Here is a 142,714-nt window from a genome sequence, read left to right as displayed (position 1 = left end):
CATTTATATCTTTCACAATCTCCTCCAAATGTTTACACAAACCGAATGGAAGCCACAGTATGAGTGATGCCAGCAGCTGGCCATTGTTTATCTTGGTTGATCAACATATTTCTCTCCTTTTTTCCCCCCACACACAAAACAATTTACTTGTCTCCTAGTCCTAGCCAAAACTTAACCACAGGTGGAATATACTGGGTTTTACAAGAAGATTGAACATTTATGGGATCTCTGTAGTACTGGTTTTATTTACAAACATACAAGCAGAGCCTGCTGGAAACAGTTGACTGACAGTGGGCAACAAAACAGCTGATAAGGCCTCAGATAATCCATTGCAATAGTGCAAATACCTGTAGCCGACATTCCAGTCAGCTAACACAGGTTCAATATTCTCAGCTCTAGCTGACTTTCTCTCTTCACCCAAATTCCTTCACCCAACTGTAAAACTACAAATTCCTTTCCTTCCCTATATTTACAAACTTACAGAGCAGTAGCATAGCAAGTGGGGGGCAAGGGGGTCGTCCACCTGGATGACATGCCCTTGGGGGGGTGAAGGGCATGCCATCCAAGTCCCTGCCAAGTGGAGGCCTGTGCTGTGTTTGGCAGCTGGTGAGTGCTCCCACCTTTCATGAGGCTCCAAACAGCTGGAAATAACTGCCTTGAAAACAATTTGGTGGTGTGTGCGATGATGTCATTGCATCATTGCCAAATCACTTCTGGGTGCCGCGCATCATTCCCAAAAACACCAGGTACATTGGTTCACTGCTCTTATTACAGTGTAAGTCTATGCACACCTATTCATTAGTAGTCCTACTGAATTCAATGGAATTTACTCTTGAGTAAGTGTGCATAGGACTGCAGCCTTAGCCACTGTATGACTCCAGTTATACAATGCAATCGTATTTTCTATCCATTAGCACCCAAGAAAATATCAACTGATCATCTCTTATTTACAGCCCAATCCTGAGCTGCCCGGAGCTGTGGGACCCAGCAGCTCCACAGAGGGCTCCCGCCGGATCCAGCGCCTCCCGTGCTACCATGGGAGGCTCCTCGGGAGAACGGAACATTCGTCCCCTTCCCCCAAGTAAGGGAAGCAGTCCTGCAATGGGACTACTCACTTTAGTGGTGACTGTTTGGTCACCGCTAAAGTGAAAGCGCTTGTGTAGGGTGAGCAGCCCTGCCCAAGCACCCTGGATCCTGCAGAGCTCGGTTCTGCAGACCCGCCTCTCCCCCACTCCTGGTCACGCCTCTCCCCTCCCCAGAACGCCTCCCCCATACCCCTGACCACACCCCCGTCTCCTGTTCCACAGCCTGGCAATCACGGAGACTGCCGGGCTGCAGAACCCAGGTGCCTGCCACGCACTGGCTCAGCGCTGGCCGGAGCTGAGCCAGCTCCGGCGGGAGCCCGGTGGTAAGCCCCGCAAACGTGCCTTATGGCATGTTTGCAACTGTGGTCCACGCTGCAGAGGTGTGGCGTGGACCACAGGACTGGGCTCTTAATCATGCAATCAGCTTAGCAAAGGATGGCTACCCAAAGGCTATAACAGCACAAACAGACAGTTTTATATAGTGCATTCATTTTGCATGTTCGTCATACATGCTTGTTCAGCCAAAATGGAAGTCCCAAACTGCTCCTTTTTCACTCTTACAGAAAAAAATAGGCATGAAATTAGCAATTACACAAGCTCCCAGCACAAATGCATTGCAACGTTGATTTTTCCAAAGTAATTAAAACAGATTTTTAAAGAACATTACTTGTGATGGGGGAAAATATTCTGCTTGCCTTCTCTAGCAAGCAGCACCCTGATGACTAATTCATGTGGAAATGTGTGGCCAAAATCAGTAAAACTGAATAACGGGAAATAACAAAGACATGAAAGATGGTACGTTTTTGTGGAATTAGTGTAAATGTCGTCATGGATGAAATCTGCCAAAGTGCTCTAGATACAAAGTACTGTACAAGATTCCCTACCACACAGTTGGCCTGGAGATCACTTTATAATGCCAGTAGTAAAAACTCCTGTTTGCAGTCACTGGTTCAATGCAGTGTGGCCAACTTCTGACCCAGAAATTGTGACTTGGCGTTCCAGTCATGGCAGTCAAGAAAAAGTGACACAAGTTGATTCTCCTCTTCCTATAATCCAGCAATTTTCAACCACTGTGCCGTGGCACATTGGTGTGCCACAAGTGGTTTGCAGGTGTGCCGTGGGAGTGTGTGTATGTGTGGGGGGGAGGGTCATATATTAGAAGGGCCATTGGGGGCTGTGAACCCCCCAGCCAGCAGTGCAGTGTGTCTTGTCAATTGTCAAAAACCTGATGGTGTGCCTTGACAAGTTTTGTGCCTTCTTGGTGTGTTGTGAGATGAAAAAGGTTGAAGATCACTGCTATAATCAGTTCTTAAAGAGAACTCTTTGCAGCTCAGTATATAAGTCATGCTAATTCAAAGGCTTGGCATTAAGTGGTACATATCATGCTTCTTGAATCAGAACCAGAACCACCGCTCCAGGTTCTGCTTTTATCCCTGTAATGACCTGGCTGTCTAGTGGCTGCAGCTGTGTAGTACACCCATTGCTGAAAGCCCAGGCTTTAACCCCATGTTTCCCCGATTCACCCGAGCAAATAGCAACTGCAGACACCACATCCTATCTCCTCGGAATATCTTCCATGATTCTAATAAACCAGCTCTCAAAGTCTTCAATGCTAAAGTGATCCCACAGCTATTGTAAGGTATCCCTCTCTGGATCGGAGTCTTAAATACAGGGGCCCCCCTGTATCCGCAGATCCCAAATCTGTGGATTCACTTATCTGCGGATCAGGTCTGCGAGGCCACCCATGCTTGCCCCTGGCACTCACATCTGGAGAGTCCTCTGAGCCTGGAAGAGGCTGCAGCATCCGTCTGCAGCCTCTGCTGAGCTTGGAGTAAGCTTTAGAGGCAAAAAAAAAAAAATCACTTCTGGTTTTTATGGAAAGAAGTGATGTTTTTTGCCTCTAAGGTTCAGTTTGAGGACCTTCTGGACCCTCTGAAGGACCACCCAGAGGCAAGAGGAACAGAACTCCCCTTGCCTCCGGAGAGTGAAGATAGGCGTCCCCTTGTATCTGCAGATTCAGGTATCTGCAGGGGGGGGATTCCGGAACAGAACCCCTGCAGATACAGGGGCACACCTGTAGTGTACCGGACTATGTCCAGAGTAAATTCTTGCAAGCAATTTTGGAATTACCAAATTGTGTGTCATATGCTTGTGCAACACACTGTGTGCTTAGAAACAGGTCAATTATTTCTTGAAACTAGGGCCTGGCTGATAGCTGTTAAATATTGGCCATGCATACTTTACAATCACGGTTTGCTTCATCTATTGCTTTTGGAATCCAACTTACCAACTGGCTTGGACATTCTGGAAAGAAAAATCAACTCCTTTGGGTTGTCCTTTGAGACTTCAGGCATGCTTCCCCAACGCGTGGCGCTTTTGTTTAGCAAACGCCGACTTCTTGATACATATTGAAATGCAAGGCCTCTACAGTGCGGCGAATAAAGTTTGCCCCCCTCTTAGTTTGGAGATTCCTATTGTGTATGACCTAGTAGCTTCATACATATATTTGCTGTGTTGTTCCCAGAACCGAAGGGCATTTTCCCTGGCAAGATTTAATGTCTTGCCATCTGCAGTCTTGTTTGGGAAATATCAAAGGATTCCCAATGCAGACAAATACTGCCCTTTCCTCTAGGACTGCACTGAGACAACTGCTTATTCTTTTCTCTATTACCCCTTTTACGCTGAGATCCGTGCCCTGCATTCGGATCCTATGTTGGGTTTGAGAAAGGGACTCAGCTAAGGTACGTCATATCTTAAATGATTCCTCTGATGGAAAAACTGGGATGGTGGCAACCTTTCTGCTACAGTTAATGGAGCTGCGTAATTTGAAAGTTATCCTATCTCCTGGCTGACTTTATGTACCGTATTTTTCGCTCCATAAGACGCACCTGACCATAAGACGCACCTAGTTTTTAGAGGAGGAAAACTTAATTTTAAAGTAAGCCTGCCCTCCCCCTGTGGTGCCTGTGCAAATGAGGACCTTGCCCCTGGTGCAGACCTTGCCCCCTTTGTTCTCCGCCTGCCCTCCCCCTGTGGCGCCTGTGCAAATGAGGACCTTGCCCCCGGTGTGGACCTTGCCCCCAGTATTCGCTCCATAAGACACACATGCTTTCCCCCCCACTTTTTTTGGGGGGAAAAGTGCATCTTATGGAGCGAAAAATACGGTATGTCACGATTCTGTTGTGTTTCATTATATATGTCAGTAAAAGATTCTGATTCTGAATCATGCCGTTTGATGGAAGCTTGCAAAAAGATGCAGAGTTTGGTTACTACCTTTTCCCAAAAATGCTAGATGAGCACCCCATGGGCATGTGTTGTAGCATGGACTAGTGGAGGAGGGGCAAATGGTGGAGGCAGGCTTCCCAAACCATTAGTGAGGTCCTGCTGATGGGACAGTAGTTGCCTAGGCTTGACAGAAGCGTTGCCTAGTAGTTGCCTAGAGGTGTTGTCAGTAGTTGCCTAGGCTTGACAGATACTTGAACAATAGCGGTGTTCTGGATCAGGCTGCAATGACAGCTAGTGGTTCTGTGTGGAAAAAAATGAGGATTTTCTTTCTTGGGGATGAGCAGAGAAGAAAAATTAGACACAAATTTTAAGGGAGAAAGCAGAAAGTAAACTGGTGGGAATTAATTTTTGAAGAGGTTCTGGAAAGGAGATTAATAATTTGGGTGGAATTGATTGAAGGAGATATAAATTTCATCAGGATCTGGGAGAGAAATGAATGCTTGGGATGAAACATAAAGGTGAATTGATTTGGAGGCTATGTTGGAGAAGAAAGAATTTTTCAAAATTAATTGAAGGGAAAAATGAAATTAGGGGAGATCTAGGAGGGAAACAGACAGTCGGAGGATCCAGAGGGAAATTGATTTTGAAGATCTGAGAGGAAAATGAATTGGGAGGGATTAATTGAAAAGTTATTGATTGGAAGATGTTACAGTATGTGCCCCATACAGTAAGGCAATTTATTGGCTGGATAAGGCAGGCCTACCAGACTGCTGCTGTGTGTAAGCAAATGTAAGCATACCTGTTAGACAATGGGGCAAGGACCAATCAGAGAAAAGTGCTGAGTCATTGCACAGAACAAGGAGAGATGGGAAAATGCACTCCCCACCCAGAATGATGCACTGACATTCCTCAGTGATGAGGTCATGGCCTTTCCCATTGGCTGACAGGAGTATAAATGTCCAACAAGCACACTCCACTGTGTGAGTTGTAGGAGTGAGTTGCTGCACGAATCTCTGCTGGACTGATACCTGATTTGCTGACTATTTGGACCGTTTGCTGGACTGCCTCTGCTTGCTGATTTCTGGAACTGCCTTCTACCTGTAAATACTGCCTGTAAATAGACTCTGGTGTTGGTACTTCCCTGGGTCTTGCCTTCTTTTTTTGGCGTTCTTCCCTGTGCTCTGAGCACCACACACTGCAGATGCCGGTTTGCGCTTCTGCTATCTCTGTGTTTTGCCCAATTATCTCTAACAGAAGAACTTCATGTGTGGTGTTCACTACCACCTACCACTGCTTATATTCAGTTGGCAATCTGGCAGGTCACTTTTCTCCATTCAGCTTAACACTTTTTCTAGCAGCGACCAACCAAAGGCCCCTCCAGAGCTCCCCAGCAGGGAATGAAGGCATCAGCATTCCCTACTTGCTTCTGGGCAGCCTGAATGATAGTCCCTTTCAAAATTACTTGTCTTTATAAAGTGTACATGATTTGACAAACATGATTTCCCCACCTGTCAATGTGTTAAAAAAAATAATTCTAATTTAAATACATGTATTACCCAAGCATACATTCGTTAATCAAGGTTCTGCTTGCAAACAGAGGGCACCTCATTGCTGTAACAGTCCTAGTGGTCACCTTCTTGCAACCGTATCTGCTACTGTCAGTACCAATAAGGATCCCAGTGTGTTGTGTTGGCATGTTCCCCTGGCTTGGTGTGTCCCTGCCATCCAGGCAAAGGCTGCTTCTGTCACCTCATCAGCAGGACCGGCCTTGTTGCAGCTTGCCAACCCTTCTGCCCCTGAGGTTACTCAGACGCAAAGCCAGTCATTACTGTAACACCACAAATTAAAATTCTTCGGCAACACAGTCACAAATTCTCCTGTGACAAAGTGGGGTTGGGAAAGCGTCGTTGACAGGACTCCACCACAGAGGTTCGTGTCAAAGCTCGAAACTGCAGGGCTGGCTAAGAATAATTGGGAGGTTGGCTGTGAAAGTGAAGGAGATGGAGCCAGGGACTAATCCAAGTAGCGTCAAATTAAGCTAGTGCAGGGCCTGTAGCATATGTTATAAAGGGGCCCAAAATTTAAAAAAAACAACATAAATATTAAAACATTATTTACTTGCATAGTAAACTAATTCAATTTTTTTTTTCATTTGCTTAACAGCCAGATAATTACACAGGTCAATACATATTTTGCTGTCTTAAAAGTTAGACCTATTCCTGGGTATACTTGCAGTGCTGATTCCAAAAATGGCATCAATTTTGCCCTATTATGTCCAGTTTAGGAGATATGGCACTGCCTCATTAGTGAATGGTTCAAGTAGCTTCCTCGTGAGAAAGCTGACGCCATGACTTTCTCATGAGGAAGCTGCTTGAATCACTCACGAGGGAGGCTGTGCCATATTTTCGAAACTAGACATGATAGGGCAAAACTGATGCCATTTTTGGAATCAGTATGCTAAATTCATATAAAACTACCATACATTTTCAGAAAAGGTTTTTCTGACTGTCAATTTCATAAGTATGTGTTATTTATTTGTATCATGTTATTAATTACGTTCATAAGGATTATGTACCAAGTGGCATGTGGCTCTCCTGACATGTCAGCAACAGGGTTGCCAGATCATGAGATTCTTATGAGATTCTTATGAGATTTCACCAGATATAGCTTACAAGCATTTTGTGTGGGTTCCTCGAAAATGTGGGACCTGTATCATATGCTACTTTTGCTGCTCAGTTAATCTGGCACTGCATCCAAGAGCAGGACAGTTAAACATGGGAGGTGAAGGAGCATTAATTCCAAAGAACACAAGAGGCAAATTGAGACAAATGCAGATGAACTGGGACTCTTTCAGTGAGCATTATACATCACCTGTCATTAATATGCTGTATACAGAGGTACAGCAGTGGCATGGGAGAATTCAGCGATAATTCAGGGCTTCTTCCGGCGTAATGGGTTATGTTATAGCTAAAAGAAGTGTAAATGGCCTTTACAGGTCTTACAATAGGAGAGTGGATCAGGCTTATGTCCGAACAAGAATCTAATTGTCCTGGGGAGCAGCGCAACCAACTCCCTTAGCAACTGTTTTTAGAAGGTTACAAGAATAGTGTGTTTTGGTTAAAATAGGGGAAAGGAATCAGAGAATGGGGGCTTTCCAATTTCATTAAGGGTCTTTGACCTTTCGCCCCATCATGCACAGATTAACTGGCTCCTCTCTCTGTATGGTGGCGGCAGCAGCAAACATCAGTGTTGTTTAGGCAGAGCCAGCCTGCTCATGAGACCTACTTTGTGAAGCAGCTGCACAAAGCTTGGACCACATGGTGTCCTGCATCCTCCCACAGCCCCGGTGGCTGCTTCATCAGTCATTGATATCCTCCCACAACTCCGCTGGCATTCTCTTATACAACTGGGGCTACTGCACCTCCTCCTAACAGGAGGCATCTCCTCCCCGCATTCACTGCATTTTGAAGAGCTGCCTGGAGGCATAATGATGCAGGATGACCCTAGCCTGGACTATCTCCTTGGGACAGGGCCTCTGAGAGGAGGGTGCAGGAGGTACGTGCAGGGGGTCTGGGATCAAAAAGGGGGCCCGGGAGCCAAAGGAGATTGATGGATCAGGCCCAGGAGGGCCTGAAGAAAGAAAAGGGCCCAAAAGAAACTGTACCCCTGATAAAATTCCTCTCAGGGCCTCTGCCTTTGGATGTCTGACTTCCATAACAATTACTTATCGTACTAGGTGCAAATAAGTGCCCCCAAAAGGATGGATTTGACCTAAGGTCCTCTGGCCCCTGACCCCTTCTGAATGGCATATAGTGTGTGTGCAAAGAATTTTAAATGGCAGTCTCGGCATGCCAGGAATTAAAATAGCAGAGAATGTTTTAAAAAAAAAATACTAGAAAATTATTGTTGTGACTGCTCTGTGGAAATTCTGCCATCTCATGTAGTGCCACCTCTGATTGGTCCTGCATGCCAGCTTTATACGATACTTAATTCTTGACGGCCTCACGCTAGGCATTCATTAATTACAGGAGTAGAAGTGCTGCCGCCGGAGCAGATCAGCATGTTGTCCCCAACACATCAATGGCGTATGTTTGTACAGTACAGTACAGGCTTGGAGAATTCCAACACCTACTGTGCCTTGCCAGATGAAAAGGAAATGACAGTAGCTTCCAGGGTACCCTCGTCCATCCGCTATGCTAAATTGTTCTGCTTTCCTAATACCAGAGAAGAACTGTGGCAAATAACAGAAATTATGAGGTAAAAGCACCCATTTTGCCTGTTCCACAGTCATCACTCCCATCATGGAAGCGAGAGGGGTTATGACTTGCAGTCCTAGGACAAGGAGGCCTAGCAGACTGAAGGCTTGTTTGAAGGGGAACTGACGACAACCACATTGTTTGATTCGATTAGCAGTAGATGGGGTAAAACACAGGATACATGAGGAACAGCCCTCATGAGGAACAGCCCTCATTTGCTGAACTTCTGCGTCTCCTCTTATGAACAGTGTTGTCAAGAATGAAGAAACTCTAAACAACCTGTTGCTAAATATTTTAATTCTGATGGCCACAGTTTCGTTGAGTTACAGATATTTCCTGTTGAGAAATCATTAAAACTTGGGATAGAAGACAGACAACATAGGTTGTGTCTTGTTATCCACTAAGGTTCCGTTCCAGAACCCTTAGTGGATAAAAAAAAAATCTGTGGATAAAAAAAAAATCTGTGGATAAAAAAAACAGTATAAAATAGATTTAAAGACCCACTTCCAGGTTTCTTGCCCTTCCATTGCTCCTAATGTAATATGGCCATGCCTAAGCAATTGCAGGGGTTTGATTCTGGGACTCCCTGCTGATACCATAAAATGTGTTAAATAAAAGCAATTTTTAAAAAATTAAAAAGTGCGTCCCGAACCACTGCCCCTCCTAACCGAGGAGTTAAGTCAGACAGAGGTTAAAAGAGAAGATGTTTCAGACCTCATTGATAAATTAAAGATCAATAAGTCACCGGGCCCTGATGGCATACACCCAAGGGTTATTAAGGAATTGAAGAATGAAGTTGCAGATCTCTTGACTAAGGTATGCAACTTGTCCCTCAAAACAGCCACGGTACCAGAAGATTGGAGGATAGCAAATGTCACGCCTATTTTTAAAAAGGGAAAGAGGGGGGACCCGGGAAACTATAGGCCGGTCAGCCTAACATCCATACCAGGTAAGATGGTGGAATGCCTCATCAAAGATAGGATCTCAAAACACATAGACGAACAGGCCTTGCTGAGGGAGAGTCAGCATGGCTTCTGTAAGGGTAAGTCTTGCCTCACAAACCTTATAGAATTCTTTGAAAAGGTCAACAGGCATGTGGATGCGGGAGAACCCGTGGACATTATATATCTGGACTTTCAGAAGGCATTTGACACGGTCCCTCACCAAAGGCTACTGAAAAAACTCCACAGTCAGGGAATTAGAGGACAGGTCCTCTCGTGGATTGAGAACTGGTTGGAGGCCAGGAAGCAGAGAGTGGGTGTCAATGGGCAATTTTCACAATGGAGAGAGGTGAAAAGCGGTGTGCCCCAAGGATCTGTCTTGGGACCGGTGCTTTTCAACCTCTTCATAAATGACCTGGAGACAGGGTTGAGCAGTGAAGTGGCTAAGTTTGCAGACGACACCAAACTTTTCCGAGTGGTAAAGACCAGAAGTGATTGTGAGGAGCTCCAGAAGGATCTCTCCAGACTGGCAGAATGGGCAGCAAAATGGCTGATGCGCTTCAATGTCAGTAAGTGTAAAGTCATGCACATTGGGGCAAAAAATCAAAACTTTAGATATAGGCTGATGGGTTCTGAGCTGTCTGTGACAGATCAGGAGAGAGATCTTGGGGTGGTGGTGGACAGGTCGATGAAAGTGTCGACCCAATGTGCAGCGGCAGTAAAGAAGGCCAATTCTATGCTTGGGATCATTAGGAAGGGTATTGAGAACAAAACGGCTAATATTATAATGCCGTTGTACAAATCGATGGTAAGGCCACACCTGGAGTATTGTGTCCAGTTCTGGTCGCCGCATCTCAAAAAAGACATAGTGGAAATGGAAAAGGTGCAAAAGAGAGCGACTAAGCTGATTACGGGGCTGGGGCACCTTCCTTATGAGGAAAGGCTACGGCGTTTGGGCCTCTTCAGCCTAGAAAAGAGACGCTTGAGGGGGGACATGATTGAGACATACAAAATTATGCAGGGGATGGACAGAGTGGATAGGGAGATGCTCTTTACACTCTCACATAATACCAGAACCAGGGGACATCCACTAAAATTGAGTGTTGGGCGGGTTAGGACAGACAAAAGAAAATATTTCTTTACTCAGCGCGTGGTCAGTCTGTGGAACTCCTTGCCACAGGATGTGGTGCTGGCGTCTAGCCTAGACGCCTTTAAAAGGGGATTGGACGAGTTTCTGGAGGAAAAATCCATTATGGGGTACAAGCCATGATGTGTATGCGCAACCTCCTGATTTTAGGAATGGGTTAAGTCAGAATGCCAGATGTAGGGGAGAGCACCAGGACGAGGTCTCTTGTTATCTGGTGTGCTCCCTGGGGCATTTGGTGGGCCGCTGTGAGATACAGGAAGCTGGACTAGATGGGCCTATGGCCTGATCCAGTGGGGCTGTTCTTATGTTCTTATGTTCTTATGTCCCTGTATAATTGTGGTTTAAAAACAGCTTTTCTTACTGTTGTAGAGAGGCAGTCGGCAATTAGAAATGCAAAGGACCCTCTTGCCTTTGCCTTTGCCTTTGCCTGTGCCTGGCTCAGCTGGAGAATGGCATGATCGCTTGCATGACTGTCTCTCTACAACAGTAAGAAAAGCAGTTTTTTTTAAACTGTGATTTTAAAGGGATGCATTTTTCCCCTTCTCCAGGGACCAGCACATTCCTTCTCATTTGCAGTGGCCATTCGTGTTGAGTCACATCTGTATAACTAAAGACCAGAAACTGAACATGAGCCAACAGGAAGATGAAGCTACCAAAAAAGTTAATGCTATGCTGGTCTACATTAACAGAGTCAAAGAGACCCCGGTGTTGAGCAGTAATAGTTCCACGCTATTCTGTACTTGTCAGACCATTTTTGGAATACTGCATCCAGTTCTGGGCACCACATTTTTGGAAGGACATTGATAAGCTGGAGCAGATTCATAGAAGGGCAATAAAGATGATGAGGGGTCCAGAAACCACAGTTAAAAGAGCTTGGTATATTTAACTGGGCAAGAGAAGACTAAGGGCCCAGTCCTAATAATAATAATAACTTTATTTTTACCCCGCCTTTCTCCCCAAAGGGACTCAAGGCGGCTTACAACAGATTAAAAAACATAATTTAAAACAAAAACATATTAACACAGATCATAAAAACAGCAGTCAGATAAAAAAATAGGTAAAAAGAGCATAGAGCAGCAGCAAATCATAAAAGAATCAGGCCTGTAAAAAGTATTAAAAGATGTTAAAAAGATTTTAAAAAGGCCAAGAACTCAGAAGGCTTGTTTAAACAGAAGGGTCTTCAGGCCTCGCCGAAAGGTCTCAAGAGAGGGAGCCATTCTTAAGTCAAGGGGAAGGGAGTTCCATAGTGTTGGTGCCACTACTGAGAAGGCCCTATTTCTTGCCGCCGCCCCACGTACCTCCCTAGACGGCGGCACTTGTAAAAAGGCCTTCTCTGATGACCTAAGAGGACAAGCCGGATTGTATGGGAGTAGGCAATCTCTAAGATACCCTGGCCCAGAGCAGTATAGGGCTTTAAAGGTCAAAACCAGCACCTTGAATTGGGCCCGGAAACAAATGGGCAGCCAATGCAGCCGCTGGAGAAGCGAACTTCTACCCAACTTTCCAGCACTGATGGACATCAACAGGGTGTGCACTTCATCCTTCAGTGAGGGAGGGCAGTCATGGAAGCCTCCTTGAAGTAAGGGAATGTTTGTTCCCATACCTTGAAACTGCATTGCAGCTGCATCAGTACTGGAAAGTTGAATCAGATAGGGCCCTAAGAGGAGATATGATAACAATCTTCAAGTACGAGGGTTGGAACAAAAGTAATGCCTCCTATTTTTTTTTCTTTCAAATCTGGCGTTGCATAGTTGCGAGTTTGACTGGGTGGTCACTTGGTATGTTTAGTGTCACCACACACAATGGCAATGTGATATGTCGCACGAGTGTGGCACACAACCAATTCAAAATGGTTGGCGTTTCTGACATTGCATTGAAAAAAAGGCTGTGATTGAGTTCCTCACTGCAAAAGAAATCAGCCCAGTTGAGATCCATACTTGACTCCAGAATGCTTATGGTGACAATACCATTGATAACCATACAGTCAGATATTGGGTGAGATGCTTTAAGAGTAGAGAAACAAGTGATGGCTGTGACAGAAAATAAGAGTTGAATTGACACACTCATCAAAGAGGACCACTGCATTGCAACACATGATGCAGTAAGCATTGAAAAACCAGCTGTGAGGATCATCATCAAGGAGCTTGACTACAGAAAGGTTTGTGCCTGGGGGGTCTCAAACATGCTGACAAACCAGCACCAAGAAGTCTGGAAATTAATTTCTTTGAAACTTTTGGAATGCTACAAAAATGAGGGGGGATTTTTCTGGTATGCATCATCACAGGAGACGAAACCTGGGTCCACCATTATGACCCTGAGATGAAGAGATAGTTGATGGAATGGCACCATACACATTTTGGAGGACTGAGGAATTCAATGTGGGCTCCCTGAGGCATCTGGTGGGCCACTGTGGGATCCAGGAAGCTGGACTTGATGGGCTTTTGGCCTGATTCAGCAGGGCTCTTCTTATGTTCTTAATTTCGTTTGACGTCAGAAACATCCACCATTTTGAACTGCTCATGAGCCGCACTCATGTGACATTTCACACTGCCATTGGGTATGGTGAAAGAATTACTCCCAGGGAGTTTGAGAACTGCTGAGGTAGGTGATATAGTATAAACAGATGCAGTCATAGTTATTACCCATGCACCCCCATCAGTCCAGCCCATTTTTTTTTTTTTGCAGATTTCCCAGTTTATTTTTTCACAGATTTTGTTTTTTTTTCCTTCAAAAAATGAGAAGGGCAGAAAGCATGTGTTTTTATTTCATTATCATCAAAACAAAAATCACATCTCTACATGCAGAACAAAGTTCACACACTCCCAAATACATGTTGCTCCTTCTGTGCTCCCCATATTTTTTTTGTTACTTCCATTGTCTGAAATGGGAGTGGTAACTCTCATTATACTTGATTAGCAAATGTAGCTTCATTGACACAGGTTGCAATCCTATGCACATTTTCCTGGGAGAAAACCCCATTGAAATAGTGGGGCTTACTCCTGAATAAACATGCTGATGCCTATGCTGCAAAACTACTCTCATTAAGAAGAACCTCAAGCTCAATACATGTTGGGGTTTTCTAATGTAGATTGGTTGGCCCCATTTTGGTATTTCCCTCTTTTCCATTGTGCTACAAACACCGCCTCACTAACTAGCACCCCAGTTTGGGGTTAATTCACAAGAGTGCTGAAAATATAACCCAAAGCAAATAAATCAAGGAGAATGCACTTGAAATGTCAGAATATTTATGGAAGATTTGTTCAGCATAACACTTGGATCTTAGTTCATCTTTATCCTGTGGAAACAGCAAACATGCAAACTGCACGTGAAACGAGAATGATCTCACACCATCTGCAAAGACCTCTGTTGAGAAGAACCCCTGCCAGGTTCTTCTCACAGCTTTAAAAAAAAAAAAAATAAGGTCCCTTATATAAGAACTTGTTTTCTGTGCATTCTGAGGTCTGCTTATGCTGATCTTTTCAGGATTCATGACAAGAAAAAGCTAAAATAGAAATTACCTTCACTTACAGATGTCAGACATTTGAAAACTGGTTTATATTGAAAATGGAATGATGTTAGCTTAGTACAGCCATTGTGAATCTCTGTGGCAATTCAGTTCAATAGGTTACATGACATGCATGTCAAGTTTAAGTGAGCTGTACCATGACTTTTACTTCATGAGCCTGGAGTGAATGAGCAAAAGTTAGACCATAAGACCCCTACTGGGGAATTTGGAACCCTTAAAGGCACCAAGATTAAAAAATAATTTTAACTGCTAATGTTCCAGTTGCTACACATTAAGCCTGTAGACAGAGTTTGTTCTTTTTAACTCAGTTTTTGAATAGTGCCTAGTGTTTAAGCACTAAATAAATAAAGGTGTGGATATTCAGGACATGATTCTACGTATCAAGTTCAAAATTTATCATTACTAATACTCTTCCTATCCAGCTTCTCAAGCTCAGCTGACAAAGATGTTAAGGGAAGAAGAGCAAATTGCTCATTTCTCAGTAATCATGATTAGTTCAAGACAAATTCTAGCTTTCAAAATGATCAGAAGAGGGAAATCAGAATGACAAGATGGATTGAATGCAAACAAGTTGCCAAATAGTATGTTTTTTCAATCAAAATTGTAGAGCTTTAACCAAATATATTTGTATTTCAATTATAACAACAGTTATATAACATATTATAATTATGCTTTCCTGGAGGAGTGAAGTAAATCCTTTGGTTATATTCATCTACTTGGCATTCTATTTGTAAATTTGCCAGTTTATTTGTAATTTGATCATTCTGCTGAACAATGAGAGATAAAAATGGAATTTGGTATGCACATTCAGGGCACAGTTCTGCATTCCAAGTTTGAATTCCATGACTTCTGTTGCAGGGGGCTAAGAAAGAGGTAAATCACACTGCCATGCAATAGCTCCTTGGAAAACGAGATTTTGAAGTGAAAATTTGTGTATAAGTGTAGGATAACACTCTGTTTCTTCCATGAACTCCAGCTCAACTCCTTCCCCATGTTCAAAGGATTCGGGAAAGAAGCATTATCACAATGTAATACATTCAAAGTTGTTAGATTGATATGCTTTTGTGCATATTTAGAATACAATTCCACATATCCAGTTCAAAATCCATTGTGATGCCCTGCTGAGTGAGGCCTCTAAAACACTGGTTTACTAATATATATGTTAATGATAATTATTGTGTACGTTGATGTAGATCTTGTTAGATATATTCTTCCAACTAGAGCAGTGGTTCTCAAACTTTTAGTACCAGGACCCACTTTTTAGAATGAGAACCTGTCAGGAGCCACTGGAAGTGATGTCATGACAAGAAGTGACATCATCAAGCAGGAAAATTTTTAACAATCCTTGGCTGCAATCCTACTCACCCTGGAGTAAGCCCCTTTGACTATCATTTTAAAAGCATATACAGAGTAGCCTGTTACAGATCTATAACATTTCCCCAAATGCTTTCTGAAGCCCACATAGGCTGTGTGCGTCTGCCTGTAGCCTCTGTGGACATCAGAATGAAGTCATGAGGCAAAAAAAGTGACTTCTAGTTTCCCTTGAGAAACTGGAAGTGATGTTTTAATGTCTTTTAAGGCATTCTGAGGCCTAGGGAAGCCCTTCCCAGAAAAACTGGAAGTCACTTTTTTTGCCTCCGGGATTCATTCTGAAGCCTGCAGGTGGATGCTGCCTCTGCAGGCTTCGGAAAGCCCTCTGGAGGAAACCAGAGTGCAGCTCCAGTCACCTGCAGTGGGTTCAGGTTGAGCTAAATCTGGTTCAATGCAGTTCTTGGGGACCCATGTTGAGCCTGATCTACGAATATAAAATCTGCGGATAAATGGGCTCAGCCTGTATACCTGTACATTCTGTTATGAATAGTTAGCCACCTTGGTATAGTTCTAATAGAAAGATAGAATAGAAATAATAGTAAGTAATAAGGTTATGATAGATCAGTAATAGCTCTGCTGATAGACTGATAAAAGCTACAGAAAGAAGCAGTGAGTTTTAACTGAGCTCACCTCGGGCTTGAATGGGCCTATGTGTAAACTTGGCACTGCTTGTGAGAGGAGGGAAACTCGCCCAGCTTCACCCCAGGTGGCTTTGGCCAGCTCTAATAAACAAGCAGCCCTGACGCTCTGGAAGCCGCGCCGGCTTGTTTGACACCCTGCGTTACAGTCCACGTCACTTTTCAAAGAGAGAGGTTTGGCTTTCATGCTCGGCACTAAATTTATCCAGCCTTTGTTAAAAAGATTTGGGCTCATTCGCTGCCAAGGCAATGTTCCAGCAAAGCCATGATTTAATTTGAGGGCCTCATTTTGCGTAGGGCTAGCTTGTGTCATGTACACTAGTCCCACACTGAGAGCAGACACTGAACCAATGGAAACAACCAGGCCACTCCCAACATAGGGCCCAATCCTATCCAATTTTCCAGTGCCAGTGCTGCTGTGCCTATAGGGTATACACTGTTTCCTGTGTTGGGGAGGCAGTCTTGGAGGCCTCCTCAAGGTATGAGAACATGTGTTCCTTACTTCGGGGCTGCATTGCGGCTACCCCAGTGCTGGAAAGTTGGATAGGACTGGGCCCATAGTCTGCTGAAACCTGACAAATGGTAAGGTGGAAATTAGTCCACACCAAGCCTGGCTGTGTGGTAAAATGATTGTCTTCCTGGGTTCCTTCTGCCACATAAATCTTGGTCAACATTCTGAAAAGAGAATGGTGGAAATCAGCCTTCTCGCATGAATATATTTGCCTTGTGGATGCACTGGAGCCACATCTAGCCATGTGCTGCCCTTTTAACCACACTCCCCTGGGGGCTGGGGATAAGAATAGGCCCTCAGTTTGGCTGTACTTGTCGTAAGAGGCGACTAAACAGCCACTGGGTAGATGGGACTCATCAGCCTGGGAAGGCAGCTCATCTGAGAGAAGGAAAACTGATCCCAAACCTCCACTGCCTTGTGGCTACATCCAGTTATGGAAAAGGCTTCAGGAGTCAACCTTGAGGCAAAATCTAGAGCCGGAGTCCCTGAGGCAGTTCATGGCTGAACACAGTCACGTTCTGGCAACTCCTGTGACGCCGCTGGAACCAACCGTATTGGCCTCTGCCTTTCCATTGGACCATTTCAGCGACGTGGAGAGGGGGGATTTGCTGCATTGGTAACAGCCTATCCTCCATACCTACTTTACCCAGGCTTCGCGCTCTGGAGAGGACACTCTGTTCCAGAACCACCATTCAGAGCGTGACACCATAGTCTTCCGAGACTGAAGGATGCCAACAAGAGACACTCTTCACCAAAATATATTGTAGCAGGTTAGCAGTCAAGAATAATGACCAACAGAGCTTTTGTTAAGTTAATGACACAAGACAACATTTTGTTGTCTTAAAAGTTAGACCTATTCTTGGGTATATTTAGGGGTGCTGAATCAAAAGATGGCACCGCTTTTGCCTGATAGGCTCTAGTTTGGGGCATATGGCAGAGCCACCTTATTTGCTGATTCAAGCAGCTTCCTCATGAGATGATCAGATGTGACTGAAGCTGTTGTTAAGCCCCTGTTACTCCCTGTGTTTCTCTTTATGGCCCACAAGCAGCTGTTCCACAGGCAGAGACACTGTGTAGACCCCAGGGGGAGCCTACAGCCTGCCTGCAGTGACCAGCATGAGCCCAGTTGCTGTTCAGTCAGGTTGCTGGCCTATTCCTTCCAGTTGGGCCCTTGTGGCTTTGCAAACTCCATGGCAGACAGTGAACAACTGGGGCAGCCAGTCCTCACTGGCACCCGCTACTTGGCTGTCTGTTGGACAACTTGCAACAGCATAATAGCCCTGCTGGGTGGAGATGGTTGGCAACCCCATCTGTGTGTTTTCCTTTCAGCTGCTGCTCTATCACAAAAACAGTTCAAGAAAAATTTTGACTGGATTACAGTTGTTGTTGCCTTGTTAGCAGACAGGGATCCCTTCTTCCCACTTAGATGTTTCTTATCTCAGCTGGCTTTGGTTTGGGACTCTGCAGGAGGGAGGGGTCTCTGCTCTCTGAGTGTTCAGCATCCTTACTCTGTGGCTATGTTCTTTTTTTAGATAGGAGGATTGTCAGAAGTGACATTTTCAGCAAGCTACTAGCATGTTTCCAGCGTGGCTAATTTAAAAATGACAAACTGGTGCCCCCGCATTGGAAATTAATTGTAGGAGGTTGCCATGTTGCCACCATGCATGCCTACGCTATGGAGGCCACAATGCTTTTGACAGGTTCCTCCATTTTTTTCGATAGGAAAACAGGCAGAAGTGACATATGCATGGTGTCGGCCATCTTTTCTAGCTCCAAGCTCACTCAGAGAATTAGCATGGCCAGCACACTGCAATGTAAAAAAAGAAAAAAGAACATGATCCGAGTGCACTTGAAGCTAAAAAAAAAATGCAGCCTCTGACTTCTCAGGCGCTGACTGGGGGGGACACTCCTCTATGATCATGAGCCCCCTGTTCTCTGCTGTCATTGTTCAATAAGGCAAACAGTAGCAGGGGTGGGGAAGCAGCATACAGACAGACATTCTGGCAGGTGCTAGCAATCATGCCATGGGCAGAGAGCAAGTGTGGGTGTGGCTAGATGGGCCAGCCACTGCAGTTGGCACTTAGGGCGCAATCCTAACCCACTTTCCAGCACTGGCATAGCTGTGCTAGTGGGACGTGCGCTGCATCCTGCAGTTTGGTGGCACTCACGGAGGCCTCCTCAAAGTAAGGGAATGTTTGTTCCCTTACCTCAGAGCTGCATTACCCCTATGTCAGTGCTAGAAAATGGGTTAGGATTGCAGCCTTACTGTGTCACATGGTAGCCCAATAGGTTCATGTGCTAGAGCCTCCTAGCCAGATGTGCCAGTCTGCTGCGATGAAAGGTGTTAAATGCCAAGTGAAGTGCTCTTTGTCTCTCTCCTGCTATGGCTGGGTAGTTAGGGAGAAGCTTTGTGAAGTAGCTGCTGTGAGTTCTAGACCTGCTTGTCCCTCTTTTTGTTACCCCTGCCATGGTGTTTCTGAGCAGTCATGCAAGAGGCGAGTGCTTTGCTGGTTGGGGCAAATCCCTTGGCTGGACTTGAACTTGCCTTGTTTGGCTTCCAGTCTACTCTGTTGTGCCATAGGCTATGCGCACTCTGCTTTGCTTGAGTACTATTGTGGCTCGTCTTATGACTTGTCCCATTCCCTCCACTGGCAAGGGGGCTCCATTTAGCTGGTGAACACCTCCACAGGGGCTCAAACTCTTGCCATGGAGGGACTTGTGTGTTTCAAATGGCTGCCCTCTTTCAACCTGTCTTTCTAACTTGCTCGATTCTGCTCAAGAAGGTATTCCTCGGATGTGTGGGGATTGGTAGCAATTCTTACCTTTTGCCCCATTTGCCCCATTGCTGCTTGCACTACTGTAGTTCCTATAGAAAAGAGGTTCCCAAACTGGGGCATTGTGATGCCCCAGCTAAGGAAGCTCAGTCGCTACCCCCTTAAGGGGTGGGGTGTGGTGACCGTGATGTGATTGCCATGATCATGCTACTGCTGGGGAGGTAAGGGTTTTTTAAAACTTATCTGGGAGTTGCTATGGCTCTCTGGAGGGTCCAGGCAACCTGGGAACCTCTCTGCAGGCCTCCCTGTGCCTCCAAACTGCTGTAAAATGCGACGGAAACCGGAAGTGGCTTTTTAAAGCATGTTACAGCAGGTTGGAGGTGCGATGAGGCCTGCAGAGGGGATCATGAGCTCCCCGGACCCTCCAAAGAGCCATAGCCATAGCCATAGCAAGAGCCAGATAATTTTTTAAAAACACTTTCCTCCCCCTTGGCAGTGATTGTGTCACTGCCCCGTCCTTACCTGTTTCCCTCCTTACTTCCTTACCCTGAGAGTTTGGGAACTGCTGCCATAGGGGTTGTGTGCACCAGATGCTATCCCCTTTGGAAAGAGCCGACATGCCCCCTTTGTCTTCTCTGATTTGCAACAGCTAAAGAGGTGGTGCAGGTTCAAAGAGACACATTAGCAATCAAGGAGCTTATAGAATGGTAAGGGGAAATGGTTTTTTCCCATCCCAAGCCCCCAGATCAACCCCACTACCACCATAGCATGCAGCGTAGCCTTTTTGGCACACTTGCATGCTATGGTAGGGAAAAGCATAGGATTGTGCTGTTAGTTTCTCCCATTGAAATAAATGGAACTTAAAATAGCTTCACTTTGAAAGCAGAAATATGCTTTTAACACTGCAATGTATGGAGAGGGAAAAGACCTTAATCTCAAAATCTCCAGGGTATTGGGCATTTTTATTCAGATGAACTTTGGCATCCATCGACAAATGAGGATCAAAAGGGACACAGATAGCTGATGTGGTCAAGGACAGGTTGGGAGTCAGGTACAGACACCCAGTGTTTTTTGGTTCCTTGGACTGCGGAATCAGCTTGGAGCAACCTTTATACAGAGCCTGCTGAGTCCCTATTGGGAATGTGAGTCACACCTAGGTGCAACTGGATGGAATCATTTTTGTTCGAGAGAGTGAATAATTTATAAGAGACACAGGATGGGTATGCCGAAACCTATTCGTTAAGATGTCTTGTACCAACAAAGCAATATTTTGATTAATACAGTGCTAATTTGGGAGACTAATAGCTCAAATTCTCTTTTTTGATAAATTTATTTGAAAAAAGCTCAGAAATATATCTATAACTTTCTGCGTTTTTTGAAAGAGTAGCCCATTTAGAATTTCTCCAGATCCCACTACAGCTTTCAACATGCACATTATGATTTCTGTGTTATTCTCAAAGTGTGCATACAAAACAGTTAGAATTAAACTTTAAAATAATTTCATCAAGGTAATAATAATAATAATAATAATAATAATAATAATAATAATAATAATAATAATAATAATAATAGTAGTAGTAGTAGTAGTAGTAGTAGTAGTAGTAGTAGTAGTACAGGTATTTCTATACTGCCTTTTCTTGGTCCTCAGATTTCTCCTTAGACTTTATTCAAGGTGGTTTACATAGGCAGGCAATTTAAATCCCCGTAGGGATTTTTACAATTTGAAAGAAGGTTTCTATCTTTCAAGAAACCACAACATTCAGATGTTTCTTTCTAGGTAATAGACATACTATGCTGTTTTGACCCACAAATTCTCATATGAAGCAATGATTAATATGCAAAGCATCACAGTTCCATAATAATGGAACTTTTAATAATGGTTGTTTTTGGGGTGGGGGAGGGTTAACAAGAGGAGAGGGAAACCTTCATTTTCAATTAACAATATTGTGCTATTTGTCTGAAAATACATTGGACACACAGGTTAAATGCACAACAGAATGAAAAAATCAATAGGACATTGACTCATATCATCAAATATTTAAAATATAAACAAATTAGAAAATGTTCTTAGCAATTAATTATGTTAGAGCATGACACTGCCCCTAGGAAATCTTATCTGTATTAACATTCTTCTGTGCCCAGAGCTCTAAGAGAGTGTTATATATGCTGTGCCACGTATGATGAAAGATGGGAATATGAAAAAAGACCAGTTTCAACATTGACTAACTCCAGTGAAGAGAAACTGATATGCCCTCACAGCTATTTTTGCTCTTGGTTTTACAGCCAAGGATTACTTAGGCCCAATAGGCCAAACATGATGGGGGAAAAGTGGCAGCAAACAAAAACCATCTAAAGGTGTAGGAATAGTTTGATATTTCTCATTATTAAAACATTTCTGCATCTTTTGAAAGCTTTTTAGTTGGTTTATGTGGTTGGCCCCCCCCTTCTCTGATTTGAAAAGTGGTAGCATCTTACCTTTTGTACATTATGGGAGACACACATTTCATATGATTCTTCAATCAACTGAGGAGGGACTAAAGGCACTGGCTACTTTCCTGCTAATTGGGTGGGGTAGGAAATAAGCAATGACCCCTTCTACACTTTTTGCTTTATATGGAGGGCAGTAAGTTCTCCTTTCTGTACTGATCCCTTTTATTGACCCCCAATAGCTGACAAATTGCTTGCAGATATCATCCCTCCTTCTGAATGAGGAAGAAGACTTCATTGGAAAGAGAACAGGATCAGCTCGAACATTTGGGAATGTTGAGTATTACGATGCTGATGCCCTGTGCAAAGAGCTACAGATGTGTGATCAGTGCTGTGGGATGCTTATAAACATGAAAATAAATGGGTTCAACGATCAAAGCAATTAGTGAAAATAAATGTAGGATTGACAACTGTGCTCACAATGCATTATTTATTATTATTTTAAAGTGTATCACATAGAAAGCAATGTTCATACCTTCCAAAGGAAAAACAAAATGCTTGTCACTGTCACAGAATCAAAGTACTAAGTATTGCATGTACCTAAGTCCTAGATCTGACTCATCAGGCAACAGGAAATAAATTTTCAATCTCCACTTCACACAATAAAGGCTTTCCTTCTTTCAGACGTGTCAGTGGGAAGAGGACTTTGTTATGAACAATTTGGAGCTATTACTGTAGTCTCATTGTGAACCTTTGCACTTCATGTTCGATGGTCTCAAAGTCATGACACTTTTCCCTGTACAACACAGCAAACAGATGGCCCCTCTCCGCCTCATTGGGCAAAGCCACTAGTTCCTGGTTATCTCTTTTGTCATGACTACTGCAACGTTCTCTTGACTGTCTTTCTGGATCCTCTCATCTCAATCCAAAGCACCACCCACAAAATCATAACATTGCTTCTCATTCAGGGTGTTTGCCACCTCTCCTTAAATCCCCAAACTGGATTCTTGTCTGCTCTCAGATCCAGAAACACAAACTCTTTGTTCTTTGTATAAAGTCCTCCATAACAACAACAACAACAACAACAACAACAGGTATTTATATACCGCCTTTCTTGGTCTTTATTCAAGACTTTATTCAAGGCGGTTTACATAGGCAGGCTTTATTAAATCCCTTATTAAATAGGGATTTTTACAATTTCAAAGAAGGTTCTTTCTTTCAAGAACGACTACATTCAAGGTGTTTCATTCCGATCTGGCTTCACATACTGGCCTCCATCCTCCCACGCTCAGAGCAGATGGAATTGCTCGGCTTCAGCTTGTCAGCTGCTCCAAGGTCCCACGGTGCCGGTGGCCTCGAACCGGCGACCTTGTGGATGTTATCTTCAGGCAGACGGAGGCTCTACCCTCTAGGCCAGACCTCCTGCCTTGTCTCACTCATCTCTCTGCCTTCAGATCCCAATATAGCCCTGCCTGTGACTTTCAGGAGTCCAATCCTACCCTTCCCCTCTCCTGCTAGCAAAGCTATGCCAAACAGGAGCATGCTGTATCCAGCAAGGGCAGGGGGAGATCAGGAGGCTTCAGAGGGGAAAAGAGATTGAAATCCCTTTACCCTTCAGTAAGCCTCCTGCTGTCCAATGAGTCTCAACTTTGTAGCTGGCACAAATCTGAAGAAACAGGTCAGGGAGGCTGTGGAAGGAGTAGGATCTGGTGTGCACTATCGACCCCCCCCTGCAACCTCCCAACCTTGTTCCTCCCTGTCCCTGCCCAGTTTAACCCTCTAACCGCCACTGCTTTACCCAGTGGTGTTGCTAGGTGATGCGGGGGGTGTGGGCCGCACCGGGTGACACGCACAGGGGGGGTGATGCACACTGGGGGGGGGGTGACACGCTAAAATCGCAGTGGTTAGGAGTAACCCCATCATATTATATACTGTTGGATGTGGAATTTTGAGTGGAATGCAATACAAAAAAAAAAAGGAGTGAAATATCTCCTTTCTATCAAAAGCTATGGCCAAAAAACTGGAGAACAAAAAATGCATGGATCCCTATGGAAAGTGAAAGTGAGCCATATCGTGTGTTTACTCGCGAGTAGGCAAACTTGCCTTAGTCCATCGGAAAGGGTAGGCTGAGAGGAATCCAACGACACCAGAATCCAGTGAATGCAGCTCTCAAAAACATCTGAGAAGGAAGTCCCTCCCTCCAAGCAGATGAATTTATTGAGCCCTATGGAAAGCGAAACTAAGCCTCACAGTCGTGTTTACTCGCGAGTGAGCAAACGTGCCTTGGCTGGGGTGGAAGATCAGGTGAAGGAGAGTGCAAGGCTACCAGAATGATCCTGATCCTATGCACTTGCAGCTAAACAAGTGCTCCAGAAGGCAGCTTCCCCCCCCCCCCCCCACTAAAAAGGATCAAAACAGAGGCTTCTGCTGATAAGGTGTACTTTTTTGAGACTTGCAAAGCCTGACAGTGATCTGGTTTAAACAGAAGTTCTTAAATTGAACTGGGCACTGGGTAGGGCTGAAAACTTTACTGGTTTTGGAGAGGGGGGTGTTATTGCAGGCAGGATACAGAGGAAATTCACTTGGTGGAACAGGGCTGGCTTCTGCTTATTTAATTGATTGTTTTACTTTAGTTATTTATACTTATTTATTTTAGTTTTCCTGATGGTGTCACTTCCACCATGACATCACTTCTGGCGGTTCTTGGACAGATTGTCATTCTAAAAAGTGGGACTCAGTGCTCAAAGTTTGAGGACTGCTGCAATAGGGTGTTAGTAAGTTGACACCCTGGTGTGTGTGTGTGTGACACCACTAGTGACCAAAATCACTAAAATCACAGTTTGTAGGAATAATACCATCATGTTATATATCAATCAATGCATAATTTCATGCAGAATGTGTTCTATCTTTGTTCTATCAAAAGGTACAGCCAAAAAACCAGTGGGGGCAGAGTAATGCAATTCAAGGTGCTGGTTTTAATCTCTAAAGCTTTAAATGGCTTGGTACTTGGCAGAGTTCTTAGAGAACTGCCTCCTCCCACATGAAACTGCCCGTCCCCTGACATCTTCACAGTCGGTGCTTTCATGTGTTCCACTGCTCACCTAAGCACGTCAAGCAGTGACATGTGAAAGGGCCTTCTCTGTGGTGGCACCCATATCATGGCATTCCCACAGGAGGTAAGGTCAACAGCATCACTAATTCAGTTCCAATGTCTGCTGCTCATTTTTTGTTTCAACTGGCCTTCCCCCTTGTGTTTTTACTTTGTTGCTCTCTTGATATGACTTTGTTACTAGTTTTTTGCTATATTGATGGTTTTAGTGTTTTAAATTTGAATTTTTAACCATCTTGAATAGCTCCCCAACAGGAGGAGAAAGCTTTGAACCTTGCCCATGCTATCGAATGAAATCATTTTGCCCCTACTACCAAACCCTGAAATGGTGCTCTTGAAGGTCACACTGCTAATTAAGACAATAATCTAAGCTATTTATCTGTTCCTTATGCATTATCTATTCCTGACCTTAGGCATTATCTATTCTCCTAGATAAACATAGTTACAATTTGGTATCCAGGTTACTTTTTAATAGCTTTAATGATAATAAATATTCTAAACAACAACAATGATAAATAATTCAATGTATCACATGTTGCAGAATTTACTTTTCTGGCAAGACACTCCTGTGTTTTTAAAGAAAGAATGCAAACAGATATAAAGCAGTTGGGATTTCTTTGCATATGTTTGATGGAAGGAGACCTCATTGGACTCTGCATTAACTTTCATGGAAACAGCAGAAGGTACAAGAACACAGGTATAACTTCTTCTTCCTGATATAGTAGCAGTCAAGTTACTGTTATGTGAATATAGTTATCCTGGGCTTTTTGCAAAAAAAAATCTCTCTATCATAGCTTTCAGAAGAGTAATGGAAATAAAACGTATTAGAAAATGCATTTAATTACTATGACATGCACATATAATGGTGCCATCTTATGGCAAAACCTTAGTTTCTGCATATAATATAGTCTACCCATCTCTCCAGAATTAATCAAAGCATATGATATTTTAATATACTTTTAGGAACTCATTATGTCTTTTGAAAAATGTAAACAGTAGAGTTTTCCTAAAAAGAGGACAGCTACATGTCTTAAACAATAATTCTTTTCTCACTGAAGACTTCTGATACAATATTTGACACTAAAGGAGGGGCGGGTTCTCCTCTTTTTTTCTAATTAAATAGCTATCTCAGTCCCCAAACACACAGTTTTGCAAAGTCCAATGATCAAATTAGATGTCAGCAGTTGATTATTAATTAAAACCTACATCATGTATATTTTGTCTGAATGTCGAAGCCAACATCCACCATCAGCATTCATCTCTCATCTTTCTTGGCTGGGCTGTCTGGCAGGTGCTAGGAGGGGTGAACACAGATGGATCACTTATCCCGAGCTTTAGATCAAAGAAGCGGGTGGAGGTTGTCATGCTGTAGTTCTTGGTGTAGGTTTCCTGAACTGGGTAACAATCCTTAACTGTGTAGACTCCAACCCAGGTTTCAACTGTAATGAAGCAGAAGTACAAGTGTTTTTATGGGACAACCATGAATACATTTCAAGTTTTTATCATGCTGTCGAAACCATTTTAGTTTTCTGACCACAAATTAATGCCCATTCGTTTTAATGGAAGTGTCTTGCAACAAATAATCTGAGGCCTAAGAAGAGACAAATGTTGTTTCTTTTTTCAACTTACAGTGCATGTTTAGGTTAACATTTCTGAGATCCACTGAGCGTGTCCCCTTGTTGATACATAGAACCAAATTCTATTCCCCCTCCCCTCCTCCCCCGCTGAATCAGCGGCACTAAAATGGCTACTGTCCAGTGGCGTACCTAGCCCATCTGTCACTGGGGCAAACTAACATTTTGGCACCCCCCCCCATGATTTAATTAATTAATTAAATTTATTATTATTACTGTATTATAGAAGATAGCAATGTAAAAATGGTAGATGAAATAACTTTAGCTTACTAAAACGTGTGCCACATTACTTCGTTAGGGCACAATCCTAAGCAAGTCTACTCAGAAGTAAGTCCTATTGTGTTCAATTGGTTCTACTCCCAGGAAAGTGAGGTTAGGATTGCAGCCTTAGGGCCCAATCCTATCCAACTTTCCAGCACCAGTGCAGCTGCAGTGCAGACCCTAAAGTAAGGGAACAAATGTTCCCATACCTTGAGGAGGCCTCTGTATCTGCCTCCCCACCACAGGATGAAGTGCATGCCCCACTGGCATAGCTGCACTGGCACTGGAAAACTGGATAGGATTGGGCCCTAAGTTGTCACAGGATCATGAATATTTTACAATCTTGGCACATCTCCCACGCATACAGTTTTGTCTTAAGTAGCATTATGAACTCTGAAAATATCTGATCCAAAGCATTCTCTCAGAGACAACTGCATCCTAATGTGTTCTGGATCTTTAAAATGCAATGTAAGAAGTTGCCCATAAATCATAATCCTGAGCAAATTTATTTGGAAACAACACCTCAGTTACCCCCAAAATGGGGATGAAGGTGTTATAATTATACACTAGAAACAAAAAAAACAGCTGCCAGCACTCTGAGGCTGCAATCCTAACCACACTTACCTGAGAGTAAGCCCCACTGAACAAAATAGGACTTACTTCTGAGTAGGGAGTACTCAGGGAGGCCCAGGGAGTACTCAGTACCTAGGGAGGCCCCATGCACAGACTGAATACCTCAGCTCTATGTAGTTACCTGGGCGTAAGACCCATTGAACACAATGGGACTTACTTCTGAGTAGACAGAAATTGTCAGCAGAAGCAGGTCAGCTGCTTGGCTGATACTCAGCCAGTGGAGAGTCCTGAGCGCCTGCCTCCCTCCCTCATCAACCTCACACAACCAGCACTTCTTCCCCTCCGGTCTCTCCATGTGCAACCTTGCCCCAAGGACCACATTTCCCAGCACGCCCCTCGCCCTGGGCATCCTGGGATTGGTCAAGGCTAGAGGAGAGGAGAAGACTGCAGGGGGTGCCTAGAAGTTCTTTGAGCATTCAGCATTCGCACTGCTTTTCCAGCAGAGATCATGAGTGCCCCTTCTCCTTTAAGAAAAGGACAAAAGGGCAGGGAGGAGCTGAGGCTGGTGGAGCCGCCCCCAGAGGGTCAGCGCTCGGGGGCATTTGCCCTGTTTGCCCCGCCCTAGGTCCGCCAGTTGTGGAGGAGCAGAGGGTTCTACTCAGACCTGAGCTAGCTAAATTGCTGGCATAGATTCACAGGATTGGGTCTGGGAAGGGGGTTAGGATTTCCCTTCCCACTGCTACCAAACCAGCCCCCTTCCTGGACCCAATATGCAAACCCGCACCCCTGTCACTATAGCTTTCTATGGTTCTGCTGCACTTCAAGCCTCCTCTATATGTTATTTGAAAACAAAAATGGGTCATGTTACACATTTTGCATTACATCTCCTTAAGCCAATGGCCATCCAAATAATCACCAACAGCCACCACTACAGTGAAGTCTGTAAATTAATTACGCACATACGAAGAACAGAAGTACTTTGTCTTGTCTGTCCTGAATCTATTACCAACCAGTTCCTTGGATATCCACAGGTTCTAGTGTGATGGGAGAAGGAGAAAAATCTTTTCTCTATCCAATTTCTCCACACCACAAATCATTTTAGAAACATCCATCGTGTCTCTGATTAACTGCCTTTTAGCCAAACTAAAAAGCATCAAAAATTCTGGAAGACTGAAATAAATTGAAGGTTGGAAGGAATACACTGGAAAATCACACTGCTGTGGCTCAGGGATCATTTGTTTTAAAAAATTAAGCATTGTTTAATTAACAATTGTGAAGCAACCCTAGAGAAAACAAGGGAGAAGGAAGAACAAAAACAACATCTCTATTATATATGTTCTGATAATAAGATTATCCGTTTTGAGTGGGTGGGAGTGGAGAATCTGGACTGAGATAAAGAATTTTTACTACGTAAACTGCCAAAAGCTCACATTTCCTGGCTGGTTTTCTGTCAGACCATTCCTGTACCATAATCTGGTCTCCAGGGCCTCCAATGTAGTACTGATCTTCATAGGTTGAATTGTCAGGAATATCATATGGATCCCATGGCTCACTCAAGACAGTCTTGGAACACAGTTTTGTAACTTGTTCAATCTGAAACATCACTGCATCTTTATAGAGATATATGTACTCAAAAAACCTGAAGGAAAAAAAATGGGGAGAAAGAAGAGTGAATGTTTATGAATTCTTGTCCACATGATGGGATTTATAGTGTATCTGCATCACAGACTTGGGGAACACTTTAAACTGTACTATTTTAACATAATATTTATTGAATTTTGCAGATATAACCACTGCACAGTACAATTATTTAAGTAATGTTTATCAGAAGAACATTTCACTAAATAAATCAGAACAAAAAGGAAGCTAACAGAAGAGTTTTAATAGCAACAAACCATAATCTCCAGGATCCTTTGGCTGAAACCATGACAGTTAAACTTGCACAAAATTAATATACATTTATGATATAACTATAGCCTTAGTACGACCTGAGATCTTCTAGGTAGATCTTGGGCACAAGTTCAAATCAAGGTTCCTCCTCCCTTTTCTAAAACAGCCAACAACAATGTCTCTTGGTTCCAATTTTGTCATCTGCAAATTGGATCAGTCAGACACTGTTGTTAGAAAATTGCAGATTGTAAGCTATGATGTAAATGTACATCTTCTAATACTTGGTTGGAAGGGACACAGTAAGAAAATTGCAGATTGTAAGCTATGATGTAAATGTACATCTTCCAATACTTGGTTGGCAGGAACACAACAAAAAATAGGCACACATAAGTCAAGATCTGGGTGTGTGGTAAAGCACAGAGCCAATTTACATATCACGCAGAATAAGGCAATAGGTAGGTTGAATTAGACAAGATCATTTGCAGTGCATACATAATAGCAGCATACAGCTTGCAACACTGTGGTGCAAGAAACATGAACTTCCACAGGGATACTAAAGGAAGAAAAGCCCAGTGCTAACTGGAAATTCACAAAGGGTTCCCTGCCATGCATGAGATTTCACTACCCATTTTGTGCAGACTCTACTAATAAACAGCAATCCTAGGCATGTCTATTCAGAAGTAAGTCCTGGCACTTACTCCCAGGAAAGTGAATACAGAATTGCAGCCTTGGGAAACAATTTTGTAAAGGCCAAGTATTTTCCAGTCCCAAAAAATCAGCTGCTGGGTCTTCATAACCTAGAAAAATGTTTTCCAAGAACTCTGGAATACATGCCGATGTACTGAGGCTACACACACTTTAAACTACTTCACAGCTTTATCCAGAGTTTAGAGGAGTATTTATTCACAGATAATGTTTGTGCATGACAGTGATCTGTTCCAGTGAAAGTTACATGGAACTTGACATTCTGGCTCTTTTAACAACTTTTCATTCCAACCAAAAGAAAAATCCCTTTTGCTCTACCTAAAGTTCTTTCTTCAGAGCTTTCTTGCATACACAACAATTCTATTCTTTCTTTCGTAGTATAGAACACAGAAAGTATGGGGGTCCAGAGAAGCCCAGAGTATATATCTGCCCTCAACACTCTTATTAAGGCCTAGGATCTAGACCAGGGTGGGCAAACCCCAGCCTGCGGGCCATTTGCAGCCCTCCGTGACCACCAATCTGGCCTGCAGGGAGCCCCCAGTCTCCAATGAGCCTCTGGCCTCTTGGAGACTGCACTGGCCCACAACTGCTGGTTGCAACTGCCAGACGCGAGCTATGGACCAAGATAGAGCAAGGCCTTTTATAGTCTCCATTGGTTTTCTGCTTTTTCCTGGGCATTATGTTAATCCCCCCCCCCCAATGCCTCTAAAAAACTTATGTCTCCATGTGTTTTTGGCTTGGTCTGTATGTTTTCACTGTGCAAGAGGTGTGTGGCAAACAGTTCATAGTTTTCATGTGCTTCGACATGCCTGTATTACAGTTCTCATGTGTATTATAAATAAGCTCAGTAAAATTCATTCACTCATATAAGTTCCTTCTGTAATATATTCATTCATGTAAATTAATTCAAATTTGAAATGTAAATTAATTCTTTTTTCCTGGCCCCCGACACAGAGTCAGAGAGATGATGTGGCCCTCCTGCCAAAATATTTGCCCACCCTGATCTAGACTCAGAAGCCTCTTGCTCATGGGAAGAGATGTTCTGGGACACCAAAGATAATTAGGTCAGAGAGACTCACCTCTCCACCAGATTCATCATAGCAACCAGGCACTGAGGACCATTCTCCTGCAGAGTTAGCACCATTCAGTTATTGATGGTGGGTTAGCCTTTTCCTACTAAAACTTGTCACTAACCTCACAGTGATCAGTGTGTGAATTACCATGTCCAGACTTTGTTATACGGTTGTAAACTCTTGTTATACTTCACAAGTAGCAGATGAAAATGACAAGATCCAAGATGGTGATCCCCGGGAGAGCCAAAAAAAAAAAAAAGAGGCCCTTGCAAAAGAAGGGTGCTGTTACTAAACCACTGGGGTAGTGGAAGTGAGTAAGCAGAGTGACATTCAGGCTTGGCCAGATCAGGCACTGGCCAAGGGCCTATGTCCATGTCCATTAGAGGCCTGTTTTAGGCTACTCCAAACCTTCAGTGACAGTGCACAATGCACCAACTGGGTTGGGCAAGGGAGTGCTATGGGGAGCCCAATGCAGAACTTTGCCCCAGGGCTCTCAGTTATCTGGCACTGTGAACAGGTAACACCCTCTTCCTGGAACATTGCAGACCTCTCACCTGAGGCATCATCAAGAGCAGGAGCCAGGTAAGTGAACTGCCTGTGTAATATTTTATACTTATCAACGGTTGGGTAAAACTGTAAAATCTACCTGCTGTGGAATACAGTATTTCATGCCTTCTTTCTTTAAAATGCTGCACAAAACAGCCATAAACAACCATGACTAAAGAAATGGACTTACACTACTAATGTTGATTGGCTAAAAATACCTGTCTATTTTTAAGATACAAAAAGTGTCTCATTTTAATTATACTAAGGAAACAGGTGAGACGAAAAATCAAGGCTGACACATTTATTTTTCATCCAAGGACAGGCACAAGAAATAGTAGCAAGGGGGACAAGACCTGTAAATAATATTGGTTTAAAAATAAAGCCCTGTCTCTGTTAAAAGCTCTCCATTGCTCAGGAAAAGGTCACAAGACTGACTGAACATGTTTAGACAACCCCAAGTGGATTTATCGTTTCCTAGCTGATGTGAATGCAAAAACAAGTCAGGTAAGCCCTTCTAAATTCTCAGGGACCTCCCCAAAAATAAAGACCCCAAGGCAGGGATTCCCTTTCAGACTTGATCTGGGGGCAAGAGAAAAAAAAGAGTTCAGTGGAGAGGCCGTAAGAAGAGAAAAGTTCTGTCTGCTCTTGAGCATGAACTGCAAAAAAAGCAGGATATTTTAAGAGAGTTTGGGCCCAGTCCTATTCAACTTTCCATCGCAGATGCAGCTGGGCCAACGTTGTGTGTGCTGCATCCTCTGGTGGTGGTGGGGAAGTCATGGAAGCCTTCTTGAGGAAAGGGAATGCTTGTTCCCTTACCTTCGGGCTGCATTGTGACTGCACCGGCTCTGGAAAGTTGGATTGGATTGGGCCCTTAGTTGTCCTACTGTCACCTTTTACATCCACACAGGTGCCTGTTTCAGTCAGGGATGGCCATTTTATCTGGTTCAGTAATAAACGGTTGAAGCAGAATTCCTAGGTAACTATGCCATTCCCAACTACCTCCAAGTCAACCTAATGAGCAGCATATAAATACAGGTTGAGCCTCATTATTCATGTGGGTTCTGTTCCAAGCAGATGGCAAAAAACACACTATAGCAAATCAATTTAAAAAACAAAGTTTCTTTGCTCAGGTAATTTAAAAACAGCCTTTCTGACCTTTGTGATGTAAGATAAGAGTCATTAAGAAGACAATCCATCAATCAGTTGTCTGTTTCACTCAGCCCCTCCCTTCACCAATGCAAAGTGATCACCTTTCTTTCATGTGCTCAGGGGGAAGGAAGGGGTCACCTGAAGAGAGAAGGATTGATGGATTGTCAGCCAGCTACCCTCTCTCTCACACATTAACGAGGCTATTGTTAAAGGACTGCTCAGTTTTTAAAACTGATTTTAAAGGGATGCATTTTTCCCCTTCTCCAGGGATCAGCACATTCCTTCTCATTTGCAGTGGCCATTGAGTCAAATGACTCAGTGTGGAGTCAAATCCGTGTATAAAAAATCTATGTATAAATAGGCTGGACCTGTAGTAAAAATTAAGAGATGGGAAGTAAAACAACCAGTAGGGTGGAGGAAATTGGTATAGGCAGAACCACAAGACTGAGGCTTGCAATCCTATCCACACTTACCTGGGAGTAAGTCCTACTGACTACAATTGTACTTGATTGTAGTAGACATGCATAGGAGTCCATTGTTTAAGCTGGCACAGTTAAACTTTCTTGGGTGTGTGAGAGATTTTGCAATGAACGTTCTGTTGTGGGACAGGAGAGTGCAGCTCTAGGAAGGATGTTTTCAGTGAATGAAGATCATTAACCACCATCTTGCTGGCCTTCACTTAGCAATAAGGGCCCTATACTATTCAACTTTCCAGCGCCTGCATACCAATGCAGCTCCAGGGTAAGGAAACAAATGTTCCTTACCTTGAGGAGGCTTCAGTGACTGCCCCCCACCACCACCACAAGATGCAAGTGCATGCCTTGTTGGAATGGCTATGTAGGCACTGGAAAGTTGGATAGGATTGGGCCCTCAATAATTTACTTTGTCTTTAACTATGTTTTGGAAAATAAAGACAAAAGACAATATGCTTTCTTCTGGTTTTATAGCTCTGAATCATACACAAGGGTTTCAGATTACCACCAATACTATTCTTCTGCCTCTACTCAGAGATTCTTTTACTTCATTGACTTTGCAGGCGAGGCCACAGGAAGCCACATTTTTTGTCTCATTCACTTGATTAATTTGTTCCAAGAACCTGGCGCCTTCTGCATCCTCATAACAGATTCAGTTTCAGATACATTCCTCTAATCTCCTACATTTCCCACTTCAATCAAAAGTCTGCACATAACCTTTCAACGTCTCACTTTTGGTCTCCCAACACCTGCTACTATTTACGGCCTCCATTCCAGCATCCTTTCCAGGGAGAGTTCAAAAATCTATATTTATGTATTCTCTCTCCAAATATAACCACTGTGAGGCCAAGAATATTCACTGCAATCCCAGCTATTAAACTAGCCTACAACATGGCTCAAAATCACAGGCTAGGCTTTGATCATCTAGCCCAGTGGTTCCCAACCTTCAGGAAGCCACGGACCACTGGGGCAAAAATTGGAATCACCATGGACCACATGTGACTTGGGGGGGGTTTAGTCTCCACCCTCTCTAGTAGTCTGTTCCCCAAGTGCTCCCCCACAAAAAGGACGGAAAATGGACTGCCCACAGCCACTGCTGACACTTCAGTGGATGTGACTGTGGGCAGTTCGTTCTCTGCCCTCATTGATGGTCTGTAGGAGACTGCTTGCTCGGTGAGGCACTGGAAGTGATCAAAGGTGATTTCTTTTCCTGAGACCTCGCGCACCACTTCTCAGGGTCTCATGAACCACCTGAGAACCAGTTGGGAACCAGTTGGGAACCAGTGATCTAGGCCATGGATTTTGGGCTAGGTTCTTATTAATTTAGAAGTGATACAAACAGTAGTCTGAACAACCTGAAAAATTTATAAAGTGGACAGTACAGAACACAATCAATATTGTGTGGCAAGCAAATAGTTAATAATTCCTATCAAGAAGCTTTGGGTCTCAGCAAGCAGAGTGCTGTGTTTCCTCCAAGGCAGGGGTGCCCAAACCCTGGCCCTGGGGCCACTTGTGGCCCCCAAGGCCTCTCAATGCGGCCCTCAAGGAACCTCCAGTCTCCAATGAGCCTTTGGCCCTCCAGAGATTTGTTGGAGCCCACACTGGCCTGACACAACTGCTCTCAGCATGAGGGCAACTGTTTGAGCTCTCGCGTGAGCTGCGCGATGAGGTTTCCCTCCACTGATTGCTGTTTCACATCTGTGATGCAGTAGCGGCAGCAAAGGAAAGGCCAGCCTTGCTTTGTGCAAGGTCTTTTATGGGCCTTGAGCTATTGCAAGACCTTCATTCATTCATATAAGTTCATCTTTAATATATTCATTTATGTAAACTTATGTAAATTTATTCAAATTTAAAATGTAAATTAATTCTCCCCCCCCTCCGGCCCCTGACACAGTGTCAGAGAAATGATGTGGCCCTCCTGCCAAAAACTTTGGACACCCCTGCTCCAAGGCAGCAGCAACTCAGATGGTACCTGCTGGATGCAGTGTGACAAAGTCAGAGAGAGAAGCCTGCTTTTGCTTGCTGGTTAAAAGTCATAATAATGACTGGCTAAAAAGCCCTAAAGCAGTTGCGTATCTCACATAGACTTCCCTGGGACACCGGCTGCTAGGACCCCGCGGAAGCCTCTCTAAGGCTCCCAAGAGGGGCAGAAACTGTGCTTCCGGTTTGCCAGAAGCACAGTTTATACTAGCTTCAGGGAACCTCAGAAAGGTTTCCCTGACACAGGAGAAGGTTGTGCGAAGCTCCGTGAGCCTCTGGTGAATGGGGGGGGGGCGGATTTCTGCACAGGGAGGCAGTGATAGCCCATGGGAGGCACTGTGCCCCAGGTGCGGGGCTGCAGAGGTCTGCAGCTGCCCTAAAGGGTCTTTCCATGTTAATACCAAATAACAGCATTCAGAAACATCACACATAGGTCAGCCCCTCTAAGACTCTTAGAAAGCAGGGTATGTGTGTGTATCACACATTGCAATGCTCTCATTTGCATAAAACCCACAGCAAACAGAAAATGGAAGCAAAGGAGAAGGCTAGGCTAGAAGCCTTCTCCCTGACAGGCTAGATTCCCACAAATAGAGAGTTTCCTGGAGGAAACATTACTCCGAGGAGAATTTTTTTTTTTAAATGAGGCATTCAAATGTTCTGAAAAAGATACAGCCTGGAGGGGCTGCACCACATGATTTTCCTTAACCTGTAGTTGCACATTACATGTGCTTAAATGGCAACAAAGAACCACAGGAGTCAGCATAGTGACCTAAATGGTGCTCAAGGAAGCCAGGGTGCTGCTTATTATCTGACAAAACTTCATCTTAGAGCACAACCACCATGATTTTAGAGTGCTATATTATTTCACAGTCCAGTAAACAAGAACTACAAAATACACAGCGCTAGTTTACGCCAACAGCAGAATCAAGTGCTAAAGCCATTCCTGGACTGTACCACTTCCATGTTGCCGGTGAAGAGCTGTACCTCTGATTGGCCCCCCACAAGACCTCCAACTCTCTGTACATAAAATAATTCTGTCTCAGTCAGAAGACTGGACTGAACCCTTCTCCCTGGAGGACAAAGCTGATACTCTGGTTTGTTTGTTTTGTTTTTAAGAGGGAAGTATTCAAATATGCAACACCCATCCTGCACTCTCAAGTGAGAATCTTAACCACAGTTCCACTGATTGCATAAACTGACTCTCAGACTTCAAAAGTAATACATTCTGCTAAATGCTTATAGAGAATGCTTTGTTGCTTAAATCTGCACCAGCAGGGGATGCTAGCATTTCATATCCGATTCCTCCAAACTCCCTGCCACAAACCAATTCTCCATCATTATTATTATCTTTTAGTTTCTACCAACTTATGTGCCAAACCACATTTACTGATGTTTGAGAAAGGAGTGCCAGACAGCTAGCAGATCCTGGCATCCATTAAACTGTGTAGAGAGTTCGACACATGCTTGAGTGCTTTGATGGATAACAGCCAGAATGACTCAACATCATGCAAGATCAAAGTTTCTCAGAATTTTTTGGTATCATGATAAATAATGCTCTGTGCACATTTTTTGCCCAAACCCTTCCAAAACTGAAACTAGTGAAAAACAAAACAAAAGAAAAAACATCTTTTCAGTCAGTTTGTTTACAGAAATCAAGAACAAAGGGTCTAGCTACACTATTGGCTACCCTGGGATAGCTGCTGTTCCTGGGTTTACTTTAGCTCCTTTTTCCATTCTTCATTTTTATATTGGCTTTCCAAGTTCTACCATTTTAGGGCAGCCAGGAGAGCAGGGCCTCTCTGGCCATTTAACAACCAGCCATGCCACCTGAGGCTGCTGAAAGGCTTATGGGTGGCTCTATTCTCTTCCAGGTAGGGTTATGGGCAAGGCAGGTGGTCTAGCTGGATCTGTGGCAAGAGTCCTGGTAACAGGTCTGGGCAATTCTGAGGCTGGGACAGAAATCCTAACAGTGAGGCTCTGTACCTTGGATAGCTCCAAAGAGAGATAGTTCCAGCTGAATGCTGGTACTTAGGTGGCTCAGATGTTGATCCAGCAAGGAGCCTGAGCTCATGGAGGAGTTTTATATATATGTTCCAGGTACTTAAGAATGGTCGGCTCCACCCCTCCCCTAAGAGAAATGTTCTTGTCTTAAAGTCCCTGGTTCAATTTTGTAGATATCTGCTCCAATGGTGTTGAGGGATGCTGGCTCCTTTGCAGGGCCCTTAAGGGAGTCTCAAGAGGGGCAGAAGAATGTCCTCTGGTCAAGGGTGGTGAGTCTGGCACCTGGAATTCCACCTATGTAGGAGATGCAGGTTGACTGGATGTGTCCAGGGTCTGTGCTGAGGGAGCTCTCCACACCAAAATCTATCTATTCCCCTGTGTCTTCCACCTGGCATCCATACTAAGGGGTCCAACACCTGGGGGCGTATCAGACTGCTTGCATTCAGTCACCTTCCAAGGAAGCCAAAAGAGTAGGCCCTCTCTGACTGTTTTATGGCCCATCATTTCACCAGAAGATGCTTAAGAGTGATGCTAACTTATGTTAATTAACATGAGAGTAATACATGTATTTTGCAATGTTGTTTGTCAGTCAAACTTATTTATCTGTAAAGCAACTAATAAATATGTGCAATAAACTTTTTTTAAAATACAAGGACAGGATTCTGTGAGCAGTGAAACCGTTTGCACCTTTTATTATAATATATCCTCAAAGAAACAACCCATTTCTGACCAGCCCACAGGTGTACACATTTGATCCCTGCTGCATTTATGCAATGTTGGGCAGAAATGGTGTAAGATAAGCAGTTCCTGATCACATGCTGTTTAATTTGAAAGGTACTGTCCATTCTCCAGTCAGACGCTGTTATAGCTGCAACTGTTGTTTCCTGTCAGTTCAGAAGAACTGACACAGGTATGCAGGCATCTTTTAACCTTGAGTGTGGGGGTGGCCTTGTCTAATCATAGCTCTGACCCTGCCAGCACCTCTCATTCTCAAAATAGTTTATACCTATCCTCATAAACGTTAGATAAAGCTTAAAATATATCAGTAACTACTGTAGATGAAATTTACAGTGGAATTTCTTGGACAGCAAGACCAGAGAGTAATAAACTAGTGAGAAATTACTAAGAGCCCAATCCTGAGCTCTGCGTGCTAGCTTACCGCCGGCACGCACCTTATGGCACATTTGTGGGGCTTAGTGCAGGCCCAGTGCCAGAGCTAGCTCAGCGCAAGCTTGCGCTGGGCTAACACAGATAGAATGCCGGTGCTTCGATACTTGGCAGTCACCCGAACTGAAGGCGGAAGAGAGATAGGTGGGGGGAGGTGGGGAGGAGGCATACCGGGGTGGGGGGGAGGTGGGAGAGGGCAGGGAGGAGGTGTGCCGGGGGCAGGAAGTGGGGCGGGAAGACAGTGGGACTGGTGGAGCCCAGTTCCACCCAATCCTGAGCTCCGTGTCAGGCTGCGCAGCCCGTCATGGAACTCTTTGATTCTGTGGCAGCTCCAGAGATACTGCAGAATCGAGCAGCCCCATTGTGTTGCTACTTTCCTTACCAAGAAAAACATTCCCTTCTCCTGCAGAGCCGTTGGCAGCTGCCCAGTTGCGCTCAGGATGCCGCAGCAGTCATTTTCAGCGCCATGGCAGCCCCGTGCTACAGGGAGCTCAGGATTGGGATGTAATGGAGGAACCCAACGTTTAAAGGTATTTCAGCTTCACCTAGAAAACGAGCATTATACCCATGTAACTTAAGACAACTTGAAAAGTATGAAAACAGGGGATCTTGATGTCTCTCCCTTGAAATGGGAGACAAAAAACAACCTCACCCACCCCCATTATTAAGACACCTTTGCACCAACTAGAAAGGTGCAATTTGGTACACATACAGTTGAAGACACCCCAATTATTAGACATTTTTATAATGTATAAATAATGGTAAAACCTCAGGTCTTGAAGCTTGATTCAGAATTGTTTGTTTGAATTGTTTGCCTTAAAAGAGAGGCAAAAAAAAAATGCATGCCACACACCAGATGGGAGTTCTCCTTTTACCCAACAGAATAAGTTTTAGATCGAAGAGAGCTATGGTGGCACACTGGAACATATGTTTGTGTATAGAATGCATACTGGATTTACTAAAAATATGATCTGCTTACAATTCTTCATGCAGAAAAGACATGCCCTCCTTGTGGACATCCCAGAATAATCTAGCTGGGTACTGCCACTGTTCTGGAAAAGTGTTCTTAAGTTCCTATTATGTTTTTAAGGTTGAAAGGATCTCAGAGGTTATCCAGACTCACCATTCTCTGCATAGAGACAACATTTGATATTGATGAAAACCATCCCAATGAATGGACATCCAACCTATTAAGAGCTTCCAAAAAAGGAAGCAAGTTCCCAGCTTTAGGAAGCCACAGTATGCACTATGGAGCCTACCTTCCTGCAATATGACATTACTCCTTACCTGATCCATAGCAATAACACTTTCTTCATGACAATCGTTTACAACTTTCCTAACAGTTTAGTACAGTGGTTCTCACACTTTTAGTACTGGGATCCACTTTTTAGAATCCCTGGGGCATTTGGTGGGCCGCTGTGAGATACAGGAAGCTGGACTAGATGGGCTAGCCTGATCCAGTGGGGCTGTTCTTATGTTCTTATGTTCTTAATGAGAATCTGTTTGGACCCACCAGATGTGATGTCATGACCAGAAGTGACATCATCAAGCAGGAAACTTTTTAACAATTTGAGGCTAAAGTCCTACCCACACTTACCCATGAGTAAGTCTCATTGACTATCATTGTTAAAGTAGCCTGTTAAAAGTACAGATCTGTAACATTTCCCCAAATGCAGTCACATATAATGGTAGCATCAAGTCTAATATATTAAAAAAAAAATACTGAAATGAATGGGGACCCACCTGAAATTGGCTCACGATCAACCTAGTGGGTTCCAACCCACAGTTTGAGAAATACTGGTTTAGTATAGTAAATTTAATTTGAATACATGTAATGTGACTGAATTGACTCACATATAGATTGCTAGTATTAATCTAGTTTGAGTAATGGCCAAAAGGTATGCCACATGCCAATACCTGGCTATCACATGCCTTCAGGGTCTGAGAGATCTGGCATTGAAAATAGTACTTAGGAATGAATCCTGCCAACTCAACCCTTATTGCTGGATGTTTTTAAGAAACTAATAGCAGGTGCACTTAAGAAAAGGCTTCCCAGTGCAGGTCAAAGGCCAATCTAATCCTGCCCACAAACAAAAAAGAAAGGCACATGTTCCTCCCACCATCGCTTCTCTGCCACAGATATTCAGAAATTTAGTGAGGTTTTTATTCCCTAGGAGTCTTCAAGCCCCAGCCTGGGGGCCAGATGCCTCTGATCCCCTGAGAGCCTCTGGCCCAATTGACCAAGCACAACTGGAGTCGTGCTTGTGGGATGGAGGAATGGGGATTCATTTAAGTATGCGTTTTATTTCCTGGGTTGGGTTGGTGTTTGGAGAAATGCTGGACATTTAAGCCCATTCATTTATTCATTCACCTAAGTTCCATCTCTAAAGTATTTATTTAAATTTTATATTTATTATTTTTTCTGGCCCTCAACACTGTGCCAAATATTTAATGTGGCCCTTTGGCCAAAAAGTTTAGAGATCCCTGCCCTAGAGCAGTGATTTTCAACCTTTTTTCATTTCATGGAACACTGGCAAGGCAGTAAAATGGTCAAGGCACAGCATCCAATTTTTGACAATTGACAAGGCACACTGTGCTGCCAATGGGGGGCCCACATCCCTAACAGTCTTACTAATAAACGATCCTCTCCCAAATTCACACGGCACACCTGGGGACCATTCCCGGCACACCAATGTGCCATGGCACCGTGGTTGAAAATGGTTGGCCTACAGAGTGTGTAGAGAACTGCAGCCTCAATCTAATGACAACTATGCTGTGCTGATTCATGCAGTGCATGGGTCATTCCGTGTCAAGGGGTCTAGGGCTCCCTGTGTGACCCTCACGGATTTTGATGAAATTTTGTGCGTAGAGTTCCACATGTCTCTAAAAGGGTGCATCTGAGAGCCCAATCCTATATTGGGATTGCATGGTTGCCTGCCTGCCTTCTCCAGCCACAGGCTAGTCAGACCACAGTCCTGTCGACACTTACCTGGGGGTAAGCCCCACTCACTAGAATGGGACTTACTTCTGAGTAGACACGCATAGGCTTGGGCTCTAAGCCACAGCAGGGGCTTGCATGCATGTCTACTCAGAAGTAAGTCCCATAACAGTCAATAGGGCTTACTCCCAGGATAGGCTAGCAGCTGAGCGCCAGCTCCTAAGCAAGTCTACTCGGAAGTAAGTTCTAGTATAGTCAATGGGGCTTACTCCCATTGAAGTAAGTCAACAGGGCTTACTACTTCCAGGTAAGTGTGGACAGGATGAAATCGCCCTTTAAAGTTCTTTGCAGCCGTGGGGGCGGGGTTGGGAAGCACGCCCCATGAGTTGAAGCCCTCTTTCCCCAGCCGAGCAAGGCGTGGCCCCAAGCACGGCCCCCGGCCTGGGGGCCCCCGCTACAGCTGCGCGGGCTGGGGCGCGCAGGACACCTACTTCTTGCAGGGGATGAGCCCCTTCCTCTCCTCCAGTAGGCGGACGCGCTGGCTGGGGCCGTCGTAGGACACGGCCGCCCGCGTGTTCCTGCCGCTGCTGTGGTCGTACTGCACGGTGCGCCCTTCCCACTGCAGCGGGGCCTGGCAGGGGACGACGGGCTGCGGCGGGGCGCGGGCGGCCAGGCACACGGCGGCCCCGCTGAGCAGCAGCAGCGAAAGGGAGCCCCGCAGGCGGGCCATTCGCGCTCCGTCCACGGCGGCTGGCTGCGGGCGACGGGGCCGCGCTCTCTGCTGGCGGGCAAGGCCGGGGAGGCGCTGCAGCAGCCGCGGCGTCCAGCACGGGTGCCGCTTGTTTACCCAACGGACTCTCGGCGCCTTGGAAGCGAGCGAGCGACACCCGAGCTGGAGGCTCCTTCCCCCGTTAGGGCTGCTGCAGAGTCATCGGCGCGCTCCCGAGGAGCAAAGGGCTCTGGGCTGCGGGAGCGTCAGTGCCGCTGCTCCAGGGCTGCCGAGCATGCCCAGTGGCGTAGCCAGAGGGGGGGCGAAGCGCTAATGTTTGCAGGGAGGCTCCAGGCGGCGTGCAAGCGGCCCCTCCCCTTCGGAGCCATGCCGGGCGGGGGCAGCAAGACGGAGGCGACGCCTCCAAAGGGGAGGGCCCGCTGGCACTCCGCGTGGAGCCTCCCTGCAAAACAGCGCTTTGCCCCCCCTCTGGCTACGCCACTGGGAATGCCTTTGACGTCCGAGGTGGAGGAGAACTCGTGGCTGCCGCTCTCTGCCCACGTCGACCGTAGCACGGCTCCTTCCCTGTTCGCTTTCCATGTTCCAGGAGACGTTCCTCCTGCCTGATTGCAACATGCAATAACAATCGGACAGATCCCAGCAGCATATAGTCTGAACAAGGCGAGGTTTAAGATCCCAATCCTAGGCATGTTTACTCAGAAGTAATACCCATTATGGTGAATGGAGCTTACTCCCAGGAAAGTGTGGATAGGATTGCAGTCTGAGAGCCCAATCCTCTGCATGTCTTCTCAGAAGTAAGTCCCGTTATAGTCAGTGGGGTTTCCTCCCAGGAACGCGTGGATAGGATTGCAGCCTAAAATAGCAACATTAGGATTGAGTTTTCAACTAGCTCAGGGTTCCAGACAAACCATGACCTGGAGGCCAGATGTGGCCCGTGGCAAGCCTCTATCCAGCCCATGGCAAGCCTTTGATCTGACAGCCTCCAGCCCAGCTGACCAAACACAAACAGAGTTGTGCTTGTGGGGTGGGGGAATGGGGGTCCCTTTAAGCGTGTGCTTTATTTCTTGGGCTGTGTTGGTGCTGCTGGAGAAATCCTGGACATCTGAGTCCACTCATTCATCTATTCAATCATCTAAGTTCCATCTCTAATTATATTTATTTAAATTTTTTGTTTAATAACTTTTTTCCAGCCCTTTGGCTACTTATTCTTGCTAGGAATAGTAATACAAGCTAGCAGAATTTTAAGCCATTTCTGCCCAAGGTTGCATATACACAGCAGGGATCAAATGTGTACACCTGTGGGCTGGGTAGAAATGGGTTTTAAAGTAATACTCTGGACCTAAGCACATTTTCTTGAAAGTAAACTCCAAGGATCTTTCTTCCAAATGTTTTGATAATAGTAATGTAATCTATAAATCTTATTCATACCACTACTATTTCCAGTACTACTAGTCAAGTCAAGTCAACCTTTATTAGGCATAAACATTAGGTAGGTGAAGACTCTGTACGGAAACCGCAGAGAGAATATAAACCTAAGTAATACACAAGTATATGTATATGTGCACACCTACGTGTACACACAGATACAAACGTACAATACATTTTACATACAAACATGTATTATTAAAAAAAAAAAAACAATCAGTTACTCTGCAGATATTGCCAAAGATGTAATGTGCTCAGTGGTTACTTGCTACAGAAAGCTTGGCTTGATTCAAATTACTCAAGTTTAGGAACTGTGCGACTGAGAGGGTTGTATGCTCTACATCACCTGCTAGAAGGAATTGAATTATAGCTTTTTCAGAATGCCCTGTTTTAGCATGGAGCAAGGGAGAGAGAAATTGCTGCCTTAATGCTTGACATCTGGGACAGTGCAACATAATGTGGGTGGATGATTCTGCTTCACCTAAATTGCAGCTACATAAATGATCTTCCCAGGAGGCATTTCTAAATCTGCCATGTAAGTCATTAGAGGGGGTCACGTTACAATGTGCCAAGGTAAAGGCCCTTCTCTCCAGGGGGTGCACTAGGAGGGACAGATATTTTGGTTGTTGACCACTTGTAATTTTAAGATGAAAATTCAGAGAGGAACATTTTTTCTGTGCTGCACTTAGAATCTCTTGCCTTTCTATATCATATAGTCTGGTTTTCACAAGTCTGGTGATAACCTCTGGAGAGGGAGCTCCTTGTAGATTGACCTCAAGGCCCATCTGTTGAGTTTTTTTTATGAAATAGTACTAGGCAAGGAGTTAACGTTGAATCAGTCAACAGCCCCTTTAGCAGCAAGTTGTGATCAGCCCTGAAGAAGACTTTGGTCCAGTATTTAAAAAAAACTGGACCATGCATGTAACTCCAGTCTATGTTGACCTGATTCCAGGCAGAGTGCTGCGTAGGGAACGCAATGCGGTAAGCCGAGATACTACTAGTATTTTGTTACTGTTACTGGTAACATTTGTTGTATTATTATAAGCTTTTATGAGCCCCCTTGAGAATGATTTGATCAAAAGGTGGGATCACCCAAATAAATAATGACAATGCTGGCAGAACTACTATTGAGGAGTAGTCTCCAATAGTAGTTCTGCCAGTGTTATCATTATTCATTTATTGGATGATTTATATAATAACATTTAAGATTTATTTCATCTGCTATTAGCTACTTGATCCAAAGCTCTTTACAGTATTGGCAAGTAAATGTTTCTTTGGAACTTTCTTGCAAAGAAATGTATGTAGGGTCTGGGTGCCAATCTAGTAGGCAAGTATCTGTGCCTGCATGTTTGCATATATTCCTTTGCCCAACTTCCCTGTAATTGGCAATTTTAATTTTAATTTAAAATGATGTATTGTGGTATGCTTCCAAACGGATTTCTTGCAACAAAACAACTATACTTTAAACATTTTTTTTTTAAATTCCAGAGAGAAATTAAATGGCTATTTGAAAGTAACAAAATTTCCTTTTGCTGCATTTTGAACCTTGGTTTCTTGGCAATTAGTCCCTGGGGACTGATTTTACCCATCACTAGTGCCCCGCAATAGGGCTACTCAATTCACCGCCAACCAAAAGGTTGGTGGTTAATCAAGTGCCTCCATGTTGGGTGGTGAGCCCGACAGGGAGACTTTGGATCTGGTGGAGCTTTGCTCCACCGGTCCCACCTCCCTACCTCCCCCCAGCACACCTCTTCTCCGCACTCTCCCTGCCTCCCCAGTAATGCCTCCTCCCCCCATACCTCCACTTAACTCTCTGCTGTTTGGCAGTCTGCACAACCGCCAAGTGGCGTAGCTCACGCGCTCACCCGGCACTAACCCAGCACCAGCTGGCACCGGGCTACCACTGGAGCTTGCCTGATGCTCGGGCCCGCAAACATGCCTTATGGCACATGTGCGTGCCAGCAGTAAGCCGGTGCATGGAGCTCAGGATTAGGCTCTGAGGGCCCAATACTATCCATTTTTCCAGTGCTGGTGCTGCTGTGCCTATGGGGTATGCACTACTTCCTGTCTTGGGGCCTCCTTAAGGTATGGGAACATTTGTTCCCTTACCTTGGGGCTGTACTGTGGCTGCCTCAGTGCTGACAAGTTGGATAGGATTGGGCCCTAAAGCATAAATCCTAACCAACTTTCCAACACTGACACAGCTGTACCAATGGGGCATGTGCGGCATCCTGCAGTTCGGTGACCTTCATGGAGGCGTGCTTAAGTTAAGGCAGGAGTGCTCAAACTTTCAACTTTAGGGATGCTGGACCTTTAACAAGAGTATAGAAGAGAGAATTGCAGCAGGTGCAACTTGTCATCCCACAGATGACAAGCTATACCTGCTGAAATTCTCTCTTCTATACACTTGTTAAAGGTCCAGCATCCCTAAAGTTGAAAGTTTGAGCACCCCTGAGTTAAGGGAATGTTTGTTCCCTTACCTTGGAGCTGCGTTGCCCTTACCTTGGTGCTGGAATGTTGGTTAGAATTGTGCCCTAAGTCCCTAAGAATCTGCCCCAGATGAAAAAGAAAATGATTTAAAAATCAATATGTTCTTAAATGAGAAGGGGGTATTATTACTATAAGGGGCAGCCTTGTATTTTTTTATTGTACTCATTTTAGAGTCACAAGAATATTCATTCAGATGATTTGATCAACATGCATCTTTCACCATAGTAGATGAGAAGAAATTTTTAATAAATAAAATAAGATGAAACTTTTTTGTGACAGGGATATAAATGTATTTCTAAAACAGCGTTTCTCAGTGTTTGTCCCCCTAACATTTGTACCACTTAGCTTTGCCCACCCATTGGAAGTACCACCAGAAGTAACTGGCAGTGATGTCATTGCCAGTTACTTTCTGATTGGGAGATCAGATGCACACTGGAGCTCTGCCCCCTGAGCCAAGCCTCCTACTGCTGCTTGTCGTGTTTCATTGCTGGTCTTGCTGCCAGGCGGTGGGGGTCCCGCCTGTACCACCAGACACCACCTCAAGTGCCACCATACTGTACCACCACCATACTGTACCACCACCATACTGTACCACTGGTGGTATGACTACCACTGGTTGAGAAACACTGTTCTAAAGAGTGGGTCCTGGTACTAAAAGGTTTGAGAATTACTGCTTTAGATAATAGTTTTACAGCCCAACCCTATCGACACTTTCCTGGGAGTAAGCCCTATTGACTCTAATGGGACTTACTTCTGAGTAGACATGCATAGGATTGGTCTGGGAGTCATTGGTAACTCCGGAGAGACCTTCTATCCAACCTTACCTATTGAACTGAGGTTGTTATATAACTGATGATGAGTAACAAATTTCTAATTTACCCCCCCCCATGCCAGGACCTATTAAATACATAAGAACAGACCTGCTAAATCAGACCAAGATGCAGGTAGCCAAGTAGTTGTGTTGTGTTTTTTTTCTTTTCCCCAACAGCAGCCAGCAAGATGTTTCTGGCACTCTCGGTAGTGGAACACTGAGGCAACAGTTAATATAGCAGTTTCCATTCATCTGTTGTGTCTTAGAGCTTTTGATAGATGTGTCTTCCAAGGATCTGCCATGAATTGGTGGCCATCGCATTTTGTGGCAGTGAATGCCATCCATTAATATTGGCTGATTTTATCCAATATTTGCTTGAAAGATAAACCAAAGTCTCAGCACTAGAACCAGCACTAATGAAACAGAAACATGAACACTACAGCTATTGTGGGCAACTGATTGGTTGTACTGGAATTGTACAAGATCCCTCGAGGAGATAGGGTGTGATGTCATCAGTGGCCCCTTGCTCTGATTGAGTGGCTGCACAACTGCAGTCTGCACAGCTGCAGTCATTCAAAGGCAACAGGGCCATCAGGAATAAAAGCAGCACCTAGAGAAGGGAGAGCTTGTGGGTAGGAGAAGGTGCAAAGGTTGGAGGAAGGAATAATAATAATATAATATACAGTATTTATATACCGCCTTTCTTGGTCTTTATTCAAGGCGGTTTACATAGGCAGGCTTATTAAATCCACGCAGGGATTTTTACAAATTGAAAGAAGGTTCTTTCTTTCAAGAACCACCACATTCAAGGTGTTACACTCCGATCTGGTTTAACATTCTGGCCTTCATCCTCCCACGCTCTGAGCAGATGGAACAGCTCAGCTGCAGCTTGCCAGCTGCTTCAAGGTCGCACGGTGCCGGTGGCCTCGAACTGGTGACCTTGTGGATGTTAATCTTCAGGCAAATGGAGGCTCTACCCTCTAGACCAGACCTCCTGCCCAGGAAGGAGAGAAGACTAACTGAATGGAGACTGATGAGTGGTGGACAGCTGGGGAGGTGCTGTTCTACCTAGAAGAGCTGCTGTTTTGAGAACTGGGAGGAGGGACTCTCCAGCTTAAAGTGGGCATAACTTCTCTAGTCCAAGTTTGGAAAGGGAGTTTGGCAAAACATTGGATAGTCATGCCAATCTCTGGTGCTGAAAATGACAATCTGTTGGGACCCACCAGAAGTGATGTCATTAACCTGGAAGTGATGTCATAGCTGGAAGTGACGCCATCAATTTACGCTTCAAACCTAAGTCACAATCAGCCAAAGGTCCCATTACACCAGTGGTTCCCAAAGTCCTACTCGGATGCTTGCCAATGCTTGAAACCACTCCATTTTGATGTGAAAACCGGAAGTGCTCTCTGATCCCCAAATGGAGCAATTTCAAGCATTGGGGAGGCCCATGAAGGGGGTCGTGGACCTCCTGAACCCTCCCAAAAGCCAGTGGGACCCTACAGGTAAGAGGAAAAACCCCTGGGTCCCTGCAGCGCTGTGATTGCTGTGGCGCTGTTGGGACACCCATTACTGGGTCGCTTCCCTTAAGGGGGAACTGTAAAGTTTTGATTCCCTATGGTGAGTCACGACCCACCACTTTGGGAACCACTGCATTACAAAGTGCACTCGTGCTGTTATTTGGCAAAGCTTGAATTCAAACATTCCAGCTTGGAAGTCAAAGCAGAAGGTAGACTTGGATCCTTCTTCAGCCACACAGCCTCTCCCCTTTCCAGTGCCCCATCTTCCCACCTATTCAGGGCAAAGCCGAGAGCCTGTCCTGCCCAACAATTCTGCACCCTGTATTTTCAGCTCTGTATTTCCAATGGCAGCTGAGCTAGGTGCTTTGTGACCCACCTACTGGGTCCCAACCCACAGTTTGAGAAACACTGATCTAAAGAAACTCCCAACCCCTGCGTCTTTGGTCTGATTTTTTTCTTACATATTTCTCAGTTTCCAGAGAAACCCAGGTTCAGATCTCAGCCCAGCCTTGCTTGGAGCATGGGCAGAATGCTGAGCAGATTGTATTGTTGGATTTTGTGGGTTTCTCTAAAAATATCAACACTGTTGCACAAACTGCCATTTTGCAATGGGCAGTACCATCTCAAACCACATTTTCACACTGGTAGTTCCCAAGACTCTCTCTCTCACACAAAAGTAGCTCTCAAAAATCTAAAGTCTGCCTATACCTACAACGGGGACCAAGGACAACCATATATACCTCCATTTCAGTCGTGTAGGATATGATCTTGGGATCCAATTTTGGCTTTTCTGAGATAGTGTACTGCTTGAACTTTTATTAAAAAAAAATGTACAGAATTGTGATCATAGTAAGATGGGGAGGGGGAACATGCATCATGGACCACAATGTCGCTACAAAGCCATCTCCAAGTCTCTAAGAATTGTCAGCATTTAGCTAGCTCTCCATCTAACTTGTTTTGTCTCTTTCCTTACTTTTCTGGCTGTTCTGGAAGGGGTCAGGTGGGAAAGTGTCCGTATTCCAGATGACCAAAAAACAAAAGAAAAGCAGACCTTAGAGGGAGAATAACTCTAACATCCTGATACCACATTCAGTTGACATCCATGGCTGGAGAGATAATAGGGGAGGGCCCATAGCTTGTAGAAAATGCCTTGTATTATTGAAGCTCCCAGTTCAGTGCCTGGAATCCCAGGTTATGGACCTTGTGTGGTGGGACTGCAGTCATAAGGTTGAGAAACTTGTGAAGGCAAATGGTTCTTGAAATGGCAAGAGGAGGGGGTTGCTTTTGTATGCCCGCTGTGGACAGGGGGACCAGATACAAAGGAGATCAGAGTACCTCTACCTTTAACCCCTGTATAGAAGAGGGCATTTTGGCAGGGGCAGTTCAACATGGAAGGGTTTCAAAAGCTGCACCTCTTCTATACAATGGTTAAAAGTATAGGCACTCTGCCCCCCTTTGTATCTGGCCACACTCCTGGTAGTTAATAAAGTAGATGAACTGAATAGAATTAAGCTGAAGTGGATTACTGTCTGTGTTTATTGGATGAATTTAAATGAAGTGGCCTTACCTTCCAAGTGCAACATTGCAGAGAGATGTCTTTTGTCTTTTAGCTTGAGTAAGAAACTGTTTAATCCCCTGGGGGCTGGGGATAAGAATAGGCCCTCAGTTTGGCTGTACTTGTCCTAAGAGGCCACCGGGTAGATGGGACTCATCAGCCTGGGAAGGCAGCTCATCTAAGAGAAGGAAAACTCTGATCCCAAACCTCCACTGCCTTGTGGCTACATCCAGCTATGGAAAAGGCTTCAGGAGAACCTCCATGCCACTGGAACCAACCCTATGGGCCTCTGCCTTTCCATTGTTCCATTTGAGCGACGTGGAGAGGGGGGATTTGCTGCATGGGAAACAGTCTATCCTCCATATCTATACTTTGCCCAGGCTTCCCGCACTGGAGAGGTCACTCTGTTCCAGAACCACCATTCAGAGCGCGATACCATAGTCTTCCGAGACTGAAGGATGCCATTCAACAGAAACTGTTTCCTGCATCTGATCTATGCTTGGCTTCTGGGAATTCACATTCCCTTCTTATCCTAAAGGAGGAGCTTCTCACCTTGCCTTAAGGCTGAGCTCTGGAGGGCAGCTATGGAATCAGTGCATAGAAACTGACTAGGGCTGCAATCCTATCCACACTTTCCTGGGAATAAGTCACGTTGACTTTAGTGGGACTGACTTCTGAGTAGACATGCATAGACTTGGGCTCTCAGGCTGCAATCCTATCCACACTTGCCTGGGAGTAAGTCACATTGACTACAGTGGGACTTGCTTCTGAGTAGACATGCATGGGCTCTAGGTTTGCATAGGTGAGCCTGTGGTGTAGTTTCACTGTAGAGATCCCGAGATGTGGCAATCGTTGCACAGGAAGGAAGGGGAAAGGTCTTAGACTGGAGAGGGAAACCAAAGTGCCAGACCGGGCTGGGTGGCGGTGAGCCCTTCCACTCGTCGGGAGGCTGCCTGTGCAAAGTGTCGCTCAAAGTCCCATGGAAAGAGCGGGGAGGGTCGCGCCCCCTTCACTCGGGCATCTCCCCTCCCGTCTCCTTCCACAGTGTGTTGCACGCCTGAGAAGGCTCGCGGTGGGGGTGGGGGGCACATTGCGGCACCGAGCCCCCCCGGGGGCAGTGATGCGGTGGCCCGGGGATGGGGGGGGAAGGTGATGTCAGTGCGCCTGCTGGGCGGTGGAGAGCGCGCGCAGACGGGCCCCGCGTGGCCGGGCCGCCGCTGGCACAGGAGCCGGTGCCGTCCCCACGTCACGGGTGGCGGCGAGTATAAGGATGGGGCGGCCCCGCCGACGGGCGTCTGCGAGGCTCCGAGGCTCCCCCGCGCCCAGCCCGGCGGAGCAGCTGGCGAGCGGAGGATGGCGGCGCGGGGCGCCCTGCTGGCGTGGCTGGGGCTGGCGCTGGCGCTGGCGCTGGCGGCGGGGCTGCCGGGCGCCCCCTGCGAGCCGGTGCGCCTCCCCATGTGCCGCCACATGCCCTGGAACCTGACCCGCATGCCCAACCACCTGCACCACAGCACGCAGGAGAACGCCGGCCTGGCCATCGAGCAGTTCCAGGAGCTGGTGGAGCTGGGCTGCAGCGCCGAGCTGGCCTTCTTCCTCTGCGCCATGTACGCGCCCATCTGCGCCCTCGAGTTCCTGCACGACCCCGTCCGGCCCTGCAGGGCGCTCTGCCTGCGCGCCCGCCGCGGCTGCGAGCCCGTCCTGCGCAGGTACAACCACAGCTGGCCCGAGGCGCTCGCCTGCCACGACCTGCCCGTCTACGACCGCGGCGTCTGCATCGCCCCCGAGGCCATCGTCACCGAGCCCCCCGCAGGTGAGCCGCGCTCCGCTCCCCGATCCTAGCGCTCTACTCATAAGTAAGCCCCATTAGAGCCAACGGGGCTTACTCTCCAGTTAGTGTGGATAGGGTGGCAGCCTTGGAGTCCAACCTATGTATATCTACTCAAAAGTAAGTCCTACTACTCTCTAATAAGTGTGAATAGGTTTGCAGCCTCAGAGCCCAAACTAGGCATGTCTACTCAGAAGTAACTGGAGTAACACTTTCCATTACTCCCGGGAAAGTGTGGCTAGGATTGCATGCAGCCTTAGGTGGCCATCCTAGCCACACTTCCATGTGAATAAACCCCATTAAGTAGAATGATACCTACTACTTAGCAGATATGCCTAGGCTTGGGCTGTTAGCCATACTGAGCCGGGAAGAAGCCTCGTGGACTTTGAAAGCCTTTTCTGCCCAACGTTGCATATACGCAACAGGGATCAAATGTGTACAGCTGCGGGCTGGGCAGAAATGGGTTAGTTCTGAGTAGACGTGCCTAGGATGGACTCTGAGATAACTTTTCTCGGAAGTCCGAGTACGTCTTGCTGGGGCAAAAGACGCGCAGGCAGAAAGGAGAGGAAGGCACTTGGGAGTCCCAGCCTGCCCCGAGGAGCTTACAGTCTCTCTCGCGCCCCGCGAAGAGATCACCGGGACGCAGGTGCGAAGCGTGCAGAGCACCTGAACCACTCGCCATTCGGCCGAGCATCTATTGAGGTGGGCTGCCGTCTGGGTCCCAAACCGGTGGCAGGCAGGTTTACACTCACGTCCATTCTCCCCGAGCGCACCAAGTCCACCTCGGGCTTTCCACGGGGTTGGTTGTCGGTGGGACTCGACAAAGAGCCCCCCCCCCCCAGGCACTGTGACGCAGGTCCACCTTGTGGAGCGGACCTCGGGCTCTTCTCCCTGCTTCCTTCCCCTCCGACGACTCGCTCACGGCGCCTTGTCTTCTCTGTCCCCCGCCAAAGAGGACGCCAAGTGGCTCGACCTGTCGGGCGACGCGATGCTGCCGGGACGCCCGCTGCGCTCCGAGTGCCCGAGCCTCCCGCCCGGTGAGTGCCTCTCCCCCCCGGGGAGATCCTTCCCCCCCCCCACGAGCACGCGGCCCCCGGCAAGCGTCTAATTGGGGCCCCGTCTTTTTTCTCCTTCTTTTTCAACCGACGGCGACCAGAGCGCTGCAAGTGCAAGAAGATCAAGCCCACCCTGGCCATCTACCTGGCCAAGAACTACACCTACGGTGAGTCACTCGATCTGTGGGTCTTCCTGTCTTTGCTTTTCGCCCCCAACCTGGTTCCCTCACTCTGGTTCCCTCCATCCCAGCTTCCTTGCCCTCTGAGGGCAGGACCTGTCTTCTCCTGGGTGAATCGGGACCCACTCATTAACTAGCCAACTATCAGGACCAGAAGAGCCATGAACCCAGATGGGCCTTCTCATATTTTGTGCTCTCCTCCAGAAAGAGGGTTTTCTTCTCAGGCCATAATTAGTGAGAGAGAGAGAGAGAGAGAGAGAGAGAGAGAGAGAGAGAGAGAGAGAGATAAATGAATGAATGAAATACTCACTTACTTACTTACTTAGGGCCCAGTCCTATCCAATTTTCCAGTGCTGGTGCAGTTGTGCCAGTGGGGTGTGTGCTGCATCCTATGGCAGTGGAGGGGCAGTCACTAGGGCCTTCTCAAGGTATGGAAAGGTATTCCCTTACTATGGGGCTGCATTGTGGCTACGCCAGAGCTAGAAAGTTGGAAAGGATTGGGCCCTCACTTACTTACTTATTTTAGTGACTCTACATACTTACCATTGAACACAGTGGGACTCACTTTGGACTAGTCATGCGAAGGCTTGCATTGTAGGTGGATGTTTCTGGGGTAGGGAATGAAAGACAGTGTGCATAGTGTCCCACTGACGATCAGTGTGCTTTGGAAGTGTGTTTCTGCCCAACATTGTATATATGAAACAGGGGGTCAAAGGTGTTCCCCTGTGGACTGGGCAGAAATGGGTTGACTGAGTGCTCGGGGCTATATCTGTGGGTACACTTCCTTGGGATGAAGCTCCACTAGGTTCAGCAGTAACCAACAATCACAGATTTAGGGTGTCAGATCCATTGATTTGTATTTGCTTGGAAACAAAAAGCAGGATGTTATAAAATTTTAGGTTGCAATTCTATAGATTTCCTGGAAGTAAACTTCATTGGTCACTACCACTACTTCTGAGGAGACAAGCATAGGATTGTCCTTAACCCTGCAATCTTTTTACTTGTTTGAGGGATTTCTGTACTGCCTTTCCCCCAAGCAACAAGCCTAGCACTTTATAAAACTTTCCTAGAAGTAAGTTCCACTGAACTTGATGTGGCTTACTTCTGAGTGAATATGCCTGATTATGCTGTAAACAGATGAGTAGGGGAGTTATTGCAACCCAATCCTAACAATATTTGTTTGGAAGTAACATATGATTAAAATTTCCTAATCAGTAGGCCCAGAATTTCAGCTTTGCAACCCATCCTGTGCATGGCTACTCAGAAGTAAATCTCATTGAGTCCAGTGGAGCTTCCTCCTGAATAAGATAAGCCACCTTTGAAATGCTCGCCTAGAAAAAATCCTATGTCCTGCTAGCCTTCATTGACTTCATCCTAAAGGGGGGGAGAGTAAGCTGTGTTGCAATTGATTGACTTACTACTAACTGCAGTCCTAGAAATGTTTACTCAGAAGTAAGTCCCTTTCTGTTCAATAGCACTTACTGCTATGAAAATGTGCATAAGCCTAAGTGCTGTTAGAACTGAAGTTTTTAGTCTTCTGAACAAATCAACTACGTATAGGATAAAACTTTTCCACGCAGTTCTGAAATGCTAAGCACCCATTGCATATGGTCATTCCAGCATATAAACTCAATAGAAAGGACATGGGGGTGGGGTGTATTGGGGTGTAATTGTTATACAAAAATAAAAGAAGCCAAATTGCCTATTCCTGTCCCTTCTCCTCCTATATCAGAGACTGTAATTCTGAAAATGGGCAACTTGGCTCCTTTTATTTATAAATATTTTTATTTTATTTATTTACCTGAAGGGAGATGTTGCATTATACTATATCAACAGTCTGGATAAACAAGATGGGATTATTATTTATTATTTCCACTTAAAGCTGCTTTTCAGCTATTTATTTAGTCCTCAGTACATTGAAAGAGAGCGGAATGATACAATAATACCCTTATTCAGCTAAAGAGATCCACAAGCAAAAAACAGGCTTCTGGATACATAACTTGCTGTATCAGAAATCACAATAATGTATCCATATGGGCAATTATCTGTGTATCAAAAGGCAGCTATTGCCTATTCACAGTGCATTTGTAGGCAAATCCACACCTGCATTCTGGTGCAATCAATTACAAATTAACGCCTTTTTAGTAGAGTTTGATTGGGATGCAATTCTATTAACAATTCAACGATAAGATGTGCCAAGTAGAAAAGATCCCGCTTGGAAAACTTGGAGTTCTGGTGAAACAAAAAGGTGTTTGGATCACCCTTCTAAAAGAGCCAAGGGCATGGATCTGGTAGATTATCTTCAGGAGAGGAAACATAAAGAGTCACCTCTAGAAAGGCACTGCTTTTGATGAAGAATGATGATCCTTCTTTTCTAAGGGATGAGAGTTATCATAGGGCCTTCTTGCTTGAATTCAGCTTCCAGGTGGGCAGATGGGACGATAATCTGGCAAAAGGCATTTCCCCAAAGAGGCTAGATCCAGGCAGTTCCAGGGCTTTACAAGTTGAAACCAGCACCTGAAACTTCCGCACACAGTGTAAAAGATCCTTTGGCAAGTCACTTGTTTTCCTCCAGCCAAACATTGAACTCTGGCAGTTGAGGGCTTCTGCCTGCCAATATTCTCTGGAGCATGTGTGTGCAGTCTTCAGTTTCTGTTGGCAGAACAGAACAGCAGGGCTTTCACTGTAAAAACAAACCCCCCCCCCCCAGGATTTTCCTCCAGATGTTGGAGTTCTTAGGATTCCCTGTAGCTCTGTCACTTTCTCCGTTTTGCCACCCAGCATGCACATGGGACGCACACAGCAGAACTGTTGATGCAGTAAACTGTATCTGGGTACACCTCTGTTTTGGGCCACCACCTTTGATAGCCTATGCCCAGGTTTAGTTATTTGTGCATTTGGTTCAGTGTAGGTACAACCTGTGAAAATGAAGCCAGGTACAACCATTCACACAGAACATGTTCCTACGTAGAGTCATTCTGTACCTGGCTGCAGCCTAATGTGTGAACAGCCGTCTTACAAATGGGGGAAGTGACCAATAAAACAGTATCAAAATTACTGGACACTATTACTACTGTTAATCTACTGGAGTTAAATCTTAAACCAAATCCAGCTACATCGCATTGTCGTATGTTATTGATAGTTTAAACTACTACACAGGTCATGTTTGAGTTTTAAACATTTTTAAGTGACCTTAGACTTGTAATTCTTTTCTCTAGCACAGGGGTGCCCAAACCCCAGCCCAGGGGCCACTTGCGGCCCTCGGGGGCTCCCAATCAGGCCCTTAGTGAGCCCCCAATCTCCGATGAGTCTCTGGCCTCCTGGAGACTTGCTGGAGCCTGTGCTGGCCCAATGCAACTGCTCTCAGTATGAGGACAACTGTTCGACTCTCGCCTGAGCTGTGGGACGAGGGCTGCCTCCACTACTTGCTGTTTCACGTCTGTGATGCAGCAGTGGCAGCAAAGGAAAGGCCGGCCTTGCTTAGTGCAAGGCCTTTTATAGGCCTTGAGCTACTGCAAGTCCTTCATTCATTCATATAAGTCCCATCTCTAATAAATTCATTTATGTAAATTTATTCAAATTTTAATGCAAATTAATTCTTTTTTTTCCCGGCCCCCGACACAGTGTCAGAGAGATGATGTGGCCCTCCTACCCAAAAGTTTGGACACCCCTGCTCTAGCACAATTAATTCCATCATTTATAAAGTAATTAAAAAAAATTAGAACATGTTTGCCCTTTCCGAGATGTGGCATAGACCTTTCTAGCTGTTACAGTTAAGTGGAACTTGAGTGACATCATCATAATCTCCCTTTGCTTTACATGTTGCAGTTATCCATGCTAAAGTAAAGAGTTTGGAGAGAGGCGGCTGCAATGAAATCACCACCATGGTTGATGTGAAAGAGGTTTTGAAATCTTCGACTCCAGTTCCCCGTTTTCAAGTGCCCCTGTACACAAATTCTTCCTGCCAGTGTCCACCACTTCTGCCAAATCAAGATGTCCTCATTATGTGTTATGAGCGGCGCTCCCGGTAAGTGGTGAGAACATTGCAGGACACCCCGTTCAATTTGCATGTTACTGAGTGTCATCTTATTTTTAGCAAGCATGGTAAACTGTACCATTTGCGTGCAACAGAGCCATTGAAATGGATGGGGTTGCCTTTGAGGGCAAGGTATGCATCTGAGAGCCAGTACAGTATAGCACTAGAGTACTGGATTGGGGAGACCTGGGTTCAGATCCTCCTCAGACATGAAGTTCATTGGGCAGTTTTAGGCCAGTCGCTGCATCTCATCCTATCCAACCAATGACAAATGTTATTGGAATAAAAAGGAATAACCCCCCTCTGAGGAATTTGAGAATGTCACTAGATTAGTGAGAAGGTTTTTGGAATTAAGCCTGGGAATGGGAGAAGATCAGAAAGAATCCCACCAAATTTGCCGTTGGTGCTTTTAAAGGTCGTTGAGGTTTTCATTTTATATGCTTTGTTAAAGGTTTGGAAAAAGGCAGCAAAAACAAAATATTCGGTTTCCCATTGAACTCAGCAGAACGTAAACAGGGCTAGAGTTACCGTGGCTTTTAAAAAATGTCATAAGTATCGGTCACTTGCGTGGAATGGCGCTGAAGGAAATAACCACACTTTTGTTTCTATCACAACTTTCCTTTTTTTATGATCATGTTGAGGGCAAGATGAACACTGTATGTATTGTATCCAAGTTGCAGCACAATCAGAAGTATGGCAGTCTCTTTGACGTGAATGGAATGGAAACTGAGCCGTGGAACTTCCTTCTGTGCAGCTCATGTTAATCTCAGTGGGGGGTTGAGGAGATGTCCCTAGTTTTTACTTTACTCTTGTTATACTACTGTAAGTCTCTTTTATCTTGTAGCAGCAGGTAAGGGCAGAGAGGCAGAAGTCATCTGTGCAAAGTAGAGATCCTTGCAAATTTCACAAATCCTGTAGCTTTGGTTGGATTTGGGGGGTGGCATTTCTGAGCAGCTTCCAGACCAAAATGGTCATCACTGTTGTCATCACCTCCTGTTGGGGCCGAGTCCACATTGTGGCGCCCGGATTGATTTCGTAGATGGCAGTGAATGTCTTGGAAATGAACCCATGTACTCCAAATTATTTCCAGAGCTGACTGCGGGGATGGAGCAGGGAGGCCATCCATATGGCAAGACAATTTATTTCATAAATTAAATGTTAGTATGCATCTTGCATGTGTGCACATCTGTGTGAGATCATTGCGTCTAGACTTTTTTGTCTATAACGTATGAATGAGAATGTATAGATGAAAGAAGATGAATTTTGTGTTGATTAATAATTAACAAACTAGAGGTAAGCACGTTTCACTCTCCCATGGGAAACCCTTGGATTCAAAGGTACTTAAATTGGGCTGGAATGTGCCCATTTTTACATTGCATTCTCTAATTAGGATACAAGCGATATCTTTTGTGCCCTTCTTTGATTCTAAATTGAACTTTTAGGTTGATGCTTCTTGATGAGTGCACAGTAGAAAAATGGAAGGATCCTTTAAACAAAAGATTTAAGGTAAGAGCACTTACTTGATCCTTCCAAACATCTTCCTTTTTCTAGAATAGAATAGAATCCACATTTTCATCACTAGGTACTATATAGCTGTTGTAGCTAGGTACATGCGTACTGGAAACCATATTCAGAAGCACATGAACATGAACTGCATCTGTACATAAACAAGCTGCTCTTGTATGAACACAAACTACAGTTTTCCTTCCTGCACCACAAGATTTTAGGAGGATGTATTGCAATGACCACTTCCTTGGCATGCTCATTGGCAATCTCTTCCAAACCATTCCAGGGAATTTTTGTATTCCACTATTTGCCTTATTGGAAATTCCCTCTGAGACCTCTTTGGTTGAGCTTCACCAGAAAACGGAGAGAAGCCAATTTTGCTTTTAGTGGAAAGATCAGCTATTTGCTGCACTTCAGTCCTGCTTTTCTCCCCTTAGGTTGGATGTGAATTTAAAATCAGTGGTTTAACAGAAGGGACATACAAAAGCTTAAACACACATGATGGTATAAGCTAGGAGCAACTTTAAGTGTGGTTGGTATGTGGGGACAGTGTTGGGAACTCCAGAGTGATTTGGACTCTGTGTGTTTTTCGCTGACTCGGCGACTGGTGAGTCACGTGCATGAAAGACTCTGAAAAAGACTCAGGTAAATGACCCCTTGACTCAGCACTCGTTCTCACACATGCTGATCCGAGTCTGCCTGCATCTGGGGGTTCTTGCTTACTGTTTTTGCAATGTGGAAAACTTGTTGGACCGTCATTCTGACTGGTGAGCAGCAGGGAGTTCCAGACATGAGGCAGGGAAGGGTTAATGAATCAAGCGGGAGTGAGTTCCCCCCCCCCCCATCATTGATAGGAAGGAAAGAACCACTGACCATTGGACAAACTATGGGCATTCTGGTATTTTTATTGGCTGAGGGAGGACAGGAGGAGGAACCCAAAGGATTTCTTGCCTTACATTTGGCTGCAGAAGCCCAGGGAGGCAGGACTGGGCTGTTTTGCCCAACTGTGAGAGAACCAATGTTCATTGGAGGACGGGGGCATTCTCATATTTTCATTGAGGGAGGGCAGGAGGAGGAACCCAAGGGGTTTCTTGCCTATGATTGGCTTGAGAAGCCCAGGGAGGAGGAGAAATGAGGAGGTGAAAGGGGGGAGGTTCATAGCAATCACGCTTTCCTCAGCATGGCTGCTGTAAGCTTTTTTTGTTACTTGGGGGGAGCAAGCCTCACTGAATGACTGACTGAAGTGGAACTACTTCTGAGTAGGGCTGCTAAGGATTGGGTCATCCTGGTAAGCCTCGCAGCTGCTGCTCATGACCCTCCTTGTCCCTCTTGCCACTTCCATCCCCACTCTTTTGCCATCTCTCCTACCCCTCCCAACTTGTTTACAGATGGGTGGGGACATCAGGGGAGTGAGTAAAGAGAACTCTGACAAACACACACCTCTTGTCAGCAGCCTTGTTTTTTTCCACAGCAGGCTTTTGAAGGGTGGGGGACTCAACTCAAGTCCTTTAAAGTCACTAAAGGGCGACTCAGCAACTCAGAAAGAACCCCCATTATGATTCATTGTTGAGTCGGTGATTCTAGACCATGCTGGATTTTCCCAACACTGCATGGGGGAAACATAAGTGTGCTTTCCACTCTTCTTATTAGATCCCCTTTGCTCAGGCACATATAGCCATGTGGAATGGAAACAGTGGCATAGCTAGAATGTTTGGCACCTGTGGCCGTGATACCAAATGTCACTCCTGGAAGTAATTGCTTCCGTGCATTTACTGTGTGTTTGGAGTAGTTGCAAGTAGCTCTGAGCAGCTGACTGCTTTTTCACTTTCTTTTCTTGGCCAGAAAAAAAGCAAAACAAGCAGTTGGTCGATCAGCATAGCTTGCAATTGCACTGAGTGCCCATGGGGGAGGGATGCAGGAGAAGGCTACTGTGGCAGTGATGAGGCTTCCTTCGGCATCCTCTGTCAGGGATGTGAGTTGCAGGGCTGTATTATTCACAAGGCTGACTAGGCCGAAGCCTAGGGGCCCCATAGGGACTTGGGACCTGTCATTTATTTTTTACTGAGGCACTGTTACCCTAGGGCTCCAATGGTTAAAGGTACTTTGCACTCTGTGCCACAGCAATACGTATACATATGTATTTCCTGAAGAGTTCTACTTGCACAATAAAAAAAAATTGTGAATAGAATTCATCAGGAGACCCTCAAAATGGATATAGAGCTATGTACTGTGATCTAGTACCTACCATATCAGAGTCAGGAAGTCAGCTGTAGTGGGGTGAAAGAGTGCCAAAGGGACCTGAAATACCTGAAAGCCTAGGGGCCCAGCCATAGGTTAATACAACCCTGGTGGGTTGGCACCCCCTAAAGATGTGGTACCCAGGGCAATGTACCCCCTTAGCTACACCACTGGTTGGGAGCCACTTCTCGGTAATGCTCTCCCACAAAGCTATGGTATGTGTGTAAATATCCCACTGTGATGGGCAAGGACAATTGTGCAGGTTGCCTGTCAGAGTTGAACATGATCTGAGGCATGAGACAACAGTGCAGCTGCTCAGAGTAGGCAGATGGCAAGGCAAGGCTAGCAGAGACCCTATTGGCTCCCTGATTCCTTCTGAGCTGCCTGGCTGCAGTTTTCTTCCTGCCCACCATCAAAGAGGAATTGTGGTGAGACTTGGATGAGCCAGTTTCTCTCCCTGTTGGCTATCTTGGTGTCACAGAGGGTAAGGTTCCTGAGCCTTATTGCCAGAGTTCCTGATACCAAACCATTGACATCCTAAAGTCTTTTCCAACCAGGAAGAAGGGCAACAGCTGATCAAGGCAGATGTTTTCAGTGCTAACCACATGGCTTCTGTGTTGGCCACTATGTGCAACTGCACACGGGGAAGCAGCTCCCATGTAGCGCTCTCTCTCTCTCTCTCTCTCTTTCCCTCTCGAAACAAACTATTTTTTGACTCCTGGTTTGTTTCTGTGCCAGGTTCAGTACACTACTCATCCACTTTAGAATCCTAAACTATTTGGGACTGGGGTATTTAAAGGACTCTCATGTGAGAACAGATTTCACCCACCTATTGATTTATTTCAATATATATTGAAATGCCCTGCTCAGTCTCCCACCACTGTTTCAAGTGGGATAGGGTCTTCTTAGTTGTGGCACCAAGAATTGGAACTTTCTCCCTTGGGATGCTCAACTGATAGCCTCTTTTCTACCAACCTTTAGTGAAGATGATGAAAACTGTCTACCTGATGAGTCTTCAGTGTTGATTGATTTTGTTCTCTCAGACTAGACTGAGTTTGACTATGTGATTATTTGTGTCTTTCTTTTGCACTCCTTGACGTTAAATTTTAAAACGTTTAAAAAAATTAATATTTTAGTGTCATGTATCTTATTTTGGGGATCCTTTGGACTGAGAAGCAGCTTATAGATTTTTAATCTAAATAATTGTTTTTCATTTAGCTTCAGTTCAGGTTCAACTCTGACTGAAATTGTTCCAGTTCTTACTTCCAATTCATGCCAGTAAAATGGATTCAGCACACATCTGGTTTGGATTAGGTTCACACAGGAAGTCATAAATATGATTCATGCTGTCAGCTTAACCCATAAGCACTATGAAGTATTCCTGAAATAAAAATAACTAGAACATTCAATATTAAATTTATAACATTATTTTAATCCTTCCTGCAGTGGATTGCACCCTTAAGGCAGTGGTTTTCAAACTGGGGTGTCGTGATGCCCCAGCCAGAGAGCCCTGGCCACTTTCCCCTTAAGGAGCAGGGGCAGGGGGGAGGGAGCGACGCAATCCCCAGGATCGGATCGCTAAGGGGATGCAGGGACTGGCATGCACTTACCAGTCCCTGTAGCAGCCTTCCAGGCGTGCAGGGAACCCTGCGTGACCTTCTGCAGGGCTTCCCAGGGCTTAAAAGGTGAAAGCAGAGTGATCGCATTCCATGTCTGGTTTTGTGAAGGTGGGGCACGATTACTCAGCTTTCACAGGGCTCCCCACACCCCTGGGAGGCTGCTGCAGGGACTGGTAAGCAAATGTCAGTCCCTGCAGCCCCCTTAGCAATGCGATCCTGGGGATCACGTTGCTATCTCCCCCTGACCCTGCAAGGACTTACTGCAGCTCAAACTCTCCTAGAGAGTTTGACAACCGGTACCTTAAGGGCAGTGGTTCTCAAACTTTGAGGGTGCTTTACTCCCTCAGTAAGTTCTTGCAGGGGAGAGCTAGGGCAGCAATGCAATCCCCAGGATTGCGTCGCTGAGGGGGGGGTGCTTTGCATTTACTTTCAGAAGGTAGGGCTGCAGTAGGCTGCAGGAGGTGCCGGGAGCCCTGTGCAGCCCTGCACAGCGCTCCCCAAGGCTTGGAACGTTCGCTAAAAGTGGGTGCAAAGTTCCTCCTGCAAAACGGAAGTACTTTGTGCCCATCTTTAGTGAAAGTTCCAAGCCTCGGGGAGTGCTGCGCAGGGCTTCCCGCACCTGCTGCAGCCCTGCCTTCTGAAAGTAAGTACAAAGCACCTCCCTTCACCCCCCTTAGCGATGCAATCCTGGGCATTGTGTTGCTGCCTCCCTCCCCTTTCCCCGCCCCTTAAAGAGACAGGGGAAGTGTTACATGAACTGGTGGGATGCGACCCACTAGTTTGAAAACCACTGCCTTAAGGTATCAGCCTGCTATTCCTTCCCTCTACCTCTCTGTTCTTTGAGATGGCAGAGAATGGAAATCAAGACAAACCCCAAATGAGCAACAGGTTCAGGAATCATTCAAATTTGAGCCAATGAGTGTATGATATTTATTTTGGTTAAACTTGTATCTTGAACCAGTAATTTTACTTTAAGAACATAAGAATAGCCCTGCTGGATCAGGCCATCTAGTCCAGCTTCCTGTATCTCACAGTGGCCCACCAAATGGGAATGGGAGGCAATTACTTGAAACCTTAATGAGTTATTATATTACTTTGCAATTTTCACTCTAGTTACGCTCATTTTATGAGAGATTTTTATACCACATTTCTCAAGGCACCAGGTGGTTTACAATTGGCAGGCTGCTCATAAACTCCATTTTCAAATGGGGTTTTTACATTGATCTATATACAGTTCATAGAACCCTCAATTCCTCCAGATGTTATGCTTTTGATGTATGATTATCAACCTAGCTGCACTTCGACACCTTCTGAGCTTTAACAGGCACCCGCAGATCACACCTTGGCCAGTTCTCAAAATTTTATCTGTTTCTTGTCAGCTGACTCCACCACATTCCACACATTTCTCTGTGGGCTCTGTTAGCTATTTCTGGTCTCCCATCTAAGGCCAACCCAATGCTGATCCCACTTAGCATCTCAAGGCAGGGCAAGAAGCTCAACCTCCAGACCATACATCCTGAAAAAAAAAAAGTCTACAGCACCTGGTTTTCCCAGGTGGTCTCCCATCCAAGTACTAACCAGGCCTGACCCTGCTGAGCTTCCAAGATCAGGCGAATTCAGGGTAGTATGGCCATAGACAGTACTGTTCTGGTTTGGGATAATGGCTTTTTTTTTTTGTCCAAGTGTAGGTTTGGTTAGACTTCCTATTTTTAGAGCTACCAAGGCAATTAATTATCAGAGACTCACAGTGCAAGCCTAGGTATGTCTACTCAGAAGTAAGTCCCATTATGTTCAGTGGGTCTTACTCCGGTAAGTGCATGTAGGTCTGCAACTCTAGTCAATAAAATGCCATGGTGGAGGAATGACACAAATTCTACTCCCCTATCAGGCAGGTAGCTGTCAGTGCAAGTCACAATCTATGCATGAATGGTCTTTTCAATCTCCTTTCTTAGAGGTGGGAACAGCGACTCCAAGAACAGAAGCTGTTGCGAGCAGCCTCAAACAAAAGCCCGAATACTAAAAACTCCGGCCGCAGTGGGGCACCACCCAAACAAAACTCCAAGAACCCCAGTCCAGTCGTCAGTGCTCCCAAGAAGATCAGTAAGCTCAAAAATGACCAGAAAGAAGTGAATAACAAAAAAATATGAGATACGAATTTGCTCAAGGAAAAGGTTTGCTTGCATGACGAAGGTCACAAGCTGGCCTGAGTGGTGTGTATGTATTCCCCAAGCTCATCAACTTAACAGTCCTCAGCAGTACTTCAAATAGACATTGTTTGCAGCAATTTACTTTTAAAGGATGGCGTTTCTACTTTAAGCCACAGATATAGATTTGCACTAACATGCAGCAGGGAAAAGGAAAGGGCAATTGATCAAGCATATATATAGAATAGTCATGGCTTACCAGTCTGCATCTGGATATGCTAGTCTGTGATTTTAAACATGTGGGTGGAGATACTTGTCTACATGCTATGGCCGGCTTTGCACATGTGCTCCAGATGTGGCAGTCTCTGCTCTGTGCTTTCCCTTTTTTTGTGGTCAGCCTCACCAGGCATCAAGGGCAATAATATGGTTTGGCATCAGTCAACTACTTCACAGCCAGGCTTTGAAGTCACAGGCTCTTCTTTTCCTGGTGTAGTCCTGCAGAAGGATGATGAGTGTGAGAAAGAGAGGTGCCATGCTTTGGCTTTGACCTTTACACACTTTCTGTGTAGCAGGGATCAAACCTGTGGCTGCCTTGCCAAGAGTTCATGCGCTCAGCCACTTATTTTCTCTGAACTGTGTATGTTTGTGTAGCAATTATTAATTTTTTTTTTTGTCATTTACTTCAGGTCAGCTTTCATTACTGCTCCTAAATATTTAGTTGGAAGTTGGCTTGTATGAAAAACACTATTGGGGTGGATGGGGTATAGTCATTATTAAAGTATGTTCCTGGGACAACCCATTCATTTCAAGGGGCAAATCCAATTAGTAAAGCATGTTATAGGGTGTGTTGGTTTGGATCTCCTCAGTAAAACACATGAGCAGCCTTTTGGAAGTGAGAGACATCTTGTCATGCACTGGACCTCCTGTGTACATGAACTATCACTGAATCTGAACCATTGGCTAGAATACAGAAAAGCACACATGAAGAGCCCGGAAAACAATGGCGTCTTTTGTTTTCTTTGCAGAACAGTAGCCCTTCCGTGTCCATAACCTCCTGCTACCCTGTGTAGGAAGCTGTTATTACCCCATTGAATGCAGCAGAGTTTAGATGCCGGTGATCATGTCCAATGATGTTCCCCACCCCATAGCTAAGGCTTCCCACTGTCAGCTATGAGATGACTTGTGTTGCAGTTGATTGCCTCTCTGTTTGACAGTGGTACCTAACTGTGCATATGACTTCTTGGAATTCCAGCCATAGGTTTAAATAAGTTCCACAGATTCTTCATTATTGATGCTTTGGATACTCTGTGTCTCCATGCTTCTAGAGATATTCTTTCTTTTAGTTGGGATCCTGGCTACAGAGCCCAAAGTGCACTCAGAGGCAAATCAGAAACATTATTTATATCATCAATACCTATAAAACTCTTCAGATTGCAAAAACCTCCATGCACAATAGCAATACAAAAATACAATTCCACTTCTAGAATGCCAAAGTCACACTGCTGTATCTTTTGTCTTTAGAGCCTCAGTAAGAACGGTGAGAGTGTCCTAATATCCATTATATAGGCATTTTTCTCTGCATCTTCTGCACTGGAAAAGTAGAGACAGGGTTCTTCACCTCCTCAAGCAATGGCACAGAAAGTTAAAATGTGGAGGATGAAATCCCAGAATAAGTGATGAAAAATAGACGACAGAACATGCCCACTTAAACACTGAAACTAATGTGATCATTCCTCTTTTATCTCCAAGCATTTAACATATTAGTGGAGCTGTTTAGAATTTTACAAAATATAACCAGCAGCTAGTATTTCCAAGCTAGGTCTGAAGACTCCACAGCAACAAGTACTAAGTAAAATAAAACCAGAAGCTTTCTAAGGAAAGTGTAGCTCTACATGGTCTTTCCTACTATAACTCTAAAAAATCATGCACCGGGATTACACTTGCAAGAGATCACACACATATACCTGCATGTCTCGGTATGTCTTTGCAGTCAAGTTGAGAATGACCTCTTTGCAAACCATGTTTTCAGCTCAGAGGAGCTTTAAAAAAAGTCTCTGTTTTCATCGAAGTGGAACCCTGAAGTATAACTGTGAACAAACCATTCAACTGTGTCCGTTTGTGCACTAGGAGCTTACTAAGCTGGTCCCACTATATTTAGTACTGGGACATGCATGTTTGTAAGAGTCATCTCACGATCTGGCATAATTGTAAACGAGCCTTGTTTTGCTTGGAATGAATCATTTAATTGCCTGTCTGTTCTTTTTCAATCCATTTACCTGTGAGGAAGCAAAATGACATACCTGTAAACAGCAGTTTCCTCAGGCTTTTCTACTAGTGAGGTCAGGATGACCAGATACAATGGAAGTCAGAGTGCCCATACTTTTGACCATTGTATAGAAGAGGGATTTTGGGCAGCTGCAACTCAGCATGGAAGGGTTTAAAAAGCTGCTCCTGCCCAAATTCCCTCTTCTATACAGTGGTTCAAGGTATAGGCACTCCGTCCCATTGTATCCGGTCACCCTGCCTCACAGTGAGGTGACCTGATTTTCTCTGGCCTTTGCTGGGTCTGCAAATTTTGATGCAGAGCCAGCTGCGCCCGCATGGTACTGAATGGCCTGTGGTAGGCAGTACCTGATTGGCTGTTGGCTGTAATGCCACCTTCCCCAGAGCAGTGTACAATGTTTTACAAATGAACTGTGCTTTTTAGAAACAAAACAATCTGCATGGAACCAGCATAAGCAGAGAACTATTTATCACTTCATTGGATGCATTTTTTTTTGTTTTAGAAAAGCAAAATTCATTTGTAAAACACTGTACAGCAGCTGAGAGGAGGAGGGAAGACTATTGCTGCCATACCTATAGCTGTAGTACTATATAGTAGTATAAGTATACCCTGCTGCAAAACCAGCAAATCCTCATGCCAGAGAGGAATAAGAGGAATCTGCCAGCTACACAGTGTATGCATTCAGAAGTGCCATGACTTCTGAAGGCACCTAACTGAGGGCCCAATCCCATCCAACTTTCCAGGACTGCTGTAATTGCAATGCAGCCCCAAGATATGGGAACAAATGTTCCCATATCTTGAGGAGGCCTCTGTGACTGCCTTCCCACCACAGGATGCAGCACACGCCCCATTGGCACCAGCACTGGAAAATTGGATAGGATTGGGCCCTGAATCGTGTAATTCACTGGTTCTCAAACTTTTAGCATTGGGACCCACTTTTTAGAATGAGAATCTGTCAGAACCCACTGGAAGTGATGTCATGACCAGAAGTGACATCATGAAGCAGGAAAGTTTTTGACAATCCTAGGCTGCAACCCTACCCATACTTACCCAGGTGTAAGTCCCATGTACTACTATTGTTAAAAGTATTTACATAGTAGCTTGTTAAAAGTACAGATCTGTAACATTTCCCCAAATGCAGTCACATACCATGGTAGCATCAAGTCTAAAAAATAAAATATTGAAATGAATGGGGATCCACCTGAAATTGGCTCATGACCCAGAGTTTGAGAAACACTGGTGTAATTAATAAAGAGAAATGTAAAACTGCTATCTTCACATTGCAGTTCTGTTTTCATAGAGATCATAGCTCTGATATTTACCTTTAGTCAGCTAAATGAATTGACTAAGACTTTGGCAATGATTTAGAACACTGCTAATTTCTCATATATTATGTCTGTGAAAATAAAACCCATTATCACCCCAAACCTGTTTTGAAATTATGGGGGGGGGGCGGAATTGTAAAATAATTGCCGGCATATAATTTGCATCTTTATTTCATAATGTAAGTGACCATGATCAACATTCCACTGTATGAAATAATAAACGTTAAATCTGTTATATTTGACTAGTGTAATTTTTTTAAAAATTCAATTTAAGAACATAAGAACATAAGAACAGCCCCACTGGATCAGGCCATAGGCCCATCTAGTCCAGCTTCCTGTATCTCACAGCGGCCCACCAAATGCCCCAGGGAGCACACCAGATAACAAGAGACCTCATCCTGGTGCCCTCCCTTGCATCTGGCATTCTGACTTAACCCATTCCTAAAATCAGGAGGTTGCGCATACACATCATGGCTTGTACCCCATAATGGATTTTTCCTCCAGAAACTTGTCCAATCCCCTTTTAAAGGCGTCTAGGCTAGACGCCAGCACCACATCCTGTGGCAAGGAGTTCCACAGACCGACCACATGCTGAGTAAAGAAATATTTTCTTTTGTCTGTCCTAACCCGCCCAACACTCAATTTTAGTGGATGTCCCCTGGTTCTGGTATTATGTGAGAGTGTAAAGAGCATCTCCCTATCCACTCTGTCCATCCCCTGCATAATTTTGTATGTCTCAATCATGTCCCCCCTCAGGCGCCTCTTTTCTAGGCTGAAGAGGCCCAAACGCCATAGCCTTTCCTCATAAGGAAGGTGCCCCAGCCTCGTAATCATCTTAGTCGCTCTCTTTTGCACCTTTTCCATTTCCACTATGTCTTTTTTGAGATGCGGCGACCAGAACTGGACACAATACTCCAGGTGTGGCCTTACCATAGATTTGTACAATGGCATTATAATACTAGCCGTTTTGTTCTCAATACCCTTCCTAATGATGCCAAGCATAGAATTGGCCTTCTTCACTGCCGCTGCACATTGGGTCGACACTTTCATCGACCTGTCCACCACCACCCCAAGATCTCTCTCCTGATCTGTCACAGACAGCTCAGAACCCATCAGCCTATATCTAAAGTTTTGATTTTTTACCCCAATGTACATGACTTTACACTTACTGACATTGAAGCGCATCTGCCATTTTACTGCCCATTCTGCCAGTCTGGAGAGATCCTTCTGGAGCTCCTCACAATCACTTCTGGTCTTCACCACTCAGAAAAGTTTGGTGTCGTCTGCAAACTTAGCCACTTCACTTCTCAACCCTGTCTCCAGGTCATTTATGAAGAGGTTGAAAAGCACCGGTCCCAGGACAGATCCTTGGGGCACACCGCTTTTCACCTCTCTCCATTGTGAAAATTGCCCATTGACACCCACTCTCTGCTTCCTGGCCTCCAACCAGTTCTCAATCCATGAGAGGACCTGTCCTCTAATTCCCTGACTGTGGAGTTTTTTCAGTAGCCTTTGGTGAGGGACCGTGTCAAACGCCTTCTGAAAGTCCAGATATATAATGTCCACGGGTTCTCCCAAATCCACATGCCTATTGACCTTTTCAAAGAATTCTATAAGGTTCGTGAGGCAAGACTTACCCTTACAGAAGCCATGCTGACTCTCCCTCAGCAAGGCCTGTTCATCTATGTGTTTTGAGATCCTATCTTTGATGAGGCATTCCACCATCTTACCCGGTATGGATGTTAGGCTGACCGGCCTATAGTTTCCTGGGTCCCCCCTCTTTCCCTTTTTAAAAATAGGCGTGACATTTGCTATCCTCCAATCTTCTGGCACCATGGCCATTTTGAAGGACAAGTTGCATACCTTAGTCAAGAGGTCTGCAGCTTCATTCTTCAATTCCTTAATAACTCTTGGGTGGATGCCATCAGGGCCCGGTGACTTATTGATCTTTAATTTATCAATGAGGTCTGAAACATCTTCTCTTTTAATCTCTATCTGACTTAACTCCTCGGTCAGGAGGGGCCGTTCAGGCAGCAGTATCTGCCTGAGGTCTTCTGCCATGAAGACAGATGCAAAGAACTCATTTAATTTCTCTGCCATCTCTAAGTCTCCTTTTATTTCCCCTTTCCCTCCCTCACCATCCAGAGGGCCAACCGCTTCTCTGGCGGGTTTCCTGCTTCTAACATATTTGAAGAAGCTTTTATTATTCCCCTTAATGTTGCTGGCCATGCGTTCCTCATAGTCTCACTTGGCCTCCCGTATCACCTTCTTACATTTCTTTTGCCACGGTTTATGTTCCTTTTTATTCTCCTCATTAGGGCAAGACTTCCATTTACGGAAGGAAGCTTCCTTGCCCTTCACAGCCTCTCTAACTTGGCTGGTTAGCCATGCGGGCACTCTCCTGGATTTAGTGGAACCCTTCTTTCTTTGCGGTATACACCTCTGCTGGGCCTCTATTTCTTTCTTTCTTTTATTTCTAGTGCTGTTTTAATGAGTGAATCCATTCTTTTTGGCAGGAGGGCCACATCATTCCTCTGACACTGTGTTGGGGGCCGTGAAAAAAAAAAGAATTTACATTTAAAATTTTTACATGTAAAAATTTGAATAAATTTAAATAAATTTACATAAATGAATATGTTAGAGATGGAACTGATATGAATGAATGAAGGTCTCACGACAGCTCAAGGTCTATAAAAGGCCTTGTGCAAAACAAGGCTGGCCTTTCCTTCGCTGCCATTGCTACTTCATGTATGTGAAACAGCAAGCAGCAGAGGGAGATCTCAGCCTGCAGCTCATGCAAGAGGTCAAACAGTTGGTCCTCAGAACAGCAAATGATTTGGAGGAATATTTTGATAACTGTTTAATCTAATAACTCATCAATTCTCTGTCCATTATTTACCTCAGAGCTGGAAGGAGCTAAAGGCCAAAAGGCAGATGATTGATAAATAGATATTGGAGTCTCTTGAAGAGACATACAGTAAATTATTTCACAGAACAAGCTTGAATCATGAGACATGATTCAAATGAAAAAGTATAAAATGCTACCCAAAGAGGCCACTATACTGTATCATTTTTAAATACATATATTAAAAATGAAAACCAATGAATGCCCAGCATGTCCACCAAGCAAGAGTAATGTTTTCTAGAACTGTATAAACTGGAGAGGTGTAATGATCTACAAAGAACTAAAACTCAGCCACTTGTGTTTCATCATATTGTGGTACATCATAAAATCTATGGTTACAGCCATGACTGCCTGAAACTACTGGGAGAGGTGCAATAAATATAGAACATAGCACTGCAAGGATGTTAATGGTATCTCTGAAGTCCCTGCTGGAAATCTTTGAATATTGAACACTCTGATGGAAAGACAGAGGCATAAAAAGACACAGGAAAGGGGAGAGAGTTAAGGTATATATCTGCTTTACAAAGGTGAAGGAAAATTTGTACTGTGCAGTAAATTTTGCAAAAGTTTGAATGCTGAATTAAATGTTCATCCATGATTCACAGATAATTACAAAGCCACCAAGCCAACTGCATATGTTACATATAGTGATGACCTGAATGGGCACAATCCAGCAAAGCATCTCTCTCTCTCTCTCTCTCTCTCTCTCTCACACACACACACACACACACAGCTATTCTGGGTGGAACTGGACATTATGAATGACATGGGGCAGTCCTCAAAGCCAGCAGTCCTGTATCTCCTTCTCTGTCTAACCTCTGCAAAGTCTAGTGCAGCCATTCTCAACCACTGTGCCATGGCACATTGGTGTGCTGCAAGTGGTCCACAGGTGTGCTGTAGGAATTTGAGGGGAGGTCATTTATTAGTAGGGCTAATGGGGATGTGAACCCTCACACTGACAGCACAGTGTGCCTTGGCAATTATCAAAAACCTGATGGTGTGCCTTGACAATTTCAGTGCCTTATCAGTGTACCATGAGATGAAAAAGGTTGCAAATTGCTGGTCTAGTGATACTCAATGAACATCATTATAATGGTGGCATCCTCCGTTTCCTCCAAAGTGAGAATCCCAGAGTAAGGGTTCTTCTGCCAGATGAAGACTCTTTCTTTCACAGCAGGGGTGCCCAAACCCCGGCCCGGGGTCCACTTGCAGCCCTCGGAGGCTCTCAATCAGGCCCTCAGGGAGCCCCCAGTCTCCAATGAGTCTCTGGCCCTCCAGAGATTTTTTGGAGCCTGTCCTGGCCCAACGCAACTGCTGTCAGCAAGAGGACGACTGTTTGACTTCTCACCTGAGCTGTGGGACAAGGGCTTCCTCCACTACTTGCTGTTGCACATCTGTGATGCAGCAGTGGCAGTGAAGGAAAGGCTGGCCTTGCTTTGTGCAAGGTCTTTTATAGGCCTTGAGCTACTGTAAGACCTTCATTCATTCATATAAGTTCCATCTCTAGTATATTCATTTATGTAAATTTATTCAAATTTGAAATGTAAATTAATTCAGCCCCTGGACACAGTGTCAGAGAGATGATGTGGCCCTCCTGCCAAAAAGTTTGGACACCCCTGCTTCACAGCAAGAACTCTTTCACTCAAGCAAGGACTCTCATTAAAAGTCAAACTATTATAACTGACACTCTGTCCTGGAGACGGGCAACCAAATCCTATGCTTCCCAACAGCTGCTGGAGCAGCAACACCAAAACAGCTACAGTTTTGTGCCAGGAAGTAGCTGGGAGTTTCCCAGCTAGGTATCCAGTAGGTGCCAGGAAGCCACTGGGAGTTTCCTTAGGGGAAGGGGACTTTTGTCCCCAAGTAAGGGCGCAGGGGCTACATCTGGTCTCCAGTCGGTGCCAGTTGTTTTGCCAGTCTGTGCCTGCCGTTTTGCCTGCACAGGCTGGAGGAGCTCCAGGATCAGGATCTGGTGGAGTTCAGAATCTGGTGGAGCAGGGCTCTGCTGGTCCCATTCCCCCCTCCTGCCCAGGTTCTTCCCCTGCCCCCCTCGTTCTGACCTCCCCCCACCTTCCCCGAGGACACACTGCCACCCAGCAGTCTCCCCCCTGACAGCGGCGCATCCTCCTGCCGGTGCCGGGCCCAGCGCCTGTCTGGCATGGATCCAGCAGCACTCCAGGTGGTGTAAATGTGCTTTACATGTTAAACCGGCATGTTTACGGTACCCAGTGCCAGTGCTGGGAGGGTTCAAGATTAGGCCCTGAGACTGCCTAGTTTTGGGGTATTCTTACTGGACTCATATAGAACCAAGTTAACTGCAGACAAGTGCAAAGAATTCTGGAATGCTAAATGTAATTTTTAATTTGTTGTATATTCTGTGTGAGAAATTAACATCTCCCCTCTTTTCATGCTACAACCCAATCTCTTGTAGGAGAGGATGTATTCTGCTCGAAGAGTGGGGGCAAAGTATTTTTAATATAATGCACCCCACGTCTAACAGGAAGACATTTTCTTATCATTGTCTGTAACTTTGTTTTACATTGGGTTCATGTTTTGAATCAGTTTACACATAATGGCAGCTTCTACTTTTAGATGTAGGTAACATCACTTCAGCCAGGAGGGCAATTCTAAAATGTCTTGGCCCTTTGTCAGTTCCAAATGCATTCTGACTGGGGACAGGTGCCTGATGGCAGACTACAGTCTAGAATCTCCAGGGTCTACTCAAGTCTATTAGACAGTCTTCCAGTGGAAAATGGTAGGAGTTAAATAGCATAGGAAGACCATGCCAGACTTTTGTTCCATCTGACTCAGCATTGTTGACTTTGACTGGCAGCGGTTACCCAAAGATTCAGACAGGATTATTTTTTATTCTACCCTACCTAGAGATGCTGCCAGGAATGGAACAAGGAACCTTCTGCAATCAAAGAATGTGCTGTATCACTGAGACACAGCCCTTCCCCTAATTTTATTAAGGAAACAATCCTAACCAGCACTTATGCCGGCGTAGGAGCCCCTGGAGGGTCGCAAACGTGCCGTAAAGGAGGCCAGCAGAAGCCTCTGTGGCGGCTTCCTCCCCGCCACTTGTGCCAGTGTACCCGCGCCAACACAAGTGGCAAAGGTAGGCGGGGGGAGGCAGGAGGTGGGCATTTTGGGGTTGGGGAGGGCGGGTAATGGGCAGCCCTGGGGGCGGCCGCGTGGGGAGCTGGGGGCAGGGCTGGGACCCGGCCGTTATGCCTGATCCCAACCCCCGTCCCCAGGGAGAACGGAGCGGCTTCAAGCCGCTCCACTCTCCTTAGATTTGCGCCACCTCCAGAGGTGGTGCAGGACCAAGGAGACCCATTGGGGCCAGCAGCTCTTACCCAGGGGTAAGGGGAAGAGCTTCCCCTTGCCTCTGGCTGAGCCGCTACTGGCCAGAAACCAGTATTGGATGCAGTGCAAGCCTCCTGGCTTGCCCGCCACAGCGCGGGTTTGGATTGTACCCTAACTGTCTAGAATTTCCCTTGCATGGCGGAACTGTGTATGTACAGCCTGATTTTGCACAGCTTAGTCTGATATGTCATTACTGATTCATAACAGGATTCTTCATAGGAAGAAAAGGCTGGCTTTATTTATTTTCATGGTGGCTATGGCTGACAACAAACAGTCATCACCATTCTATTACACATAGACATATTTGCTTTTGAGGCTCTCCAGATCAACATCCCCAAAGACATAGCGAATGTTGTGTATTGCATGGTCTTCATTTGATGCTCCGTGAACAGCATTACGCAAAACATCTTCTGCAAATTGGGCGCGCAATGAGTGAGGAGCCTCCTCTTTTGCTTTTTCTGGATCTACAGGTCCCATTAACGATCGCCATTCCTCCACAGCATTTTCTTTGGTCAGAATCATGACCATTGATGGACCACTGGAAAAACCATGACATATAAAGATTCATGCAGCACTAACATTTTCATTATGTAACTCTAAGGGTATGGTAATCTGGGCTAGCATGGCTATAATGCATTCTGAGTGAGGCAATTTGGGTATCTTGCCATGATAATAACTTACTGCAGTGTATCAGATATACCTGTTTATGTAACAGGCTCCATGGTGAATTGTTCTCTTGTTTCTCCCATTTTGGTCTTGCTGCATTTACCATTCTTCTTTTGTATAAAAGTTTGAATAAAAGTTTTACATTACATAGGTATGGTAGTTGTATCTTACTCTGCAACAGCAATAGGAAATCTTGGGCCAGTTAACTACACTGCTGCATTACTGCACATCATGGCATCACACAGCTCACATCCTGAGTGTTTTTTTGCAAGTGTGGCAGCTAACAATTGAAATGAGGTAACACAATCAATATTCAAGATTTCTCATTCTGAACCCAAGACTATTAAAACTGACTGAGTATGGGAACCACTATCTGTGATCAAAAAAAAGTCAGGACTCAGATGGCAGACAGAAATATGCAGTTTCTATTACACTGAATACTTGTCATGCTGGGATACACTACTTGGGGGTCTGACAGTGTGGGAGAAGGAAAACTGAGGGGAGAATTGTAGGATATTAGCCACTCAGCAGACATCAGTTGGATTCCAGATTCCAGCAATGCAGTGAAGAAGTAACTGGGAGACTGAAGGCTGGATGGCATGAAGGCCGAAAAGTTTAGGAGAGACTCTTTTTGAGGACAGTGAGTCCCCTCCTAGGTCAGTATGAAATAGTTGACATCCAAGGAATCTGTCTTCATTTCCCATTCTCTCTTCTTGTTGGTGGCTTTCTGGAACAGGTCTTAAAAGGAAGTGAAGGCTGATGTCTGTGCAAGGTTGACCCAAGATCTCCTGGCACCTGAGGTGGTGTGCCGAATGCTGCCCGCCTTATCAGATGATGTACAGCGCCAGCCTCTGCTCCTCCCATTCCCTTCATTAGAAAAGGAAGGGAGAAAAAGACGTGTGGAGGAGAATGGTTTAACTGGTGCATGGAGACACTCTAGCTAAGCAATCTCCTGACCTCCACACTTCTTCCATGCCATTCCCCTCTTCCTTTTCCAGCTGAGGGATTGAGGAGAAAAGGAGGAGGAGCAGTGGAGGCAAGTGGATGGTGAGCCCCTCTCTCCAATCTGCTACCTGAGATGATGGCCTCAGTCAGCCTCATGGACAGACCAGTCTTGTGTTTGGGTGTGATGATGGTACCTGCAGTGTCACAGCCCTGAGAAGAGTATTCTGCTAATAAGTGGCATAATTTAAACACAGGGCTAGAAAGTTTATGGCTCCCCTAAGTCCTTAACAATGTGATGCTGGTGCTCAAGAATTGTAGCATTGCATTTTTCAAGATTTGGGTAGCATTGGCTCCTTTACTATAAAATGATGGCTGCTAAGAATTTGTAATATTTCTTTCAGCCATATTTAAGGATTCAGACATATTAAAATGTAAAATAAGCAAACAAAAAATGTTCATGATTGTGTTTGCTTAAGTGAATGAGAATGCACAAGCACAGAACTACAGCATAACGGGGTTTACTCCCTCATTGAAGCACTAGTGTAGTAATAACATTGGCCATTGTTCCCAAACCAGTTATATAGGGAATACCACAAAAAGGCTTGTACAGGGTCAGTTTGCAAGCCTCATCCATCAGTTCTTTGTGACATAGTTTCCGACACCCACTGGCAGCTACTCACAAAGCTCCTGTGACCAATTAAGAACATAAGAACAGCCCCACTGGATCAGGCCATAGGCCCATCTAGTCCAGCTTCCTGTATCTCACAGCGGCTCACCAAATGCCCCAGGGAGCACACCAGATAACAAGAGACCTCATCCTGGTGCCCTCCCTTGCATCTGGCCTTCTGACATAGCCCATTTCTAAAATCAGGAGGTTGCGCATACACATCATGGCTTGTACCCCAATGTGGTACAATTGCTGGTCCCAATTGCTGGTCCCATACCACCCTATGGCCCATACAGGGATCCTGTTCCATCCCTGAGACAAATAGGGTAAAATGGGGCTGCTCTTTGATCTTTATATCACCTGAAGGGCATCTGTAGTGGCAAGATCAGAGTCTGTTGCTGCTCTCAAGGGTCAAAACATCCCTAAGACCTTCCAGAGAGCATCTGCTTAGTGAGTTCAATGTTAGACCATACATTTTCAAAGTATTCCACCACCACCCCTAAAATCAAGCACTTACTTTGACATATACTCCACAAGATCATTATAATAGTCTTGTCCTTCACGAGCTTTATAAAACTGTGCTGCCATCTCAGGAGTTATTTGTGTTTCTTTCGTTTCAGATATGATAAATCCCGCTTCTTTGACCTTCTTTATGATGCTTTCTAAGAGGTAGAAAAAATAGAAATAAGTATATTTTATTTTGGAAGTATATAGGATTTTAACCCATTTATGCCCAGCCCACAGGTCCCTGTTGCATATATGCAATGTTGGACAGAAATGGCTTAAAAGATCTTAAACTTAAAAACTGGAAAATGGAACTAATTATAATTATTTTCATATAAACTATGGTACAAAATAAATGCTTTTTCACTTTTGTTTACCATTTTCATGGCATTGTTTTAACTATCTTGTTCTAAAAAATGCATTGATGTCTTTATTTTAGTGTTTTTATTTCTTAATTTATTGTTGTAGTTTTTAATTTATTTTTTGTATCTATATTCATTGTATTTTTAAAATATTGTTAGCTTCCTTGAACTCCATTGGGGAAAGGCAGGATACAAAGTTCTATATACAACAGGAAAAAACAACAGTCAAGAAGCAGGCCAATTCAACTTTGTACTTGCATTGTACAATTTAAATAAAATCTCATGCTATAAGGAATACTGGGAAGGCAATGATCAAGTTTATTAATGGAGGGCAAACTGAGATGTGCTTGTCAGTTGTGGGAAGGGCTGTCTCAAAACTGACACTTCTTTTTAGACTTCCACACCCTGAAGAGAGTTTGGAGCAAGAACAGTTGGTATTTCTGAAGGAATAAAACCCAGTCTGTTAAAGGTCAGAGAAGTGCTTGCTCGTGTTTGGAGAAGCTGAAACTTTACGCTCAGAGGAAGTAGAATGGTAGCTCACTCAGCTCACACCAGTTTAGGTGTTGCTGCCTTCAGCTGGGTCAGACCACTGGTCCAGTATTGTTGATTCCAAGTAGCAGTGGCTCAGTAGCATTTCAAGAGGGGTCTATGTGGGGATGCCAGGAATAGAACCTGAGACCTTCTGAATCTGCTCTGCTCTTGAGCTACATCTGCTCTGGCTTGTGGAACAGTGAGGCCAACCTGGACTTGGGTTGCTGACCAGTTGGGCGACAACCAGATAAATAAATAAATAAATATCTTTAACCAATGATAAAACTACAGAATACTAAAGTGTATCAAAACCGTAGGTGTGGTTTTGCCATTCCCAGTAGATTGAAATTGAGAGGCAAGCAACTGGCCCTCATTACGATGGCAAAAAAAAAAACCTGTCTGGCCTTTATAAACAATTATTAACACCTCTCTCTCAATTAATTAATATTCTCTCACTATAAAACAGTAGTTAAAATGCCAAAGATTGCTGTTTGAGTAATGTCTCAAGCAAAGTCCATCTAGTTCTAGTATATCATAATTTCTACCTTCCACCACATTGCCTTGCTACAGTAGTTTTTAAAGGCCATCATAACATCCCATCCATCCATTCTTTGTGCTGCACTGTCTACAACCTCAGCTGCCAACCCACTCAAAAGTTCTGATATCACATGGTCTTTTTACAGGACCAAGAACATTCTATCCAAAACCTCACATCCCCTGAAGTGGTGGGCCAAATGCCACTCCTTTAGACAGCAGTGCACCAGCTGCCTCTCCCACTCCTCATTCTGCTCCCAGAATTTGAAAAGGGATAGGACAAAGAATGGAAAAGTAGGGAGGAGAAGACAGTGGTGTTTCTGATGCTCTGGCTCACACCACGTTCCTTTCCTCTACACTTCTGCTCTTTTCCCTCTTTCTTTTCAAATTCATGGAGCAGGAGAAGCAAGGCTGCTGGGTATTCCCCCCCCCATCTACTGCTTGAGGGGACTGCCTCAGTTGGCTTCATGGGCAGGTGGCCCTGAGACCAAGATACTTGAGTATAAACAAGATGTACAAACAAGATGTTCTGTTCTATACTGTTCCTCCAACCATTGGGTTCTTGATCCATGCCTTTCCCACATTGCTTACGTTTGTGTTCTACATAAGCAGTGGGTTTAATGACAGCAAAAGTGTTTTCCACAGGGAAGAAGAATCCCAGTTCCTTTGCAGCTTGATCAGGAGTTGAACTTCCATGCAGCTGATTGAGAGGGGCACCTTCAATTGCAAACGTAGCACGTAAGCTAGGGACAATGGCATGAGAACATTAGAGAGCTGGCATGGAAATGGCATGCTTTCAAGTACTATTATAAATCTCTTCTTCAACAGATGCTTTTGTTTTCAGTGAAGTTATATTACTGTACACATATCTTTGATACCTGCATGCATAAGTGAGGAACTTGTGCCAAATTTCACTGAGAACTGCTCGGGCATTTTTTGATTGTTTCGTTTTTTCACAATTATTGGAATTCTAAATCACCATACTATATTTTCTTTTTTCCCTCCTCTCCCAAATGCACAGCTGTATTAACAAAGCCCACATCCCACAATAGCTATCTTAAAAGTTCCAAGTGATGAAGTATCCCACAGTCCTATGATGTCCTGATGGGGTCAGTGAGTCCACATTAATACACACATCCAATTTTAGTCTTCACTGATTCAGTGTATTCTCAGTCTGAAAGACTGTCTCCCCCACCCATAAAAATCTGCCCACACCCACAGACATCCAGGGAAGCCCTGCCCCAGTTACCATCACCATTAGAGGTGTGGTTGGTGACAACATATGACAGAACCCTCATCATATTGTCCTCATCATAAGGGTTGTTGTTGTTGTTGTTGTTAACAGTATTTATATACCGCTTTTCAATGGAAAGTTCACAAAGTGGTTTACAGAGAAAATCAAACAATCAACTAATGGCTCCCTGTCCCAAAAGGGCTCACAATCTAAAAAGATGCAAAAGAACACCAGCAGACAGCCTCTAGAAAAGACATTGCTGGGGAGAGGTGGGCCAGTTACTCTCTTCTTAAAACATATTGGTTTCAACATGTGGAGGGAATGCTGGTACTGGGCCTCAGTGATGGGAGGATGTTGATGAAGAGCCGCTAAGAAGGCAGGAGGTCTGGTCTAGAGGGTAGAGCCTCTGTTAGCCTGAAGATAACATCAGAAGGTTGCCAGTTCGAGGACACCAGCAGCTCCCTGAACAGCTGAGAATGGCGAGACCTTGAAGCAGCTGACAAGCCCAGCTGAGTGATTCCACCTGCTCTTGGTGTGAGCAAGAAGCGTCTTGGCTGCCCTCCATGTGAGAGATGGAGCTGCTTGCCAGCCTGCATGGGAGAACTGGAGGCCAGAAGTGAGACCAAACCAGGAAGATCCATTCTGAAATGTTGTTGGCTCTTGAAAGAGAGAACCTCTATGATTGTAAAAATCCCCTTGAGGGATTTAGAAATGCCTGCCTAGGTAAACCACCTTCAATAAAGTCAGAGGAGTAATCTGATGATCAGAAAGGCGGTATATAAATACCTAGTAGTAGTTGTTGTTATTAATGGTAAGTAGCATTGCCAAGCTGCAGTGCAGCTTTTTGGGTCTGGGGCAGGGGTTCCAGGGTGGAGGGAGGGAGGGGTGGGGGGAATGGCCTGGGAGGGAGGTTGGACTGGTGGAGGCCTCTTCCACCAGATCCTATGCCCTGTGTTGGCTGCAAAGCCCAATATGGGGTTTCTCAAGCCTGCGCAAGTCTGATACAGACTCAAGCAGCCCCATTGCCCAGACACGGTTTTACCTGGGGTAAGGGGATGAAAGTCCCTGTCCCCCGAGGAGATCTCTGGTGGCCTCCCTGGCCCAGCTGGATGCAGTGGTAACTATTTCAGTGCTGCTGTACCCAGAGATGCCAAAAAGGATAGAATTGGGCTTTTAGGACCCAAACTTATTGGGCCCAGTACTGCCACTCTGCTGACGCCACTGGCCCGACTTCATGAAAAGTGCCATAAGGCACTTTTGCACTGGAGGTACAGGTGCACCCCTGTTGCCAGGCCCAGTGGCAGTCGGTGCAGGGCCGCTGCACAGAAGGATGATAAGTTTTACCACCAGCCAGTGGCAGGGCATTCTGGGGCAGGGAGGGAGCAGAACTGGGCAGGGGGAGGAGAGAAGTGGACCTAGGAGGCTCTGTCACCATATTCCGACCTTCCCTCCTGGGTCAGGAAACCCAACATGGGTGCCCTCAGTTCTGCACCCACCCAATAGTGGGCACAGATCTGAAGCAACCTGCTGCTGTATCCCTGCCCTACAGGATGCAGCGGTTGCCATTTCGGCACAGCTGCAGGATTGGGCTGCCAGTCCTCTGTTGCTGGCCTTTAAATGCTTTTAATGCTTTGTTGGGTTAGTTTATCTGGCCCTCTGTTTATTTTGTTTGGGGTGTTGTTGACTCTCTGGTTATATAACTTATAGATTGTATTTTTGGTGGTTTTAGTTTTTGTATTATAATGTTTCATTTTTGACTATACTGTTTGGTGTTTTCATGTTTAATTGTATATTAATGATATCCTGCCTTAGACATTCTATTAGAAAAGACAGGATACTTTTTAAACAAACATAACCTGATTGTCTCAGTTGCAATCACTATATACTAAACAAAGCATGCATTTTGTTTTCTACTGCTTGTGCTTATGTGTGTGTGAAACTTTACTCTTCTATAAATGTTCACTACTTAGTACATTCTTTCCAAAAGGTATGATATGAATCCTTTCGTGGAACTTGTGATGGTTCATGTGTCTTCAAAGTCAACAAATGGTTTGCTGCAGACAGCTGCGGGCTTATAAGTATCTGCAATGTACTGAAATATTCAAAGCTGTCCAGATGATGGCACTGTTACTCTGTGAGTTACAACACTGAACTGATCCATAGCACAAATAGCCACCTTCATTTGTCAAGATACCATGTGCCAATAAGATGCAATTATTGCAAATATTACCTTTCTGGGCTTTGCTCCTTTGCTTCTTCAACAATCTTTGGGCCCAGTAAACCTCTCCATTTTTGTACTGCATTTTCTCGTACCAAAGCAAGTGCAAGTGTCGGTCCACTGTTCAGTGCAAATATAGCAAACTTATTTTTAAATGCCTTTTAAAACATAAAACTAACAGCACAATCCTATGCATGTCTACATAGAAGTCCCATTGTGTTGGCTGTGTTTTACTCTGAGGTAAGTGTGTATAGGATTGCAACCTAAGATATTCTAAAATACATTTGCTCTGCCTCTAATCTTCCCTTTCCCTGGCGTTGATCCCAGCACCTAGTTTTAGCTCTCTGGCAATTTCATCCAGGGGTGGCTGAAGGCAGTCCAATAGTACCACTATCTCCTCTGCTGGGCCCACTCCCTAAAGCTGCACTCCCCTTACCTGGCTCTTTCCTACACATGGGATCTTGAATCAAAGCAGAACATCCTGGGATTGCTCCCAGTCTACTCCTTATTTCCTGCTTTGTTTAAGCCATTTCTGCCCAACTTTGCATATACACAACAGGGATCAAATGTATACACCTGTGGGCTGGGCAGAAATAGGTTAAAAAGTCCATGTTGAGGAAGAAGCTGCTTTGATTCAAGAGCCCACATGGGCCAAGGGCAAAGTAAGGAGGATGGCTTCAACCACAGCAGATGTGGGGGGAATCAATGGGAGTCTATTAGCCGCTGCCCTAATCTGTGGCCAATGTGAACATCACTGTTAGCTTCATGGATGAGCCAGCTCTGATTTTATAAGATTCTGGCAACTGTATGGACGCTACTGATCTTGGAAATGGCTAGATTAAATGACAGATTTACCATGATCAGATTTATTTATTCTCTGATGAATTCTGAATACATGCAGCAGGGAACAAGAGTATGATTTACTGCATGCTTTGAAATTCCATTGTGACAGCTGTTGAGAGATCAATTCTTAGGGGGGGGGGGAAGATCTAACGGGCACACAGATGGTTTGCCCAGCTCTGAATCACAGCATATGTATATAGTACATTATGTGCTGAACAGTGTTAATGTATTCTTATTATATACATACCTGATTATTTGATTCCTACCCTAACTTTATTAAGGAAGAGCCTTAGAGATTTATTACTGTATTGTGTTTTTGTTTGCTTGTTTTTTAGGCATTTTCTTGTGTTTCAATTTGTACCTGGTCATTTGCTCCAGAAGAACTGGGAAATAATCCTCATTTTCATGCTCCTTGTAAAAATCACGTGCTTGAGCTTCTGTTAAGACTATTTCCCTTTGCATTGCAATTGTAAACCCATCGTCCTTAATCCTCTGCAGAATAGAATCTAGGTGGAAAAGATTACACATAAAAGTTAATTGTTGCTGTGGACGCATTGTGACTATAGTGGCAGGTGCCTCCCAAAAGTGGTTATTGCCACAAATTTAGCCATCCAGCCATTTTCTATTAGCTCCTCTCACCCAGAGATACTCCTTCCTGATCCATCCCAGCTCTTCCTTCCTATCAGCCATGAATATCCCCAAGTTCAGTACCAGATGTTTGAGACAACAGTAAAGAAATACTGATGCGCTCATGTCTTGCTTATAAGCTTACTAGAGGCATGTGGCTGGCCATAGTTGGAAACAGAGGGTTGGACCTGATGGAGACAGGTGACTAGCTAAAGGCAACAAACTGAGTACAAGGTAGAGGCTGAGTTTGAGCTCCAAATATCAAGTTCACCAATCACTTCCTTTTCAATTAATTTACAGTCTCCCAATTCATTTCCCCCTTGAATTCATTTGCCCCCAAAGTATCAAAAATTCTCAAATTCTCTCCAATTCATCCCTCCAAATTCATTTTCATCAAGATTCTCCCTTTCAAAATGTATCAACACCTCATGAAATAATTTCTTTTTTTCTAAAAATGCAGGGAGGAGGCATGCTGGGGGGAGGGAGGGGGCAGGAGAGAGGTGGGACCGGTGCTCCACTGGATCCTGAGCTTCCTGTTGGGCCATTGGCCCAACATGGAGGCTCTAAATTCTAAGCCAACCCGTGTGTCGCCATAGAATTGGGTAGCTCCATTGCAGGGCTACTTGTGTTACACAGGGAAAGGGGACAAAAGTCCCTTTCACCTGACAAGGCAGCATTGGCTGCCTGGGGTGTGTTGGATCCAGCTGCAGTCATTTTCGGTACCACTGCAGCCCTGTGTGACGGGCAGCTCAGGATTGGGCTGCCCGTCTTCTGCCCTCCAAAAAGTAAAAAAAAACAAAAAAAAACAGCTTCACTTTCTCAATAATCATCTCACTCTGCCACTCTTTCAAATCTTAACCTAATAGCTGACCAGGTCTATGCATTAACACTGAGCCTCTGTTCTCCCAGTTCCACCTCCAGCTTAAGGAGGCAGGATAACAAAGGCTCTGAATTTTATTTTTTCTTTTAAGCAGCACCTGCCCACTAATGGCAAGATGAGCCAGTGTATCTCCACTAATCACCCCAACTCCATAGTCCTTGCTGCCAAACATCAGCCCAAGCATTTGTTTAGCACTCAAGCATCATATGTAATCAGCATGCAAACCTATTTTTGCACACTGGTGTTAGTGTTCACGGATCAGGCTGTGATCAGTGATCAAACACCACAGCTTATTCACAGCATTTGCATGTATGCAAGTTGATTTTTAATGAATGTTGTGCTGATTTTATCTTTAAGAAGATGGCCATCTAAAATATGAAGGTGGAGTAAGGGTGGTCCAGTGCAGAGTGTATATTGTGTTAAAGTTATAGGTAAATATGAACTTCAAAATTTGCTAATTTACATATTGTCATACAGGAAGACAAGGCTAAGTCTGTCCTTGATAATCCACATTCAGCTGTAAAAGTGAAGAAGGCAGTCAAAATCAAGATCATATGTACTCACAAACATGAATAAACTAGCTTAATAGCCATTTGTCACAGTTTTATTCCTAAAGATGGGATACTTCTGATGATATCTTTAGATCAGCCTTGCACTACTCAGGAAACCAAAAGTGTGAAACCCACATTATGGTGCAAGCAGCTGGTTGCATGAGACCAGAGCAGCAGAGTTTTGAAGCTAAACCTATACCACAAACTCAATAGGCAAAATATGCCTAAGCAATTAAATTAATATTTTTAAGGCATAAAACAAGAATGGATTATGCTGGCTCTAACAGGCATAATATAACACACACAGACACAGACACAAGCACACACACATACATGTTAAGAAGTAGAGTCATACAAAAGCAAGTCTTTTACCCAGGAAAAAGGCTGCAATCCTATGAGCATCTTCCTGGGAGAAAGCTGCATTGAATGCAATAGATCTTACTTCTGAGAAGACATCCATAGGATTGTGCTGTAAGACACACAGTGTTTAATGGGGCTTTTGATATAAATAGAATTTATAAACAGGATAAGTATGTATAGGACTGCAGTCTTATTCATGATCTCATCCACAGATTAGAAGCTGCACGCAGGGCCAAGAATGAGAGGGAACAAAATATAAAAGCCTTCACCCGTTTCCCACCTTTACCATTTTGGCTTCACATTCTATTTATACAGGTGACCCCCCATATCCACGGATCTCGTATCTGAGGATCAGTGGCATAGCTAATTATCATGTAACCCTGTGCCAAGTTCAAAATGTTGCCCTGGAAGTGATGTCACAACCAGAAGTGACATCATGCCCGGGCTTTTTAAAAAGTGAAAATTGGGAGGAACCCACCTCCTCCCCCCAGCAGCTCACCACCCACTTGCTCTGCTGCCTCCCGCCAGTCAGTGGCATAGCTAAGGCATCTATCTGCTACCTGAGGTCAAAGATTTTGTAGCCCCTTGCATGACAAAATCAAATTTAATTAACTAAATAAATAAAAAATTATTGGTTCCATGCTGTATCATAACAACATCTCATTGGCACTCAGAACAATCAGTCTCACAGGTTAGTTTGGAGTTAAGCAAATCCATTTTTTGTTCCACAAGACAGTTGTGTTTTCATTTTCTGGTTAATTGGCCATAACATTTGACAGAATACAGATATTCCAGTGCAGTTTGTTGCACTGCATTCAGCATTAAATTACCTTTCCAATGATATATAACATGATGATGATGTTCATACATACCAAGATTTTTACAGGTTTGGTCACTAGTATCAAGCTCAGCTTGTTGCCCCCCTAAAGCTTGATGCCCGGTGCAACTGCTACCTCCTGCACCCCCTTAGCTACGCCACTGCTGAGAATACAGTTATCTGCAGTTCTCTGCAGCCCCCTTCCTGCTTACGTTCTGGCTGTGTCTTCCTAATCATTCTTTCTAACTGCTTGTCTTTCTATAAGTATGCCTGCTTATAGCGTTCTGTTAAACTACAGGTATAAGCTAATTATCCACGGATTTTTCACCTATGGTTTTATCTCAATGCAATGAGAAGGGCCCTTTAAATTAAAGGAAAAAGTTCCTTTAACAGTAGCTTTGAGAGAGGTCAGCCAGCTGACCACCAATCATTCTCTCTCCAGGCACTCAGAACAGATTCACTCTGAGGCAAGTGACGCCCTCCCTTCCCCCAGAGCATGTCAAGGAATGCTAAATAGCAGTGATTATCACCTCCTCCATTCTTTCCCCCACCTGTGGCTCCTGGTGAAGGGAGGGACTGCTGCCTCGGAGTGCAGCCTTTCTAAGCACCTGGGGAGAGACTTATTTGTCTGCCTGATGCATTACAAAGATCAGCAAGGTTGTTTTTAAATCACTGAGCAAAAGAATATTGTTTTTTAAATGAATTTGCTTTAATGTGATTTTTGCCATCCATGTGAGTTCAGGGAAGGGAACCCACGTGAATAACGAGACTCAACCTGTACATTCCTGCTTGGCACCACAGAAGAAAAACAAAGGTAATGGGTGTGGGGTCCACAGAGATAGGGTTCCCTGTTATCCACAGTTTCTGTATCCATGTGGATGGATCCCCCAAAGATAAGGGGGGATGCTTGTAGTCTATTTTCCCCATGCCCACACACACGTTTTTCTTAATATTCCAAAACTTATTTTCTGATTCTTATTAATGGTTGGCAACCTTCAGTCTCGAAAGACTATGGTATAAGCCTACAGCACCCAGTATTCCCAGGCGGTCTCCCATCCAAGTACTAACCAGGCCTGACCTTGCTTAGCTTCCAAGATCAGAGGAGATTGGGCATGTGCAGGGTAACAGTTGCTGTCTTATTAATGCCAAAGTAATATTTGTCTCTTTCCCTTTGATCTACAGAATTCTTGCAACACATTTATGATTAACTCCTTCCATCTACATACGTTCCATTTCTTAATTTCAAACAAAACTTTTTCCAGAATCTCTACTAGCTAACAAACTCTGGATCCTTAGGTGTAAGCATGCACCACTGCAAAGCCTCAACTACTCCTGTGGATAATCCTGTACAGCATGGCTTTGGTATTTGTTTATTTATTTGTTTATTTTTTGCAAGTAACATTTGACTTTTTGAGTGCCACCTTTACAGGCACTATTTTTACTGCTGCCTCCGAGGAATCTGTGGTGGGTGGTTTGCTCCACAGTTTTCCTTGCAGTAAGGAAGAGGCTTCTTGCTACTACTCCCTGATCTCTTTTCCATTCTACATTCTTCTTGTCCATCTCCCACCTCTTTTAAAGGGCGGAACTGCCACCTGATCACACTTTGCTGCTGCTACTCTGCCACTCCTTCCCTCTCCACGTTTGGTCAAACCAGGCTGAGCAATCTCATGCAGTCCTTGTGGCAGTGAGACCAAGTACAATGTGTCACGCTGTGAAGTGCCCCCAATGATACTTATGTTACTGTTTGAGAAACAGAATTGCTATACTCATCTTTCATTTTTTCCTCACCATAAAAAAAATCTTTCTGACATCTTTTATTACAGCTTCTTCTCCTATGAACCTGAATCACCAGCTCATTGAATGCACAGTCATTCTTAAGCCCACACGAGGCATGACTTAAAATATGAATTGTGCAAATGGAAAAAGGTCATTCATCATCTTCACTAACCTCTTCTTTCCCTTAAAAGAGAAGGTCTGATCAAGGCCAATGTTCGTTCCACAAATGGACCTTTCTTTGATCTAGAACGCTCAGGAAAAAAGAAAGCAAGCTGCCTACTTGCTTCTTCAACGCTGTCTTGAATGTCACATAAATTTAACATCTCTTGCTCTTCCAAGACTCCCTGCAAGCTAAGAAGGCATGGAATTATTGTAATATTATGCTACAGTTGATCAGTAAATGCATACATAACAGATCTGTAGTTGAATACATAGGTTTGGTTGCCAGACACCTCTAATCTTTTTGGAGTAGAAAAATGTAATTAATATAACGTATTTCTGAAGTGACATATATATTTTACAATGAATTTGGAAAGTTAGTGAATGTTGTGCTTTTACCAACTCATAAGAATTCATAAGAAGGAGACCAGTGAAAATGTCAGAAAATTCTCTTCTCTGGTAAATCTCAGAGACAACTGACTATCTCTGATAAGTAAATTATCAAAGGCCATTCTCATTTACAAATGCTGAAAACAAGCTTTAAGATAAAATCACTTTCAGCATTCACCAGCAGGTCTGAAGGAATACCAACTGTAGCCCTCACGTGTTCATAGTAGTCATAGTTGCAAAATTGCTAATGGAGTCCAGGGAGACCCACTGTGGGCAAGGATCCCTTTTGCCTCTGAAGTCTCCTAATTTGCCCCCCTCCCAGTACAGCATGCCCATTTTTGGTACCGCTGCACCAGTGGAGGGGGGGGGGAGATAGGATTGGGCTCTATAACTATGAGTTGAAGACCCTTGAGAAATTCTTTTAAAATTTCTTATCTTAGAAATTCCACAAACCAAACGCAGGCGGAGTGGGATGCAAAGCAGAGGAACACCATGGAATGGAACAGAATGAAGCAGTCCTGAGATATGCTGCTGAACTTCTGCACATGTTGGCATTTGAAATCATTTCCATGCAAGCATTATTATTAATTGTTCTATCACTACTGCAGCTAAACCAGTATATATGTGAGAGGACCTCATATTCTTCCCTTACTTTACTCAGCCTTCCCTTCCCATCCTGTGTTTTCCCTTGTTTCTGTTTCTAGAATGTGAGATTCTCCAGACAGGGATTTGTCCTTTCATTTGTTGCAAAGTATCATGAATATGGATGTTTCCATATAAACAAATATATACAGGTGGGGCCTCCTTATCCGTGAATTATTCATCAGCAGAGCTGGCTCAATGTGGATCCCCTGGAGCTATGTGGGGCCAGATTTGGCCCCACCTGAGCCCTCCAGAGGGCTTTCTGAAGACTGCAGAGGCAGCATGCGCCACCCTCCCCCTGCTGCCTCTGTGGGTGCCAGAATTGCCTTTTCAGACAAAAAAAAAACTCTACTTCCAGTTTCCCGAGGGAAATAGCAAGTGAAGGTTTTTATGCCATATAAGGCATTTGGAGGCCTGGAGAAGCCCTCAGAATGCCTTATATGGCATAAAAAGTCAATTCTGGTTTCCCTCAGGAAACAAAAAGCAGCATTTATTTTTTTTGGCTGAAAAGGTCATTCTGAAGCTCACAGAGACAGCAGCAGGAAGCTTGCTGCCTCTGCTGGCTTCAGAAAGCCCTCCAGAGGGCTCAGGTAGGGCCAATTTTGGATTAGTTATCTGCGAAATTCAGCATTTGCGGGCAGCTGAGAATAGATCCCCTGTGGATACTGAGGCCCCATCTGTAATATTATTAAGATATTTTTTTAAAATCATGAACACACACTCCATGGTACAATTTACCTGACAGATTTTTCAGTACTAAGTATATTCAGCAATTCTCCTTCAGTTTTGGGTAGGCCCTCGCCCTCGCCCTCCTCCTCCTCTTCCTCTTCTTCCTCCTCTGCTTCACCCAGTTCTGATACAAGAGGCATAATGTCAGGTGCTTGCTTTCCTTCAGTCACGATGAGAATGTGACTTGGGCCAGACATCATAAATGCAACAAAGTCTTCAAATTCCGGCTGAAAAATTGTTTTGCCATTAAGGATTAAGAAAAAAGAAAAGTGATCAATTGCATTATACCTTCTGTTAGCAATAAATTGCTTCCATGTTATTCTTATATTACCTGATACAAAGATACCTATAAGATCACTCGGGAGAGTGTGAAGTTCAGCCAGGACACAGTGGTGACAAATTGACCGTCAGCCCAATCCTGAGCATGTCTACTCAGAAGTAAGTCCCATTAGTGTCAATGTGGTTTACTCCCAGGAAAGTGTGTATAGAATTGGGCTGCATATAACGCACATCACTTCCTATATACTATTTTTAATATGTTTTTGTCTGGGGTAGAAAGCATAGCACCTGTTACTAGTGACAGACTTTATCTGATTCAAGAGGAGGTTGATATACAGAAGAGGGAAGGAGGGACTGTAGCCTGCTGGAGATAGGCATTGGAGGAATGTATGTATCCTTATGAGAAGAAAGATCCAAAGGCGTCGTCTAGGATGACTCTGGGACTTCTCCTACAGTAGGGTATCATCAGCAAATGTGCCCAGGTGCTGCTTTTGACACATTTTCAAAGAACATTAGCTGAGAAGCAGCATCAGGCTCAGTAGAAGGCAAACTGAAAAATTAGCCCCAGGACATATTTTAGACCATTGATTATTATCTCTGGCTTTTGACAGTATATTAAACTATTGGACAAAATGTGAATACGATTTTTAAAACGGATTATGTGAGAAAACATATGTAGCTCGCACTAATGAGCGGTTCCCAAACTCTCTTGGGCTGCTGTGAGTCCTTGCAGGAGAGGGGCGACAATGGTGACAGAACCTCTGTGATCATGCCACCATGGGGGGACAAAAGGCTTTTTTTATACTTAGAGGGGGCAGCACCAGACCTCCAGAGGGTGCGGGGAGCCCCCAACCCCCTCTACATGCTTCCCCATAAATGCTAAAAAATACAATTGTGAAAACCTGAAGTGAGTCATGACCATATTAGCACTTCTGAGGTGTGGGGAGGCCCACAAAGGGGGGCCCAGGCTCTCCACACCCTCTGGAGGGCCAGCGCTGTCCCCATAAGTAACAAAAAGCTCTTTTGTCCCCAGTGGCAGTGTAACCACAGAGGTCCAATCACTGCCACTGTTGTCATCTCACCCCCTTAAGAGGGAACTGATAGGGCTTTCCCAGCTGGAGCGTCATGACGCCCCAGTTTGGGACCTCTGCACTAAGGCTACAATCCTGTGCCAATTTCCCTAAAAGTAAGTCCTATTGAACATACTGAAACTTACTTCTGAGTAAAGATGCATAGGCTATCCTTGTAAAATACTTTTTGTATTTATTTGGGATAGCTTTTAATTTTCAGTTTTTCCACAACTATTTTAAGACAACTGTGGAAAAACTGAAAATTAAAAGCTATCCCAAATAAATACAAAAAGCATTGAAATATTTTATTTCAATCTAATCCAAAATCAAAAATCATTCAATATAAAGTTAATTTGTGTGTGTGTATAATCTTTGTCAGGGAAAGGGCATTGTTCCTTTTCTGTGGCAGTTAAGTGGGGTACTGCTGAATCACCTTAGGGCAGTGCTTCCCAAACTCCTACAAGAGAGTTGAGAGTGCCTGTAAGTATGTGCAGGGGAGGGGGAAAACCTGTCATGGGCTGAACCCCAGCCTGACAGGTAATTTACTGGCTGCACAGTATCAGGCCTGAAGCCTTGGCCAAACCAGGAGTGCACAGCATCCTGGGAGTCTCAAGTTGATGCAACATCGGGTGATGTGCATCAGGAGATCTCAAGTGAGTGTGTGTGTGTGTGTGGCAGCAGTAGCATAGTCAGCATGACTGTGCAGTAATCCTCAATGCTGTGATTGGCTGCAAGATATATAAATATCCAGCAGAGGCAAGCAAGTGTGTGGGAGAAGCAGAGCATTGTGTGCCGGAGGCTACGTTGGTTGGAGAGTGGATCGTGTATTGTTTGTACTACTTGGACTTGTAAATTATCTGTACATAAGTAAAGGAGGAGTGTGGAGGAGAACTTCTGCCTCTGAGTCTTCCTTGTCTTTGGGGGTGCAAGAGGTTGGGCTGTAAGGCACAGAAACGACAAACAACAGCTGCACAGCGTTCCCGTGCCAAGCCGTTGGCGAGGCTCCAGCAGGAGACCGGTCTCGGAGCAGCTTGGACGGGGAGAGGCAGCTCGCAACAAAACCAGTAACATGATCCTGAGTATTCAGGCCCTCGGTAGGGCTCCCAGTGATTGCAAAAGTCTGAAAAGAAAAAAGGGCACTTCCAGTTTGGAAGTGCCCTTTTTTCCTTTTCTTTTATTATGTTTGGAGGCGTGAGGAGCCCTACAGAGGGCTCCTCAGAACCCCCCCACCCCGCCCCCGGACTGCAGCACTGGTTGCTGGTAAGTAAAAAAAATCCTCCCATCACCAGCAGCAGTGCAATCCTGGGGACTGAGTAGCTGCCTTCCCCCCTCCCCACCCCTTAAAGGGACAGGGACAAGTGCTTCCCTGACTGGTTGGTCACAACCCACCAGTTTGGGAACCACTGCCTTAGGGTATCATTGTGGCCTGAGTTTAAGCCAATACAGTGGTTTCATCTCTTCTTTCAGATGCAACCACACTCTACAGCTGAAGCCACAACATGAATTGTATAGTCGTTGTGAGACAAATGGCCATGAATGTATATCATTTCTTGTGTGACTTGCACTAAATATGTCTGACAAGTCTGAGGGCCCAATCCTATCCAACTTTCCAGCACTGGGGCAGCCGCAGTGCAGCCCCCGAGGTAAGGGAACAAACATTCCTTACCTTGAGGAGGCCTCCAGGACTGCCTCCCCAACACAAGAAGCAGTGCATACCCCATAGGCACAGCAGCACCTGCACTGGAAAATTGGATAGGATTGGACCCTGAATCAGGCAAGAAGAGAATTAATTTAAAACTCTATTGCTTTTCTGTGAGTTCAGATCACAACTAGAGTATCATCTCACAGCAATGAAAATGCAATTTATTCAATAGATGGTTGCAGCTAATCAAAACTAGCAGCATTCTGAACAGAAAGCCTTCCAAATAACTACAATCCCCCATATCTTTCTCTTCTTTTTACCTCTGATGATCTACTTCCATAAAAGTTCCTAATTTGTTCTTCAGTTAAAATCTTCTCATCCTCTGCATTAATGATAAAGCCTGCTTGTGTAATCTTCAGTCATAGATCAGCCATGAGGTTCAAACACAGTTTAGAAGAAAAATTAGGGTCACTGAATTGTTTTTAAGCTGTCAACTAATTAAAAAAAGCAACACATGGATAGTCTATTTTTAACAAAGTCAATTAATTTGACTAAAATCAAAAGCATTTGCATGTAACCCAAACCTTAATGTAGATACCTTTCTAAGACACAAGGAGGTGTGAGATAACTTACTTATAAGCCAAAACTACCAGTGATTCTTAAAAGGAAATACTATATTTCAGTGCAATTCTACCTAAATCCCCCCTGCAATGCAGCCCTGCCAACAGAGCATGCACAGTATTTGTGGAGTGGGGTACAGTTGGAGAGGTTTCAGTGGGGTAAATGAACTACTGACACTTACCCTTCAGAAAGCCACCACCACCCCCATGGGACTCCTGGGATCTACGCCTGCTATTTCACAGAAATAAGTCTGAGGAGTGTAACAGCAACAGAAATGAGAGGGAAGGGAATTGGATATGGGTGCACATGAGTACCACGGATTCCACTCTTTCTCTACCCTGTCTGGGAACTCCCTCATTCCTCACTTCCCCACCCTGTTCCACCCCTGCTGCTGTCGGACTAATCTTTCCTGGGTAAGTGGTGGGCCTTCTGTGCTGCCACCCGTTGCGAGAGCGTACCAAAAATGGCTGCCGGGGGCACGCTGCATGCACCATCAAAAGTCATTTTACAACAGCAAAACAAAGCTTCCGAAACATACCTGCAACCACACTGCTGCTGCAGCTTCACCCGCCACTGCCATTTTGGCAGGGCCTCACGTGGCGACCCTTTCAGCCTGGCACCCAAAGTGGCCTGTTCCCCTGCCCCACTTGCTATGCCATTGTGACTCTACTGTGTAATAGATACCTCGTGAAAAAATAAAGGCACTGTGCTTCCATTGCTTCAGCAGATGAGAAATTCCTTAGTTGTTACACTGTCACTGTTGCCCAGTGATCCAGAGAAGACAGCAAGATCCAAAGCAAGAGTTGGCAGTAATTTTATAACAGAGAAACAAATGACCCAGTCCTATTTCCCACAGCCCAGAGCATGCAGTGCTGCTTACAGAGGGGGTGAGGGTGGTGACCAGATGGTCCAGGAGAGGTAGGTAAAAAACTTTTTAACTTAACACTCCATAGGCTACCTGGTATCCAATGGGTCTCCTCAGACCTACATTAGCTCTTTTGCTGGTGTAAGTCTGAGGAGATTCCTGGGGATGGGCCAGTAAGGGGACATAGGGTCGTAGCATGTGCTGCTGCCTCCAAGATTCTCCCCCTGCTGCCTCTTGTTTGGCCCTCTCCCCATCCCAATCCTCACTCTAACTATCCCCCCTGCCACTTTATCTTCTCTGGCGGGGCATCTGAGGGCTGCTGACACATGCACAGAGTCTGTGCATTTGCATCAGTGGCACTATAATTCATGAAGGCACTATAGCTTTTGCAGTGCCACATCAAGTTTGGACCAAAAGTGATACATCAGGGTCAGTAGCACTAAGTATTCTGGTGCCAAAGAGCTTGATTCAATGGGTTTCGTTTGGAGCGGCATCTCTGCTGGAGAATGAGCCAAATGAGACTTTTATGACATATGAGCTGGTTATGCCCAGAGAAGCATTTAACACAGGCCTGTACACCATATGATCCACTGAGCTGGATACAGCCCACCAAACTTAGAAGACAGCTCACTGGGTTCTCATCAAGTTTCTTCGTGGCTTGCTTGGGGCTGGAAAAATTGGAATTGTCAAGGACTTGGTGTGCCCCACAACATATGGCTTGTGGGCTGTGTTTGGCATGGAAAATCACAAATTTTTCCCATCATAGTATTTAAGGGTCACCACATTACTTTAAATTTGCATGCGGACCCTTTTTTAAAAAAATTGCATGTGTGTGAGCAAATAAATGAGTTCAGAATTACAGTGGGGGGAAAGGAACTTTAATACTTTGCCCACAGTGTGGTTCTCATCTGGACTACAGACCTCTGTGGATACTACATGGGTGCCAATAGAAGACTGTTTCCCCTAAGGTAGCGGTTTCCAAACTTTTCAACTGGTGGCTCTAGTGGCGGACCTCCCTTTAGGTTTGATGGGGCAAATGCCCCAGGCGCAAGCCTCTAGGACCCAGCAGAAGCCTCTCTGAGGGTCCTGATGGGGTCGGAAACCGAGCTCCCGGTTTCCCAGAATAACGGTTTTTAGCATCGGGGAAGCATCAGGAAGCTTCCCCGATGCAGGTTCAGGTCATGCAAGGCTCCATGAGCCTCTGTGAGTGGGGGGGGGGCAGATTTCCACATGGGGGGCAGCCACAGCCCATGGGGGGGTGCCATCAGGGACCTTTGCCCTGGGGTGCTGGGCTGGGGAGGACCGCCACTGGGTGTTTCCCTTGACCTACTGGGCCACTGGCTGTGTCTCCCCATTAGGGCTACAATCTTATACATTGTATAGGGCAGTGGGTTTCTCACAAGGATTCCGCAGCTCCCCTGGCTGGTTTCTGCAGCTCCACAGGGAGCCGCGGCTCACTAGGAACTAGTGCCCTAAGAAAAATAGCACACATTTGTTGTTGTTTTTAAAGTTTTGTTTACCGTTGTTTTAATTTCTTCAGCTTTTCCTCCAGCAACTGCATCAGGTTTTATAATGACAACGGTATATTTTTCCTCTTCTGAAAGAAAAGCAGCAAAATACATACTGTTTATGAACAAATGTGTATGGACAATAAGCAACTTTCCAGGCCAGCAAAATAGTCAAATGTTCTCTTTTAACCGACACCTGCTTGCCACTGTACAAAGTGCTGCCATGTGTGCTACCTTTTCATCCCTTACCCTCTATTTTGGAACAGAACTGGATCATCAAGGGAAATGGGAACACAAACAAGGAAGTGCTAAATAAAACTGTTATCATACATGTCAATTTTTTGGAAACTGCCAAGCAACTGACAATTCCTTGGAACTCAGAGAACATTACATTCCTCCCTAACCTCACCCTATCACTCCTGCACCAGGTCACAGCTGCTTTCTGCATCAGGGAGGCACTGAAATGTTTTGCCTTGCCGTGAATGCTCTCCATGCACCCAGTATGAGCACAAGGGGCAGTGGTGGGCGCAGAGGCATTTCTGCAACACCACTTCACTCAAACATTTAAGATAGGCCCTTCTCATTTATGGACAACCATACAACTGTTCTGCTGTCTATCTTATTCTGTCCTATAAGACTCTCACCAGGACCTCTGAGAGGGAGGTGCAGGGGGTATATCATAACTGGGCCCAGGGTCAAAAAGGGGACCTGAGTGACAAAGATGGGGAGGAAACATGGCTGCCTTCTAGCAGGATCTCGGCTGCTGGAGCTCTTATCAATCTTAGCCATAGTGGCACGCAGGAGGTTTTTTTTTCTCCCAAGTTATTTTGACTTGCTGAAGATCCTAGTGGCAACATTGATACTGGTTATTTTGCTGCTTTGGAGTGCCTACTCTGGTGGATTGATTTGGACTGAAAACATGGGCAGGATAAGGAAAAGGCAGTGAGCTGGCAGCGGTTCCCTACTGAAGGTCTCTAAACAACTTCGACTAGACCAAATAACATCTTGGAACAAGACCGTGTTTTACTCCCAACCCTACTTTGTTTAACAACTTGGGCTGTCTAGAGACTGAAATTGATTTGGAGGGGGAAGAACATAACAACACACCATGTTTGGGAAACACTAAGAATGGGTCCTGCCCTGAAGTGATTCCACAAAATGTTTATGCTTGTGAGAGTGCACTGGGAGATAAGGACCCAGCTCACGGGGACCAAGAGGAACTGGCGGACCTTGAACCAGGCAATACTTCCCTCTTCTCTTTTGGGAGATCACTCCCTTGTTGCAGCTAGAACAGTTTTGGCAATCTTTCAGGAACTTAAGTTTATATCCTCCCAAATTGATGCACTACAGAAGAAGCTGCAGGAGCAACCAGCCCCAAGACCCAAGGGCAGTTCTCCTGCAACAACACGAGCTTATAGTCACATGCAGATAATGCCCAAGGATGCCTCTGTCTCTGCAAAAGAATCTGAGATCAAACCTGTCTCTTTGCCTAATGCTGCTCTCTCATTCTCATGCTGCTTCCTCTCATGCGCTCTGGATGGTGGTTCTGGCACAGCGTCTAGTGTGGCTGAAAAGGCCGATTCGGAAGGGATTGTCACTCCCGAATCGGCCTTTTCAGCCACACTAGACGCTGTGCCAGAATCACCATCCAGAGTGCGATACCATAGTCTTCCGAGACTGAAGGTTGCCAACAAGCTCTCTCATTCATACTGTTTCCAAGCAAACCAAATTCTCTTGGAGGTTGGCAGAGTGCCAGTAAATTATGGAAAATGGAGGGACAGGTTCTGTGTAAAAATATCCTTAAGTAAACTTTTATGTATGGATTTGAATCAGATTGACATGATAAGTGCCCAATGGCTAAGTAGTCCTGCATCTAGAGTCAGACTCCTTCTGTCCTTTGACTCCTCTACAATTCCCCTGACTCTGTTTGGGATGAGAAGGTTTCTCAGCACATTTAAAACAACATCGAAGAGAGTCTTCTCTGATTTCTCTGACTCTAATGGAGAACTGCTGCCCTCCTCCACACATAGCTCAAAGCCTCTGACCACTTCGTCATCCTCCATCCCTGCACAAAGTGATTCTTGGCTGCCTGCCCAGACAGCTAAGACTGCAGCAACATCCCCCTCTAATGAGCAAACAAACTCTCCGAGTCCAAATATAAAAAAGAACACGATTGAAAGGGACTCAGCTATCTTGCAAAGCCTAATCTTCTGCCTAGAAGCTGCCTTAACTAAGCTGAACCGCTCTTCCAAACTGCAATATCCAGGGACTGACAAAGACATATGTGGAAAGCTTTCTCCGGCTGCTCTGTCAGAGTCCCATCTGATGTATATGTTTGCCACACGGCAGGAACAAATGAGGGAGACTGAACCTAAGTCAGTAAGCTATCCTTTGGATGATGATGAAACAGCTGATGCCATTGTGGGCACAATGCCTTCAAATCCTAGGAAAGACCTTTCAATGCAGCTCGATGCCACTGAGATTGATAGTATGGAAGTTGCTGAAGAATCCAATAACTCAAGGAATTTGGCAGTTCGGTCTGTTCCTCCGGACTCTCTTTCATCCATAGAGCTGACTGCTAAAAGAGTTTCAACCACCTCTGCAGGTTTGAACCAACGACCCCCTGCAACACTAAATGACCAACTGGTTAGGATGGATCATATGGGCTTCAGTAAGGTGCCCTGAGAGGGTCATTAACTCAACTACAGAGCCACAGGATGAGATGCCCGGCATAGATATGGAATGTGCCGGGAAACATCCTTCAAAGAACTCTGTGCTCAGCTCTGAGGAGATTATAAGTACTGGTGATGTTCCTCAGCATCCACCTAACGACCCTCCACAAACTATGATGTCACCCTGGAAAATTAGCTCTTTCAGCAGCAACACAAGCTTCCAGTCAATAGATCTATCGCTGCACCTGGACATTGATGAGGACACACTGACCAGGGGGGCCCTGGAAGCATTTAGATTTCTTCCCCGATGGGAACAACTAAGGATGGTCAAGAAATTGGAGATGGTATGGCAAGAACTAACGGGCATTGTATTGACCCCCTGCTGCTCTGCATCATCTAAGAGCTTACCTCCTTCATGAGACTATCCAACTTCTCTTCCAAATGCAGCCCCGCTTCAGAGGCGATCCCTCCAGGCAGAGATTCATCAGGAGCCCCCAGCTGGAGGAAGTCTGTCCTCCTCTCAAGGGTTATCATCTGTCAATGTGGCTCAGATCTCTGAGCTTATGGAACTGCCTTTGAATAATCTGGACTCACCATCTACAGAGTCCATTGTCAGTGGCCCTTGTCAATCAATTGTAGTGTTGGAGAAAGCAGCGGCAGAGACATGTAATTCACTTCCACCAACTAAACAACAGATAGTATTTGCTAATCTAGAGGAAGCTACAGCACAATTAGCACAGCTCTCATCAGAGGATATTCAATCTAGCCAATTGGTGCAGATACCTTCCACACCTGACTGCATTAATCTTCTCCCAGTAACTGAAATAGCTCCAGAAGGGGCAAATCTACTGAACAACCTGGATGCCAAGTCAAGACTGTCTGAGGACACTACCCCTGAAACAGGGACACGACATCCTCTTGTAAGAAATCAGAGGGATCCAGATACTCAAATCCTCTCAACTTCAACTTCTTCAGACTGAATTTCCCCTACCCGCTCCCAGAGCATTCCATGTGGCCAGCTGAAAATTGTATCTTGGAATATCGCTGGTTAATTTGCAAAGACTTGTGGAAAAGAGCTAGATACTGTTTTAAGAGACCTAGATATTATTTTACTGCAGGAAACTTGGGCAATTAGACCTATTGAGTTTGATGGGTTTGTTTCTATATCTTTACCCGCACAGAAGAATGCAGTAACAGGCCGCTCAGTTGGAGGCCTTGCCATATTAGTGAAATCTGCTTTCAAACATGAATTGCTATTTATGGCTGATAGTTTTTGCAAAATACAAGCAAACAAGGTGAAGCTAATGCCCCAAAGCATAATGATAATATATATATATATATATATATATATATATATATGCCTCCTTTAAAAGATAAATCTGCAACTGAAAAGCAATGGGCATATCTTAGTGGTATAATCAGTGACCTGACTGGTAAATTTCCCTGTTATAAGATTCTAATCGCAGGAGATTTCAACTCCAGGATAGGGCATAATTCTGACATCTTCCATCAACTTTGGGACTTACCTACTGACACGATATTGCCAGAGACCTGTCTATTCAAAAGACAATCGAAAGATAGAACCATCAATGCCGCGGGGCTTCTTCTAGCCAAATTTTGTATTATTTATGGACTTACTTGTTATTGTATTGTAATTTATTGTTTTAATGCCAATAAAGGTTATGGAACAGATTTATGGACTTACTTGGCTAAATGGCTTAGAAGCATTGGGGGATAATGGAGAATTCACTTATATCTCACCTAGAGGTGCAAGTGTTATTGGTCATATCTTGGTTCCTCCTCAACTCCTTCCCCAGATAGCAAACTTTTGTGTTGGATACCCTCAGTCTAGTGACCATCTTCCTCTGTTGTGTGATTTAGACTATCTCCCAAATCATTATAACACTAACATCCAGGAGGAAGAAGGCTACCCAAATATAACAAAAAGAATTAAATGGGACCCAGACTCTAAGGACTCATTTTGTGCACTGATACAAGCAAAGGAAGTTCCTCAGTTGTCTACTCTGGATCAACCAGGGATTGTCCACTTTTTCGAGGAAATATCTACTCTTTTGAACATATTAGGTAAGATCCCCTCATCTCGAAGAGTTGAGGGTGGGCGAGATGACTCTAAGATTGATCAGATCTGCTTATCTCTGAAAACTGCTGTTCACAGCACTTATAAAAAATTTAGAGACATTAACGGTAAAACACTTTTACACCAATATTTCAAGCTGACTGCCCACCTGAAGGAAGCTGTTAGAGTTTTGAACCATCGTATTGCAGAAGCAAGATGTTCACTGCTAATCAACGCTGTTAGATAAAAAAATGCTAAGAGTTTTTGGCAAATTATATCAGGTTGTTTTCATAAAGAGTCAATTGGTACTACCACAATCCCTGCTAAACTGTGGGAATTGCACTTTAAATCAATTTTTTTAAAATGAATCCAAATCGACCTCTGTTGTTCAGGCATCCATCCCACGAGACCTCCCAGACGGGCCTGCTTTCTCAGTGGATGAGGTCATTTCAATTGTTAAACAGCGAAAAGTGGGTAAAGCAGCTGGCCCAGATGCAATTTCCTCTGACATCTATAAAGCAGTGCCAGACTGGTGGCCCCAATTATCGTGGAACTATTCACAAGAATCGATAAATTTGGAGTAATTCCAGAATCCTGGACCAGATCAATCTTGGTCCCTATTTTCAAAAAAGGAAATAAGAACTTTCCCTCTAGCTACAGGCCAATAAGCCTTTTGGATGTCGCAGGGAAAATGTACCATCCCACTTATTGAAGAAACTTTCTTCCTAGATATCTGTTTATAACATCATAGGTCCAGAGCAAGCAGGTTTCAGACCAAACAAGTCCACAGTTGACCACTGTGTGATATTGTCCCATTTAATTTTCAAACAGGTGGCTCAAAAGAAATCTCGACTCTATGTGGCATTCCTGGATTTAAAGTCTGCCTTTGACTCTATTGATAGGGACAGACTCTCGGAAAAACTTGAGAAGATAGGACTTGAAAAAAGATTATTAGAATTAATTCATGTCCTCCACCTAAACACTTTCTGTCAAGTGAAATTATCCCCACAAGGTGACCTTTCAGCTCCAATCCCGATCAACAAGCAGGTCAAGCAGGGTTGTGTGCTGGCACCCATTTTGTTCATCCTTTTCATCAATGATTTGGCCCCTTTCTTAACTAAGTTTGACACACATTGCCCCAAACTAGGATCGGTGGACGTCCCTTTACTTTTATAAGCTGACGACATGGCTCTGATCTCACATACAAAAATAGGCTTACGATGACTGGTCAAAGCCTGCATTGAATATTTTACAATAAACTCTTTGCAGTTAAATTATGAAAAATCTAAAATTGTGGTTTTTGGGAACTCATGGAAACCACAATCTTGGCTTTTCAGTGGAAAATTAATACAGCAGGTCAAGGAATTCCAGTACCTTGGTCTTCGATTTCATTACAAGCATTCCTGGTCCTCTCATCAATTGATTGCAATTAATTCATCCAAACCAGTGGTTCAAGCCATAACTCGCTTTTTCTTCTCCTGGGGCAACCAGTTTGTACCAGCTGCTTTACAAGCTTTCAATGCTAAAGTCATACCACAAATTTTATATGGCATCCCAATATGGATACCGGCATTAAATAACACAATGGAAAGGGTTCAATTTAAATTTCTTTACAAAATTCTCGGCTTACCGCATTGCGTTCCCTACGCAGCACTCTACCTGGAATCAGGTCAACATAGAGTTACATGCATGGTCCGGTTTTTTAAAATACTGGGCCAAAGTCTTTTTCAGGACTGATCACAACTTGCTGCTAAAGGGGCTGTTGACTGATTCAACGTTAACTCCTTGCCTAGTACTATTTTATAAAAAAACTCAACAGATGGGCCTTGAGGCCGATCTACAAGGGGCCCCCTCTCCGAGGTTATCACCAGGCTTTTGACAACCAGACTATATGATATAGAAAGGCAAGAGATTCTAGGCGCAGCAAGGAAAAAATGTTCCCCTTTGAATTTTCAACTTAAAATTGCAACTGGTCAACAACCAAAATATCTGTCCCTCCTAATGCACCCCCTGGAGAGAAGGGCCTTTACCTTGGCATGTTGTAATGTGACCCCCTCTAATGACTTACATGGCAGATTCAGAAATGCTTCCTGGGAAGATCGTTTATGTAGTTGCAATTTAGGCGAAGTAGAATCATCCATACACATTATGTTGCGCTGTCCCAGATATCAAGCACTAAGACAACAATTTCTCTCTCCCTTGCTCAATGCTAAAACAGGGCATTCTGAGAACTCTATAATTCAATTCCTTCTAGCAGGTGACGTCGAGCATACAACCCTCTCAGTTGCACAGTTTCTAAATTTGAGTGATCTGAATCGAGCCAAGCTTTCTGTACCAAGCAATCACTGAGTAGGTTACATCTTGGCAATATCTGTAGAGTAACTGATTGTTTTCTGTATTTTAAATAATTCATGTGTGTATGTAAAATGTAATGTATGTTTGTATCTGTGTGTATACGTAGGTGTGCACATATACATATATTTGTGTACTGCTTAGGTTTCTATTCTCTCTACGGTTTCTGTAGAGTCTTCACCCATCAAATGTTTATGCCTAATAAAGGTTTTGTTGACTGTTGTTGACTGGTTCTGCCCTGCTCCTTCCCCTGGTTCTGCCCCCCCACATCACCGCTCTCCCTCACCCTGTTTCATCGCCCCTTCCTCTTTAGGAAGGGACCCAAAAGAAACTTGATAAAATTCCTCTGAGAGGCCCTGACTTCTACAATAACACTTGCCTTCAACTTCTTCTTCCTCAATTTCTTCATCTGATTCTTTCTCTTCTAAAATCACCAGTTCTTGAACCTGAAAATATTTCTATTGTCAAGGTGTGGTGGTGGTATTTATTAATAACAACAACAACAACAACTTTATTTGTACCCTGCCCTTCTCCCCAAAGGGACCCAAGGCGGCTTACAACAGGTTAAAAGCAGATTAAAATATAATTTAACCAACAGATTTAGTAGAAAAAAACCAATTAGGTAACTATTATTTATTTCCTATGTCTAAACCTGACTTTTAGGGTCAAACTGTATGTTATAGTAAACCTGTCTTTTGCTATGTTTTCTGCTTACATAACAGCCATGAGAATGGCACAATTAAGATCAGGTTCATTGTGTAGAAGTAGGAGGCTTAACCCTTGGTAACCACGCTGTGATACTTATGAAAATTGCCTAGCAAAATTACCTTAGGATGGAAGCTTGTATTTCCATCAATGGCCACTTCCAAATAGAAGTTTGGGGAATGTACACACATATGATTTTGTCAAAGGCACACTGTGAGGTCAAAGATTAAACCCCTCTCCCCATACTGGGGTCCCAATTATGATTATTCCCCTATGACAACTATTTTTAAAAAACCGACTGATTATACGCTTTTGGAAGTGGTCATGAATTCAGTTTCTGTCAGAAAAAAGAAATACGTATTTGCACAAATAAATGGAAAAATATGGCTACCTCACCTCTTTAGGAAGAATGGTACATGAAAACAGATTGGGATACTGCTATTTCCACAAAATTATCTTATTAGAAAAGGACTCATAATGGACAAAAGATAAATGATTTGTTTTTGTTATGTGCTGGAACCTCAAGATAATATCCAATTATACCTACTTTTCTTTACTGTATTGATTCTAGATATTACTTGACAATAGCGTGAGTATATGTGCACAAATTATGTATTTCATTCCTCTTCTTTAAGTATTTGATAATAAAATTACACAACCATTAAAATGGAGGGTTAAAGTACAAGTTTAACATGTAACTACAATCCACAGTCCAATGGGATGGTCTCCCACAAGCATCAGTTACAATGAACAAGAGCTCTTGGTAGACTCTGCCCTCAAAGATTGTAGCTGATCTTCAAAAACCTCTGCTTGTGTAAGCTGCCACCCCTCATTCATTTCCAAAATGACTTGTGATAGAGGGATACCTGATTTTTTTTTGGGGGGGGGGAAGCAATACAAATTTAAGACAAATACAGGGTGACCCAAAAGTAGGTGGACAGTAAATGATAACATTTATTCCACCTACTGCTCACCTACTTTTGCGTCACCCTGTATATAGTGAGTATGGGCAGCGATTTCAAACAAATGACAAGAAGAATGTCTCCTGAAGAACCCACCCAAATTCCTATTAGCACTCAAGCAAAAGATAAGGCACAGAAAACAGCTGCAAAATTTAATCAAAATGCCTATGCATAGACTCAGTAATGTTACCTCAGGTCGTGGTATTTCTCCTGCTACAATTTTTCTCTCTTTTTCTATTGTTGCTATGATTTTTTTAGTTAGAAGCGGTCCATTTGCACCTTTCACTATATCTATCATTTTACCATCCTGTAAATAGATATTATAATAATAAAACACTTTTTTCAGAAACTTCTGATAATTTTCTGTCCAATGTTTAACTGGCCCCTAGTTTTGCTTTATATGCTTGATATACTTATAACAGCATGCATTTTACAGACAATGGCGGGAATTTTCAGAATGTTTTTTTTCTCAAATCAACAAGTAGAGAAAAAATATTTTTTTTAACAAGTAGAGAAAATATTGATCTACAAGTAGTGCATAATGAGTCAGTTAATTGTATTCATGTGAATCAATTAATGATTGAATTTGCATAGGCAAAGTGGAAGAAAATCCATGGTGGAGGCTTGATCAGGCGAGATGGTGGAAGATCATTTTGCTCGAATTCTGGAATTGGCTCTTGCTGTCATGTCACTGCTCTGATTTCGGATGATCCAAGAGACTGTGGTTTGTTGGATCTGGAACACAAAGTGTGTGTCCATGTTTCTTCCTGTCCCTCCCTCTTTCCATCACATATCTGGTTGAATTCAAAGTTTCCTGATTTATTAAAACAGTTTCCCAGGATGTCCAAACCAGGAAATTGTGGTTTAAGCACTTCCTACAACCAAGGTTTGTTTGCAAGCTATTGTTTGTTGAATCATTTGATGCAGGTGCAGTGGGCATCCCCCCCTCCCGTCCTCTAAAACCCTCCTATATCCTACCTTAGTTCCAGTCTGGTACAAGTGCCCCTGTGTGTGCTATTTACAAAGGAAGAAGTCAATATACTAATGAAAAGTACCATGTATTTTGACCATAAGTGAACCAGAATAATTTTTTGGGAAGAGGGTGCTCCCTAAGAATGCATGCACGCACAGTTGCAGTATTTGTAAGTTCTTATATTTAATTTCTTGCATTAAAACCTTTTAAAAAATCTGCTGCCCCAATTAATTGGAACTACTTTTTCAAACAAGCAAAAGATTTTGATTGATTAATGCAGCGGTTCTCAAAATCTCAGGGAGTTTGAGCCCCGCTGTAAGTTCTTGTGAGGGAGGGGGGAGGCAGAGACGCGATCGCCAGAATTGCGTCGCTGTTGAGGGGTGCAGGGGCTTGCTTCCACTTGCCAGAGCTTGGAGTCAACTCCTTGGGGTGTGGGGAGCCCTGCTCCTGCCTCCGCAGGGCCTCCAAAGCGCGCAAACTGTCAAAATAATGATTGCAACCCACTTCTGGTTTTGCAACTGAAAACCGGAAGTGGGTCACAATCATTATTTTAAGTGTCTGTGAGCTTCGGGGGCCTGCAGAGGCTGGCGCAGGGCTTCAGCACCCCCAGGAGTGGAAGGTACTTACTCTAGCTTCTGGTAAGTGGAAGCAAGCCCCCATGCCCCTCAACAGAGATGTGATTCTGGCAATCGTGTCACTGTCCGTCCGTCCCCATCCTTAAGGGTGCAGAGGCCATGGCTCTTTGGCTGGAGCATCACAACACCCCAGTTTGAGAACCACTGGATTAATCTAACCCAGTGGTTCCCAAAGTCGTACTTGGACATTGGGACCTCAGGTGAGTATTTGTAGGGGCAGGGCCTGGGGTGGGAGAGTATCTCAAAGGCACTGCAGCAATTGCTGCACTGTGGGAACCCAGGGACTTTTTGCCTTACCTGGGGGTTGCGCTGGCCTCCAGGAGGCTCACAGCCCCTTCTGCATGCCTCCCAAATGCTAGAAATTGCTCCATTTGTGGATTGGAGCACACTTCTAGTTTTTGTGTGAATTGTAGCATAGGGGAGGTGGCTGCGGGCCTCCCAGACCCTCCCTGAGGCCAGTGCGACTCCCTCAGACAAGGCAAAAAGCCCTTGGGTTCCTGCGGTGCCACAACTTTTGTGGTGCCATCCGGATACCCATTACTGGGCTACTCCCCTTAAGGGGGAATGGCCCAGTTCTGGTTCCTTCTGGTGTGTCACGACCCATCACTTTGGGAACTACTGATATGACCAATTAATTGACTAAACAGTACAGTCCTATCTATTCATGCACAAGATCACTGAACATATACTAGTTTTCGTCTTAAACCTCTCTCTTCTTTGGGCTGCCAGGAAAGCTGGCAGAGGAAAGTTTGTGAATGACAGTTGAACAGTACAATCCTATGCATGCCTACTCAGAAAGAAGCCCATTAACTTCAGTTGGGCTTACTCCCAAGTACATCTATATAGCATTGCAGCCTTAGGGTTCAATTATAATTGGGCATTATACTAGCTGATCTCACAATCTGCAACCATTAGGCATAGGCTACTGGTGCAGCAAATGTCCTCCTGTGGGCTATTCCTTCTAGCACAAAGCCCTGGTGGCTACATGCAAGTGACACTAGCGTGCCATACCTCCAACACCGCTGGTAAGTTGGTGATGGGGGTGGGTCAGGGTAGGTTCAAGGTTGTTTGGAGAGGGCGGGCAGGCCAGGCTGGGAGCAGTTTGGGGGAAGGAAGGGGGAGAGTCTCAGCAGTAGCTGTGCATGCCATTTCCTATCCCCACTTCCCAGCCTGGACCTACCTCCTAACTCTCCTCAGGCTTACATCAGCTAAAAGAGTAGGAGACCAGGCAACCTAGGGAGAGGTAAATAAAAATGTACTTTATTTACCTATCCTGCAGGGCCTTAGCGAGGGGGAGCCAGGGGGTTCCCCCCCCCCGAGCCAGCAGTTTGCCCCCCCCAGCATTTTTTCCACACTTGTCATGTAAATGTGGTTGAATGTCCTCCAATTTAGCTCCTGTTCCTTGAGAGCTCAGCCCCTCCCTGCAGGCAGCCTCCTCCAATTGGCTCAGACTGCTGATGCTTAGTAACTCACTGCTTTTTAAAAGTAATGAATAATGTAAAAAAAACTAGTGTTCCATGGCGTTGCTATATTTTACTTCAATATCTTTCCTCTTGCTTTTAGGTAAAGTAAATTTACTTTTGTCATCAGCAAATGAAAGGCTTTCAATACAAGTAAATACTACCTGTATCATAGTGATATGTTTTACTTTTGCAGTGTTGCAAGTCTGTGTATTGCACTGGTGTCCAAAATGAAAGGATAAGCTGCATGTTATTTCTATGCAGACAAACAGATTTTACATTGCATACCGAGATGCATTTATTCTATGCAGATCATTGTTAGATTGCTTTACAGATAATGAATGCATCTTTCAAAAAAAAACAAAAAATAACAAAATATTTCCTACTTTGAAATTTGGGTCTTTGATGTTTCTCCATACTTATCCTTCATTTTGCACACCAGTATAGATACCTGACATAATTACCCCCCCCCCCTGAAAAAATGGTGCCCCCCCCACCTCTAGAATCCTGGCTATGGGCCTACTATCCTGGGCTGTCTGGTCTCCTGTCAGTCCATAGAATGCAGCAGACACACTATCAGCAGCGCTGCACACTCTGGGCCAGTGGGGGATAAGACTGGTTAGTTTGTAAAAACTAGTGGCAGCATTCCAGGAAAGTCCTAGTTTGTATAAAAGAAGATCAATGCAATAGAAAGAAGCCTACATTAGCAAATATTGCCATAGATGATGCTGGGTATATGTATGATACTAGAACTGTAAATTCATTGAAATTATTGGTGCACCACTCACATGTTTTCATAACTCGGCAGAAGACTGTGCTATATTACATATACACATCTATAAGAACATAAGAAGAGCCCTGCTGGATCAGGCCAAAGGCCCATCTAGTCCAGCTTCCTGTGTCTCACAGTGGCCCACCAAATGCCCCAGGGAGCACACAAGACAACAGAAACAATCTGCGTCCCGGTGCCCTCCCCTGCATCTGGCAATCAGAGGCAGCCTGACTCTAAAACCAAGAGCTTGCACATACCTACTATGACTTGTAACCTGTAATTAACTTTTCCTCTAGAAATGTGTCCAATCCCCTCTTAAAGGCTTACAGGCAAGATGCCATTACTACTTCCTGTGGCAAAGAATTCCACAAACTAATTACATGCTGGGTAAAGAAATATTTTCTTCCGTCTGTTCTAACTCTCCCAACACTCAACTTTTGTAGATGTCCCCCGGTTCTGGTGTTATGTGAAAGGGAAAAGAGCGTCTCTCAATCTACTCTGTCCATCCCCTGCATGATTTTGTATGTCTCAATCATGTTCCCCCCCTCAGGTGCCTCTTTTCTAGACTGAAAAGGCCCAAATGCTGTAGCCTTTCCTCATAGGGAAGGTGCCCTAGCCCAGTATGCATGGCATGTTGTCATTGATGCCCATTAATCAGGCATTTTAACTAAGATTTGTACTTCAAACTCTCTATATTCAATCTGAAAAATGAATTCAGACGTTTTTAGCCAAGAAACAGAAGTGAACTGCTGTGCACTTACCACACAAAAAACAAAAGCAGGTTCACATTTGTCTTTGAATGGAGTCAGAGTCACAATATTATCAGCCTCTGCCTTAAATGAAACACAAAAAGAAAACCTGTCATATTTTTTCCAAAACATTTTATGCAGCAGCTATCCTCAAAGGTGTTTGTTTCCGGTGAGTAAGATTACAGCCTAAGTCTTAGTGAACACAATGAAGTTACTTCTGAATGTAAAAAACCCCCCACAATAATATAGTCAGCAGGGAGGTATGGAGGGGGTGGGACAGGGGTGGCCAGAACAGGGAAGCAGTAGGGCTCAGGAGGAGAGTGGACTGGGCCTGTGAAGGGGGAGGATTTGGTGGCACCCACCAAATCCTAACCATCTTCCCAGGCCTGATCTGCCTTCACCAGTCAACGCAGACTTGCGCTAGTGGTATTGCTGGTACAGATCTGAGTTGTCCCATGGTGGCAGCAGGGAATTATCCCAGGGGAAGGGGTAACAAATGTTCCCTACCACCAAGGAGGCTACAGCACGCTGAAAGTCCCCCACGGGATACAGTGAACACCATATTAGAGCTGCTGCCTTGTTGCCCAGAGAGTTAGGCAGGATTGGGCTGTTAAAGACAGCTAGAGTTTAAACTATATTACAGTCAGTTCTCATTATACACTAGGGTTAGGTTCCTGGAAACCGTGGATAGTGAATTTGCAAATAGTGAACCATTGATCCTATGGAATCAGTGGGGTTAGGTAGAAGGGGTACCCTTGGGGGGTGGAAGGGGTACCTTCTTGCCATCAGAAGAATCCAGCATAGACCCTCAGGAACCCAGCAGAGTGCAGCAGAAAGTGCCAAAATATCTCTGAATGCTGCAGAGACCTTCAGATGGATCCTGTAACCAACACAAACCCCTTTAAAATGAAGTTTCCGCTGGCCATTTTAAAGGGGTCTGTGCTGGTCACAGGCACCTTTCTGAAGGTTCTTGCAGCCTCTAGAAGCTTTCTACATAGCAGATAACGAGGACAGAGACGCAGATAACGAGAGACGGTAGCAATTCTGCCCCTCGTGGATAAGTGAATGCACAGTTAGCGAATTTGCATATAAAGAGAACTGACAATATTTTCTTCTTCCCTCCCTTTATACAATTGAGCAGTAGCTATTTATATGTGATTTCTCAGTAATTGAGATCAATCTCCTTATAGAGAAAAATATTGTGCCTTTCTTGAAAGGCACAATGTGGATGATTTATTTATTTATTTATTTAAACTCCTTTTTTAATCCTGCCTTTCAGTCTAAAAGTCTTCATGGTGGTTTGCAAAAAAATAAAATAAATCAATAATAAAATAAAACCATGTTGAATAAAATCTGTCTGATATCTCCCTCTGCTGCAGTCTGGTGGAATTGCTGCAGATAGGTACAGTGCTAGGAAGAAAGTAATAAGAGGACAGTTGGTTTCAGTAAGCTACTTAGGAAGGAGGCTGGACACTCTGTCCTCACCCTTTGATGCAAATGGACAGAGCTCTCTGACCAAAAGGGCAGTTAGTTTCAGGTTGATGGAGGAAGCCTGGCTCTCTCTCTCTTACTAAAATCACCGAAAACAAGGTAGGGCACAATCCTAACCAACTTTCCAGCACTGAGGTAAGGGCAATGCAGCACTGAGGTAAGGGAACAAACATTCCCTTACCTTAAGGAGACCTCCGTGACTGCCCCCCAATTGCAGGATGCAGCCCATGTCCCACAGGCACAACTATGCCAGTGCTGGAAAGTTGATTAGGTTTTGGGCCTTAGCGGCAAAACAGCTGTAAATATTTGGCACTGGAAGGTTTCACAGTTACATTCTTACCACAGCAAAATGTAGAAGGTCATCTTCCCCATATTCATTTTTAAGTTTTCTGAATAAATTTACCACAGCTTTGCAAGGTCCACACCAAGCCTGATAAACGTCTACTACTGAAAGTATACAGACACAAAAAAGAAAACCTACATGAAATGCATGTTCTTCTAACAGGCAATGCAAGTTTCTCCACTTATATGCTGACAGTGGAGTAGTGCACTGGAGTTAAAATGAAGAAATTAAATTTTCAAAATTGGTTGGAACAAGTGCCAAAGGAGATGGTATAGGAGGAAGCTTAACAAAATGTCAAGAGACTCCTGAACAATATTTGTTCAAGCTGAGCAGTCCATTTTAGTTCATAGTATTCAGGGTAGATACTACTGTATTTTTTCAACAGAGATTTCAAATGTGTTCATCTTAATTAACTATTTAGTAAAATACTATCTACTATCATTATTTTCCTATAACAATGTATTCTGTCTGAAATCATGTCAGGCATTTTAGCGCTTGACCAGGAACCAACTCTTTGCTCATTGAACCAACTGATAGGGTTGCCACACTGGCAACCCTGAGAACTATTGTTGGCCTTTAGGCCCAGCAACACAACTGGTGAGGGAGGCCCCACATTCCTACTGAAGGAGACAGAAAGTTGCAACCAAGGCAGGGTTGGCTCTGTCAGCACCATGCAGGTGCGTGGCTGTTAGCTGCACCCTTGTTAATGAGTTATCCCCCCCTACTAAAGCAAGGCATCCTCCCTTTTGAATGTTTTTACATAGACCGAGAGAAGCCACAGTTTAGAATCCCACAGCTGAAGGCAAGAAGCCTCAACCATGAGCACCCACAATTAGCTTAAGTGAAGAAGTGTCCCAAAAGATAAAGAACCTTCCTCACACAGTATAAATAAACACTCAGGTGTCTGGCCTTGGATAGCAGGGATGGCCTCACCCCAAAGAATTCTCCTTTGCCCTTCCACCTTTACTTGTTTCCTTTTATAAATAAACTCCTTTTCTTTGGAAAAATTCTTGTCTCTCTTGACCTTCACAGTTCCTTATCCTCTCCACCAGGCCAATGGGCTGAGGGCCAAATCCTATGGGCCTCTAGCACTGGTGCCAAGCTCCAGCGCCAGTGCTGGGTGTCACAAATGTGCTGTAAGGCATGTCCGTGAAACCCAGAGAGGAGAGAATGCCGGCACCAGCCCAGTGCCAGACAGATCCCACCCAGAGCAAGGGAAGAGTTCTGGGTGGTGGTAAGGAATTTTGGGGTGGAGGGGAGGCATTCTGGGTGGGTGGAGGGTGGGGCAGAGGAAGGAACTGGGGCAGGAGGGGGTGGTACTGGAGGAGCTCTGCTCTGCCATAGCCTATGCGCTGTGTCGGGCTGAAAAGCCCAACACAGAGGTTCTCAGGTCTGTGCTGGCAAAAGAGCCGGCGCAGACTTGAGTAGCCCCATTGCAGGGCTTGAGAATTTCTTCAAATCCCTTTCTCCAAGGAGACCTCTGGCAGCTCCACTGGTGCTGCTGGATACAGCAGTAGCCATCTTGGCGCCACTGCATCAGGTGGCAGCACCAAGAATAGGCTTGGGCTATCTGTTACTCACACTTGCTGGGCTTGATGTTATTTTGAATAATTTTGAAGGTTGCATTTAGAGATGTGAATCTGAGCAAATATGGTAACACCATGCAGGAGAACAGGTCATTGACATCTATGAGTCATGCAAGGTTCAGCTTGCCATTTGTTGACTGTGCACTTGCATGGTGCTGATAGAGCTACTCTGTACCTCAGCTGCTACCTTGTGCCTTCCTTCAGATGTGGGCCTTCTTCTCTGCAGTTCAGGGCAGTGATTGCTGCCCCCAGACACAGCGGGGAGCTACAGTGAGAAAGGGAAAACTGGTCTAGATGGGCCTCTGGTCTGATCCAGCAGGGCTTTTCTTATATATTTATGACCTTCTCCCATATCTCATCAGGTACATTAATGGCCTTAAAAAAGAACAGGTTCCCTGGGTTGTTGATCTGGTAACCCAACCAACAGAGCATATCTGTTTAGGCAGGAGAAGTGCAAGCCCTTCAGATCAGTGGTACAACTGTCCCATCCATAGGGCTGACTGAGCATCACTTCAAGCAGCAGATTAGTGGGGGACACTCACCATCCACTTGCCTCTGCCAACCTCTGCTGTTCCATCTCCTCTGCCTGGTTTCCAGATTTGAAAAAGAAGAGCGGAACAGAGCAGAAGAGGAAGTATGGAAGAGAGGAGAACGGTTGGCTAGAGTATCAGAGTAATAGCCAAGGAGCAGCAAAGGCAATAGCTGGTCCACATCTGGTCGACACTGCTGGTCCACTGCAAGGAGAGTGGCATCTGATGTGCCATTTCAGACACTAGGAGGTCTTGAGCTGACCCAAAGTGCAGACCTTCTAGGCAAGGATTCAGGTGGTCATGAGGAACCTCCTGCACTAGGAATCATTAAAACCGAAAACCTGTGCTGGAATGCTTACATGACACAAAGTCTGGGCAATACAAATCACACCAAGAAGAACTTATGCAAATTGATTTGGAAGATATTTTTGTGTAACTCAGACACATCATGCAGTAGAGTATTTACATATTGCATACTCATTTGGGTGCACCAGACTGGGTGCAGAAAATACATACAATCCAATATGGAAGAAGAAAAAGAAAATATGTACCTGTTAGACCTTTAACCAGCAACATTTCATCCCATTGAGCTTGACTGTGAATCACTGACTAAGGTAAAGCAAAGTTAGATCCTGTTAGCTTGAAAATATTAAGCGTCCCACTCACTGCACAACTGAATAATTCAAATAAAAGGCAAGATTTATACCTGCAGTTGAACTTCTTTCTTCTTGCTTGCCATTTTGTTCCCTATAATTGCATAAAATGTACACAAGCATGATCGAAATGACTGAGAATAGTATTGTTATTCCAGTGTGAAGGTGAGTGTTATATGAATTGTAATGGACTGAAATTGGTATTATTGAAAAGTGCTTCTGGCTATATAAAACTGCAAACAGGTTATGTAAGCAAACCCATAGGTACGATGGTACTTTAATGGTAAGCCTTTCGGTTTCTTTAGTCCATCAGTGTGTTATCTCTTAACAGTGATAAATTTGTGGGTAGTTGGGTTTTGTTTTTGAATCATCTTTTTCTATACAATACTGTATACAGGTGTGCGCCCCTTAGCCATGCTTCAGCTAATACCAGGATCACATAACCGACAACCATGTGTGGTCACATGGTTGTTGGGGGCGCACACCCCAACCCTCTGAAAGTGAGGGGAGCTCTCCTCCCCTTCCCTCCCCTCCAGAAGCTTCTCTGAACCTCCCACATGCACTGCAAGACTCAGACTGGGGGAAATTGCATCTCTCTAGCGATTTCTGACTTCCTCTGTGAAACCGGAAGTTGTGTGAGAGCATTTTGCTCAGTCTGAGCTCTGCCTCTGGGAAGCTCAGACGTGTCTCTGGAGAGGAGGGGAGGGGAGCATCCCCTTCCCTGTGGAGGGACCGAATTGAGTCAAGTACTGCTTAATGACAGGGATCACGGTCCCAATCCCTGTTGTTAAGCAGCGCACCACCGTACTGTATTTAAGGGCCAGTGCCATAGAATCAAGACAGGGACATTGATGGAAACAGGCTTCAGGGACTCATGGCCACACAAAGGCCCACCTGGGATGGATCCAACTCCTGGAGTTGCTTGTTGAGTCACATGCAGCAGAAATAAGTGTTTATAAACAGGAAGAATGGCCTGCCCTGAATTGCATTCAGTATCCTATAATAATGATTAAGGGCCCAATCCTATCCAATTTTCCAGTGCTGGTGCAGCTGTGCCAATGGGGCATGCACTGCATTCTGTGGTGTAGAGGCAGTCACAGAGGCCTCCTCAAGGTGTGGGAACATTTGTTCCCTTACCTTGGGGCTACATTGCAGCTGCGCTGGTGCTGGGAAGTTGGATAGGATTGGGCCCTAAATGTACTACGAATCCCTTCAGCTGCAATCTTATACATACTAATCTGGGAGTAAGCCCCACTGAACACAGTATGACTTACTTCCAAGTAAACAGGCAAAGGACGGTACTGTCAGTCCCATTACTCTTATGTAACTAAGGACCAAGTTTTAACCAACTTTCCAGCACTGATGCAGCCATGCCAATGAGGCGTCCATTGTATTCTGCAGTGGTGGAGTAATCATGGAGGCCTCCTCAAGGTAACGGAACATTTGTTCACTTATTTTGGGGCTGCATTCTGACTGCATCAGCACTGGAAAGTTGGATCGGATTGGGCCTTCAGCCTAAGTAAGAGTTAATTAAATAATCACATGTTGTTTCTTGAATGTTTCTGTGTTCACATCCCTCTCTTTCCTCTGTGGTAGCCCTTGTGTCCATTTTAGATCATGAGCACCTTTGAGGCAGGGACCTATCCAACTCTGGGGCTAGCAGCAGTGCCACAGGGTAATGATTGCAGTTATGAACTGCTTGCACCACTGTTCCATCTTTTTAGAGAGGTGCATGCCCAGATACAACAGGTCACAACAAAAGCAGATGGGGTAAAAAAGAGAAGGTCAATCTCCTGTGTCCCCCAAAACAGACTTTGTCTACCGCAGTGTGGAAGAAATGTTGCGATTCTGCACATGACTGCAAGTGGAAAGTGCTACAAGGAGCCCATCCGGAAGAGTCCCATATAAAGTGTCATATACATAAATAGTGCACTGTCTGTCTGATCTTATTTTCTCTGGCAAGTGATATTCATTAGAATATATAAGACCTGCCCCCTTCCATAAATTGCTCTATAACATAATGAAGAATAATGCTACCAGCTCCAGTAACACAAATATACAAAAGCTTATATACAGGGTGACCCAAAAGTGGGTGGACAGTAAATGATAACATTTATTCCACATCTGAAGAATGATTGCAAAGGGGGATCACCCAAATGAGCTTCTTTGGGATGTGCATATGTTTCTTTGGTAAAGTACCCCAACTCCCCGACGTGAATGTCAAGACCACAACATGTGTTGTAGCATAGGACTGAAGTAGCTTCTACCTTCTTTACTCACCTGTAAATCTCTAAAGCTCCTGGGAGCAGGCTAACATGGAGGAAGCTCCCCCAAACACTGTGACCATTTATTTGTCCTCAAGACTGACAAGGATCCCAGAACAGCAAGATCTTATGGGACAACAAATAGTAGCTCCCCCCACCGCATGCACACATACACACCACAGGGGATGGTGTATTATTGCAAATTCTCCCTCCCATAAACAGGAAGCATTTGCAGTATGCTCCAACCCCACTATACACCCGCTCACATCTGTGAGATTACACAGTGAATGCCGTAGAAGGGAACTGAGTGAGAAATGGACCAACTGTTGGCCTGCTAGTTGCTATGGTCACCAAAGTACATTCCAGTGGATGTCAACTGTCAGGAACGTGGAAGTAGGAAAATAGAGGAGGATACACATTCAAGCCACTTTGATGGTGAACGTGAAGCACCACTGAAGAGCCCAGTGGCCAAGGAGTGGCTGAAATGAAGGCTCCTGTCAAGGCTGAGCAGCTGTGACGAGATTTGTGCTCAGCAAAAGACTCCTAGCAACACCCAGTGGCTGAAACAGCCACAGGTTGGAGTGCTTGAGCTTGAGAAGGAAGGGAGAGGAAGCACCTGCAACTAGCTGCACTTTAAAAGGGAAGGCTATCATTTGAAAGGGAGTGCAACTTCAGTCAATGAAGAAATTAAAAAAATATATGACTGTGTTATTGTTTGTTTGGGAGCTTGGGGGAGGGAAAAGATTACACCGGCCAACACACATTTTGCTTCCTTAAACGTTACACCAATTCCTGGGTATATTTGGGGTGCTGATTCTAAAAATGGCATCCGTTTTGCCCTATCACGTCTAGTTTTGGAGATATAGTATAGCCTCATTATTGAATGGTTCAAGCAGCTTCCTCATGAGGAAGCCTACACCATGGCTTCCTCTTGAGGAAGCTGCCTGAACCATTCACTAATGAGGCTGTACTATATCTCCAAAACTAGACGTGATAGGGCAAAACGGATGCCATTTTTGGAATCGGCACCCCAAATTCATATCAAACCACCATAAAGATTGGGAAAAACTTTTCTGACCCTCAGTTTTGTAGGCCTGTGTTATTAAAACAGAAATCATAGGGTTGGAGCCAACTTTCCCTTTCTGCATGTAGAGGGTATCTAATGCTCACAAAAGGACTATATAACCTATATAAGAAGGTTGCATATATAACTTATATTTAACCTATATAAGAAGGTTGCATGAGAAAAGCCCTGTTCAGACATTCTTAAAACTGTGATCCAAAAATCCCCCAAATCTGTAACTTGTTCTTTAAATCAGCCTTCATGCCAGAGGACTAGAATGTATTTAAAAAGGGATCTAAGGTATTGTATTGGCAACCTTCAGTCTCGAAAGACTATGGTATAAGTCTATGGTATAAGACTATGGATCTAAGGAAGATACAATTAATTACAGGTCAGCTAGTTTGTTCCAGATAAATTAGTGGAAAGCATAATTAAAGATCAAATTATTAAGTATGTAGAGGAATGTGCCTTGCTGAAACAGTCAGCATGGTTTTGCCTCACTAACCTTCTTGAGTTCTTTGAGTGAGTCAACGGGCATGTGAATCCAATTGACATGGTGGACTTTCATAAAGTTTTGACAAAATCCCCCACCAAAGACTATCAAGTTAATTTATCAGTCATGAAATTAGAGAACAGGCCCCTTTAAGGATTGGTAACTAGTTAAAGAATAGGAAACAGAGAGCAGGAATAAAAGGAGGGAAGTAAGAAGAGGGATGCCCAAAAGGTGCTGTGTTGGAATTACTGCTTTTTTACTTGTTCATAAATTATCAGGTGTTAGTGTTAAACAGTGGTTGGTTGGCAACCTTCAGTCTCGAAAGACTATGGTATAAGCCTGCAGCACCCGGTATTCCCAGGCGGTCTCCCATCCAAGTACTAACCAGGCCTGACCCTGCTTAGCTTCTAAGATCAGACGAGATTGGGCATGTGCACAGGTTTGCAGATCAACCCCAACTATTAAGTTTATTTAAGAAATTTATACTCCACCTTTCCCATGCCAAAGCAAATGCCCAGGGCAGCTTAGAGCTTTATAATCAAGTACAAAATGTCACAACAAGTAAAAAACATGAAATAAGGCATTAAGACACTAATTTTAACATTATATGGTGAAAAACAATATCAAAACAGAGCAAAAAAAATTAAGGAAAAAGAGAAAAGAACTCAATGAGTCAATGGGGAACGGAACCAATGGGTCCAAGGAGGCAGTCAAGTCACCACAGTATATCAGAGATATAGAGAGCAAAAATTCACTCATCAGCTAAATGCCTGACGAAACAGGAATGTAAAAACAAAGCAGATTGTGAAGGATTCAAAAGAACCTCTCTGCCACCTGGGCGAATGAGGAGCATCATGGCAAATATACTTAAATAAGTATAAAATGGGGCCAAAAAAACACAAAACCCAACTTCAGATACCCTTATAGCAGCGGTTTTCAAACTCTCAGGGAGAGTTTGAGCCACTCCAAGTTCTTGCAGGGGTGGCAAGGAGGCAGTGGGGGCAGGTGAAGGCAGCGGCACGATCCCCAGGATTGCGCCACTTAGGGGGGCTGCAGGGGCTTGCGTCCACTTACCTGAGCTTCCTGCAGCCTCCTGGGGGCGCAGGGAGCCCTGCGTGAACTTCTGCAGGGCTCCCTGCAGTTTTAGAAGTGAAAGTGGAGTGATCATGCGCCAGAAGGTTGCACAGGGCTCCCCACACCCCCAGGAGGCTGCAGGAGGCTCAGGTCAGTGGACCCAAGCCCCTGTAGCCCCCCTGAGTGGCTTGATCCTGGGAATCGTGCCGCTGCCTTTTCCCTGCCTCCTGGGTGCCCCCAGCCCTTAAGGGGGCAGAGGCCAGGGCCCACAGACTGGGGCGTTGCAACGCCCCAGTCTGAAAAGCCCTGCCTTATGGAGTTTGTTGGTGAAGAACCAGGAAAGATGTCTTGGGAACATGGTGGGTAGCTGAATGATAACATTCACCAGCATATGGCAGCTATAATAAAGGCAAATTCCATGCTAGAGATCATTAGAAAAGGATTGAGAATAAGACTGGAAATATAATGCCCTAATACAAATATATGGTGTGAGTACTTTTGGTATATTTTGTACAGTTTATTTACAAATTTGTATCCCACTTTATCTTCCAAGTGGGAGCTTACAAAGCAGCTTACAGCAGGTCATGGAAATATAAAAGTATGAACATTAAAATTACCTGAAAGCTATAAACAACCCTAAAATATAATTAAAAACCAGGGATTTAAAAAAAAGAACACAGCCCATAAAAACAGCACAAGACCATAAATATCCATATTAAAAACCTGAAATTCAGAAGGCAAGTATAAAAAGAAAAGTTTTTAGGCCCCACCAGAAAGCCTCCAAGGAGGAATAGTTCTTAAACTAAGTGAGAGGGAATTCCATAAAGTTGGCGCCACAACAGAGAAGGTCCTACTCCTTGCCACTGTCTCACTCTCCCACAGATGTTAATTCAGGGAGAGGGGCTGGCTCTGGATAGGATAACTAGTTGAGAAGTTGTAACAGCACTGCTGTTGCTGCTGCTACCACCACTTCCGTAGAGATGGAAGTGGCTAGTCTTCCTCTCCTCTTCCTGACTGACAGACAGTGGAAGATGAACTTCGGTTTTCAAGAATCAAAGCCCTTTGGCTGTTGCCACAGATGCACACATCTGTTCATGCCAGAGGCTTATGTACCTGAAAAGTCAGGCAGGAATGGCCAGGTGTCTCTAATTCTGCCGCTTTCCCTCCAACCTGGCCAGATGCCAGAGACTCAGGACACAATCCTAACCAACTTTCCAGCACTGACCTAGCCTCAATGCAGCCCCAAGGTAAGGTAACAAACATGCCCTTACCTTGAGGAGGCCTCCTTCAGTGCCTCCCCACTGCACAATGCACATTGGCACAGATATGTCAGTGCTGGAAAGTTGGTTAGGATTGCGCCCTTATATACCTGGAAAGGAAGGCAGGGATGATTAGTCCAGGTGTCTCCAATTGTGCTCCCTTCCCTCTTCTCATCACCACACCTCAAGACAGTTATTGTAGAGCTGAAATAGGTGCAAAACAAGGGCAATCCAAATTATCAGAAGACTGGAACACCAACACCTAGATAATGAGGAAAAGCTATTAAATTTGGGGCTCTAGCTTGGAAAAAACCACAATCAAGGGGGGATGATTAAGGGATAAAATTATGCATGGTATGGAGAGAGTGCTAGAATGAAGTTTTTCTCCTTCGCTTACAATACTAGAACTTGGGGGGCATCCAATGAAACTGGTTGTTGGAAGATTTACATGACAAAAGGAAATATTTCTTCGCACAGTGCCTAATTACTGTAGTTCATGGGTTTCGTGGTTGAAGGATGTGGTGATAGCCACTAGCTTGGATGACTTTAAAAAGGGATTGAACTAATTTATACTTTAACAGACCTCTCAACGGCCAAATCAGTCATCCCCTTCTTTTTTCCTCTTGACGTTACATTCATGTAATTATTCCTTTTCTTTCCCAGCGTGGTTCCTGTAGCAGGGACATTCGTGTTCAAGACCACCAGAAAGAGCATTACTGCCCTTGTATTTGTTCTTCAATACAAAAATGCTCCAAATTCCTTAACCTCCCCTCGTAAGAATGAGGCTTGAATCCTTTGATTATTTTTAAATACCTTTTCTTGCACCGTGATTTATTATTCTTTTTAAAAAAGATTAGGAAACCAGAACTTCACACATTATTACATAAAGGCCACACTAAAGATTTAGGTTAGGCCTGCACAACTTCTGACCCACCAAAAGACACCAGATACATATGCTGGTCTACTAGGTGTTTGACAGCACCCCGTTCTTGCAGTCTCAGACAGGCAGCAAAAACACGAGGTTTATTAAGCCCTTGTTGTAGTTTCATAAATGGCTAATAATATGCATTCAGCTTGGTGAATCACAAATTATGTAAGCCTGATATGGTAATATAGTAGTGGTGCCATTAGTTGTTTTTTTTTAAACCACTTTTGATGGAGGAGAAAGAGATCTGTTTGGTCCACTCGTATTCTCTTCAAGAGTCAGACAGAGAGACAAGGTCCTTATCACTACTGTGTCTTCACATCTGTTGTTGCAATAACTTAGAACTGTTGAGAAGTCAGTTTCTTTGTTTCTTGGTCTTGGTCAATGTCAGGGTTCTTGCTCCATTCCTGCTTTTCCCAACTGTCTAAAATTACTTACAAATTATACTTCCAAACCTCCACCCAGTTTCAGACAATCTTTTCTTTCCTTTTTTTTTGTACACTCATGTTCAGTTTTATAGAAAAAACTTTTTTGCACAGATGTGTTGTCATAAAAATGCACCCAACATAATGCAAGAAAGAATGCTTTGTTTATATGGTGAACTTTAAAAAAAGAACACAATTGTGACTTGAATTGTAGTCCAAAGGGTCTTCTAACACTGCAGTCCTATGCATACTTACCTGAGAGTAGGTACCATTGAACAAGACTGGCATAGAATTTGCATCAAGTGATAATTGACGGCCCAATTCTATGGACCATTTATACCTCCAGAATGAGTGTTCTGGTGGTGTAAAGTGTAACTCAACAATTATGCCATATTGCAAATCCAACAATGCCAGCAAGTATGGCCTGGCTGCCACTTTAAGCAACAGGAGGCTGGGTCTGCATGACGACAGACACTGGAGGCCTGCCGTTCACAATAGGACCACACAGGAGTCAGGAGAGAGGCAGTGAGGGAGTGGAATAGGGCAGGGAGGAGAGTAGATTGGGCCTAGAAAAGGGGCAGGTTTGGTGGTGGCGGCACTCGCTGAATGCTAACCTCCTTCCTTGACCTGATCCACCTTCACCAGTTAACATGGACTTGCACCAGCAATACTGCTAGTGACTTTTCTCCTATGAGAAACTGCATAACTGCGAGCTTCAAGGATATAAATGCTGATGTCTTCTGACATATCAAATTATGCAAAGAAATAGAAAGGAGAACACTGTATACCAAGGTCAAAAAAATGTCCCTTGAAAGGAGAACTCTGACATAGCCTCTGATGCTCAACCTACTATGGAAATGGAATTTAGTGCCTTTTGTCTGTGTTTCGGTTTATGTAAGAGCTGAGGTACATAGTGAAGCGGCAGGTTCTTTGGGACCAGGATTATGCTGAGATCTAGATGTGAATTTTAGGCTTGGGACTGGATTGAACCTCTGACCACTAGTTACTGACCTCTGCCAGAGAGTAGTATTTATCACATCCAGATTGGACTGGTAGTTGTACATTGGAAAAAAGAGAAAGACAGAATTCAAGAGTAACCCTGCAGACTTACCCGAGCTTAAAATGATGGCAGGACTCCCGTGCAATATGGTAGTCTCTGGTATTGCAACATTCATTCTTTCATTGAGGCACCAATATTATCTGCACTGCAAGAAGGTCAGGAATGGAGTACTACTAATACTAAGAATACTTATATACCACTTATCAACCAGAGTAGTTCACAAAGCTGTTTACATAATAAAAGATACCAGCAATGGCACTAGAAATGATGCCATACTGGAGTGAAGAGGGTTAGCTGAGCAGAGTACAACAGGCACAACACCTGGACTGTCAGCTAGTGCAGCATAGCCTCTCCTTGCACTATAAAACAGAAGTGTGATGTTTCAGGGCACAGGAGAAGAAATCCAATGCAAACTGTGCAGGAGCAAAGATGTTCAAAAAGTAAAATCAGCATCTCTTGTGAAAGTGGCATTAAAATTATGTGACAAAAATCTTGCTAAGCTGGCCCTGCTGTTCCATCTGCCAGGATCATAGTCAGCAGTTCCAGAATATTAGAAGGATGCTTTCTACCCCAGAGTCCTTGCTGCTCATTGCTGAAACCAAAGGCTTGAGCTACAACTATCATCCTCTTGAACAGGCAAGGTCAGAACAATCTTATGCCTGGTATTTAAATAGGCCTATCCTATGTCGGATGTCATATTGCCTGCCAATTGCAGAAGCTGATGCTGCACACCTGTTCCTTCAGTGCCAAAAGATGATCTTCAAACTTGAGCAGCTATAATCCTAGGGAGGTCATTTAGGTAAAGTCCCAATGTATAACCATGGAGTTCTACCCAATTGTCTAAAACTACTTACCAATTCTATTTCCAAACCTTCAAGTCCCAGTATTGCATCCAAAGGTTTCCTTCCTTTGACAGAAGGAGCCTTCACTGGAGAAAGGCAACTTTTGAATCCAGGGTCCAACTTTGGATCCTGAGCCTCTGACATTACCATAGGTAAGTGGTTCTCAAACTTTTTAGCATCAAGACCCACTTTTTAGAATGACAACCTGACGGGACCCACTGGAAGTGATGTCATTAACCTGGAAGTGACACTATCAATTTAGGCTTCAAACCTAAGCCGTGATCAGTCAAAGGTTCCATTACACAGTGCAGGGCCTAGGAGAGGGGAGTAAAGGGGGTAATTTGTACCCGGGCCCAGGGTCATAAAGGGGGCCCATGAGCCAAAGGAGGGGGCCCAGAAATTTCATGGGATCTTAGATCTTATACTCAGACTTGTTGCCCACAAGTCTGGGATGCTGGGGACACTACCACCAGTGTGCGGCTGCAGCTACTGGCAAGTTATATATACTGGGCTGAGGAATGCATACATGACACTCCTTAACTCATGACAAATCTGGGAGGAAACTGGACTGCCACAGTAGCTCTTTGGCTTGTGGATCTGCTTACCATGAAGGAGTGTATAGGGGCTCAGGAAAACAGCTGCAAGGCTACAGCTGCTGTAGAAGCAAGTTTTAGTACACACAAGACGCTTTCCAATCTAGTGCGAGCCTAAATATGATGATGTTAATTTTCTGAATGATATTCTATATTTAAAATTTTTTAGAGAGACTTAGGTGTGTGTTTGGTTTTCCATATTTCTGTGTCTAGCTGCCGACGCCACATGGGTGGGTAGACCTGGGCTCTAAAGACTTTCCCAGCTGTCGCCACCCTCCTTTCCACCCTGTTTTGCCCCTCCTTGCCCACATTCTACTCACCCATCACCACCCTCCCCTGCTCTGTTTCACCCCTCCCCCTTTGCAAAGGGACCCAAAATAAACTTTGTACCCCCTGATAAAATTCCTCTCAGAGGCCCTGACACAGTGCACTATTATTTTGCATAGTTAAGAATTTAAACATTCCAGCTCATAAATCAAAGCAGTCTTGGATCCTTCTCCAACTACACAGTCCTCCCCCATTTCTAGTGCCCCATCTTCCCACCTGTTCAGGGCAAAGCACCATGCCTCTCTCTCACCAGGAGCTTGCCCTGCCCAGCAACTCTGTACCTTTTATTTTCATCTCCATCTTTTTAATGGCGGCTCATTTAGGTGCTGCGTGATCCACCTAGTGGGTCCAGACCCACAGTTTGAAAAACGCTGTCATAGGTAGGTCTAATGTAAAGGGACATATGCCCACACATAGAGTTTAATGCTTTCACTTTATTGTTTTTCCTTCCCTGATACCTTGTTACATAAACACAATAAGATTGTTCACTTTCTAAAATAGGAATGATACCAACATCTCTATTAATGATGCAATTGCTAGTAGGACTGTGTGCAAGCACCATGGAACAGTCACATATACTTTTGGAGCTCATCATGGTTTCTCTCAAGGTGTATGCATAGAATTTATACATGATATACATAGAATTGACAACATCCAAAGTTTCGTTTTGAAATATGCTGTCATATATTGTTCACCCACATGACTGACTGAGGGCGCAATCCTAACCCATTTTCCAGCACTGACATAAGGGCAATGCAGCTCTGAGGTAAGAGTACAAACATTCCCTTACTTTGAGGAAGCCTCCGTGAGTGACACCCAACTGCAGGATGCAGCACATGTCCCATTGGCACAGCTATGCCAGTGCTAGAAAGGGCTTAGGATTAGGGGCACAGCTATGCCAGTGCTGGAAAGGGCTTAAGGAGTTAGGATTGCACCCTGAGTTGATGTGTAAATTTCCTCACATAAAAACAAAGCTCTAACAGCAAGAAAGTCCAGTGATTTTTTGCCTCAAGATCTTGCTTCCACTTATCGCAAACAAAAACAAATCCAGGCAACTGATTGCAGTAATGCTCAGACAGATTTCATTGTATTTCTCTAATTCAGGAGATTGCACCTGGTTTATGCACTGAATGTAATAAATTCGAAAAAAGTGGTGAGGAAGGAAGCAAAAAATGATGAAGCATATAAAAATCAAGCTTTTCAGCTGGGCCCAAAACTCTTGATGTGACCAAACAGATCCGGACAGCTTTTTCACTACTTTCCGAATGATGAAAACTTGCAAACCCAAAAGGGTGCAGGTAATGGCAATAACTACAATGATTGCTATGTAGTTCACTGCTTTCCAAGGCATTTGCTTTAGCTCCTTTTGAAATGTAAAACACTTGGTCCTCTCATAAGGCTCATTGTTTCCATACCAAATAAACATTAGTGGTAGCACAAGCAGAAGAGCCAGAATCCACACGGCTGCACTGGTTGCTACAGCATGCAAATTCCTGTAGAATTCCACCTTTTCCTTCCACTGAAAGAAGATTAACCACCTGATTACCAAGGCAATCACATAGAACAGAAGAGTGAGGTACATGTGGAAATGTGCCATGAGGCTCACAATTTTACAAAAGGGCAGATCAAAGATCCACTGTCCTGTGATGTAGAAATACAGCCGAAATGGCACAGTCACTAGAAAGAGACTGTGAATCACCACCAGGTTTATAATTGCTGCCGTTGTCATCGATCGTGCATTCATTTTCACTAGTAAAAATGACATACTGATGGCTCCGCTCACACCTCCAATAAACACTATTGTGTATGTTGCGATCAGGACAGCGTACATGGGATGGTGGTAATCTGCAACTGGTGGCCCCGGAGTTATGTTTGTTGCATTAGCCATGGCCGTAGGAGCTCTTTTTGTCATGCCCTAGGAAAAGAAGGAAACCAATTTCATTAAAGTTTTGAAAGCATTTTCTGAAAGTACAAGCCTAGAAGTGTCTGGATTACTTTATTGTTGAACAAGAAAAATCTCATCATGGTCTGTTCCATAGACTGTAAAAAATGGAAGCAACAAGAAAATCCAGCACTTGTCTTTCAACCCTAATCTGGGAAAATAAAACATGAACCACAGTCTTCAGTGTTATGGCTATCAAGAGAGAATGGAATCTAGGCTGATCACTACAAATGCTTCCTCTAAGGCAGGGGCGTCCAAACTTTTTGGCAGGAGGGCCACATCATCTGTCAGACACTGTGCTGGGGGCCAGGGGGAAAAAATGAATTTACATTTAAAATTTGAATAAATTTACATAAATGAATATATTAGAGATGGAACTTATATGACTGAATGATGGTCTCGCAATAGCTCAAGGCCTATACAAGGCCTTGTGCAAAACAAGACCAGCCTTTCCTTTGCTGCCACTGCTGCTTCAAACATAAAACAGCAAGCAGCAGAGATAAAACTCAGCCTGCAGCATGACGGAGAGATTGAACATTCGGTCTGTGCACTGAGAACAGTTGCTTTGGGCCAATGCAGGCTCTGGCAAGTCTCCAGCAGGCCAGAGGCTCATTGGTGACTGGGGGCTCTCCGCGGGTCGCAAATGGCCCCCAGACTGGGGTTTGGGCAGCCCTGCTCTACAGCAAGAAGACCCCATCAGTTCAAATATGACATTTATGTATGATTACAAAGCTCAAAAACAGTAGACAGAGACCTTAGGAATGCATTAATATATGAAATTCCAAGTGGCTGAATAGTGTTTTATTATTGGATATTACCTGGCTTTTCACCCTTTGAAAAGGACCAAGCGCATAAATGGTGCTACAGACATTATTATTATTTGTAGTAGTAGTAGTAGTAGTAGTAGTAGTAGTAGTAGTAGTAGTAGTAGATTATCGCACAGTCAAACAGACCCGTTTGTTTTATCCAGACATCGAGTCCTTCTCAAGGACTTTTATCTTATTTTGTTGCTATTAAAATCATTGCAAGATGTTAGCTTGTTATTGTTATTTTTTGTATTACTATTATTATCAGCAGCAGCATACAATGCATTCTATTACACTCAACCAAGAAAACTGCATAACTGACTCATAGCATAGCAATGATTTTAATTTCCTTTAGGTTTAGATGAGATGGCTCTGCCTAAATTGACTGTATTTGGACTACTTTCTGTGCTGCTTATAGATATATTTGGAAGTTATTCTTTCCTATCATTGCCCTTTATTTTGCTCACATTGTGCCCTTGAGAAAAGCAATTCATTTTGGGATAGGTCTTATATTTCAAAATGAGGTCTTCTGGTTACTTGAAAATAATTGTCAGTGACAGAAATTGCACAAAAATATTTTGCTGTATAAGTGTACTTTGAGCTAAAGCCTTCTTCCAGTAAAGGATGTTGAAACTGAATGGAAGTATACCAAGGTTGCAAGAGTGGCATCACCTTACATCCTGTGATTTCATGTGGCTTTTGCAAGCATGCATCACATTTCATTGGGTTCAGGGGAAATGAGATCTGCTGAACAGCTTTTCAAACCTCAAACCGAAAGATTGTACACTTTGATGTACGGCTAGAGACTTGACAGTGCTTGAATTAGAGTAGATGGGGGCAGCTTAGTTTACTGTTTAGTGCTGTTTAGTGCTTGGGCTATGGGGAGGCAATGATTGGTCTAAAATTGGAAGATTGGGGGACTAGGGCTTCTTGATTTTATTAATGACCCTCTAGTTACTTCCCCCATTATTCAAGCACTAATCAAGTCTTTGGCTGGTGTTACACATTATAGGTGGCTGGAAACATTCCAAAATCTATGGGTTGCCTGACTATTCAGAAAAGGTGCAGAGAGAGAGAGAGAGAGAGAGAATTTATTGTGGTCCAAACCTACTGAGCCTCATTTTGCAGTCATGTGTCCTCTAAATCAGAGATCTTTGAGAATGGGACCCATCTCAAATTCCAACCTGCAGCATGGTACTATCACCCTCAAGACCCCATCAAGTGAGGGAGTGGACAACTGACCAGACACAATTGTTCTTTTTTTCCTACCTGGCTATAGTCCATCAACATGCTTGGCCATCTTATTCAGGGCTGCAAACAATGCCAAATCCAGGGAGTTTCTGCAGACTTAGATAAACTGGACCATTTGTGATCACAAAAGATATGCCTTTAGCCTCTGGTGTATTTGGAAATTCAGCCATGAACATTGTGTTAATCAGTATACAAGTCTCCTTAGCAGTTGTGAAGTTCCCAGCCAAGTGTAGGGAAGAGCCCTGGGCTGCAAAACACAATAGCAGGCAACTGGGTTGATGCTGCTCAGATTTCTTTATTGGCACTTTGTGCCACCAGGTCCCCCCCCCTTCCCCTACAGTGTTCCTCAGGCTTCTTTCAACTGGCAGGGATGTTTTGGTGGTCTTCCCCTTATCACACAGACCTTCAGACCAGATAAGCTGAGTACACTTGTGGGTGTCCTTGTGCTGACTTGGCAAGCTCCCCGGGTAGTCAGCCCAATTGTGGCCTGGACACCATAAGGGACACTTTCCTCAGCTAACGGGGTCAGTTTTATTCTGGGATGCCCTCTGCCCATAGGGGTTAGTCCCTGCCCAACAGCGCAGTGAGGCTCTCACAGAAAGGATTCTGCTACCCCACTTCCTCCCTTGCCTTTTCCTTCCATTTCCTTTTGCTTCCATTTCAACAGGAAATGTTCCTGTTCCTGTTCCTGTTCCTCCCCCTCTCACTTTGCATTCCTTCTTTCAAGGCTTCCTGTCCTGTTCTGGTCTGTTTCTCCTGCCTCCTGTCTTCCAGTCATCACTGTCTGAGTGGATCCTGTTCTTTTGCCCTCCTTCGCTCACCTTTTCCTCTCTTCTTGCTATTCTGTTCCACTTTTCCTCCTCCCCATTCTTGTCCCTCTCCCCTCTGCTCTGTGTCATCCCACCTTTTAAGCCAACAAATGGCTCCAAAACTGCCATTTTGGAGCTAGCACCACAAATGGCAGTGGCAACCCAGGGCCAGTGCATCAACCCATGATGCACTGTGTCAGGGCCTCTGAGAGGAATTTTATCAGGGGGTACAAAGTTTCTTTTTGGCCCCTTTGCAAAAGGGGAGGGGTGAAACGGAGCTGGGGAGGGTGTTGATGGGTGAGCAGAATGGGGACAAGGAGGGGTGAAACAGGATGAGGGGAGGGTGGAGACAGCTGGAAAAGTCTTTGGACCCCAGGTCTACACACCCATGTGGTATCAACAACTAGGTACAGTAATACAAAAAACCCACTAAAATCTTTTAAATCCCTCTAAAAGTTTTTAAATATAGAAAATCTTGCAGAAAATTAGTGTCATCATATTTAGGCTCCCACTAGAATGGAAAGTGTTCTGTGTGGATCAAAACCAACTTCTGCAGCAGCTGTAAACTTGCAGCTGTGTCCCTAAGCTCCTATATATCCCTTCATGGCAAGCTGATCCACAAGTCAAAGAGCCACTGTAGCAAGCCAGTTTCCTCCCAGATTTGACACTATGTTAAGGAATGTCATGTATGCATTCCTGGGCCAAAGGTATATGGCTTGCCAGTAGCTGCAGCTGCACTCCCCATCATTCCATGCAGGCAACAAGTCTGAGTAGATAGGAAATGTAAGATGCCAGGAACTTTCTGGGCCCCTTCCTTTGGCTCCTGGGCCCCCTTTTTGACCCTGGGCCCGGGTACTTATTATGTGGCAACCCATAAGAATGTAAGTCAGCATGGGGGTGGGATGTGGGAGGAGAGGGGAAGCAGGTGGGAGGTGGAATGGGAAGGGAGGGGATGGATCCTGATGGCACCAGCATGGCACCAGATCCTATCCCCATTTTTTGCTTCTCTTCCTTTTTGCTTACTCTTCTGCTCCAGCAAAATGGCTGGTGCAGATCTGAGAAGATCCAGCTAGGCAGCAGAGTTTTGGCCCAGCGTAAGGGAATGAAAGTTCCCTTACAATGAGGAGACCTCTTCAACTGTCCCCCATAGGATGCAGTGCATGCTCTGCTGGCACAACTGCATTGGCAGGGGCAGGGGGCGGGGTTTAGTTAGGATTTGGCTGCTTATCTTCCAGAAAGACCCACCTCAACTATTTTTCATTCAGGCTTATCTCTTTAACTATATTTGAAACTTCTTGAAAATAAAAGCTTGATTCTTCTGTATGTTAGTTGAGCATTGCATTAGCTTAGTGGTTCTCAAACTCCTCAAGGGAGTTGGGACTGCTCTAAGTTTTGGCAGGGGTGGGGGGGATGTGCCCCGACAGCACGGCAGCAATTGCAGGGTCATGAAGCATCCCGAATTGTGATAGCTTCAGATAGTGATTGCCGATCAGAGCTCAGTACAGCAGTGGGGAGGTTTGCAGAGGGTACTGTGAGCCTCTAGGACCCTCTAGGAGGCCTCATGACCCCTCCACTGGCATGTTGAAATAACCCTGGGTCCCTGCGGCATCATGATTGCTACAGTGCCATCAGGGCACCCATTCCTGGGTCACACCCCTCTAGGGGGAATGGCCCACTTCCAGTTCCCCTGGTGGGCTGCAACCCGCTAGTTTAAGAACTGCTGATTTTTCAGCTTGATTAGCTTGATTTTTCAATAGCATTAGAATTCAATACTTCAATGCTCAACATTAGATGAGGATACATTAGCTTGATTCTTCAGTATATTAGCCTCAGTACATTAGCTGAATTCCACAGACCATAATTTGGCCACTACTTCCCTAAAGTGACCAAAAAAGATGAAAATCAACAGCAGCAATATTTACTGAGCTGAGTTATTCCACCTGCTCTTTGGTGTGAGCAAAGAAGTGTCTTGGCTACACTTCAAGTGAGAGATGAAAGAGCTGCTTGTCAGCCAGGTGGGAGGCAACTGGGGGCCAGAAGTGATACCAGACCGAGAAAGATGCATCTGAATTTTTGTGTGGTTCTTGAAAGATAGAACTTTTCTGTTATTGTAAAAATCCCCTCGGGGGTTTAGAGATAGCCTGCCTATGTGATCCGCCTTGAATAAAGTCAGAGGAGTAATCCAATGACCAGAAAGGCAGTATATAAATACCAGTAGTAGTTGTACTGTCTGTAAAGAAACACACAATACTGTTGATGATGCTGACAGATGCACTTTAGTAACAGTGAAAAATAACCCCTTTAAAAAAATGTATTGACATTCTAAATCGATATTAAGGTTTGGCCTCAGAATATTTGGGCACACTGAATCATCTGAGCAGAATGTCAGCACAAATAATCTTGGTGGTGATATTTTCAGAAGAGATGCTTATTTTTAATAACTGCCCATTTCTAACTGGCTGTCACTAGCTTAATGTAATCTCTTCTGTTGGGTATCCATGGGTTCCTGTCTATCAGAAATGACTAGATTTTCACTAGATGATGCTTTCCATTCAGTAGTGAGTACCGTAGTTGGTGATAATTCTTTTTCAGAACCAACTTTATTTGATCACCCAGAAAGCGTGATTGATGGGAATGAATATTTGCTGTTGCTAAGGTTACCATTAGAACATTCACAAAGAATAAAGCAAGTTCTGTCTTGTATTTCTTTGACAATAAAACTATTTGTGTGGACCTTTGTGTGTGTGTGCGCGCGCGCTTGTGCATTCCTGACTATTAGTGTATTAATGACTCCTTTATTAGAGTAGAATATATGTACTATCAGTGTCTAACTCAGCAATTTTCAACCTTTTTCATCTCGTGGCACACTGACAAGGCGCAAAAATTGTCAAGGCACACCATCAGGTATTTGATAATTGCCAAGGCACACCATGCTGCCAGTGGGGGCCTCACATCCCCATTGGCCCTATTAATAAATGACCTCCCCCCAAATCCTATGGCACACCTGTGGACCATTCACATCACACCAATGTGCCATGGCACACTGGTTGAAAATGACTGGTCTAACTGAATGGTGATTACTTGTCAGCTGACATGATACAGGCAGAAGTTCAAGTGTAAAATTTGCCAGTCTTTAAAATGTGGAAGTCTCTGCAAACTTCCAGTTCTGGCTCTAGACATTAAAGTATTCTGGCTCTAGGCCAGCGATTTTCAACCTTTTTCATCTCATAGCACACTTACAAGGCACGAAAATTGTCAAGGCACACCATCAGTTTTTTTTACAATTGATAAGGGTTGATAAGGCATACCACACTGCTGGTGGGAAGCTTACATTTCCAAATGGCCCTACTAATTAATGTTCCTTCCCCAACTCCTGTGGCACACCTGTGGACCATTTGTGGCACACTGGTTGAAAATTGCTGTTTTAGACAGTAAAACATTCTGAACGGAGAATGGTCCCTCCCTGTCTACTATCTATGCTCCTAGACCTACTGAAATTCTCCAAATACCTCCCATATTAATTTGCTGGGAGGGAGAAGGGGCAGCACTGCTGTTGCTAACCATTAGGGTTGAACCTGCTTTGCCCTCTTTCTCACACATGCTCTCTTTTACCACAGAGACTGTAGAACAGGCTTACTGCTTACATGGCTCAAAAGTAAAGTAGGCACTTCAGTTTAAAATTTCCAGGCTTTCTGGTGCATGAGTGAATTTGTAAGTCTCTTTAATCTAAAACTGAAGGAATTTAATCCTAGAATATGACCAAACAACTAACAATGCAATCCTACATATGTCTACTCAGGAGTAAGTCCCATTTATTTCAATGAAACTTACTCCCAGGTAAGAGCATATAAGATTGAAGCCTCTTCAGTCTAGAAAAAGGTGCCTGAGGGGGGACATGATTGAGGCATACAAAATTATGCAGGGGATGGACAGAGTGGATAGAGAGAAGCTCTTTTCCCTCTCACATAACACCAGAACCAGGGGACATTCACTAAAACTGAGTGTTGGGAGAGTTAGGACAGACAAAAGAAAATATTTCTTTACTCAGCGTATAGTTAGTCTGTGGAACTCCTTGCCACAGGATGTGGTGATGGCATCTGACCTAGATATCTTTAAAAGAGAACTGGACAATTTTCTGGAGGAAAAGTCCATCACAGCTACAAGCCATGATGTGTGTGTGCAACCTCCTGATTTTAGAAGTGGGTTACCTGAGAATGCCAGATGCAAGAGATGGCACCAGGATGCAGGTCTCTTGTTGTCTTGTGTGCTCCCTGGTGCATTGGTGGGCCATTGTGAGATACAGAAAGCTAGACCAGATGAACCTATGGCCTGATCCGGCGGGGTTGTTCTTATGTTCAGCCTTAACCAATCAACCAAAGCTTGAAACCCTACTTTTCATTTAGAGAAGCAAATAAGTTATCTAATGAAGTTATCTTTATTTCCCACTGCTTAAGCATGCAATAAACTGGTTTTTTGGCTGTACCTTTTGATAGAACACAGATATTTCAGTGTGGTTTGTTTCATTGCATTCTGTGTGAAATTACACATTGATTGATATATAACATGATGGTATTAGTCCTCCAAACTCTGATTTTAGTGATTTTGAAAACTTGTAGAGTTTCACACACACACACCCCATGTCAACTTACTAACACCATGTTGCAGCAGTTCTCAAACTTTTAGCACTGAGACCCACTTTTTAGAATGACATCTGTCCAGGACCCATTGGAAGTGATGTCATGGCCAGAAGTGATATCATCAACAAATTAAAATAAATAATTATAAATAATTAAATTAAAATAAAATAAATAATTAAATAAGGGGGAGCCAGCCCTGTTCCACCAAGTGAATTTTCTCTGCAGTCTGCCTGCAATAACACCCCCCCAAAAAAGAATCAGTAAGATTTCCAGCCCTCCCCAGTGCCCAGTTTAAAGTTCTTCTATTTCAAGCACATCAAGATAAAGAGCCACCTGGCTTTACAAGTGCAAAATAGAAAACATTCCCCTTACCAGTTCAAGCCTCTTTTTTGTCCTTTTTAGTGGGGAGGGTGGGAGAGGCTGCCTTCTGGAGCATTTGTTGCACTCCAGTTCCATCGGATCAGGACCATTCTGGTGTCCTCACATTCCCCTTTGCTTGGCCTGATCACAAGCCAAGGCACATCTGCCTACTCACGAGTAAATGAGTAGCTTAGTTTTGCTTTCCATAGGGCTCAACACATTTGCAGCTGAGAGGGAGGGACCTCCTTCTCGGGTGTTTTGGGGGGGGCTGCATTCATTGCATCAGGACCATTCTGATGATGTTGGATTCCTCTCGGCCTGCCCTTTCCGATAGACTAAGGCAAGTCCGCCTATTCATGAGTAAACGCGACCATGTGGCTTAGTTTTGCTTTCCATAGGGCTCAATACACTCACAGCAGGAAGGGAGGGACCTTCTTCTTGGGTGTTTTTTGGGGGCTGCATTCATTGGATCAGGACAATTCTGGTGTCCTTGGAATCTGCTCAGCCTGCCCTTTCCAACGCACTAAGGCAAGTTTGCCTAGTCGTGAGTAAACGCGCAATACAGCTTGGTTTCACTTTCCATAGGGCTCCATGCATTTTTTGGTTTCTGGTTTTTTGGCCATAACTGTTGAAGGAAAGAAGCTATTTCACTCTGGTGTTTTGCATTGCATTCCGCTGAAAATTCCACATCCAACAGTATATGGCATGACGGGGTTGCTCCTAAAACTGTGATTTTGGTGCATCAACCCCCAGTGTGCGTCCCCCCTCCTTGCACATCTCCCGGTGCGGCCCACTCCCCGCACCCCCCTAGCGATGCCACTGCTAAGAGTGTCAATGGTAACTAGAGAGATACTGAAATGGAAGCTAAGACCTGGGAGGCAGCTGCACCTTTGAGGATGCAAGAATGCTGCTTGGGGATCTGATGCAACCTACTGTTGTTTGCAGAAGTGCTCTGCTATGTACCTCCATCCAGGGCTCAGTCTGTGTATTAGCTGAGCAAATATCACAAAAATATGGTAAGCCTCCATGGCTCTCTGCACTAGAACATCATACTTAGGGAAATGGGGAGTGCAATGTTCTTTAACAATATGTGTAGTATTTTAATGAGACAGATATCTATGACTACTGGAACCTTTTAAGACTGATCACCCAACATTGCAGTGTTGGTTGATTGGTTGGTTGGCTGGTAAATAGGAGACATTGCATCCCTTAACTGTAACCCCAGATAGGATGCTGGATTCCCTGAACCAAACTTTGGTTCCTTGCAATGTCTCAGGAAGGATGAGAATGAGCCTTTCTCAGGAAAGGCTAGACTTCTCTGTATTTCAAAAGACAAAGGGATTTGGGTGTCCTGATGAAACCAAGCACCTAAGCTCCCTAAGAATGTATAGTCATCAGGGCCCTTTGAATAAAAGACAGTCAAGTACCAATTAAAATACTCTTTGCCTTGCCTCAAACCTTTTTAATGACTGGGTAACTAGGCAAAACTGGAGTGTGTCTGAAAGATTACCCCAGGTCCAAGTGAGTTTCTTGTCCAGTGTTCTAATAATAATTCTTACTGAATTAATAATAATAATTGAATAATTATTCTTATTGAATAATTCTTATTGAATTAGAAATAAGTGGAGTGCCTCTCAAACAATTGATAGTTCCCTTATGCAACAATTATCTATCCCAGCGATTTTCAACCTTTTTCATCTCATGGCACACTGACAAGACACTAAAATTGTCAATGCACATCATCAGTTTTTTGACAATTGACAAGGTACACCACACTGCCAGTGGGGGTTCACACCCCTTAATGGCCCTACTAATGAATACCCCCTCCACCAAACTCCTCCAGCGCACCTGTGGATCAATTACTATAGATTCTGTTAGTGTATTCCTCATGCTCCTTGGCTTAGAGATAAACGTAATCAAATAGGAGTTGTCACTGCCCCCCCCATTCATTATTATTTAATTCAGATCCTCATTTAGGTCTACTGTAGGCTTTGATTCCCTCACTTTCTTGGATAACCCATTAAACCCTATAAAAGGGAACCAATCATGACCAATGCCTGCAAGATCCCTGTACCCGAATGTTGTGACTGGACAGGCACATGTGACTGGATAATGCATATGTCACCAGAGCATTCTTGCTAACACCATGTACTAAGATCCAAAATGCACACCATCAGCCCCCAATCATGTGGTGGGATCATTTACTGCTTCAAGAAAAGTGGTTCTCACATGGTTCAGTTAATATTCAAAGGGCTCCTAATTACACAGGCCAACACACATTTTGCTTCCTTAAACGTTACACCAATTCCTGGGTATATTTGGGGTGCCGATTTCAAAAATGGCATCCATTTTGCCCTATCATGTCTAGTTTTCGAGATATAGTATAGCCTCTTAGTGAATGGTTCAAGCAACTTCCTCATGAAGAAGCCTACACCATGGTGGGTTTTGAGCCAATTTCAGGTGGGTTCCCATTCATTTCAATGTGTATTTTATTTTTAATATATTAGACTTGATACAGCCATAGTATGTGCTTGCATTTGGGGAAATGTTACAGATCCATACCTTTCAGGCTACTATGTATATACTTTTAACAATGATAGTCAATGAGGCTTACTCCTGAGTAAGTGTGGATAGGATTGGAGCCTTTGGGATGTCTGGGGATTTTTCAAAAAACAGAACAACTGCTTGGGATAGTTAGGGGGGTTCTTCTTTATTTTAAATAATTTTTTTAAATTTATTGTAAACTTTTAACTTAATTGGCTTGATTTGATTTTGTCATCTGGGGGTGTTACAACATTTCTTGCTTGATGATGTCACTTCCAGCTATGACATCTTTTCCAGGTAAATGACATCACTTCCAGTGGGTCCCAACAGACTGTCATTCTAAAAGCTGGGTCCCGGTGCTAAAACGTTTGAGAACCACTGTGCTATACAGTATCCAGAATACTGTTTGATGCCAGCCACAAATTGAGTTGAATAATAAATAAATAATTGTGCCAGCCAAAGTAAACTGGAAAAATTTAGTTTGATCTGTTATGATTTCTCCATTAACAATTGCTAATTGTTGTGAACCAGCTAGTTACAGCTAAGGAAACTGAAAGAAATAAATATGTTTAGAAATAAATGTGTGTAAAACCTCACCATCTCTTGGTAGGTCTTGGTAGCAAAAATGGATTTACTTCAATACATTGGTCACTGATCCACCAGACAGATGATGCAAAGTCACTTTCTGGTGTTTTTGCTTTTTAAAATAAATGACACAGGACTGTATACTCATTTCACTGTCAACAAGAAAGTATTGACTGGATTTCTTGTTGTTGGCATCCTTCAGTCTGGGAAGACTATGGTATCGCACTCTGAATAGTGTTCTGGAACAGAGTGTCCTCTCCAGTGCACGAAGCCTGGGTAAAGTAGATATGGAGGATAGACTGTTACCCATGCAGCAAATCCCCCCTCTCCACGTCGCTGAAATGGTCCAATGGAAAGGCAGAAGCCAATATGGTTGGTTCCAGCGACGTCGCAGGAGTTGCCAGAACGTGACTGTGTTCAGCCATGAACTGCCTCAGGGACTCCGGCTCCTGATTTTGCCTCGAGGTTGACTCCTGAAGCCTTTTCCATAGCTGGATGTAGCCACAAGGCAATGGAGGTTTGGGATCAGAGTTTTCCTTCTCTCAGATGAGCTGCCTTCCCAAGCTAACGAGTCCCATCTACCCGGTGGCTGTTCAGTCGCCTCTTACGACAAGTACAGCCAAACTGAGGGCCTCACTGGATCCCCAGCCCTCACTGGATTTCTAATGTAACATGTATTATGTATTTGACCACACAAACTGTCAAACCACACTGATGAAATTGTGACTTCCCCTTTTCTAAGAACGGTCAGTGCAAGAAACAGGAAATGTACTAATCAAAACTTTTGAAGTATATTTTGTATCTTCAAAAAAATGGATTAAGGTTTAAAAATAACACTGTGATGTTAATAAATCATTGGTAAGATTTTCCAACCCGACCGTTCTCATCCATTAGCAGACAGGGCACTAAGCTGTACTGAAGCTGTACTATAGCTGTAGTATATGGCCACAAGTATCTAATAACCCTCCTTCTCTGGAAGAGTGGTAAACCACCAGCAAGCACCTACTACGAGTGTTTTTAGCAATTTAGCCTGTTCTTCACATTTTTGTATTTTCACAGTGTGCATCAGTGGAACTTTTTGCAAAGTGGAACAGACACAGAGTGTCATCACAGTGGCACTATTTCTGGTTAGTGGCATTTTTTTACTTTGTCTTTTTACCACCTTAAAATGTATTGGCTACTTTGAAAGGTTTTTTTTCCCCTAGTTAATGCACTCCAGTTCATTACTTCCTTCTGAACAGTGACCCGTTATAATTGTATTTTTATTTTGTGGAGGCAATCAGTGTGCTTTGTGAGCCAAAAGATCCCTGGTTCAAATCTCACTTCAGCCATGAATTCCCTATGTGTCCTGGCCCCTGTCTCCCAGCCCTAGCTACATATATGTAGATCCAGCCTTGTTATACATGGATATTTTATACACCGATTTGACTCAACACAAATGGCCCCTGCAAATGAGAAGGAATGTGCTGATCCCTGGAGAAGGGGAAAAGTGCACCCCTTTAAAATGCTTTTCTTACTATTGTAGAGATTTTTATCTCAACATGATGAGAAGGGCCCTTTAAATTAAAGGAAAACAGTCCTTTACAATAGTTAGAGAGAGGACAGCCAGCTGAAAATCCATCACTCATTCTCTCTCCAAGCAAGAACAATCCCCCTGAACATGTGAAAGAAAGATAAGCCTTTCTAAATTCCTGGAGAGAGACTGATTGTTGGATTGTCGTCTTAAAGACACTGTCTTAACATAACAAAGATCAGACAGGCTGTTTTTAAATCACCGGAGCAAAGAGACTTTGTTTTTTAAAGTGATTTGCTATAGTTCAATTTGAGATTTGAAGAAGGGATTTTTCAGCTCATACTTTCAGGATCTAACAAAACATGATCCTACAAACACAAGTTCCATTTCCAGTCTTTAAAAAAAAAATTAAGAAAATCATAAACAAGAGGCCCAATAAAACAAACCAAAAACCACAGCAGGAGGCCTTTAGTACTTTCCCTGCTGTTGTTCTGACTTCAGGTGTACACCTACTCAAGCTTGCTCTTTTTTAATGGGGAAAAAGATGAGGGGGGAAAAAGCTTTTGGCCTGGTTGAACTCTTGTTCTCATTGCCATTTTCTGTCTTATACTTAAGCTTTTATTATGCCTGTAAGTTTTTACCTCCACAACTATTAGCATCTTTGGGAGGAACTTTTATTCAGGGAATTGGGGGGGGGGATGCCCCTCCACACTGCAGCCCTAATTGAAATTGACGTTGGGAACTCCTACAACATGTCAAATTTGGCTCTCAGCTGCTCACAGGAATTACAAGAGAGCAGCCGAGTGACTTTAGTACATTCAGTTCATTGGGTTGTATCCTAAGAAAATTACAGACCAATCCTATGCTGCCCTGTCACAACGTGGTACAGTGGCGCTGAAGTGACTGCCAATGTGCCCTACAGGGCCAGAGCAGCTGCTGGAGGACTCCTTAGAGTAAGGGAACTGAGGTTCCCTTACTCCGTGTTGAACTCTGCTGGCCCCAATGGATCTCCTCAGATCTGCGTCAGCTCCTAAGCTGTTGCAGAACTGAGGAGTCCTGTGTCAGACTCCATCCTGTGCTCAGGAGGGGATAAGATCTGGCAGCAGCCTCTGCTGCCATTCCCGCCCCCCCCCTCCCAGGCCTGATCCACCCTCTGCCCCATCCTCCCTCTGCCCAGTTCCATCCCCTCCCCACCTTCTCTCACTCTTCCGCACCCCAAAAAGCTTTCCTGTCACCTGGTGGGGACACTCATTGGCTGGCACTCCTCTTCTGTGTCCTGCAGGCACAGAGGCCCAGCGCTGAGAGGCATGGTCCTCTCCGCTGGCGCTGTGTGTATCTCCCAGAGTGGCAAAGTATCTTATGGCACTTTTGTGACCCACACTGCCAGCACTGGGGCTGCAGTACTGGTCGAGGGCACCATGGCGTGGGTCCTTTAGCATTCCTAAATTCCTCTGAATTCAATGGAAGTTATGTGAAACACAACTAGCTTGCATTTGATTTCAATGGTGCTGAGGCATAACTAACTTTCTTAGGATAATACAACCCAGTGTTGTTTACTAGTTATTCCAGTTTTGTTTCCTTGTACATGCTTAAAGCTTCGATTCTTCTCACTAGGGAGTAAGTCCCATTTGATACACTGTTCTTAATTCTAAGTAGACATGCATAGGCTTGCAGTGTAAGACCACTAGGAGCTACCCTTCTTGTGTGAAATAAAACCTTCCTGCAATACGTATATTGTTCAGTCAAGTTTCAGTTCCTCTTTATACCTTTTATCCTGAAACAAACATTTTAATAGGTGCTGCCTTTTGTATTTTGTTTGCCAATACCAGCTAACATACCATTGTTGAACATATTTTAAAGTGCTTACCTGGTACTCATAATTCTGAAAAAATCCAGGCATACACTAGCACAAATCAAAAGTCAATCCAGCAGCTGAAGGTTGAAGAGGTGAGACCAAACGCTTGTGTTGTTGTTGCCTCTTCTTAAAATGTCAGAAAAACTGAACCACAAAACCACAGAGGGCAGACTCCCATCATCTGACTTGATCTCACAGATGGCCGATATCGGTGTCCTCTTAACTGCTTCATTTTTGGCTTTAAAAAAAGTTAAATTTGTGTTTCTTTGGAACATATTGATCGGTAAAAACTGTTATCTGCTGCCCATAAGATCTGTGTAAAGGAAAGTTAAGAACTGAATGTTTTCTGCTTAAAACTTGTTAGATGTTGCTTTCACTGAACCACTATCAGAGGGTGGCTATTTTGCATTCAACTAGTACAGCCATTTTCAACCATTGTGCCACACTGGTGGCACACTGGCATGAATATTCTGCAGGTGTGCTGCAGGAGTTTGGGGGAGGGTCGTTTATTAGCAGGGCCTTTGGGGGATGTGAGCCTCTCACCGACAGCATGGTGTGCCTTGTCAATTGTCAAAAAACTGATGGTGTGCCTTGACAATTTTAGTACCTTGTCTGTGAGACAAAAAGGGTTGAAAATTATTGAACTAGGATATTCTACAAGTCTGCAACTTCGGGACAATGCATTGTAGATGTTATTAGCTATGATTTTTAACCCAAAGTTTGGGGGGGGGGGTTTCATTGGGGGATGTTGTAAATGTTTTGTTGCAGTTTTGATTACTGTATGTGTAATGTATAAGCCCATTAACATATTTTTAGTATTATTACAAGTGGGGTCCAGCAGCAAATTATTGTGCATATCCCCACCCAATACACTAGGCTGCAATATCAGCACTAAGTGTTCAGTGAACCCCAAACTACAGTGGAACTACCACAGAACTCCTTTTCTGTGTTGACCATGGCCCAGGGAGGCTTTGCCAATTTGGCTGGAGCACCAGCTACAGCTGTTTCTGACTTAGATCTGGTTGTGGTTGTTCGTGACTTACAGCACAATCTTAGGTATGTCTATTCAGTAGTAAGTCCCATTGCATACAACTGGGCTTACTCCCAGGAAATTATGTGTAAGATTGCAGACTAGCAACACAATTCTATGCATATTTACTCAGAAGTAAATCTCATTGAGTAAATGAGATTTATTCCTTTATGCCCTGTAAGGTGGTGTTTCTCAAACTGTGGGTTGGGACCCACTAGGTGTGGCGTGAGACAATTTCAGTTGGGTTCCCATTCATTTCAATATTTTATTTGTAATATATCAGACTTGATGCTACCATGGTATGTGACTGCATTTGGGGAAATGTTACAGACCTGTACTTTTAACAAGCTACTATGTATATTCTTTTAACAGTGATAGTCAATGGGACTTACTTAAGTGTGGGTAGGATTGCAACCTAAGATTGTTAAAATTTTCCTGCAATTTCTGGATCAATTGCAATTGGTGATGTTGCTTCTGGTCATGTCATCACTTCTGGTAAGTCCTGACAGATTCTCATTCTAAAAAGTGGGTCCCAGTGCTAAATGTGTGAGAACCACTGTTGTAAGGGGTCCATGCCAGTGTGTGGACTCCCTTCCTTTTCTCTTCCTCTTTGTACACTTGGCAATGACGTCATGTATCATAGCTGAACTTCTGGGTTATAAAGTTTTGTGCTGTGCAAAGCTCAGCTTCAAGCTGCATGCCATGTGGCTAAGCAGCTTATTGGGATATCTGACTTACTTCCAAGTGTGTATATGCATAGGATTACTAGGAGGGCTACACCAGCATTGGGTTGCCTGGACTCTTGTTTCCCTCCTCCCCCTTTGTCCCAGATGAGTTGGAAAATGATGAATGTTGCACCAATGTTGTATCAATATAGGCTCAACTTTGACATAGAATTGCTCTGTCAGATCACTAAATGGCTTGCGACCAGGGTACCTGAAGGACCGACTTCTCCTATATGAATCTAAGGTCTGTTGGGGTGGTCCTTTTGCACATCCCATGTTTGTCCGAAGTAAGATCAGAGGGAACACATAGGAGGACTTGCATAATGGCAGCCCCCTTTCTACGGAACACACCCGAGAGGTTGTTCTCCTCTTTATCTTGACCCTTTCTGAAAACATATTGTTGCCAACATGGTTCATTCACATGAACATCTATTTTCCTACATGTGTCATGTACACACACAGAAACTCAGATAGGTTCAATGTCAGAGGTCAAATTTAGCAGTGTTTGACAGTTTTGGGATAGTTGACATGGGTGTGAA

The 142,714-nt window shown here is 44.3% G+C and overlaps 4 protein-coding genes and 2 pseudogenes across 4 annotated transcripts; 1 reads left to right on the top strand and 5 right to left on the bottom strand.

The window, feature by feature from the left end:
* Positions 1 to 22,372: 22,372 nt before the first annotated feature.
* On the bottom strand, positions 22,373 to 42,417 carry EPDR1 (ependymin related 1). The gene is made up of 3 exons (XM_066631146.1): positions 41,892 to 42,417; positions 28,909 to 29,117; positions 22,373 to 26,449 (listed from the first exon to the last, which is right to left on the bottom strand). Exons 1-3 carry the CDS (start codon positions 42,128 to 42,130, stop codon positions 26,259 to 26,261), a joined length of 639 nt encoding a protein of 212 aa, XP_066487243.1. The 5' UTR covers positions 42,131 to 42,417; the 3' UTR covers positions 22,373 to 26,258.
* Positions 42,418 to 45,586: 3,169 nt separating this feature from the next.
* Positions 45,587 to 64,533, top strand: SFRP4 (secreted frizzled related protein 4; the record flags this gene model as incomplete). The annotated part of the gene is made up of 7 exons (XM_066628727.1): positions 45,587 to 45,603; positions 51,329 to 51,738; positions 52,707 to 52,790; positions 52,910 to 52,975; positions 56,816 to 57,014; positions 58,466 to 58,529; positions 64,339 to 64,533. Coding segments are annotated over 7 exons (1,035 nt in total), but the record flags the coding sequence as incomplete, so codon positions are not given.
* LOC136654462 (5S ribosomal RNA) lies at positions 63,916 to 64,024 on the bottom strand (annotated as a pseudogene).
* A 10,168-nt stretch (positions 64,534 to 74,701) lies between the features above and the next one.
* Positions 74,702 to 113,879, bottom strand: NME8 (NME/NM23 family member 8). Its single transcript, XM_066629188.1, has 16 exons — positions 113,847 to 113,879; positions 113,692 to 113,749; positions 111,022 to 111,128; positions 109,203 to 109,274; positions 104,792 to 104,908; positions 103,221 to 103,380; positions 95,846 to 95,922; positions 93,160 to 93,252; positions 89,916 to 90,075; positions 88,870 to 88,895; positions 88,101 to 88,311; positions 83,279 to 83,423; positions 82,087 to 82,194; positions 79,214 to 79,365; positions 77,209 to 77,353; positions 74,702 to 74,951 (listed from the first exon to the last, which is right to left on the bottom strand). The coding sequence occupies exons 1-16, from the start codon at positions 113,877 to 113,879 to the stop codon at positions 74,702 to 74,704; spliced, it is 1,914 nt and encodes a 637-aa protein (XP_066485285.1).
* Positions 87,172 to 87,288, bottom strand: LOC136654629 (5S ribosomal RNA; annotated as a pseudogene).
* An 11,215-nt stretch (positions 113,880 to 125,094) lies between the features above and the next one.
* GPR141 (G protein-coupled receptor 141) lies at positions 125,095 to 126,006 on the bottom strand. The gene has a single exon (XM_066629187.1). It carries the CDS (start codon positions 126,004 to 126,006, stop codon positions 125,095 to 125,097), a length of 912 nt encoding a protein of 303 aa, XP_066485284.1.
* Positions 126,007 to 142,714: the final 16,708 nt, after the last annotated feature.

The sequence above is a fragment of the Tiliqua scincoides genome, chromosome 5 (assembly GCF_035046505.1).
Source record: "Tiliqua scincoides isolate rTilSci1 chromosome 5, rTilSci1.hap2, whole genome shotgun sequence".
NCBI lineage: Eukaryota > Metazoa > Chordata > Lepidosauria > Squamata > Scincidae > Tiliqua > Tiliqua scincoides.
This window is presented reverse-complemented; position numbering and strand designations above follow the sequence as displayed.

Excerpts from the sequence above, each read along its gene's own strand:
- EPDR1 (XM_066631146.1), bottom strand. The coding sequence starts at position 42,130 with ATGGCCCGCCTGCGGGGCTCCCTTTCGCTGCTGCTGCTCAGCGGGGCC. Across the intron at positions 29,118-41,891 it reads GGGCTCATCCCCTGCAAGAA|GTTTTTTGAGTACATATATC; the intron begins GTAGGTGTCCTG and ends TTTTTCCTTCAG. Across the intron at positions 26,450-28,908 it reads CAGAAAACCAGCCAGGAAAT|TTGAAACCTGGGTTGGAGTC; the intron begins GTGAGCTTTTGG and ends GCTTCATTACAG.
- GPR141 (XM_066629187.1), bottom strand. The coding sequence starts at position 126,006 with ATGGCTAATGCAACAAACATAACTCCGGGGCCACCAGTTGCAGATTAC.
- NME8 (XM_066629188.1), bottom strand. The coding sequence starts at position 113,879 with ATGGCAAGCAAGAAGAAAGAAGTTCAACTGCAG. Across the intron at positions 93,253-95,845 it reads CTGAAGAAATTAAAACAACG|ATTACACAAGCAGGCTTTAT; the intron begins GTAAACAAAACT and ends CTATGACTGAAG. Across the intron at positions 74,952-77,208 it reads CTTGTGGAGTATATGTCAAA|TGGTCCATCAATGGTCATGA; the intron begins GTAAGTGCTTGA and ends TGGTTTTTCCAG.